The 140,981-nt window shown below is 47.5% G+C and overlaps 5 protein-coding genes across 10 annotated transcripts; 3 read left to right on the forward strand and 2 right to left on the reverse strand.

The window, feature by feature from the left end:
- Positions 1-24,801: 24,801 nt before the first annotated feature.
- LOC103816423 (G-protein coupled receptor 83) lies at positions 24,802-30,091 on the reverse strand. The gene is made up of 4 exons (XM_009090402.4): positions 29,679-30,091; positions 27,965-28,090; positions 26,234-26,367; positions 24,802-25,725 (listed from the first exon to the last, which is right to left on the reverse strand). The coding sequence occupies exons 1-4, from the start codon at positions 30,054-30,056 to the stop codon at positions 25,101-25,103; spliced, it is 1,263 nt and encodes a 420-aa protein (XP_009088650.1). The 5' UTR covers positions 30,057-30,091; the 3' UTR covers positions 24,802-25,100.
- A 16,341-nt stretch (positions 30,092-46,432) lies between these two features.
- Positions 46,433-68,125, reverse strand: HEPH (hephaestin). 5 transcript variants are annotated; one of them, XM_030228868.2, is made up of 21 exons: positions 68,008-68,125; positions 64,824-65,020; positions 62,484-62,728; positions 61,792-62,004; positions 61,033-61,212; positions 60,440-60,694; positions 59,687-59,855; positions 58,381-58,520; positions 57,441-57,572; positions 57,067-57,278; positions 55,273-55,423; positions 54,752-54,964; positions 54,221-54,425; positions 53,834-53,973; positions 53,326-53,457; positions 52,334-52,440; positions 51,354-51,579; positions 49,935-50,074; positions 49,421-49,583; positions 48,685-48,717; positions 46,433-47,151 (listed from the first exon to the last, which is right to left on the reverse strand). In XM_030228868.2, the coding sequence occupies exons 2-21, from the start codon at positions 64,982-64,984 to the stop codon at positions 46,907-46,909; spliced, it is 3,462 nt and encodes a 1,153-aa protein (XP_030084728.1). In that variant the 5' UTR covers positions 64,985-65,020; positions 68,008-68,125; the 3' UTR covers positions 46,433-46,906. The 5 variants fall into 5 exon arrangements, with proteins under 5 accessions (XP_030084728.1, XP_030084729.1, XP_018769946.2 ...); XM_030228869.2 differs by lacking the exon at positions 68,008-68,125 and adding an exon at positions 67,660-67,798; XM_018914401.3 differs by lacking the exons at positions 64,824-65,020; positions 68,008-68,125 and having other exon boundaries at positions 61,792-61,975; positions 62,484-62,657.
- LOC103816420 (heat shock factor protein 3-like) lies at positions 68,089-83,912 on the forward strand. 2 transcript variants are annotated; one of them, XM_030228908.2, is made up of 13 exons: positions 68,089-68,424; positions 69,525-69,633; positions 71,234-71,361; positions 74,247-74,371; positions 75,225-75,300; positions 75,964-76,025; positions 76,463-76,544; positions 76,811-76,944; positions 77,734-77,979; positions 79,189-79,294; positions 79,848-79,913; positions 80,750-80,816; positions 81,394-83,912. In XM_030228908.2, the coding sequence occupies exons 1-13, from the start codon at positions 68,089-68,091 to the stop codon at positions 81,723-81,725; spliced, it is 1,869 nt and encodes a 622-aa protein (XP_030084768.2). In that variant the 3' UTR covers positions 81,726-83,912. The 2 variants fall into 2 exon arrangements, with proteins under 2 accessions (XP_030084768.2, XP_050830249.1); XM_050974292.1 differs by having other exon boundaries at positions 80,728-80,816; positions 81,394-81,597.
- A 3,369-nt stretch (positions 83,913-87,281) lies between these two features.
- On the forward strand, positions 87,282-95,178 carry LOC103816419 (V-set and immunoglobulin domain-containing protein 4). The gene is made up of 8 exons (XM_009090399.4): positions 87,282-87,442; positions 88,108-88,464; positions 89,021-89,302; positions 90,891-90,968; positions 91,261-91,329; positions 92,014-92,127; positions 93,276-93,297; positions 94,365-95,178. The coding sequence occupies exons 1-8, from the start codon at positions 87,283-87,285 to the stop codon at positions 94,546-94,548; spliced, it is 1,266 nt and encodes a 421-aa protein (XP_009088647.3). The 5' UTR covers position 87,282; the 3' UTR covers positions 94,549-95,178.
- A 3,028-nt stretch (positions 95,179-98,206) lies between these two features.
- LOC108962064 (V-set and immunoglobulin domain-containing protein 4-like) lies at positions 98,207-104,981 on the forward strand. Its single transcript, XM_050974515.1, has 8 exons — positions 98,207-98,357; positions 99,683-100,039; positions 100,648-100,929; positions 101,836-101,943; positions 102,576-102,641; positions 103,146-103,268; positions 103,532-103,553; positions 104,341-104,981. The coding sequence occupies exons 1-8, from the start codon at positions 98,303-98,305 to the stop codon at positions 104,516-104,518; spliced, it is 1,191 nt and encodes a 396-aa protein (XP_050830472.1). The 5' UTR covers positions 98,207-98,302; the 3' UTR covers positions 104,519-104,981.
- Positions 104,982-140,981: the final 36,000 nt, after the last annotated feature.

The following is a 140,981-nucleotide window of genomic DNA, read 5'->3' on the forward strand; positions in this document are numbered from 1 at the left end:
ACTTATATTTTCCAAGTTATCTAATTGTTCCTAATTCCAATTAATAATGCATTTTAAAATGTTTTTCGCAAGCCTGATGTCTGTCCTGGTACCTGGCATTTGTAACTCTATCAGGGCATATAAACCATGATGGCAGGTATAATGTTAGATTTTTCCTAGTTTGGGGGCTATTTGCCATGGAGTAAACTGGGCATCCCAGCTTGCACTGTGTCAGCCATAGGCTCTTGGAAAGACTAGTGAAGATCTTCCTGGCAAATAGTAGAAAAAGAGTCCAGATGAAGAGAGGAGGAAAGATTTGTATGTTTGGTGTGTATTTCCAAGGAACTGGTTCTTTGCTCAGAATTTTGTATTTATGGATTCACAGGTGTAAGAGATGCACCAGTTCCTGGCTGTAGCAGAGCTCCAGCTGCTTTCAGCAGAAGCAGAATGAGCTTTGCAGTTGCTGTCTGGAGTTTCTTGCCTGAGGGCTACAGAAAAGACACACTGGATGTTTATTACCACTATAGCATGACGATCTGAGAGGTTTCTGCTATTTTTTAGTCCCCCTGAAGCCATTCTCACTGTGGCTGTGAGATTCTTGTGCATCCAAAGAGCTGTTTCATTATCCTCCCATGCTGTTCTTGCTGGCACACATTGTGACTGCATTTAGAGCTGCCAGCTCAGTAGAGGAGAGCTATGAGTTTAGTCTAATCCTATTTCCAGCAAAATCCCAGGCATGTTAGCTTTCTCCAGGTGCAAATTATCAAACTACAGTATGTGCTAGAACCTCCTGAAACACTCAGGCCCTCACTGGCTAAGGAGTTACGACTTGATCCCTTACAGAGCAATAATCCCAACCAACCTCTCCTGCCTTGGACCCCTGATGGAGCTGCCAGCCCCATGTGTTCCATGTCATTAGACAAGTCTCTGGTTGATGCTCCTCTGGTTCTTATCTGTCAGAAAACACTTCAGGAGCAGGAATGGTTGTGTTGTGGAATAAAATTGTTAGAGTTTTCTCCCTGTCCTTCTTGAGCAAAATTCCAGTTACCTGCCTGTCTCTGAGGAGACTGAATGCAGGAAGTATTAAAGGCATTCAGTGCCTTTTGTTCTTGTGTCTTACTCTTAAATGTCAGAAGGTTCTTTTGTTTTGTGGAGGGCTGGACAGGAGAATTAATAAAAGTGCAGATATACAGGCACCAGAGGCTTTGAAACTGAGGAGCTGCAGAACTCCTCTTTTTGCCCTCAGACGCTGATGTCTGTTAGATTTTAGGGCACAGAAAGTGTAGCTGAGCCCTGAAATATTAAATACCAAGCTTTACATTGCATGTGCTACTAATCTGCGCAGCCCAGACATGTGTTAGAACCCAGCTCGGGTTTGCCTGAAGTGGCAGCAGGGTGAGAGCTTTGGGACCAGGCACTTCCACCTGAGCCTGGCTCTCTGAGAGCTTCTGGAACCTTCCTCCTACCTGAGCTTTCAACTGCCCCACAGAGGCTTTCAGGCTTCTCTCACCTGGCATGAACACACCAGATTTCTAAACAATGGACATTGCACATCTAAAACAGAAACTGCAACCAAATTTTAAACTCATATTCCAACTTAAATCAAATTAAAATTCAGGAGGCTGGGAAGTGCAAATAGTCGTCCATGATAACCAAAGCTCAGTTTCCCCAGGGTCAGAGTATGATCTGGCATCAGTTGCCACTGACATGGGAACAGTGCTTCCATGAGCATTAGGTCAGGCCAGAGCCTGCCTTTATCATGTGCTCTGACTGGCTCTGAGATTCAGCACAGGCGAGTGGGTGGAGGGGCACCTTCTACAAAATGGGCTTCAAAAGGAGAAATAAGAAAAGAGCAACAATGCCATAGCAATGGAAATTGATGTCCTCTGAACAGTTACAATTTAGAATTCATTATTCAAAATACAAATGGCAATTACATAATAGCTACTAATAATGCAGCTTCAGGGTAGTTGGAAAAGAAAAGCTTTATAATGGATTTGATAGTCCTTGAGGTTCAGCTGTAAGGTTTGGGTGACAGAACAAAGAGAACTACCATTGTATCTATCTATTACAATCTATCATTGTAACTGTGCCCCCTTCCCACTCTGATGGCCTTTGTCTAGTGGCCCACTGGGGCTGGATCTTCAGACTTCTTTTTTTTTTTTTCTTCTCCTTGGAAAAAAGTCATACGGAATGACTGACAGCACACCCAATTCCTGTCTGATTGCTGGCCCCCTGATTTTCAATGGGATGGGAAACCCTATCAGGCAGCAGTAACAGCCAGCTCCTACCTGTGCTGTCCTACCAGTTCTGAGTGCTCCAGCCTGGCCATGGCTTGGGCCATCAAAGTCTGCCCTTTGGTTTGCTGCAGCCCATCTGTGTGGGAGTTCAACCCATCAATTTCATTGTCCTTTGCTGGGGTGAACTCTCAGCTTCAGAAGCCTCTGAGTCTTGAACACTCCTCATGGTGTTTTCTTTTTAGGAGATTCTTCTCTCCCCTCTGTGTGGTAGACAAGACAGAAAAACAAACAAACAAACCCCCAAAAAATCCTGTTTTCCTTAACAGAAAACTCTTTGCTAATGAAAGCAAGTTGGAAGGGCAAAGAGTGGAAGGGGTAAGTCAATTTCTGTGTGTGGTGTGCATGGGGGCGGTTATCAGGGATATTAATTCCCTCATCCCTGCCTGCAGTTCACTCTGCAGGGGCACCAGTCAGAGCTTCTTTGAGTCCTCCTGCACAGGCACAGGAACAGTGAGCAGAGACACCCCCACATCCAGGTAGAACCATGTGCCACCCACACTCATACCCCCACTGCACTGGTCTCACAAGGAGCCTTCTCACTTTGTTGAACAGTTCACAACTCACACACCTCTCCCAGGGTCCGAGCCCAGCCCCTGTGTGAGCACATCACTGGTTTGAGGCCAGAGAGCTGCAGCTCTGCAAGCAGGGCTTTGTCAGAGCAGCTTCCCTTCAGAGGTGTCTGGAGTGGAGGCCAGCAGCTGCCAGACACTGCACAGACCCTGTCACAAGCTCAGGAAAGAGGTGGATATGTTTGACAAGGTGAGGAAGACTCAGGCAGCACTCTCCCCTGTGCTGAACATTCCTTGGCTTTTAAGAAATGCCATCCTGGAATGGCTCATTATCTCTGTCCTCTTCCAAGACCCAGTTAATTTAAAGCATGATAGGTTTGCTGGGATGACTCACACACCAAAGGAAGGGAGGAATGAAGACAGGACTTTGAAAGTATTGGTACAATATACATTTACTTCAAAACTCTGTCCTTTGTACCGCTCTGACCAAAGGAAGAGATGTGACCAAGGCTGAAGTTGCCTGAGCCAGCAAGGGACAGTCGTGCAGAGGCTGATGGCAGCTGTACCATCCTGCTGAGCTCTGTCTGGGGACAAGTCACCCCCAGGGCCCTGATTCAGGGACCTCACTGTGTGGCAAATGTCTGTGTGTAGCTGTTGAGGGATGTGTCAGCTCAGAAAGCCCCTGAGCTGTGGAGCTCTGGTGAAAGCTCTCTCCCTCAGCTGGAAGGATCCCTCATGGATCCCAGGAAGGCTCCCCCAGGATCCATGTGTTTGCCCGCTTTCTGGATTTGGGAGGAATGGTTCAGCCACCAGCAGCATTGGTGACACTTCCTGTGTCACCCCTGGCACTGACCCCTGGGCCTGGGTGCCCCAGCCAGGGGTGCCACACAGCCCAGGGCAGCCAGGACTCGGGAGCAGCTCGGCCAGAGGATGGAGGGTGCTGAGGCTCTGCCAGATTCCTGAGCAGCAGAACAACCACAGGCACCAGCAGCTGAGGGTGAGGGGCACTGGGGGCAGGAGCCTCTGCAAAGCTGAGCTGCAGCAGGTGATGCAGGGTCCCAGCAGGCTGCCAAAGTCCATCACTCTGGGTTTGCAAATGCATGGAAGCAGGAGCACAAACAGCCAGGAAAGGAGGGGCAGTTCTGACAGACACTTGAGCTGAAGCATTTAAAGCTAAATTTTCAGCTCATTCAGTTAAAGGAGGTTGTGAAATTACAGCAATAAAATCTGAAGAGCATAATCCAATTTGCAATTTCCTGGGAGGTCTAAAGAGCTCAGACACAAAAGTAGTGATTATCTTGCTCTTAAATTATAACTTAAACTACTTTACCACCAAGGGAACAAAAGATGGCCAGTAGGGCATCCTTCTTGAAAGGGGCTCCAGGAGCAGTCCTGGTTATTTTACATCCAAATTCCCTTCCAAGCAGCCTGGAAAAAAAAAAAAAGGATGAATACATACTGGAGAAATCTGATTTATTGGAGCATGCAGACACATAAATGTCAGAGAAATGAACCCCTTGCTGGAAGGAGGCACCATGGATAAAGAGGACCTCTCCCTTTGGATCCCTAGGAGGATTTCCACTGGTTTCCCCTGCAAAAGCTCTTGAAGAGGCTGATGTGGGTGAGATGGTGGGCACAGGGCAGCCTTGAGGATGGACAGACCTGGCAGAAAGTGATTGGCTGCCTCTCTGCCTGTAGAGGACCCACGGATGGCCACGGGACAACTTCAGGGAAGTGGAACAAAGAGGAATGGCTGAACAGGTTTAGAATGAAAGGGGCATTTCTCACTGCTGTGCAAAACTGGAGAGTGCTGGGATTGCTCAGGCCGCTCCCTATGCAGCCCCAGGCTGCCCCTCTGCCCCTGGAGCAGCCAGACAGCACTGGGGTGACTCACCAAAGTGCAGTACTGGAGATAACTGGAGCCTCCAAAGCTCAGTGTCAGGTACTAAACAAGAGCACTGAGGAGTGAGCTCTGGCCCTAGGATCAAGCAGCACAAAGATTTCCAGGGCCACTTGGAGACTTAGATTTCTGTAACAACTGTAGACAAGGCAGTAATTTTCCATTTCTTTACTTACTGGTGCAGAATTCTAAACAACCCAGGCAAGAAATCAACACACAAACCACCCAGCCAGCATATGGCTGCAGAACACTGCCAGCCAGCATCTCTGCTCCCAGCTGCAATTATCCAGCAAAACACGTTACCTGTGCCAGCTCTGGCTGGTTTATCTGCAGAATTTTGATCAACTTAAATGGAAGCAGGCCCAGAGGGTGAAGTCAAGGCCCATCAATGTACATTTCACTGCTGGGTAAAGTCGAGGCAGGTTTTTTCCACTTCACAATAGTAATACACTATTTCTATCAAAAACTTTTGTATTAAATCCTCTGGAACTGTGACTGCAGAACAAGTTCAGGAATCAGCAGAACCAGAAAATACATACCTGAAGGTATGTGTCTTCTTCTTACCAGTTCCTTTGGTTTCCAGCCACCAGCATCACTGGTGGTTTCAGCCACTGAAACCTCTTCTGCAGCAAAGAGACCAGGCAAGCAGTGATGGGTGGGCATCTGCAGGGAGCCAGACCAGCTCAGGGGAAAAACATGTTAGTTATTAAACCAGAAGATTAGGTTTTCACAAAAACAAGCCACAAACAAACAAACAAACAAACAAACAAACAAACAAACAAACAAACAAAAAATAATTAACTTACTATCAGAAAACTCAGTTAATAAAGCCTCCCAGGCTGTGACACTGGCAGTGAGGTCACATCTTGGCCCCTCAGCTGGTGCTGGGCAGGAGCTGCTTGCTGCAGCCCAGTTACTGCCCCCTGGATTTGGGTTCTGCAGGGGCTGGCCCCCTCCCCAGCCATGGCAGGAAATATTTTCCTTGCCAAAACAAAGCTTAGAAATTCCTGTGCTTCTCTTGGATTCAGGGAGCTCTGCTCAGGGTTCAACACCTGTCAGAACAGAGGAGGGACTGTTCCTCTGCTCCAGAGCTAAGGTACCTCAGGTACCAGGAGAGGTTTCAGAAATGCTGATTTCTTGCTTCTGCTCAGCTTTCTTGCTCCAGGGACTGATCTAAATCACAGTCTTCTGGGGTTCCTCCCTTTCCAGGTGTAAGAGGAATAATTACGAAATCTCTTCTTGCTTTTGAGAAGTTCAGCAAGGATAGGAGGCCCAAACCCCTCTGGGCTGCTGCTGGGGCAGGGACCACTGGGCCAGGGCTGGAAGGAGCAGGGATGGGGAGAGAATGCTGTCAGGGGCTGCCCAACCTTCCTGCCTGCCCTCCCCAGCACCTGCACAGTGCCCAGCACATCTCCAAATCCCTGAAACCCTGAAACCCTGACCACGAGGCTGCAGAGCCTTTGGTGGCAAAATGAGACCCACACATGGCAGGGGGCTCCTGCTGGGCAAAAGTGGGGAGACCAAGGGAAATGTTGCTGCTGATGCTGCTGCTGCTGCTGCTGCTGAGGCTTTTCCCAGGAGGAAACACAGAGAAGGAGCTCAAAGCCTTTGCTTGGTTCAGTGCCATGCCCCTTGGTGCTGGGACCTCCAGCAAACCTGCCCGGATCCTCCCTGGATTTCTCCGGTTCACAATGCTTAATTACACTGGGTGATTGATTAATTTCTGTATTTGGGGCTTATCCAGTCTGGGATTCAGGTCCTCTCATTTTTTCTTCCAGTTTCTTCCTGCCCTAGATGATAACTCATTCAGGAAGCTTCACCTCAAAGAAGCCCCTTCTGTTAGATTTTCCCAGCCGAGGCCCTCGAGGCCGTGGGCATCAGGTGGATGTATCTGCCAAATATTTTTTTCTATTTTCTTAAGACTTTAGAGTGCCTGGGATTTAAATGCACTAATGTTCTGTGTTTTCTGTTTCCTTGACTAGTCTGGCAAGCACAGAAGCTAAACCTTTCCCAGAGGCACATGAATGGCTGCAAAGAAGGAGAACCAGGAGCCTGTCTTTGTTCGCTTAAGAATTTGTGAACAAAAAACTGAAAGGAAACTCAGGAGACAGGCATTTCCTTTTTGTATAGAGAATTCAATGCCAAGTGCTGGGCTCAAAGAGGCATTTTCCACTTTCTATTCAGCTCATTTGTGCTAATCAACAGGGGCATAATCTAAGTGAAATTAGTAAGTGTAGGTCAGAGGCCCTGATGTGGCTTGCTGGGATGGAAGGACAGCTGGCTTAGACCAGCCTAAACTGATTTGTGGGCTTGAACCCTGAAATATTCCTGTGAAGAAAACAACCTGTTGTCAGCACTGAAGACCTCATTTGAGAGCAGAGGTACCACATGTCTTGGGCTGGCTCCTTATTTTGGCAGTCTAAGTCCTCCCATTCTGATTCAGGAGAAAATCCTGAATTCCCTGGGAAGAGGGAAAGAACAGAACTCAGTGTTGCAGTTGTGTGAACAAAGATGAGCTGATGTGATTCTGCTTTGCTTGTAGCTCAGGTGACAATAAAATGACAGATTCCCCAGAAGCTCATTGATGTGGTAAAACTCAGTGTGGCTTTGGAGGCAGCTACAATGCCACATCCCTGACCACCAGCCTGTGTTTTGTACTCCAGTCAATCAGCACTGACACAGAGCACTGGAAGGCCCCAGTGCCTTTGTTGCTGTGACAAAGAGGGACCTCAGCAGTGAGGTTCTTTGCCAGGCTGCTCAGTGAGCAATCTTCTCTCTTCCTCCTTAGGATGTGATTGGGCTCAAACACCCCAACAACTTAAAGAAAGGCTTAAAACAGAAAACTCTGTTGTGTGTATGTGTGGGGAAATAGGAACAGCAAAATAATAGTACCCTGTAACATAAACCATGCCCTAGGTCCAGAGGGTTCCAGCTGTAGGTGTTGCAGGAGCAGGGGCAGCTCAGGCTCCTGCAGCACAGCAAACAGGTACCACAGGCTCAGAGCATCCTCTCCCAGCTCAGGATTGTTCCAAACTCACCTGCAATTGCAGCCATGGGCAGGTGCCTCAGCAGAGCCCTCACTAAGGCTCAGAGCCAGAGAAGCACTAATGGATACGACCAGAGTGAAGATCCCTTGAGCAACATGAACCCTCATTGAGCACATCTCTGTTTGATGAAAGTCTGCTTTTGCAGTTCTCCTTCAGGACTTCTGTTTCTTCTCCAGGACTGAATAATTCTTATTCAATGAGCACTTCATCAATATGCAGCTACATTCTGAAGATGAGCTGCCAGGACATGACAGACACTTTCTGCTGGATGATATTCAAATTTCTTATACAGGCATTTTGATTTAAATGAATCTAATTCTCTAATAAAAGCTTTGAATCAACCTGTAGCTCTCATACTGGAAACACTGGAGTGGTCTGGAGATGAACAATGAATATTCAGCACTCCAAATCTAGATACAACAATGGTTTTTTCTCCACATTCACTCCCACCTCTTTTCTAGGGGTCAGTGCATTAAAGGAAAAGGTGTGAAGTGTAATTGTCCTCCTAGTGCCTCTCTCTGTGCTGTCCATCACCTGCTGGGGCTGCTGGGGGTCACCAGTCAGGCAGGTTCACGTTCTCCAGTAACAGGATGGCCTTCAGCAGTCTGCTCCCTCTCTCAAAAGCTGCCTGCTACACCAGGAGAGCCCAACACGGGCTTTGATGCTGTTATCTGCCTTTGCTCCCCTGTTTATCAAACACTTTGAAATATGTGACACTCCTTCTGCAGGCACTCCAAACCATCCAAGCACTCCCTTTCCACAGGGCCCAGCAATTAACAATAATCTCTGGCAATAACACCATAAGAGGAACCAGAAGACAAGGGGCAGCTCTTCACAGGCTGGGAACGTGCCTTTAGAGTTTCCTCAAGAAAACTCTTCCTGGGTACTCAGGCAGCTTATCCCTGGGAAAGGACAGAAATTTCCTAGAACATCTTTAGATAGTTTGTAGGATTTGCTTCATTAAGATGCCAGGAAACAGCATCCCTACTCCTATGCCCTTTTGCACTGGGTTTCTTCCCCAACCAGGAAAGACAGAGAAAATTTTTCTTGATAAATTTATTAAGATACAAAAGTTTGCAAGGATGGTCGGGGGGACAGCTCCTGGTGCCGAGCTCCTGAGCAGAGTGACTTAGGGAGGGAGGAGGCAGCTCTCTAGGGATGGCTGTGCTGCTCCTTCCATCCCCTCTGCCCAGCACAGCCTCATTCTCTTTGTGATATTTAACACCCCCTGGCCTCCATGGGTTTGTTTTTTCATATCTGAGCACATGTTTGGCTTAATGCTCCCTTAGCATGAAAAACTGCACACAGACAGGGATGACCATGATCTCAGAAACAAAAAGTGAAGGTAACTGCAGCTGAGTTAATCCTTCATCAAGATGAGGTTCAAAGTGCAAAAGGACTGGGGGCAAACTCTCAGGAGTTCTGAATTTTCAGGAGTTCGGAACTGGCATTTCCAAGCATCACAAAATTGTGTTTTTCCTGCATCTTTCCTGCAGATCATTTGGACTATGAGAAGCAAAATGGGCAGAATAATCAGATGCCATTGAACCCTCACAGGAGTGCAGTGACACTCAGAGCAAGGAGAGCTGTGGAACAGCCTGACCAGCAGCACACAAGAGAGAGAGATATAGAAGGATTCCCTGGAGGGAAAAATCACTTCACAAGTCTGAAAAGCAGACAAGAATAGGCAATTATACTGCTATGGCAGCATATCAGGCTTTTAGGTGCAAAGTGAAGCCTAAACTTCTCCTGAAATCCCCAAGTACTTCAAGATCAGGGAACTGGAACTTCAACCACATCCCTGGGAGGAACAGAGCCCCTGCCCAGTGTGGGAACCAAGCTGGAGGAGGCCAGAAACACAGAGCTGATACAATCAGACCCTGATGGGCCCCCCAGCTCCCCACAGCCCAGAGAAATCAGCTCTGGACACAGACCCACCAGACCCTTGCACTCACAGAGCCAGGACCTTCACAAACCTCCTGGGCCTCAGCCCTTCACAAACCTGCTGGGCTTGGGTGCCAAACCCACCACTCCAAGGGCAGTTCTGCAGGTTTATTAAATACCCAACAGCTCATGCATAAACCCCAACACAGCCAGTGCAGCCAGGAGCACAAAAGGATTCGCTGCCCCTTAGACATTATTTTCCAGTGGTACAAATAAGATCCACTGAGCTCCAGGCTTCTTCATTTATGCTTCTCCTGAAGCTGGAGCTTACTGAAGATGTGGATGAATCCCTAGTCTACACCATATCATGCAGCACAAACCTGGTCACAGATTATAAGGCAGTGAAGAATTATCTGACCCTCAGAAAATGCTGTACAGTCTGTCCTATCCTGATTTTCTTGCTCCTCCAGCAAATCACTCTGCAATTTCCTGCTGTACAGTGCTAAAATAGAAGGGAAATTGTTTCCTTATGAATCAGCACAAACCAGCATTTTTTGCTTGTTTTATCTGGCTGAGCAATTTTGTCTTAGGAGAGAGAAAATAGTGCCCACCATCCTGTGAAACATCCATGGTCAAACACCTGTATATCCAAGGGAAAGCAAGTGACTCTGGACATGGGAGCCAAATATTGAGAGGCTATATTTATTTTTTCATCTGCCATTGAGGGGACCCTGTGGGCTCTGCTGGGGTGCACAGGCAGCATCTCCCTGGTCCCAAGGGAGTGAAGCAGAGAGCATCACTAAGGCTGCACCGTGCCAGATTGCCACCCAGGCTGTTCTGCGTGCTCCCACTCTGGGAAGGGGGGAAGTGGGTGACACAGCCAGGACAGCCCAAGAGTTCATGCATTGCAGACACACCACTGCTCTGCTCCGTGTTTGGGAAGTTTGGAGTTGCTGTGGAGACACAGAACAGGATGTGACATGACAACTCCTCTGCCTATGACCTTAAAAAAGACTTATTTTTATTAACAAGGAATGCACGCAGACAAATATTCCTCTGCTGCTGGCAGCCATCTGTGTGGCTTGGCAGGAGTCACATCCCAGGGAGTGGGAGGGCAGGGGGATGGGGGACAGAGCTCAGCTGGGTCACAGCTCCCCCCTGATACAGGGCACAGACACTCTTGCCCCCTGTGCCAGCTGGAGGTCGGTGGAGCTGCCTTGGGAGGGAGTCCCAAGGGGACACTCCTCTGTGGGGCTGGGTGCCCTCCTGGTGTCAGAATCAGGTTCTCCCCCTGCAGCAGCTTCCCCAAAAGAGTCCTCAGGGTGAGATGGAGGATCCCACAGATCCCTGCTCAGGACAAAGCTTTTCCTCTTGTTCTCTGCACAGCAGCTCAGTGTTATAAAGCTTGAGATGGAGCATCCTCAGCCCTGATGAGGACCCACCTGCACCTGTCCCTTCAGAGCCAGGTTTGGAGTTCTGTGCCAGTATCACACTGGGCACTTTGCCTCTGAAATTGAGTCTCTTGCAGTTGCAGCAATCCACAAGGAATTGTGAGTTCCACAGGAGGGATTGATAACTCCTCTTTCTGAGCAAACACGACTTGACACAAGCTTAAAGGGCTTTTAAAATGCTGATCAAGAAGAAGCTGTAATTCATTACTGGAAGCTGGAATTAATTACTGCTGATAATCACATTAACCAGAGAATGCACATTCTTTGCAGAGAGTGATGAGGAGTGCTGACAGGTAAAACAGTTAAGCTCAAGAGCGTGGAATTACCCTTTTCTTCAGGAAGGCCAGAGACAGAGAAGGAGAAACAGATTCATCTGAAGCTGCTCATGCCCTTTAGTTTTCTGTCCCCCCCACCCAGGACATCCCCAGTTTCTTTCCTCTCTCCAAAGCTGGCCATGCTGAACCATGCTGTCACTCTCACCTGGATCCCTGGGATCCCATCCAAATGAGCTCAGGCTCTCTGCAGTGCTATTTGAAAGGTCAGGATCTGAGTCATGACTCCAGTATGGTGATATTTTTGGCACTGCTTTAATCATTTTCTCCTGTATGTCTCATGCACCGCCTGCCAGAACCCCTTGTCCTCCCAATTATGGTGAAAATAGATAATTAGTACTAGCCTAATTCAGGAACTACTTGGAATTATTGACGAGCAGACTCTAGTCCAACAATATGAATTCTTCATTTATCTTTTCCACTTCAGTGCTGGCATAGGGATAAATGCTGGACCAGGCTTTCCAAGGGAGACACTTGTCAGCTGCTGGGAATGTTTATGTTAGAATCCTGACGTGTAATGCCAACATGCTGGTGCAAAAAGGGAGATGAAGCCCGTCACCAGGATCCCTGTTGTTCCCCTGGGGTCTCCTCTGAACTCCCAATGACACAACTCTTTTCTGTGCTCTGCAGAAAACCAGTACCCTGCTCCCCAAATCTTGTGCTCTGACCACACCAGCCACAGGCATTCCAGATCACGTGAACTCACAAATATTTCTGACATTAATTTGTGTTCCTCAGTCTAGACTCATCATGTCCAGCTATTTCATTCCTGAGATCCCAAAAATTTCAAAACTGCATTTCCTCTGCTGAACTTTCATTCCACATAAATATTGTTTTTAATGTCTCGTATTATTTGACAAATATGAATTCATACCAGCCCTCCTGTGAAGCAGAGAAATTGGTATCATTAACCCCACTTTATGGAAAGGAAAGGAAAGAAAAGAGAAATTATTTGCTGATGGCAAAGAGGGAAAAATGATATTAATGTGGGAGTGAGAGCTCAAAGGCTCCATCTCTGAGCCCCCCCCCTCCTCAGCAGAGCAGTGCCAGGCATCCTTTTTTGGGTGGCCATCAGAGATGTGCATGGCTTCTTCATTTATGCTTCATTCACATCTGCTCTTCTGTTTCATTCCACACAACCTGCTCAATAAACACCAGGGTTGCCCAGGCACTAGATCAACAAGGGAAGCCACCCTGCCTTCCCTCCCCTGCCTGCCCTGCAGCACCATCCCTTCAGAGTCCCTGCACTCAGTGTCCCTTTTCCTCAGCCTAAGGGTGACACCAAGGCCCTGCAGAGGGAGAAGACCCCTGGCCCTCACCTGGGGCTGGTCACTGGGCTTTGTCCTCACACTGGCTGCCACTGCAGGGGCAGCTGGGGCAGATTTGACAGCCTGGGCATCAACACATTTACCACAGGCACCATGAGCACTGGCACACACCGTGGACACACTGCTGTGTGCCATGGGCACTCCTGCACACCCCCGGGCATCACAGGGGCTCTGCCACATCTCTGGGAACACACAGGCACAAACCCTGCACATCTCACCGGGGTGAAACTCTAACAGTGCCCCTGACAGCATCCTGGCTGTGACAGGGGAGCAGACCTGGCTGAGCCCTGAAGGCAGGGATTTCTCTATTTTTACCAAGGGACACATCTGATCCACCGAGGGGTGACCTAGTCCCAGCTGTTGCATGGCTGAGCCACAGCAAACATGCCAACAGCACTTGACAGTGGCACAAAACAGCCTTCCCCCTTTTTAAGGGTACATGTACTGGAAACTCCTATCTCAGCTAGCAGAATCCCAGACTGCCCAACACTCTATCTCAGCATGGGGAGGTGTTAGGAAAGATATTTTTGAAGTTCTGGACAAGCTCAGTCAGTGAAGTACAATTACTATGAAAAGCTCTTTGTGTAGAAGATAAATTTTGCTGTGCACACAGGATCCTGCACTCCCCAGACAGAACCAAGAGATAAATCAGACCACACATTCAGGAGATACACTTTCCTGATACTAGTGCCTCAGATATTTACTGAGGCTGGGAGAAGGGACAGTTATCTGACTGAGACTGTATTTTCCTTTTCTCTTTCTCTTCCCTGCAAAATGCAGGGATTTTATGGAAGAACAGGAAACTGGCATTATTAGAAGTCACCACAGAGGCACCTTTGATGGTTGGAGATTTTTATTTTGGAGGAGATTATTTCTCTACTGCAGTTTTTCTGGTCTTCTGAATATGCATTGAATTTTCCAATAAATGTGTCCATTAAAATAATTATTTTGTCTGTAGCACAAAGTATGACTTTATCACCAAAAATTCCTCTGCCAAAAGCCCTTGTCAGCTGCCTGATTGCTGAAGGCTAAGCACAATTCATGAGACTGCCAATATTCAGGATTCCTGCATGACCAGGGCAAGAGGAAGTATTCAAGACATAAAATGCTTTTTCCACTCAAGAGGTGAAAGTCAAAATAGCATTAATAATAGCAGAATGGGGTTGCAGCAGTCTTCCATTCCTGGGCTACCAAGAAACCCAAACATATAATTCATAGTAGTTTTAGGATCATTTTAAAACACTTTAATTTGTGTCAAGCAATTTGCAGAAAATTGGGTAAGACTCCAAGAAAGACAGGCTTTCCTGACTGTTCTTGGATTGGTTTTTTTCCATGTTTGAACAGCAGCACACAGAAGCACTGAGGCTGTTGGTGGTCCTGGGGACACCTGGCTGGAGCACAGTGAGGGGACACAGGGCAGGGTGCCAGCACAGGCTGAAGAGCATTGCCCTGCATGGGAACTCTGCTCCTCCACCTGTTTTCCCTGCAGGTGGCTCTGCCTGGAGACAGCAAAGGCTGAACACTGGATGCAGGGCAGAGTCCAGGCTCCCATTTTACCAAACATAAACTGTGTCACTTCCAAACCTGCCACATGTCCCTCTCCCTGGATAAATAAGTGCCCGTGAAGCTGGGACAAGCAGGAGAGGAACTCTGGAGCTGGGCTTAGAAAAGCAAGTGTTGATCCTTGCCAAGGTCTCAGACATGTGGTACCATGTGAAAGACTGCATTTCTCAGTGGTTCCTGTGTCCCTCAGTGCCTCCTGTGGGGTTGTGACTGCCTGCTCAGCCCCACTTGCAGCTGATGCATCTCCCCCTACCTTGGTGATGGTGATGAAGAGAGCTGAGCAGTTCCCTACTGAACTGCAGAGGAACTAATTATTGTTTTAGATCATTTTTAACTTACACACACCATTGAAGTAGAACAGCTTCTGCAGGAAGGCCTGTGCTTCAAACAGTCTTTCCATGTGAGTGACTGCTGGAGGCAAGGGTGTTCTTGGAGGATGGAGGTACACTGGCCAAAGTCCCCAGCTCAGGAGGAGTCTTTCCCACCAAGGAGGAAGCCTTCCACTTGCTGGGCAAGGATTTAATTGCATGGTTTCAAGACATGCATAGCTGTGAGGATCATTCCAGTTCTGTGTCTGGCATTATCTCTGAGAGTCTGCCTGACCAAGTCCTTCAAACACACTGGTGGGAGAATCTGTTTTCTGTGTCCTATCCAGTTACTGGCTTCCCAAGCACACTGCCTCTTTCCAAAGCACATGGCTACTATGTGAAAACAGAGGGGCTTATTGGGAGCAATTGGAGAGGCAGCTTTTGGTGGCTGGAGCTTTTAGAGATTGCTCCTGTGGTTGTAATGTTCCCTCAAACTGGATGGTGACACATACCTAAGGGTATCAGCCAGCCCTGCTCCTGGCCCTTTAAGCCCTGGTCTGAAATGCAACACTTTAGAAATATGATGGTTTAGACAACTTTAGTCAGTGAGTCAGTTCTGGATTATCAGCCCACAGAGGGAGGATACTGACTATCCCTCAAAAATTAGCAACCAGCAGGCTCTTTCCTTTGATGAATGTTATTTTAAAGAGTCAGCTCACTTCTTTGCTCCAAGAACACTTCCCATTAATCACTGCACAGGAACATTGTGACCTCCTCTCCCAATGGCTTTATGCCCAGGATGACTAGTTCAGCATCATCAGAAAAGAAGAAAGGGCAGAGGAGCTGGAGAAGATTTGGTCCCACCAAAGATGTGGGGAAGTAGATGCCTCTATGGAAAGTCACTTCAAGGGATGGGATAGATGGGAAGCAAGTGCTCACAAGACTTCCAGATGTAAAAGTATTAGAAAACAACTAAACCTTTGCCTGCCTCAGGAAAAAAAACAAAAACAAAAAGAGAGTGGGAAAAGACGGCCAAGACATGAGCAGTTCAGAGCCTGGGCTGAGCAGGCTCCTGTTGCCTCATCTGACAGATCTCCCTGGCTGCCACACACCCTCCCAATTTCCAATGAGCTGTGCTTATTGCTATGACCACTGCTGTCTCACCAGTGCCCAACCCCTGCAGTGCTGCAGTGAGTGCCTCAGTTCAGTGCCTCTGCTGTTCTCTACCAGCTGGAATTTACCCAGGATGAGCATCAGTTAAACAGATCATGACAGCAGACAAAGCTGCTGAGGAACAAGTTCCTTCATATGGCTTGGACTTCACATCTTAGTTTCTAGAAACTGGGAGAATCTGTGATTACTCTTAACATAAAGCTCATGATACCAGAGAAGAGCCTCTGGGTATGACTGAGCAGGGAAAAATGCCCAGAAGCATCAATTCAGTGAATATTTACTCTAATTTGCAAGGCCCCATGAAAGGGTGGTACCTGCAAGCCCTGATCAGCCCAGAGCTGATTGCAATTTGCTTCAACAGTCTTTAAAACCACAGAACACAGAATCAAGTAGTAAAAGGCTGTGGGGACCCTCCCATTGAACTTCCAGGCCTAGCAAAACCCCACCACTAGTTTTAGAATTCTTTCTTCCCATTGTATATGTGGGAAGAAAGAATTGATGAAAGAAAGAAAATGTGAAAATATATTTCACATTACAGACTTTTCTGTGGCTTACACTGTATTACCAAGTGCTCCCTGAGCAATTAAGAGGAGACTCACTCAGGGAGCACTCTTACACATTGTCAGGATCATTAGTGAAGGCATTAAAACCAAGCTTGAATGTCTTAAAACTACCAAAGTTGTGATACATCCAACACCTTTAACTGTCCAGGCTATGGGGAGAGGATGGGGCAAGCTCCAGCCAGGTACTCAGGCAGTCCTGGGGAAGGAGCTTCCCAGAGGACAGCTCTGTGGAGCAGGAACACAGACTGGTCATTACCAGGCACAGGGAAGGGTCTTTCTCCAGGGACTCATCAACTCAATGAGGAAACCTTTGAACCAAAGTCAGTGGGGTTGGTGATGTGAGCCTGCAGGGGGGTCCAAACCACAGGGCCCTGGGCAGCAGCCTGAGCACACACAGTTGGAATGGAAACAAAGAAAATACTGGCTCATTTTTGTTCCCCTGCTTTGATGTCCATGTCCCAGTGACAGAAATGAACCAGCCAGCCCTGTGCCAGCAACAGGAGGAGATTTCCATACAAAAACATGCAAACACAAAATTGTCTGCAATAGGAAAACATTGCAAAAACTATACTTGTAATTTGCTACCGGAAATATATTTTTCACCCAAGATTTTTACAATTTCAGATTGATAGTGCTAGCTTGTATTTTAAGCTAAAACATTTTGATATTCCAATGGCAAATCCAATTGGCAAATCCTTTTGCTGGCTGGATCTCCTGTGAAATTGGCCTTTTCCATAAAAGACTTTGGAAGTCTTGTGTGACTGACAGCTGTCATACTGGCATCACAGACTCTCTTCTTTCATCCTTGTCATCTCCTTCCTTGTGTCTGAATTATCTCAGGGATTTTGGGAAACTGGTTAAAAGGCCCCAGCAGAGGAGCAGCAGAACCCCTGGGATCCCTTCCTTCATCCCTCAGAGTGGTTTCAGACCATGATCATCTCCAGCAGACAGTGCTGAAATAACAGCCTGCTGAAGGGAACAGGTTCTCCTTTTCAACCAGGGCCTCTGGGGGCTCTTCTCTGTGATGTGTTTGCTTGGGTTTCAGGAAGGTAAAGAATTCACGAAAAATTGACAGCTGGAATCTTTCTTTATCCAGAGGCAGAAGTTTATGTTTTCCACTTAATGTTTCTAGAAATACCAGGAACAGCTGCTAAAGAAAACTGTCTGTTTTCAGAAAATGAGAAGAACCCTTAATTTCAGATTTGAAGTGATTTTTGCTTTGTTTAAACACACCTGCCAAGTTCTAGCTTTTCTTTCTTTTCTACTTCATTTAAAAAATTGTCATACAGGGAACAAAAAACAGAGCTCTTTCCATTTTGAATGCCAGACTTTTGAAGTCTCCAGCAGTTCAGGGTGAAAATTGCCAAGGAAAAGAGGGCAAAAAATGTTTTGACAGGCAGATAGACATTTGCTATCACAGGAAAGAATGAGGTAATTTAGCTCATCTAAAACACCTAGATTGCCCAGAAAATTGAGTTGACATTTATTCACACACACTAATTACTGAGACATAGCACATCAGAGGAGTCCCCTTGGCTGAAGATGTCACAAACTGCCTGTCCTGGGTATCTGATTTTGGGCACTGCTGTCCAAGAGATCCATTAAAGAAAAGCTGTGTTTCAGCATAAGGGTGACTGAGGGCACAGCCAGGACTCCAACAGCAAAAGCTAAAACAGACTGAAAATAACTCCCAGGAAATAAATATTCTGGGGCAAGACTGAAGGGGGATTCTGCTCAAAAGAAGCATGACAATTTGACAATTGAAGCAAAATTATCAGGTTACCTTCCAGCCCCAGCAGCAGGCCCTGGGATGGCAGCCAGCTTTCCTCAGCTGGCAGCAAAACACCAAAGCACATCCCTAATCCCATGAAGAGGCTCCCAGAACATGGCCAAGTCCAGATCTTGAGGACATGGGGAAAGACAAATGGTCTTTGAACATCACTTAGCCAGTTGTACCTGGATTCACTCTTTGTAGTGTCTGGGTAACATACTGTAGGCAGTAACACAGCCAATAAATAACCTTTAGTTCACAGCCAGGGCTACTCAGTGCAGGGTGCTCTGCAGGATTAGGTTAAAACTGCCTCAGACTGAGTGAGACTTGCTGCTCTGTCTGGGTCCACAGGTGCCTGATCCCCGCAGGCTGACCTGCTGTGCAAGGCTCTGAGGCATCTCCAGAAAACATGTGCTTGGCTGCAGTACCACTGGCTCAATGAACTCAGTTACACAGCCAAGGAAATGGTTTTATTGCTTCCCTGAAAGCCATGGAAACAAGTAATGATTTATAGTGGTTCATTGATGGTCTGATTCTGCTATCTCAGGAGAAGAGTGAGCAAAAGACAGGATGCTGACTCATGAGCAGAAATGGAGAAAAAAAGATGACATGTTGTTCAAACCAGCCTTCAGAGCAATGATGATATTCTGGAAGATGTCAATGACTGGGACAAGTATCTATGGGACTCATCTGTTTGTTTTAACTTTCCCAGGGCAAGTGGTTTTTAGCTGTGGGCTTTCATGTATATTAGGTGCAATATTATTATTCACAAATCATCATCTGGAAAGGAGAGACATTATGTCAGAGGACAAAAACTGACACCCCCAACATTTGGTTCAGCTTCACCGTAAATCTGTCACCTCCCTGGTCTTGTTTGGAAGAGTCTGAAGATTTAAGTTCAATGTATCAGAGGCATTTGGCTACTCTGCTCTGGCTGACCACTGCAAGGCGTCAAGACCTATTTTTAGACACATGAATAAAGAAGGATTTTGGAGTGGATCCTGAAATGTCCTGAGCCTCAATAGGAATGTGGCAGTGGCACTCAAAGGGGCTTGTTTGCAAGTGTTTGATTCGTTCATTAGCTCTGAGCTCTCCATCCCAGTGTGTGCTGTGAGTCTCATCTCCTCTGCCCACAGCCTCCCCATGGAAGTGGTTCCAACTGGGGGGGGTCCGGGCAGTTCCACCTTCTACTGATGTGGCTGTGAGAGTCACAGCCTGGCACAGTCCCCCTGCATTCCCCCCAGTCCCCTGCCAGGCTGGCAGCTCAGGTCTGTCAGGGAGGTGTTGGGGACACAACTGCTGCCCTTCCTTGGCCGGTCTGTGCTGCCATTCTCGACAGCCCAGCCTCGGGGCAGAGACTGCAGCTTCAGCTCAGGCTGCCTTGTCTCGTTTGTTTGACTGTGTCCTGTCAGCTGAGACACCAAACTCCTCAGCCAGGAGGGGTCCCTGCCAAGGCAGCACTGCAGCTCCTGACCACCACGAGCAGTGTCCCTGTGCCACATCCCAAACGAGCAGGGTGCAGTGTCCCTGTGCCACATCCCAAACGAGCAGGGTGCCTCGTTTATGGCACCTGGGGCCTCTGGAATAGCAGGTGAACCCCCAGGGACAGGCGGGCACACACTTTTTATCACATATCACATTCTTCTCTCCTGCAGCAGATGACTGAGAAGCTCAGACGGGTGCCGAAATCTGTACGGTGTTTCTCAAACCCTGAATTACATCTTGATTTGATTTTTCAAATTCTCAGAGAAAACCCCCGTTCACTCGGAGCACGCCAGCACTGCCGAGCTCGGTAGTCAGTGAGGCCTGGGTGTTCACTGGGTGAGCGGCTGAGGACGAGCCTGGCGGCCCACCCTGGGTCACGAGCACCCCTTGCGGGCCCTCCCCGGGTCACGGGCACCCCCCGCGGGCCCTCCTGGCCCGGTCCCCACGGTCCCAGGGCCTTTCCCCCTCGCGGCACCGCGGCCGTTCAGGGCGGGAACCGCGGGCCGCCAGGGGGCGCTGCGGGACCGTGTGGCCGCCCTGACGGGGGGCGGTGACACAGCGGCCCCTGCTGGCTCCCGAGCTCCCGGTGCTCGCTCCCGGCTCCCGCCGCCGTTCCCGATCTCCCGGTGCCCTCTCCCGGCTCCCGCCGCCGTTCCCGAGCTCCCGGTGCTCTCTCCCGGCTCCCCCCGTGCCCTCTCCCGGGTCATTTTCCCCATTTAACGACGCTGCTGTGGGCCTTCCCGGCGGCTCTCGGCCGGCTCCGGTCATTAGATAGCGGCACCTCGGCCCTGGGCTGCCCGGACCCCTGTGGCCATGAGACCCGTGCGGATTTTCCTGCTCGTTGAACTCAAACCTCCCTTTGGCGCAGGAGCAGCCGAGAGAGCTGGGATCTGCAGAAGAAAACCCAGAGGATACGTCCCGGTTACGGTGTTTGAGTGGACAGAGGTGGGGGCACTTTCTCCTGGGAGAAGTCGGCTCCACACCTCACATCCTGGAACACAGCAAAGCAAACTTCCAGGAATAAAATAAAAATAAAAATTGTTGTCACTGGTGTCACTTCAGCAATGACAGGACATCAGTGTGACACATTCTAACAGAAATACTCTGCTCCTCCTGGCCTTTGGATTTACAGTGGGTGAGAGATGGGACGGGACACAGCCTGTGTCATGTGCCACCCCCAGGTCTTCAGCCTTCCCAAAAGCTGCCAGCAGCTCGGTCCCTCCAGGCTCCATCCTGCTCCTGCAGTGTCCCTGTGCTAGAATGTTCCCTCCCATCTTTGTGGCAGCCACCCATGCCCAGCCCCGTGCCCACACACATCCTGGGAGACACTTTACACCAGGTTTCTGTGAGGTGAATGTCGAGACAAACCCCACTTACTCTTATCTGCATAGTGACAGAGAAATATTAAAAATGAAAATTAATTCAGGATCATTTAAGGGTCAGTGCAGATGCCACAGAAGAGGATTTTACACTTGAGAAAGCTGAATTTTGTCCTCCTGTGAAAAAAAGGAGTGTCTTCTCATTTTGATGTGTATGAGACCAGGCCCGTTCTTCTTCACCTGAGGTACCAGTCTCTGTGCAAACAATTGCACTCTGTGAGTTAACACTTCTCTTGCATGGCAAAATCATCAAGAAGAAGCAATTCCTGTACCTGAGTCAGGCATAAAAATTTTTTTAAATGACCAAAGTCCACAGTAGCAGTAAAGTGTCAGACCAAGTAACTTGGTTTTACCAGCTTAATAGTTATTCAGTTAGCTAATAATTACTTCACTGGCAAGCTTAACTCCTGTGCAATGAGCACTGGGCTCTTTGACAATAGCAACAATCCCAAATTGAGTATCAGCTCAGCTGACCCCTCTGGTGTGTTCAGCACTGCGCTTTGGGGGGCAGAGCACCCTATGAGAAGACTCCCAGGTGCCTTCTTACCACAGTTAAAGCCAAAGAGAGAGGAACCCTCCATGGAGGGAGGTCTTCCACATTCCTCTGACTTACCCATTCCTATTCCTGCATCTCCCTGTTTTCCAAGCTAAAGCCATTTGGTCCGGATTTGGAGGGTGCCACAGTGCTTTGGGCAATGTTGAAGTGAGCTCAGTTAACAGCTTCCATTTTAATCACTCAGGAGTAACTTAAAAATCCTGCGAGCCCTCTGTGGAGCTGCACAAAGCTCATCAGGGCTGGTTAAATGATTCACAGGCTCATTATTCTGTTTGGAAAGTTTCTTCAAAAGGAGAGATAAGAAACAGCTCTTCAGAGAGGGCAATAAAATATTCTCTTTTGGTGAAGTCACCTGATTTTAACACTTTAAATGCCGAAGGGCTATTTTAATGTAGCTGCAGGGCTCTGTATTTGGCATATTGGTGGTTTTCAGTAGATGTGTAGCAGGAAATTGATGTATTGTCTTTGGTGACCTGCCTGAGCTCTTGATGCCCTACTTGCAGATTTCCCAGTGAGCCTGGCTCTGGCAGAATCATAGTCCACATGTTGTTACTGAGCAGACTTGCTGTGCAGGGTTCCTGCCCTGTTTGCTTGCAGTCATGTGAGGGGGGAGCATGAGCTCCTTAGCAAGGGGAGGGGAGCCAGGGGACAGCTGAGCATCCCAGCAGCAGCACTGGGGAGAAATGCACAAGGAATTGATCAGGCTGTGCTTCTCTTCATGAAGGTGTTTATTGGAGAATAACAATTAAATTCGAGGAGATCTCAAAGTATCCCATGCTCCTGCCTGGACCAACGTGCCCAGCAAAAAGTGCTGCTGGCATCAGCCACTGACTGTGTGAGCTACAGGGAAGCACATGGCAATGAAACAGCATTTGCAGTCAGGGCACATCTATGGCTGACTCCTCACCTGGGTAACCACAGCACTTCTTTGTGCAAAGGGCTTTTCATGCTGAAAGAAGTCAAGACACATGGAGACAAAAGTTTTGTTCATGGGTTTATGTCTGCCACGAGCAGCAGTCTGTGCTTTTTTGCTAATCCTCTTGTAAGGGGGAATATCATCTCCGTTTCATAATTCGAAAGTTGCACAAAACCCCGGGGAGAGAGAGGGTGCTGAACCAGTATTTTATTTAACTGTTAGCCCCCAAAGAACATTGGTGGATCAAATTTTATTGTATTACAACCACACAGATATTTTAACAGAGCGCGTATTAAAGCAAGAGCATCCAGTGGGAGGTTGTGTGTAATCAGAAGGAAGTTTGCCAGACTTTTACAGAAACAATCATCTCAAAGAAATGATGTTTTTTAGGGCAGCTCAACACTGCCAGACTGCACACTCCTTCTGAGGAAAGCACTGCTGTGCAAGGATCAGCATGGGATGTGCTCTGAGGAAACAATGTCAGTTTTTCATCTGGGAGCAAACCATCCCTTGGAGAGCTGTTGCCAGGTGAGGGATGATGTCTGCCTGCTGCCATGGTCAGATGGGCAGCCTGTGGCTTTGACCTTGGCCTGCACCATCCTTCCATTCACACAAGGCTGAGGGATGCTGAGCCAGCATGCTGTCCTGCCAATGGATGAGGGGCAAGAACAGACTGATTTATTTAGCCCAGAGTAAGGAGTTTGACAGTTCTCTGGGACTGGGTTGGGATATACATGCAAACTGCATTATTTATTCTCATTGTTTTTTCCTATGTAAAGAGAAGAGCATTTGAATAAGTTTTACTAAGTTACAGTAAGAATGTTTATTTGCATTTGAGATTGGTTTGTTTTTTTAAGAAGAGACATCTTGTTTATAGAAACCTCCAGATAGTAATAATAGGCAAATGCTATGTGCAGTGTCATGGATTCCCAGTTTTCCAGATAGTAAAACATCCAGTTAGGAGTGATGTCTGGTTAATGCTGTAATTTACTTGTAACACAGAATTAAAGGTTTTGGTACAGCCTCTGTGGTGCCAGCTCCAGGCAGGACTCCACTCCAGTGGAACCAAATCAAAGGTTCACCTGGTCAGGGCCAATACCTGAGCCCTGGGTATTTGCTCTCTGAGGAGACGTTTCTAATTCCATTTCCTCCCCATAGCATATCCTCTGCAAGGTAATTCCGGTAGATGTGAAGGAAAAAAGATCACTGTGCCTCAGATGGGAGCACAGACCTGAAGCTTTAGTACTGTCAATGCCACTGGGATTTCAGTGTCCCAAGCCATGCCAGGTCCCTGTCCCAGTCCTCCTCCTTCCCACAATAACTTAGGAAAAAGCAAGATTAGTGTTACTCTTACTCTTTCCTCCCCTTCACAGTTTCTTTTTGAAATACAAATACATTCTCAGGTCACGTATTTTTGTACCCATCAAAGCATCTTGATTTCCAAATTGAAGCAGCCTTTCACGCAGGCCTGCAGCTGTGACATGCTACCAGTCTGGGTGGAAATGCTCAGCTATAGAGGTGTAATTTAGAGTATTTTGCATGGGAAGACTGAAGCTCATTTCCTTTTCACTGTCTTTATAAGGTCGACCCTTTACCAGCACAAGGGCTGCGCCAGTGCAGAATGGACACCAAGAAACTGGTTATTCTTTCTGAGAAAGAGGAAAACACAACTTTGGTGCCACAGGCTGAAGTTGGCCATGTGCTCCCTTCTCTTTCTAGTGACCCAAACCCAGCAATGAAACATGGTGGCTGGCTCCACTGTGAGCCCCCAGAGCAGCAGCTGCTGGTGCCAGCTGTCAGGCACACACATCCCCAGGAATCTCAGCTATCTCTTGAATTTCAGAGGCACTGTTTGGACCAGGACCAGCACTGCTGGTGTGCCCTGCCACCAGCAATGTAGCTGGAACAGAAGGATCTGTGCTTGAGGTGAATGCTGTGGCACAGTCAGATGCTGTCAGAGTTTAACTGAGCAGGGAATACATGACTCTTTACATGTAACAGGTTAAACTTCTTTCATCTCTCTGCCTTTTGGGTTGAAAACATGCAGGTCTGGTTTGCTGGTTTTGTCTCAGACAAAGGCAGAACCCCCAATTCCACAGCTGCTTAAAGGTTGCTGCTGCTGCTGCCCACAGGATAACTATAGGACAGGGAGACAGGCTGACCCAGTGGGGAAGGGCTGCCAGGCTGGCAGGGAAGCTACAAAGAACACAGTTCTTGAGGACTGGTAAAAAAAAAAATTATTGAATGTGAAAATAATTTAGATTTTGTGCCAAAGAAATGTCAGTTCATGAAGTTAAAGCCCTGACAGCTTTACATCAAGCCACAGTGGGCAGCTGGTGTGTGTATAACCAGTGTAGCTTCCCCATGTTTGCTTAGACCATGAAAGGCTTTGTGTGCTGTTAAATAATTCTTTTCATTTTTGCTGACTGTTCCAATGAAAAATTCACTCAACACTCCTCATTCTGGAGCCCACAAGTGGGCAACTCATCCCTAGAGAATTTTGATTCCTGAGAGAACAAGGTCCTGAATGACCCAGTCAAAGGTTGAAGTTTGCATGCTGTTGGTTGTCTTGATGGTCTCCAGAGCCCTTTCCAAACCCATTTTCCCATGATTTTGCAATCCCTGTGTGATGCTGCCCAGCTGTCAGATGAAAGGTTCAGCTTTCTGCCACGATCGGCTGCACGCTGGATATGTCCGTCCTTGCAGAGTTCCTCTGGGAGGGTGTCTGTGCCTTCTGGCACGTGCTGCTTCTTTTGCAGGGGCAGTTCTCAGCCTTGGCCCTGTGGAACAGGGGGGAGATGGGCTGCAGAGCATGGCCCTGAGCCGTGCTCCTGCGGCGGCACACGCACAGCAGGCACCGCAGCTCCGCGCGGAAGCTCTCGTTCAGCCAGCAGTAGATGAAGGGGTTGTAGCAGGTGCTGCTCATGGCAAACCAGTGGAAAGCAAAGTACAGAGCATTGCTGCTGTGGATGGCCCTGCAGGAGATCAGCACCAGGTAGCAGTTCAGGGGGAACCAGCACACGGCAAACACAACCACCACCACCATCAGCATCTTTAGCGTCATCTTCTTCTTCCTCTGATGGGCGTAGTATTGCTCCATGGTGAGGTCCCCGATGGCGTTCCTCAGCCAGAGCTTTTTGGCCACTATGGTGTATGTGATGGAGATCACAAGCAAGGGCAGAACATACAAGAGAACAAACGTAGTCAGGTCCAAGTACTTCCAGAAAAGATCAGCAGGAGGAGGGAAGCTGGGGAGGCAGACCATTCGGATGGTTCTGTCTCTGAAGATCAAAGAGAAAGAGTTCTCGATTCCACTACCAGCTGCACACATCTGAGGACAAACAACTCAGACATTCAAACAAGTTTCAGTACAGGTACAGGTAGCAGAACTCATTTGGTGTCATAGGAAGGTGCCACTTTCAATGGAAAATTTTACTCTAGGTTTCACCTTTGGCTCCAATGATGGTTATCTTAAACAAATCCCCAGGAAAAGAAAAAAATCATCCATATTGGCATCTGTGTCCTGTGCTGAGGAGGAGGCCCTCTCCCTTGTGCCTGCCCCAAATTACATGAAACCTCTGAGCCCAAAACAGCTAATGAACCAGCCTGGAAGCAATTCCATCAATTGTCATTGTCCCTTTGTGACAGACACAGCACCCATGTGAGGGGAACGAAAACTTCTCTGTTTCACCACCCTTTCTGCTCTAATAACATGGATGGAGGTGTGTGGCCTTGGCTTCTCTGGGGCTTTGCAAATATCATGCAACAAAAAATATGTAAATGTCTTACCCAATATAAAACCTTGTCAGAGTCTGATAAATGGCATGGGGCAGTGAGAAGCAGCTGGCCATAACCCAGATGATGATGATGCAAATTCCTCCTTTCACCATGGACATGCGTGGCTTGAGAGGGTGCATGATCACCTGCAGAGAACAACAACTCCTGAGGATTTACAGCATCTTGGTCCCTCTTTAAGCCCCATGTTGCATGTGACATGCAGCAGCAGCTTCACATCTCTTCAATGTTAAAAGGCAGAGAGATTCACTTTACAGGACTTCAGGGGGCACAACGGCTGGGAAGTGCATGAAGTTGTGCATGTATTGGATGTTACTGCTAGTCCAGAGCCTGAGCAGAGAAACACATTCTGTGTGACCCATCAGCAGGACGCCTGAGACCATGGAAGTGAGATCTCTGTTGAGCTATATGCACTGTGGAGGATTACCTTAGGCAATGAAACAATAATTAAAAATAGACCTATCATGCCATCCAGATGATCTCTTGGCTGATGAGGTCTTCGGTATTTTATGCATGTCGTTTCTAGTCCCATTATAAATACCTACTTAATCAAGTTGTACAGCTCCCCCGGAGTATCTGTCTGCTGTGGTATTTCTCAGCATTAGCAATATTTATAGAAGCAAGTGTTGGTTTCTCTTTAGTCCAGGACATCTCCTCGGGCCATACTAGTTCATTCCAGCCCTGAGGAACCCTCTCCACTGAATTTAAGGGCATGTATTGTTTGCCCTTAATTAAACACTTCTTGATACCTAGCCATGCCTTGCAATCAACCCAGAATTTACTGATTAAAATGAATCACTGTCAAAGTGCTTTGATTTCAGGAGCTGTAATATTGCACATGAAATGGGCAGACTGTCAAACTCTTTGTGGTAAAAAGGACAGAAGTGGCTGATTTATGCTTCGGCAGTCCTCGTGATTCTCTGACACCAGGTGGAGCCAGTTCCTGGTTTGAAGTTCATCCAGCCACGGCATTTATCACCTGAAGTTGCTTTTCTGTAGCAACTGTTTCAGTCGCTCCAGCACGGCAAGAAATCCAGCCTGCCTGAGAGCTCACCTTGTTGGATCTGGCCTTCCAGCACTCAGCATTCATCAGCTAAAGAACAAATTGCAAACTCTGTATCACTTAAGGAAACCCTTCAGTCTGTACTGATTGCTTGACTTGAAAGGTTTTCCTGGCTGGTAAGTATCAGGGCTGGAGGAGGAGAGAATTTCTTAGCTTGAACTGGATGAGTTAACATAGTTCTTACTGTTTCCAGCCTAAGGCAAGGAATGGGGCAAGTGTCAGAACAGACAGACTCTCATAAATCTTTGTGGAGAGGTGGTGTGGGCTGGCTGACGTTTGAATTCAGCACTCATCCCCACCCTGCTGGTGGGGCTGTGCTCTGAGTCAGGGCTGAGGAGGGCAGGGAGCCCACGAGCCCAATGGCCCAGGCGGAGCAGGGCTGGACCAGGCTGTCTGGCACTGATCTCCTGAGGTTTTTAGTATCTCCAAGGACAGAGACTCCCACTAACCACAACTTCTCTGGACAGCTCATTGCAGTATTTCATCACCCTCACTTAAAAAACAGAGGTGTTTTGTCCACTGCCATGAAAGCTGGGGTTCTCCCCTCTGTTCCCTGAGTCTCAAAACAGTGCAGGTTTCAGGTACTGGGATTTGAGGAGGAAACAACTATGTATTTATCATATTATGTTCTAGCAAACACAAGAGTGGTGTCTTCAACATACCTGGTGCCGGTCCAGTGCAATGGCAGCGAGGGTGAGCACAGACACGTGGACAGAGCAGTACTGAACAAACCGGCTGATGTGACACATCAGCTCTCCAAAAACCCAGGTGCTGCTCACAAACCTCACCTGAAGAAGAGACAACGTCAGATTAAGAGGAGCAGTACCTGAAGAGAAGCAAATTGGCTTCCCAGGTACTTTATAACAGCTTCCTGAGGCTTTGGAGGTGCTTTATCCTCATTTTTTCCTAGAGAAACAGTGACTGTGCAAGAGGGTCTCAAAGTCAGGTGAGACTTACTGCACTGTGCAAGCCAACGGCTTGAGCAGTGCTCTGTGTATGTTGTGTACACTTGTAAATTTACCATGGCCCTTCCGGAGCACATAAAGAAATCTCAGCTCTGCTCCTCAACAAGGCTCTGCAGGGCACACTAGGTGCTTCCCAGAAAACATTATACCTTTGGACATGTGGATGCTGAAAGCTGTGTGGTCTCCAAACTTAGCGAGAGAAATCCATGGAATCCATCTCACCTGTTCCCAGAGAGGTCTTACTGATGATGGCTTTTCTGCAGAGGAGGATGTGCCAAATTGCCTCATTCCCTTGCTATTCCTGACTGTGTAATATTAATTACAAATTAATGTCACTCATTTTGCTGCAGATTAAGCTAATTTGAAGTAAAGTATATTTACTATAAAGCATCTGTCCACAGAAAATTAGACTAGCTAATCTGTTTTCAATTAGTCTAATTAATTTCCCTGTAGGGGTGACTCTTGCAGCACTGACTGTCACTGAACTAGAGCAGTGTGCTGGATCTCTGGAGCTGGTGTAAAGTTCATTCCTGAGAGAGCTGATAGAAATTTAATTACACGTGCCCAGTGTGTGGCTGTTTGTGTGCGAACACACAAGAGGGCACCAGGCTCTCCCTGAACAAATTACAGGATGCAAATCCCATCAGAGCAAGGCAGGGAAGTCCCACCAAATGAACAGCATCAGTTTAAGAAAGGGTGAATTCCAATAACTAATTCAAAACCTGCTTTTGGAAGGCTGAAGAGTGCTCTGGGGGGGGGATGAAGCAGGAGGATTTTGAACAGGACTGCTGGGTTAAATCCAGGAGCAGAGTCCTGTGTACAGGGCATGTATAGTCTGTGACAGCACGGCAAGAAATTAATCTTTAATTTCTCCCACCTAATTAATTTAATAGTCTTTTATATAATATGTATTTTTAGTCACTGAAAATTAAAAAAGGATTGTTAGCCCCAGGAAGCACTATCTGTAGTGGCTGAAGTAGAGACATGCCACCAACCCTGTTCAGTGCAGCCTGAGCACTTCCCTGAGATGTTGCACAGGGACTGACCTGGTTCATGTTGTTTCCATAGGAAACCAGCCATTAGTTGGATTTTCTTATGTCAAACTTGTCCCCACTTCCTTCCCCATCTACAGGCAAAAAGGGCTCCCAGATCTGTGCCTTGCCCAGACAGAGAGGGAAAGCTGCAGCAGAGTGACCCCTGCAATGGACTGTGAGGAGGGGGTGCAAACCCTCAGCTCCACTTGCTCAGAGGGTGTTTGGGATTTACATTTACTGCACCCTCTCCAGAAGGCAAAAGGGGAAGGGAGACAAAAGTAAGTCTGGATCCCAGCCTGATCCCAGCCCTTCAATCCCAGTGCACACAGCTGACAGGCACACACAGACACCGGCAGGCATGGCTGGACGGGGCTCACCAGTGTGAAGGGGGTGTTCAGGGTGGTGATCATCACATCAGCAACAGCCAGATTTACGATGAAGAGGTTGGTGGCAGAGTGCATCCTCTTGTTCTTGATGACCACGTGGCACACCAGGATGTTGCCAAAGAGAGAGATGCAGATGATCACAGAGTAGGCGACAATCAGCAGCGCCTTCACTGTCCGGCTCTGGGACTCGCCCTCATACTTGGCTCCGCTATCAAAGTCCCCCAGGTCCTCCAGGTTCAAGTCACTGTGGAAGAAGGACTGGTTAGGGAAGCCGTACAGTGCAGAGAAGAAGCTAGTCGTGTTGTGGTTCTCTGCTCTCCAGAAGGGCTTGGGCATGTACTGCAAGGGGAACCAGGTGTGCTGTCTCATGGCTGGGGCAGCAGAGCCCTGGTCCAGCCACACTCGTCAGCGCCTTCTGCCAGCTCAGCTGCTAAAGCCAGTGGTTGCAGGAGGGTACATACACACTTGCCTTTTAAAAATCTGCCCCATGGTTGTAAACTAGAGAAAAGGCTTGATAAATGGGTCCTTCTGCTTGTGCTGGGGACATATCAGCTTCACCTCAGAGGCCCCCTGTCAGCTGTCCTTAAGTCCCATATATCCCCCTCAGAGATGCTGGTTCAGAAGCTGAAATATCAGAGATCCCCAAACACTTTCTCTCTGCACCAAGGAAGAAATCTTAATGAATAATTCCTTTTGGGCACTGTTCTTCTTCAATCTGCAACTTATCCTTGGAAATCTGCTTTACTGGTTCTCCACACAGTCCTTAATCCATCACGTTTCTGTTTCCCAAGAGTTTTCAGAGCTTGGCAGAAACAAAAAATCAAGGGCTGTCTTTCGCTTTGCTTTTCCCTCTCCAAGTATCTCTGACTACTCAGTGAAGCAGCTTTGCTCAGCAGCAGAATGGTCCCTGTGTTCCCTGTGATATACACAGCTGCCAGATGACACACTGCACAGGAAGGAGCCAATGGCAGATCTCTTCCCAGTTTTTCCTGAGGTGTATCACAACCCACACGTGGGCAACAGCACAGCCTGACATGTGCAGATCCAGAGAGCAGCAAAACACAGATGGAGGGTGGATGTGCTATGATCTCCCCTGTCTGCTCTCTGCTCTTCTCTGGACACTCAGCACAACTGCTATGGGGATGAAGCATCTTCACTACTTTGTGGCACCTCTCTTTCTCTTCATCCCAGACTTTTAGCAGAGAACATTTGAGGGTCTTGTGCTTGGCCCCAGCCCCTTCCTACTCTCATGTGGTGCATGGGATAGAGTGAAAAGTGAAATGTAATGTGACAAGAGGATCATTAGCCCAGCATGCATGGGGGGCACCCAGGTTGGCCAGCTGCACTCTCTGCATCCCAGCTGGGCTGGGGTCTGTGCTGAACCCTGGGGCACTCAGGCACCTGCTGGAATTTCTGCAGCAGCCTGGCAGAGGCTGCAGGAACACACAGAGCTCCATCCCCTGGCTCCTTTGCTCTATATCCCCGAGAGACCTTTTTGCCTGTTCCCTGCCATTTCCCTGCTGTGCATCAGGAAGGTGAGGGGGGACAGCAGCACTTGTGTTTTGTCCACTGCCACAAAAGCTGGAGTTCTCCCCTCTGTTCCCTGAGACTCAAAACAGTGCAGGTTTCAGGTACTGGGATTTGAGGAGGAAACATGTACATGCATGAACCCAACAGCAGTGAGATGGCCCGGTGCCAGAGGGAGTGACTCTCATCCCATATTCCTGCAGAACAGATTTTTTCTCTTGCAGGTACAGACACTTCAGCAATCACATGCTGGTTTGCTGCAGTTATTATTCACTTGCAAACATTCTGAGCTGCTCAAAGCAGGATTTGGGGTTCATCATGCATTGGTGCTGGCTCCTCTCAGTCAGACAGACAAAGCAAGGAAGAAATGTACTTTTGCCAAGCCATCCAGGTGATTGTGCCACCCTTTGTTTCTGTAGATTTTTTTACTTTCACACGTTGACACTACTTGAGACACAAATATTGGAAATTTTCATTTTTGTGATATTATCTAGCATTCTCCTTGTTAGTGCTCTTTTGAAAAGAAATGTCAGATTGCTGAAATGTCAGTTGAGATGCATATCCACCTTCTGAACAGATCTAATGTGATCTAATGTAACCTCATCAGCAGATCAATGTTGATGGGGACCAGAGAAATCAGAGCTGCACTATAAAAATTCACGTCCTTGGGAACATCAAAACACCAGATTTCAAGCATTTTCACAGGACATTGCCATGGTTCATTGTCTTTGCTCATGGAGGCCAAGGGGCCTGTTGGGAACAAGTCCCTGAGCTCGGTGGGTTCATGGAATCTTTCCTGTACTTCTCTCCAGGGACTTTTTCCTGCCTGACAGAGAGTAGTGAGATAATTCAGCAGGCACACTCATTGTACAGCATGTAAAAGCATCCAGGGTCAAGGCTGCACGCACTTGCACCTGAATTTAAGCTAATTTTAAGAAAATGAATTCTAAAGACGTGATTCATCTCCACTACTGGACAAAATTTAATGATGAGGCAAATTGTAATAGCAATGGAGATTTTCTCTGCAGGCTGTTACTATAGGCTCAGTGGGTACACGCATTCAAATTCTTGTCCCTGTCTGCTCCCACGAAGATGTACAGAAAATGCTTTCATGACTGGAGTATTGAGCTCAAAAACCGAATAAAATTGTTCCCACGGGTCCCTGCAGATTGTTATGTTTCATATTTATGAGGTATGCAAAGACTTCACAAGAAGGCAGATGAGAAATCCTGTGAACCTGAGACCACTGTGTTAAAACTTTTCCTAATGCAGATATTCCCATCATGTTCCAGCTGTGGATTTTTTTGGTTTTTTTGCCTTGGTCTTCTCCATCCATCCTTCCCTGTGCTCCACTCTTGATGCTGAGTGTGGGCTTCCCATGTCATCAGGAAAGGAGGTGAGAGCTGCTGGAGATAAAGTGCTACTCTGCTTTGGGTCTGCACTCAGGACACCCAGAGCTGATGCCCAGAGCACCCACCAGGAGTGTCCAGCCTCCAAGAGAATCCCCTCTCCTGCCAGCTGGGAGCTGGGCTACAGGAGGCAGGGAGCAGGGATCCTGGCAAAGCCTAAACCAAGGTCTGCTGGTGCAATAATCAGATTTCTGGACTGAAAAAGAAAGTGTCTCTGCTCTGCCATTCCAAGCTGAAAGCAGCTGGAAGCAGACAGAAAGATTCAGTGCCTGAGCCTTGTTCAAAGGGAGAATATTCAACAGATTAAATTGTCAAGTCCGAATGAGGAAAGTTCAATTCAATGTGTTTGTTGCACCATGCAGCTTCTTGCAAGATTTCTCTGCCCTAGAGAGTTTCATAGTTTACTCTTTTCTACGTGAAATAAAAGTTTGATAAATAACAGAAACAACAAAAGCTATAGAACAACCCCTGAAGTTTTATTTCACTCAAAAGGTGTGTTAGAAATAAGGGTCTGGACATTCCTCATATGCCATGAATATGCAACCTTTTCTTTTTTCATATGTTCTTTACTGCACTTGGAACACTGTATTCCTCTTCATTTGCAATGATTAGTCCTGCTTTTGTGACTCAGAAAATGTGGGACGAGCAGGCACAGGAATTTTCCAGGACATTTCATGGACTTGATCCTAATAAATAACCCACATTTGGTGATGACAGAATGAATACTCCAGTAATACATTAAATAAAACAGCTCTGTGATTCAGACAGGTGCTAACCATTCAAAACCACACTACACACGATGCCTTTTTGTGCAGGTGAGCCAAGATTTGGCTCCTGGGGGGAAAGATCTGCTCAGCTCACAGCAACACAAGGATCACCTGTGTGTTCCTCCATCCCATTCACATCATTCACTGTGTGCTCCCTCTTGATGAAAGCCGTTGCAGCTATAATCCAGCTTTTACAAAACATTTTCACTTACTGAGGGCAGACTTTTGGGCAAAATCATAACTTTTACCACTCTTAATGAGGTAAATTTACAAGTCTCAATGGCTTTTGTTTTTTCCCTGAGAAAAATCCCTCTTTGTGGGAAAAATGTGGAAGGAAGGAACTGGGCACAAACTGTCTCTACCAGATACTGAATTACACCCCCTTGAAAGAGTATTTGAGCTTTTATTCTCAGAGCTTTCTTGGAGGCAATGTAATTGGATTCTCATGCTGCAAACAGACAAAGGGAACAAAAAATGGAGGACATGTGTGGGATACCAGGGTGCTGATGCTTGACTTTGGAGCTGGAAATGACTTCTTCAAATACTCTAGACCAGCATTTCTACAGTGAAGCCTGACATCTGAATTATTCACAGTGAACTGGAACGTTGGGGAGGAGCTGCATGGCCTTGGAGCCAACTGCTGCACTGTAAGGGACCACGTCCTTTCCTAGAGAGCAGCCTGGGTTAACTGAGTATCCCTCAGTTGGCAAGGAAGAACCACCCAGAGCCAGAGCCAGAGTCAGCTCTAGCTCCATACAATGTACCTGACAGGTTTATCATGACTTCTCTGCTGTAGCTGCAATTATTTCTAATTCCATGTGCCAGACACCCAGACAGGAGCAGCACACACAGCAAAGCACTTGAGGAGGGCAGAGGCACATTGTTCTCAGCTGAAAGGACAGAGTTCTATTCTAAAACTTCAAGTTATTCCCTCTGACTATCAAATGGCTGTGAAACAGAGCCAAGGGACCCTCTGTTGGCTCAGGACATGGAATTTGACATGCACTAATGCAGAAGATTGGCTCTTGGCAAAGAAGGCTCAGCAGATACAGAGGAGACAGGATGTACAGGGAAGTTGACATGGCAACTGTCATTCACGGTCCCTCAGGAGACAGAAGTAAGCACTGCCAGGTTCAGGCAATGTTGGGGGTTTTTCACTTTCTAGAGGCTTCAATACCAGGAGGAAAAGCCAGGTGGGTTGTTCCAGAGCCAGCTGACACTGGCAAAGGGTAGGGAGTTGCTCCTGAAGCCTCTGTCAAGCCTTTTTTCTTTAGTTTGAAGGGAACTCCACTGGAAGCAAAACTACTTTGAAATTTTTGAAAAATAACAACCCAAAAAAAAAAAAAACAGTCTGACTATACTAGGAGCTACAAATGTTCCGACAGAAATCAAGAGCCAGGGTCCTTGAATAAGTGATGCAGAAGATAAAGTATGATTTGAAAGGAAACATTTCTGAAGACAGGGATGCCATGAGCCCGGAACATACAGCTCCAAAACCCACCCATGAGCAGCAGCTTTCTTTTTCAGACAGTGACTGGAGAATAGGTGGTGTTCTGCAGGTTGTATTCTGAAAATGCTGGGTTTTTTCACTGAAAATCTGAATAAATGCCAGGACAAATACCACCACCAACAGTCTGAAGTTTAGCTATGAACAATACATCTTACCTCATTCAATTAAAAAAAAAAAAAAAACCTTGCTTTACTTCAGAAGCAAATACTTCTCTAAAATAATAAAATTTCCAACTTCAGTCTCTCAGCCCAGAGTTCAGTTGCTGAGTTTGGGGTCTTGGAACAGAGTTGGAGGAGGCAAATGCCTCCAGGGGACATGGCCCTTTGCAGGGGTTCCTCAGGGAAGGCAATGGTGGTTGATGACAGTGAGAAGCAGAAAATGGCCTTGTCTCAGGTTTGGGAGGGTTGGCTCTGGAAGCAGCTCAACCAAGAGATCCCCCCTCACTCCCACCTGCCAGCACTCATCTACCCCACAGTGCCCTTCACATCCTTGACAGTCTGGGCAACTCTCACTGGGATTCTTTTGCCCTTAAAGCATTCACAGCCTTTTTCAGTGTCTCTTATTCCTTCTTGGATTTTGTTTTTTCTTTTTTATTTCTTCAGATATTTCATGGGCTAAGTTTTGGAAACACTGATGATGATTCCAGCCTGGGTTAGTTTGCTTTCCTAGTATGAAAAACATTTCTTGCATTCATTCCCTTCTCTCTTTTCAACTGCCCTTTATCTGACTGCTCCGGGAAAAGCAGAATTATCCATTGCTCTGTTTTCCCTCCTTAAAGCCCCAGCTGCACTCAGTACAATTCCTGGCTTGCAGGGGGAAAAAAAATTAACACATACTTTTTCCTTTAGATGCCAGCTGCCACATTCCCAGATGATCAGTGAATGCCCAAATCTCTTTTCAACATGCAAAATTTCAGCGACAGAGGCACCACAGACCCCAAAGACAAACCTCTCTCTGGCACACCGACACATTGGTGCCCCTCCTGAGAGCCCTCCTGACTCCCTGGGCTCCCAAAGGCTCCTTGGCAAGCTGCAGGAGTGATGTCAGTGCTCACAAGTGAGCTCCAAACAAGGGCTGTAGCTGGAGGAAAGCTTGGCAGGATCCTGCTACGTGCTGCTTGTGATACAGAAGGGGCACAGCTGGTGTTGAAGGGGGTTTGACCATTTCCCAGCTAAACTGCCACCCTGTGCCTCAGCACCTCTTCACAGAGATGGAGACCAAGGGCAGGACTCAGAGTGAAATGCACAGCTCCACTGGTGCCCTGATGGAAAGGTGAGGGCCCTCACAGCTCGTTCCTCTCACTGACCCATTTCTGAGCACAGACCAACTGCAGCTCCATCAGGTGCACAAAACCAGCTGCTATTATGGTACAATCAGCTGAAACCTCCCAAAATTGTGCTGTTATGTAAAATTACACAGCTGCTACACTTTCTCCATAACATCCCAGCCTTTCTTCTCTCTGCCTGTTTCCTGGTGCTGAGGGAAGCCAGGTGGGTGGTATCAGCACTCAGCTCAGGGAAACAGAGAGCCTTGGGAGGAGCACAAATCAGAGCCCAAACTGCTGTGCCTTGGGTTTGGCTTTGGGTAATGTAGCAGGAGGTGGTCTCAGAGCAGTTCTTCCCAGCTGAGAGCAGAAGCTGAGGACAGGTGCCAGAAACCACCCACCATAGTCCTGCTGTGGCACCAGGTGGTTCTATAGCTCCCACCTGGCAGCTCCATCCTGAAGTGAGGGGGCTGCTCTGGAGCTGCTGCTCCAGCACAGTGCAGGTGGCAGCAGCTTGGTCTTGAGGGACTCCATGTACCACATGGATTTTAAGGAAAGCTGGAAAGAAAAGAAGCTGAATGTGTATCTAGGAAGAAATATTTGTTCGAGCTGGTCCTAAAGAGATATTAGAAAAGCCACAAAACCCTTTGGAAGTGTTCTTTTTCCTGTTCAGTCTCAGGCTTCTGGTCTCAGTGTGTCTCCTGCTGTAGAGGTCTGATGCTGGCACCAGGATACAGGGCTGGGGCACCATCCCCTGCCCAGGCACAGCCCCTTGTATGGGGGGACTGCACTTTTTTCAAAGCACCACCAGCAATTTCATGAGATGACTTGGCAAAGGTGTGGTGGATTACAGGGGGTGTTTATAAAAATTACTGTGTAGAAGGATTTTTAAGAAAGAAGAGTGAACATCCAGGTTGAACCCTGCTCTCTGCCCACCACCTGTCCAGGGCAGCCAGGGAAGCTTGGGGCACCACAGTCTGAACTGCCCACTCTCACCTGGGCATCTGGGAGCCGTGGGCACCATGATACTTCCAAGGAATGGGTGCACTGACCCCTCCTACAGCTCAGCCTGAGCACATGGCCAGCAGCTGTCCTTCCCGCTGCTGCCCCCAGCATGGACCCAGCACTGCTCTGCTGACCCTCGGGCCAGTGACAGCACCAGGCACCTCTGCAGTCCCAACACCATCACCCATCACTCTCAAACTCTTCTCCAGTAAATCACTTTTGCCTTTAAAATCTTTCCTGAAACTTTTTTAATTTCCAAGTTACTTTTTTAGTTTCCAGTTATTTTAGAGTTCTTGTCCGTACTGTAAATTGGCAGTGATCAGCAGAGTAGAAATTATTTGGTCCTGTTTTCTCCCCAGCACACAACATTCCATGTTACAGAAACATAAACACATTCCAGAATAATTACTTGGCAGTGAAAGTGTAATGAGACAGCCTTTGTTCTTCTTTATTTCTCTGCAACGTGAGTGACAGGAGTGGGAAAAAACAAAAAGAAAAAAAAAAGGAAAAAAATAAAAAGGAAAAAAGTCAACCTCAACCCAGTCAATCCAGCTAAAATAAGCAAGAGACAAGAACATCTTTGTGTGTTCCCTTTTAAGCAGAAGGAACACAGCTCAGCCAGACCCACTGGCAAGTGCTGAACCTTTCACTGTCCTGGAAGTAACAATAAAGGAAAAAAATGTTCTGAAGGACAGATAAAGCCATTCCAAAGGACTGAATCACTGAGAATGGGAGTTCCTTGGTGCAGGGAAGTATGTGCTAGGGAAAGAAAAAATTGTCTGAGTCAAAGTACCCTAAAGGCTTCGCTTGATGAATCAGCCTGATGAGACCTCACCTTCTTCCAAAACATATTTTTTAAGGTAATGTCATTCATTTCTTTCATACTGGCGAATGTCAAGGAGGAACAATGTCACCAGGGCTGCAGTCATCATCATAACTATTTTCCTTCAGAGACTACTGTTGTATCTGGGCTCTCAGCTTGGAAGAAATGCCTGAAAGGAGATAACTGAAAAAGAGAAAGAAATTAAGTTTGAGACTCTATTACCTCTTTTCTAACAGTCAGAATTTGAAAAGAAATACAGAAGTTGATGAGAGATTTCCTGTGTGAGAGGTTTTCAACACAGACTACAAATTCCTAGTATTTTTAAATTTTCTGCTGCTGTTTACTTAAGTTAAGGACCTTCTCCTTAGGCTGGACAGACTTGGGCATTAATCAAACACAGGCAGCTTCTCTGAGGACTTCCATCTCCTCTGGTCATCAATAGATCATGGCTGCAATTGCATCTGTCCTGAAAGCAGTTGTGGGGGAAGAGAGGGAAGATGCAATTTGGGAGCCAAATAGTCTAATTTAGAAATGTTTTTCTCCAATCACTTCTTAGTGATTTGGTTTGGGTGATTACACATCACTCTGGAATGGGTACACTGTGTAACAAGGGAGAAATACAGGAGGAAAAAAAAGAAACAAGGGAGAAAAAAAGCCCTGACATCCCAGCAGCTCCAAAGGTGCTGAGGACTGACCCAAAACACAAAGAAATGCACTTAATTTTATGAAAGTAGCTTAGAAGTGTACGCAGCTATTCCTGTCTTTAGCTCTAATCCTGATCCCTTTGAAATGAATGGTATTCTTATTGTTTGTGTTTTCCTAAAATTTCCCAGAACTTAGCCCCATGAATGTTCAAAAATAATAAGCTGTTTGGGAACAGGCTGTCTCCTTTCAGCACCTCTAACATTGGCCAAAAAGGTTTTATGAACCTGTGTACCTGATTTGCACATAAATCTGACCTCCAGAAGATATTATGAAATTTTAATTATAGTCCATCTGAAGCAAAGTGGCCCTGAATTACATCCAAACTTCTCCCATGCTGAGCAGAGGATTTTGTGCCTGGCAGTCTTACAAACCTCTTCTGCTGCCAACTTAACAGGATAACACTCAAAAACCTTGAGAGCCCTGAGTGGAAGTGGTTATTAATTATAAAGGTTCAATTATCAACAACAGCACCTGAATTGCTGAAACTCAGACCCAGCACAGCAGGTCTCCATAACCAAATATCGTCTCTTTCTGAATCACTGGAACATTTGCATGAGTCAACCTGAAGCAAAACAAGCAGCCCTGCACACAAAGGATGCTTTTCTGTCCTCTGATCCATAGTGATGCTTTGACCCATGCTGGGCAGGGACTTCTGGAGCCACGGCTGAGCAGCTGGAGCTGCTGGAGGGTGAAGCAGTTGTAAGCATAAGCAGCCAGCCAAATTTGCAAGAACACTGAAAACGTCCCCATGTGTGTGAAACAAAAATCATAGTAACTACTTCTGCACAAGCATTTGGTTTAGGATGTTTTGTTTGTTGTAGTGCCTTTTTGCCACAGAAAAGCAGGCAAAAGCAGCCCTGAACCTCTGGCCACCACCTTGCTCCATCTGTTACTAATCAGGATCTAGGACAATATGACTTTTTTCCTGTTTTCTGTGCAGCCAAATTCCCAGAGCTTACACGCAGGACATGGGAGGTGTGCTAATGTCTGTGATAAATGCTCTGACAGCAATGAAAACATCTCAGGCTTTTGTGAGGAGCATCAGCACAAACACAGATGTTTTGACAGTGCATTGGCAAGGGCTGGGGGTGGCAACCCAGGCCTGGAATCCACAGCCCTGGGCTGGGGCCACTGGCCACAAACCCCAGATGAACAGAGGAGGTTGATGCTGCCAGGGCAGCGGCCACGCACACAAACTGCAATTCACATTCTGACTGAGGCTCCTTTGGGACCCTCCTTCCTTGCAGAGCTCTGATTTCCCTCAATCAATTCTCACATTCCCTCTCTGTGCTGTGCTCCAAGTCTGGGCTGATCATATTTGCCAAGCCAATATCACTGTGACACACACCCAGGAGCCAGCAAGGGGCTCACTCAACAGGAACAGAACAAATTACTTCTGTCTTCACAGAGGTTTGGCATCAAAATGTCAAATGAAACAGGTAGACAACCTGCTGAAAAGATTCTTTCTTATCACACCAAACAAACCAGAATCTCAGAGAAGCCCAGCTGAGTTCTCTCGTGAGGTACTGTGCCCTGCAGTCAGGAATTTGTTGTGCTAGGTAGGAATCCAGTTAAGGTTTGTTGCCCTTCCAGTCTGCACTGTGACATTTATTTGCCATCACCTTAAGACAAGATATCCAGGGGTTCATTGAATCTCCTCCACTTGGTTTAGTAATTTATGTATCTTTAGCCTACAGAAAGCTGGGTTATGACTGTCAGCTGGCGGGACAAATAGAGACCCAGAAAGGTGCAGGACATGTTCAAAATCAGCTTTACAACTTACTGCCATTCCATCAAAATCCTCATCTGCTCCCTCATCCCAGACTCTCAGTTACAGGATGTACCTGTACAGTCCAGGTACAAACAGGAACAAGATCCAGATGTGGCATTGCCATGGCAACACACTTGTAAAATGAATTTGCTTTTCTTCTGAGACTCACCATCTAGGGAGAAGCAGCAGTAAAGCTGGATGCTGCAGGAGACTCAAAAACTGCTCAATGGAGTGTGCAGAGCAGCACCAGAAGACCCTGGGAGAGGTGGTCAGTGACACAAATCCTGGTGGGTAGGCAGGGATGGAACCCATAAAGCAGCTGCTCATGAAGCACTACTGAGGCAGTGAGGTTATGGAAGGACAGATAAATAAAGCAGCACAAAGCAGCCTAGGGAAAAGGATCCACAGGAAAAGCTCTAACAGGGCATGACTGGGTAGCTAAAGAGCTGTCAGAGGTCACAGATAAGTGCAGGAGCCACATGGCTCAGGACTCAAGAATTGGATGATATTGATTAAATATGGGCAAAGTCTGAGGAGGTGTTTGGTTTGATTGGGCAATATTTGGACAAACCGAAATGAGAAGAATTTTAAATCTTGGTTCCATTTTACTTCACTATTAAAATCCCACAAATTAGGATGCAGTTTTTGTTTCAGCAATACTGATATCCCCCTGGGTAAAGAATGAAATTGTTGTCTGAAACATGGGGTGAAATACCAACATCACCTACTGCTATTCAAATTCTTAGAAAATTAAGGAGCAGCAGCAATTTACTCCCGAAGCCTTTTGAGATGCCAGCTGCTTCCTAACAGACCCTGAAATCACAGCATGTAGGCATCAACCATTATGCTAAGTGATGCCCCTGGGCATTTCAAGCACTGTGTTAGTGTGGCTCAGCTTGATTCCAGATCCTTCCCCACAGCCTCTCCACTTGTAACCAGTCTTCAGGCTCCTAACTTGACTGAAGATGATAACTTACCCTGACAGTCATTTATCTGAGTTTCTCAAAGCATTAAAAGCTGTGGCCTAGTCTCCCATCCTCTAGCACTGCAGACTGTAATTTGGTGCTCTGCTGGATGATCAGCCTTTTGGGAATTTGCTGGCTAATGAAACACTGCTATCAGTTTTATCAAATCTTTGTAGAGCTTCACCCAAGAGAAATCACATAACTCACCCACAGCACCAGCAATCATTTTCCCAGGAGGGTCCTCATAAAGCAACTCTGAAACCTGGTATTTTTACACCTAAAATGTGCAGTTCTGCCTTAAGTCTACAGGTTTCACTCACTGAGGATCAGAACAGGACCCAAGAGGATCCATTTCTGAGCTGAGCATCTGGAATATGAACAAATGCATAAAAGCCATGGTTCCTCACCCACTGGGCTTCTCAGACTGGCAATTAGCAATGCCAAGGAATCCTGGTCTGTTCTTCCAGGCTAACCTGCAAAACACCCCCAAGCTAAAAATCTCTAAAGGCTGCAGAGAGAGAACCATGAGGCACAATCCATTCTGACACAAGACTTGCAGCCAGACCTTCAGAGGGAGCAAGGATGGGCAGGGAGGTGCAGGGAGGAGTTCACAAAGAAAGGGCACCTTGGACTTGGGTGGCAGCTTCACTTAAGGACCATCTTTGGCCCTTCCCAGGCAGCTGCCTTGTGTTTGTGCCAATGACTGGAGAAATGGAAGAACTCAAACTTCAGTTACTGTAGGCTCTAGTCCCAACCTAAAAGGCTGATTTCTTTTTTTTTTTTTAATACTTTCAGTCATACCTTGTGAAAATCAAATTAATCATTCTGGTCACATCAACACAGCTTTGTGAACTGAAAGGATAATTTCTATTTTCCATTGTGAAGACTTTTCAAAATAAAAGGGGTAGTTTTGACATAAATCTCCCTCAGATATTCAGAAAGCAGAGCTGGAATGCCTGTTCCAGCTTTATTGAAGCAAAATCTTTCAGTCAGGAAATGTGCATTAACTTTTTTGTGAAACAAGAGATTACAACTTAAAGGCAGGACATGCCTTCAGCAGTGGGAAATGGTTTTAAATGCTCAGCTTTGCAAAGAGCTACATGTTTAAGAGTGTGGCCAGGCCCTGGTACAGGAGGCAGCCACTGGCTCCAGGGCTGGCAGTGGGCAACAGGGCCCTCCTGTGCAGCTGTACAACCTATGAGGCACCTCACTTGTGGCTGTACAGCCCTTGGAATAAGGTATTGCACACTGGGCTGGTGCAAAAATCCAGGTGCATGTATCCAGGAACACCTGTAGGCAGGTTTATAGCAGCATGATTTCAAACATTTGGGCCATTGAGCAGATAAACAGCAGCTCTTCCCAAGAAAAATTATTTCTTTTGCATTGAGAAAATGAAGCAGAAGGGAAGTTTTCTGGGGTCACATGCCAGCTGTAACCTACTGAGTTGTATATTCACAGGGCATTGATGAAAGGAGGTTGAGGATTGTTTCAGCACTAACAAGCTCTTCTGGCCCTGCTGGAGCACTGCAGCACTCACCAGCTGAACAGCCACCTCCTCATAGCCATGCTGCTCTCACTCCTTGGGTTCTTTTGATGTTTAACAAACTGAGTCTGCAAATTGGACTAGTCACAATTCTCATGTTCAGCCTTGTACCAGAGGCTCAGTTTTGATAAGCCCATCCAAATCTGGCTGTACATCCCTTACCCCACTGGCTCCAAAGCACAACAACCTGGAAGTTTTCAAAAGGATGGGAGGAAACACCAAACCCGGAGGGACTGACATTACAAAAGCACCCACAGCAGTGGCCTCTCCCACATGTCATGTTTTGCTGAAGACATTCCTGCATTTGGCAGTGACATGGGGAATAGAACTGTCTCACTGCCAACCCCATTCCCTCACACAGCCACAGCTGTCCCAGCACAGCCTCCAGCAGCAGGAGCCCACAGGCGGGCAGGGACTCCCTGTGCTCACTACCATCCTCAGCTTTACTTTGGGCTTGTTTGCTTCTCACAAAGCAGGTCAGGCTGATGGCTGACCAAAGAAGATGGCTGCTCTTTACTTGCCTCTAAAAAGGAAACATTTCCTTGGAAGAAAAAAAACCCCTAAATATGAAAAATAAGGATCCAGTAAGAAGGTCCTACAGGCTGGATTTCTGTCAGCTCCTTCCAGTGACAGACTGCAAAGCTTCCCATATTGACATACACAAAGTAAGACAACTTCTTTGTTATACTTGATGACACTGAATAAGAGAGTATTTCTCTCTCCTCTGCCTACCAGACATGCAGAGCATGCATTGAACTGTCTCTTGCACAGCAAGTTCCCTGCCCACATCTTCTCCCAACAGCCAGAACTCCTCCTTTACTGTTTCCTTGTGTCTCCTCAGGGATAGGTGACTGTTTCATCTCGCCCATCCTTCCCACAGTTAAAGAATGCACAATGAAGCCTGTCTCCCAATAACACCAAAGGTTAGGTTTATAAAGTACCTGATGAGCAACATATTTACTTCCACAAAGTAAGAGCAAATTAACAAACAAATTGATTTCCAAGACAGGCTGTCTTTGATTTTTAACACCATAAATGCTAATTTCAGCAACAGCTGTTTGATCAATCACATGCCCAGTCCTGCTCTTCTCACATCCCAGAGCAGTCTGTGACTGAATTTATTGATTGTGTCCAAGACAAGTGCTGCAGCAGGTCTGGTACCTCGTGTGAGCTCATGGCCTTATTCCTACATCCCATATCCCAGACTCCACACATGAATACACCAGATGCAGCTTTCTCTTCTGCTCAGATCCACCCTCTGATTTTACCTTGCTGATCCTCTTGTTTTGGCAGCTGTTGTGCCAAAATTTCTCTCCCCATGCAGTCTGTGAGCACATCACTCCAGACTTGCCATCACTCCTATAATTTGCTATGCCAACAAAATTGCAAACAGGCTGCATGGCCAGTCTGGATCACCAAGCAATTTAGTTCAGAAATAGAAGCTGCACAACAGCTGAGAGCCCAGCAAATCCTTTTGCTGACAATTGCCAGTCTCAGTTGTTTCATGGAGCGACATGGGTTAATTCCACATTAACTTTTGTGTTTCAAGAAAAAAGTACAAAGACAGAACTTTATATTTCTATGTGCAGAACCAAAAGGTTTTTGACTCACACATCTCCCATGCACAGTCAGAGGGGGGGTCAGCAGGAGGATGAGCCACACTGAGGCCATGGCTGGGGGCATGGCTGCCTGCCCATCATTGAGCAGGGTGACAGCTCAGGGATCCCAGCCCAGCCCTGCTGCAAACAGCCAGCTGCTGCAGTGCAACAAGGAACTCTGCTTTGCACTTACCTGAGATAGCCTGGAAGGCTTCAAAGAGGTGGGGAAGCATCTGGGTCAACTTTGGAAAATATCATTGCAGCTAAGGGGGTCTAGGAAGGACAGGGTTAAAACTGCAGACAGAAAGCACTACTTAAAGCAACTACAACAGGCAGTAGGAACTGCTCCTTACTTTTATCCCATAGAAAAGCTGCAACACCCCATCTTCCAGGCAGTAACCTGCTCTGAACTCATCCTGGTAGTATGGCTTAAAGTGAAGTGGGTTTATGGTGGTTTATTGGACTAGCTCAGATGGTTAAAGCATGGTGCTAATAATGCCAGGGTTGAGGGTTCAGTCCCTGTATGGGCCATTCACCTAGGGACCAGACTCTATGATCCTTGTACTTGCTGATAAACTCTGCTTTGTCAGTTTGCTGCAACTGAAGATTCTAGAAAAATTATCTGTTTCTGTTTTGTCCAAAGCTTTCCCTTGAGTTCTCTCAGATTGAGGAGGAATTGGTGCTCACAGGACACAGCCCTCACATCACAGGCTTCTCCAGAGCCTGCCCCCAGTGTTCCTCACAACCCCTGCTGGAGAGGAGACCTCTGCCACTGATGCTCCACTTGGCCCAAAAAACATTACATTGGAAGAATTTTGGCAGCCTGCTGTTTATGGAATGTGCAAAATCCAGCTCCTAACCCTCTGCTGCCCAGTCTGAGACCAGGCTGCAGAGCTGCAGGAAGGGCATTTTCCCTGTTCTGCTGCCCTGAAGCAAAGGAATACATTTAAACTCACTCTTTTACCTCAGTGCAGGCCCACAACAGTTTTGATCTATTTTTTAACAAGTCAAGGGGAAAAAAAGAAAATAAAGACTTCTTTCTTCATTCTTATTTCTCATGTCATAGCTTCTAAAATTTCCTGCAACTGATGGGTTTGGAAATCTCTGGTTTGCAGTAGGAACTGAACCAGCCTTGAATCTGAGCAAAGTTCATCCATATTCAGAGTATTCAACAGCCCTCCAGCCCCTCACCAGACTTAATGAAGTGTAATGAAAGAAAAAGAATGAGCTTTGTCCTCACTGCCAAAGGAAAAGGCAGCTGGAAATATGCAGGGGATTGATATGAATTGAACATGATTATGTATGTGATAACCACTGTTCTGAAGAAAATGGTGCTGTTATACCTAAGGAGCCCACAGCAGGCCCTTGTAATTAGAGCCACTTAGCTGCTTTAATTGCCTCTGAAAACCACCCAGAACAGATTGCTTTTATGCTCTTTCCATTTTAAAACCAGGCACAGAAATATGGAGGTACTAACCTGCATCCATTTGGGTAATGGGGATTCAGGGGAGGGAGCTGGGTAATTCAGGGCATTTCAGGAAATTCAGGGTATTTCACAAAGGGCTCAGTACTGGACCCACAGGGAGATGGGACTGTGGATGTGTGGGCACACACAGGAGGATGTTATGGTGATGTGTGGGCACACTGATGCTGGAAGGTGGCTACCACAGCCCACAGGTGAGCTACAGAACTCTGGTCCCACCACCCACCCCCAGCAAAGAGCAAAAGGATGTGTCACAGCAAGGCTGACAGTGAGGCACAGCTCATCATGGTCCTTGTGGGGTTCTCACAGCGGTATACAGGGCCCTGAGTTTGTGTCTGCCCACTAACTCATCAAAAACAGCAATCCAACTCTAAATTAACAATCTTTTTTCTGTATTCTTCATTGATTCACAAAACTGAAAAGATTATCTTTCTCTCCTTCAAAATAATTACATTAATGGTTCACAGTTTCTTGAGAGACAATTCCCAGCTCGGTTCTGGCAATGGAGCAAGACTGGAATCTGGCCTAAGCTATTCTGCTAAGAAAGACCAATTGAAGCTGTTCTGGAGAGAAGAAAATGTCCCCCCTCTTCCTTGGGGAAGGAGAGTATTCCAGAAGGACCTTTTTTAAACATTATTTGTCTTCAGTCAGTTCAAAGAGTCCTTGGATCTCTCCTGGATTTTCCTTACAGAGAGCTGAGGAGAATATATGAAGAGGTCAGGGCTCCAGCTTTCCCTCCTCAGCTTCTAGAAGTACAGTGCACAATTGAAATGATGCCCCAAAATCTTTGCTGTGAACAAGGATCCAGCCCCTGCTCCAAGCACACAGCCCAGTGTTTGTACATGGCTTTCAGAGACCAGAGTTCTTTTGAGACATGAGTTTGAATCCATCATCCAGGATGGATCTCCGATTGCGCCGTAACCTCCTCTGCCTCTCGAGATGGATGACTGCTCCCAGGAGCACACCAGCAGCCAGGAGCAGCAGCACTCCTACAACAGCCAGAGAGATGACTGTGGCCTCTATCTGCTCTTGGGTCACCTTAGATCCAAACAGCATCACCTTCTGGTAATCGTCCTCATCCTCAAGCAGCAACCCTGAGAGACAGAAAGGTATTTTCAACAACAGCTAGCAATACCAGAACTGAAAGGTTGCAAGAAATGCAACAAATTAGGAAAAACATGATGCAAAGGAGTGGAATCACCAGCCCTGGAAATGTTCTAAAGATGTGAAGATATGGAGCTTAGAGTTGTTTCAGTGGTAGAGATGACAGTGCTGAATTCATGGCTGTACTCAATGATTTTGGAGGCCTTTTCCCATCTTAATGATTCAATGATTCAAAAGAGGCGCCAGTGCCATCCGTCACACCCTCATCCCTGAGCCCACACAGATTTGAGATGGATGGTTCCTTCCCTAACCTGCTCCACCCCAGAACCTGACAGGTGTCCAGGCCCAGTCAGCCACTGCTGTGCCCAGCCCAGAGATGAGAGCACGTGCCCAGGCTGGGGCTGCCGCAAGTTGCCCCAGTGCACACTCCCTGTGCCCACAGCTGCTGTCCTACACACCACTGAGGGCACTCACTCAGCCATGCCCATGGTGAGTCACCTGAGCTTACTTGTGCCTCCACACAGAGGCAGCAGCCACCTCCTGAGAAATGAGGCTGTCTGCTCAGGCAACAACTGTTTGCCATGGTTTCTGCCTGGTGAGCACACACAAGCTGGTATCTGCATATGGCATGAAACCAAATTATTTAATATTGACACTACTGCTCTCATATATTTCCTACTCCTCTTCTGGTTTGTCCATTTTGAGTAAGAAAAACATTGGGGACAAAATGACTGAAACAACAGTGGAGAAAGTCTGCTGAGTTGTAGGTAGGTGGCTGCATTTACAGCTGGTCTGAACTGGCTCTCAAATCAGCTCAGCTGAATTTCCTCACAGCAGCTAAAAAATGGAGTTGTGAAGAAAGATGAAAAATCAGGAAAATAAACTACCAGTGGAGATTACTCAGACTTTTACCAGAAAATTTCAAGGAGATCGTATCTACTACTCCCCTTCTCCCTGTGCTGCTCAACCAAATGCCTTTCACATCTGTTCTTTACAACACCCAGAAAACTCCAGGCACATGCCTGGGCTCTTTTCTCAGGGGAACATCAGAGCAGAAGGCAGATGTGCTTGTTTGCATGCTGACTCCATCCCTTCAGCTTGTAGAGACGATTGTGAAACTTCCCTAAACCACAGGGTTATTGAGAGTCCAAAGAGGGAGGACAACCCATCCCAGGCACTCTCCTCCAAATCTCTGCCAGTACCTAAGCTCAGACTCTGAATCTGAATCCATACATAGCAGGCACAACAGGGTGTAAGGTCACCAATCTTTTCCACCTAACAGACAAACAAACCTAACCAGCCCAACTTCCCTTATTTCTATCACCAGAGGACAGACTGGTGCCCTCCATGTTATCTACTGAAGCAAGACCTCACACCAAGGAACTGCCAGGCTGGCAGAGTAGAAGCTGTGGGTGGTGTGTGTTCCTCCCTCCCCTTACACAGATCCAAACCTCTGTGTTGCTCAGGGATCTGCCCTCTCGCCTTCCCACACACAGGGTTTGACAGTGCTGTACACACCATACCTGGGGTGGCAGTCAAGTCTTCCAGCTCTGACTCTGAAAGGAAACAAAAGGAGGATGAGAACGTGTTGGGCTGAGCAGGCAAAGCCCAGAACGAGGCACATCTGGCAAGGGTCAGATCCAGAGGCAGCATGGCTTTCCAGGACTAGCAGGCTGTCCTTTGTCCTGTCCATGTTTTCTCTCTCTACATGACATGAGAATTTTTGCATCACCTGCTTCAGAGGCAGCCCCAGTTTCAGTGCACAACCCTTTCCATCCTTCAGAAGGAAAAGTGCTAAGGGAGAAACAGATGGCCCTGACACTGGGCAGGCACTGGTCACCCACAGCTGAAACACTGGGGCATTCACTCTTTTGGTAATACATCTAAAACCACATCTCCACGTGGACTCCATTGCAGCCAAACCCAGTACTGAGAGTCACTCACCTCTGAGCACCTTCCAGTTCTCAGTAACAGCAGTTACTGGCTGAGAGCTGAACACAGCAATTCAGACACACGCTAAAAATCAAACTCACAATAACAACACAGGTAATGTAAACTCCAGAAAACAATTTGTTTTTAACTCCAGCTCCAGGGATTACCATATTTAAAGATAACATCATAATTTAATAACACTTAAGTAATTATCTGCTCCATTAACTGGCTTTTTATAGTATGTGAGAGAGCTGAGATACAAACACTCAGAATTTCACAGCAGTAGCAGGAAGTGCTGCTGGATGTTTTACAGTGACAGCTCCCTACCTCCTCTAGGCAGGACAGTGAAGAGGATCTCCATGCCAGCATGGATATGGTCAGACACATGACAGTGAAGCAGCCACGTCCCAGGGTTCCCAACCAGCATCTCCACCATTTCAAAGGTCCCAGGGAACAGATCCACAACATCTGCTCTGTAGCTTTTGCCATTCTGTCAGAAAAGGGAGGCCATTAGCTGCAGTGCTCAATGCATCTTCTCAGGAAGAAAATTCTGCCAGTGTTGCTGGGGACTTCAACTTTTTAATGCTCAAAAAAACCCAAAGCTTCCAAAAAGCAGCTCCAGGCCTGCAGCAAATAGTCTGGTAAGGCCTAACAAAGATTAAACTGGACATCTCAGCACAACACAGGCTCAAGGAGTCAGACTGGGATATGTAAAACCACATCCTTTTCCTAGCTGGGTAAAACTTCTGCAGAGTCATTTAAAACAGAGTCATTCAAACACAAAGTAGAAGTGTTGGTATCAGTGGTCAGTATCTGCATTAGCATCAGCAGACATTCTTACCTTGTATATGAAGGTCTCAGCATGAAAATGGACTGTGTGGACATCAACCTCGTGACCCATTCCCAGCAGGTACCAGTTCACCCTCTCTCCCTCATACATGGTCAGCCCAGGCAAGGTGGCATAGAGCCTGCCATTGATTGCTGTGAGGGAATGACACAGAGGGGAAAGACTGTCAGCTGTCAGTGAACTTGTATGGGTGCTGCACCTCCACAGAGGAAAGCAGAAAATTAGAGGCTACAAAGCTCACACAGCACCCAGTGTATCAGCAGTTAGTGTCCCCCAGCTCAGCTTCTTATTCTCTCTGCTCACAGACAAGTCACTTGCACTCAAGGCCATGCTGTAGTTCAAGACCTACCTTTGCTGAAAACCTGCAGTCAGCCAGCAGAAGTGGTTGCTTCTAGAAGTCAAAATGCATAAAAATGGCATTTCCAGCCCAATGATGGAGAAACATGTATATACCTACATGTACAATGTCTGAGCAATTTCCTTGATGAACATTGAAAGGGATAAATCCTGCCAGTGGGTAGGATTTACCTACTTTCTCAAGTAGCACAGCTGGAAGGAATCCTGCTGTGACTGTACACACAGGAAAGGGATCAAAACAGTGAGTGAGCTGACTGCTATGGCACACACATGGAGACTTTCGTGCTCAGATGACAACAGAGGGAATAAGATGGAAAGAGACAGGATCTGAGGGCAGACCACCAGGTTTTTACTCCCAGGTCTGCCCTGGGCAATTTGTGTAGCCTAAAACAAGTATCTAACTTCAGCGTGGTGGTTCTGCTAGCTGTAATACAGGGTTAACAATTACACCTTCATGGATGTGTATTTGGAGAGTCTTTATCTCCCATACAAAACCAGCAGTAATGACAGTACACAAAATGCAACTCCTCAGTACTCCTATCTCCACAACTGTCAAAGGATCTGTTTTGCTGAGGCCATCTTAGATATAATATGGAGAGAAACTAACATAAACAACATGCTAATTTAAACACAAATGTGTTCATCCTTCTATGGTAGAAATAACCTAAGACAGCTAAAACAACTGAGCTACATCTTGCAGCCACACAGCTCAGAAAATTAATTTGAAGCCTAACATACTCTGATGGTCCCTGAGACAAACAGAATTAAATTTGTCTGACAAGTTAATTTCATGTTTGATTTTATTTCCTATTCTGAGTCACTCAGACACATCAGAGATTAACCTCTCTGGCTTGGATGTCTCTATTCCTCCTTACAGGGACAACCACAATGCTCAGCCTTCACTGCAGATCAAAGATTAGGGCTGTAGGTGTGCTGCAATATTGAGAACAGACAGTTTAGTTCTGTCTGTGCCACTGATAATGGGAAAGGATGAGGACATACACCACAAGTCAGGCTCCCTACTTAGAGAGGTTGCAGAATCAACACCAACATTACCGTGCATTTTGTTGCTTTCCACAAATTTCTCATCCAGCAGGTTGATCTCCGTGGGATTTGCCTTACTGAAACGTTCCACATTCTCCTCCAAGTACCAGGACTGATTTTCATCAAAAACCAGGAAGAGCAGAGCAAACTCCCTCTTTACATCCTTCCTGCTCCCACTGGACCGCAGGGCCCCTCTCCGGCAGACCTTCAGGGGCCCGATCAGCCCACTGTACATATCCTGATCAGAAGGAAGGAGAGCTCTGAGGCAGGGACCTTCTCACCCTCTTTTATGCAGTTCTTTGCCTTTCAGCAATTGTTTTCTACTCCCCCATCACCCCACTTAAAAAAAACCAGTTCTGCTGTACAAGTATTCTTGTTAGAGAGCATCAGCACTGAAGCACAGGAACAGGAACTGTATGTGCTCTTATAAATGCAAATCCAAAAGTCATAAATATGGATGGTATCCAAGTATTTTCCACTTGGTGACTGCAAAAACATCTGCAACTTGAGATAAAAAGACCATTATTTCCAGGTTTAATGTGATAGCTTACTGCAGGATCCTCCAGTTGCCCTGTGAAATTAGTGCTATGACACTTCTAGCAATGGTCAAATCTGCCTGCTTTATTCATGAGGTTTATTTTGGACAATTTCTGCCTTTTGTAGATTAGCCCTATGGCTCTCACCAGTACAAACCATGATCAACTGGAAGATGTTCTAAAAGCCTACAAATAACTGCAGGAAGGTTAGTAGCAAGGGGAGATGGTAGAGATGGTAGAATTGTTTCATGAGGGCTTGTTAGGAAAAAATAAGGACAGACATCAGGACAAACTCATATGATTTCCTCTCCCTGGAGAAGGCTGGACATGTTACCAGGTGATTCTTCCATCTCTTAGCCGGGCCAATCTCTAAATTGTACCCAACTCACATTGTTTTCTGAACGGGGTAAAACATTAGGTCTAATTAGGCCTTTCTGATCATAACTTTTATTTTACCTTTACTGGGTCCACTGCAGAGTAGTAGATCCAAGGAACACAGGCTGAGTCATTTGGCCCTGGACCAGCTCTCTCAGGAACTTCCCAGCGGTATGTCACAATGTCACCTGAGGGACAGAGCAGCACCACACACCACGTGACACACTAAGCAGCAGCAAAACCAAACAGAAAAAGAAAATCCTGTCTCCAAAGCCCAAATTCAATTCTGTATTTGCCAGATATTGCATCTGCCTCACCCAAACACAAAGCAGGGTGGAAGCTCCCCTCTCAGAGCAAGACTGAGGGCTCACAGGATATAAACACTCTGGCACCAACACAGTGCAGGTTTATTTGCTGCTTTTGAGACTGGACCTGACTATGGAAATATCCATGGAAGTTCATTCAGATAGAGTTTAAGATAATCTTTCTTCTCTTTGATGATGCTGATTCAAATTGGGGTTTAAAATCACCCTTTTTTCATATTAGCAGCCCATTTCACAAAGACAGGATCCAGCTGACAGCCTAACTGTGGCTTGGACAGTCTGGGCAAGGTGGAGAACAAAAATTAAATACACTGGTATCTGGATCATGAGACAAAAGTGGCCATTTCAGTCAAATCCCAGCAAGCAATTGTGCATTTCTCCCATTTCATACTATTTTCATACTTTTGTGCTCATGCATTCCAAAGAAGAGACTCCCCCATCCCAGGACTGGCTGAGCTGTCACCTGCCATCACCCTCCCCTTCCCACAGACAGATCACACTGAGTGTGGGGGTGATAAGGCTGCACTCAGATGAATGTCCTACACATGTCCCAGAGGGTTGCCATCCCCACACAAATGGTACCACTGAAACTGTGCTGGACCTGAAAAACCAGTTACTGTCAAATCCCAGCACTCTACTGTAACAAAACCAGGACATCTGAGGCTGCTTAAGGAAACCAGTCTGGCTCTGGGATAAAATCAGCTGTGTGAGTGAATCAAGCCAGGAATGCAGCTAGAGACAGGGACCTACCAGGGTTTGCTACCTGGGGATGTCCAGCCTGCTGCTCCAGCACCCCATGTGCATGGATGGAGTAGGGTCGTGAGGCGTTGTTCTTGAACACGACGTTGAGAATATCACCCACCTCCGCCCACAGAAAAGGGCCTTGAGACAGGAAGAGTGAGCTCTGAGACCAGCAAAATCCATCAGCACATCTCTTGGGATATTCCCACCCCTCTCTCAACACCTTCTCCCCAGAAATATTAGCTTACAATATTTATGATGTTCCCCTTCCTCTTCACTACCTCCCACAAAGAGAACTGGATGTCAGTCCCAATCCAAGTCTTAGGAAACCAGAATGATTTTCACAATGAGGACAATGAAGGTGGTTAAACATCTTAGCTGGGCCCAGTACAGCTAAGGCTTGATTTCTGAATACTACTATGCTAAATGTCACATGTCAAATGTCACTCACCCTTGCTATCAGTTTCAAAAAATGTGGTAATATTTAACTGAGCCTGACAGATTCACAAATCCTTACCCAGTATCCCTAGGTGCTCGTCACCACTTATCCTGGCCTTGGGGGTTTGGAAAGTGCCATCCGTGTACTCCCTGTAAACTGCTTTCTTGTACCTGGAGCCGAGCAGTCCGTTCTCATTGCTCAGAAACACATCAGCATAGCTGGGAAATGCAGAATGAGTGCTGAGATAAACCAAAACCTCATGGGGAACAAACAACTAACTTGTGTCAGGGGGTTCACAAGCTGAAGGGGCTTCCCAGAGCCAGCCTGGGCTGCAAAGGAGAACATAACAAGGAGGGCTGCGCTCCCACCAGCAGCACCATGTCACAGGGTGGCCAAGACACCCAACAGGCTCCACCAGGGTCTGCTGGGCCACTGGCAGAGACTTCCCCAGAGGGTGGGCCCTACCTCTGTGCAGAGTGGTTGTGGCGCTCCCTCTCCCAGCTGCGGTCGGGCGCGTAGTCCCAGAGCAGCTCCTCCGCCGCGATGTAGAACGTCCGCACGCCCCTGTAGTGATGGGCAGAGCCCGTCCTGCCACACCTGGAAACGCTGTACTGCTGCCTCATCCCAGACTGGTAGTGATTGCTCGTCTGGCAGTAGATCTCAAAAGTCCCTGAGGGAGGCAGGATGAACAAGGAAATCAGTTGCTTTTGAAGATTCCAGGAGACCGGTGTCGGTATGTGCTTGGTGTATCTCTGTGCTGCTTAGAGAGCTTGGTTGCCACAGGCCAAGGTTAAAAGAAGTCATTGGAAAAATCAAGTAGGAATCGCACAACAAAATCCTACACATAAATAATCTCAGGAAGCTTTCTTACACAAGAAGCACCTGTAGCAGAGCTCACCCTGTAAGAGTTCATACCATGCTAGAGAATCTCCCACAGGAGCAAATACCACAATGGGAGACTCCTCCATCTGCCCAGTCAGCTGTGCAGGCACTCACCACTGTTATCAGGTTGCATGAAAGCAGTGGCAAACGTGTGGGGGAACAGATTGGCTGAATCTCTCCGCATGCCGTTGATCTGCATGGTGTTTCCCTGAAACACAGCTCCGTGGACATCTGCTTCACTGCCCAAGCCCAGGAGGTGCCAGGACACTCTGTCTCCTTCACACATGTCCAGCCCAGGCAAGTTACCAAACATAAGTCCATTGATGGCTGGAAAGGAGAAAGCAATTAACTCTCTGCAGGCAGGTGTCAGCCAGGAGATTTTGAGCATACCCCTTGTAGGACAGGCCTGCCAGTCAGAAGGGTAACTTGTTTGTAATTCACCCCTAGGTACACTGAGAGCACACTTCTCCAGACAGCTGTGCTGCTTGTCCAGGTCTCTCATGGTGCCTCCAGCCTGGCTTGATTCCAGGCCAACACCACACAGCCCTTTCAGCCCCCAGCTCAGCCTTTAGGTGAACATCAGCCCGTGCTTTGCAGGTTCATTCCTGCTGTCAGAGAGCGGCATCCAACCATACCATGCATCCTGTTGGATTCCTCAAAGTCATCATCCTTTTCCACAGATGTCTCTTCCATCCTCAAGTAGTACTTTATGTTGGCATTTAAATACCAGCTGAGGTTCTCGTCAAACACGTTGAAGAGAAGATAAAATTCTTTGTCGATCCCTTTCTATAATTACAATGATGGTTGTTAACTTTCAAAATGCAACAATTAAGTATCTTTAGAGTTCAATCTCTTTTACTTGGGTCTTGTATTCCCCTTTATTTTAAAAAATGGCTTATTGAGGGACAGGACTCTGTCCCTTTACTCATGTTGAACATTCCTCTTTTAATTCATAAAAGGCACCACTTGTGCATTTTCCATTACATTTCACATGAAAAAAGCAAACAAAAATCAGCCAAGGCCATGAAGTCAGTGCCCCCTTCCTCCCCTACACCTAAGTTGTCTGAACAAACCAGACCCAAGACCAGTGCCCCGACAATGCAGGGTGACCTGCACAACACCACACCCCTCCTGCCTCCTATCACAGGCCTGGATTGGGGATTTTTTAATTACCCTAAATCCTTCTAAGTGTTAATTTTCCTAAGAAATACACTACAAATTACAGTGTTTCCTCACTGAAAGAACCCTGTGATGGTGTTCAGACTCTCCTGCTGGTGTCATTGTCCTCAGCATCACACAGACAGACAGCCTGCTGAGAAGGTGAGCCATTCCCAGGCTGCAGCACATGGGTACAACAGAATGGCCATGCACCTTCCACAATTAAGCATTCATTAAAGGTTTGCCTGAGACTGTGGAGCCAGAATTGCCACTCCAGGTGATTTCTCCCTGCTTTACATTCACAAAGGTCTGTCTCTTCCACTTACATGCTTGCAATACCTGCCCATGTTTATCATTATCACAGCTCCTTCACCTCAAGGATTTATGTATTCCCAATCCTCTTTGCTCAGCAGATTCACATTTCCACCCTGGGTGGCACACTGATTTCTTCTGCACTCCTGATTTAGTCACATGATGCCCCCTCTGACTGTGAGCTCCCCCAGGAAGGCTCTGAGGACAGCAGTCCCCAGATCTGTCACCACTCCCTGAGCCACACTGCAGGACAGTAGTTGGGGTTTGATTTGCCATCTGCTGTCTTTTACAACAAGGCTCTACTCCCCTGTCTGGTACCTCCCCAGGGATATCAATTTACTATCTTCCCTAGATTTACTGCCAGGAATAAACTACTTCTGAGTGAAATTCCAAGAAGTTCTGGCTGTCCTACAAGATTTCACCTCTCCAACAAAAGTGTAAGACTGACATGGATTTTCACATGCTTTTTTGTAGCCAGCTCTGCTTGAAAATTAACTTCTCTGGCAGAATAAATGAGGCTCACCCAAACCTCAAAGCATTGTATCACCCAAGCAGAACAACTCTAAGCAAAAATGTCTTTTCAGTGTTTCTGGGACTAAAAGGACTATTCCACGTGTCTCTCTGAAAGCAGCCTGCTACACAAGCCTCAGGACAAGAGAAAAGGTTAACTGCTCCAAGACACAGTTGTTTAGCCAAGTTTATCTGTGAATTAAAAGCAGAGCTCAAGAACTGTTTTGAGGGCAGCTCTTGAGAGCCCAGAACACTACTGGCCTCTCCCAGGAGAGACCTGGGCACCAGCTGTACCAGCATTACCTTGGCCAACAACAAGGCTTTGATTTGACTCTCCTGGACTCACACTACTGCACATTTGTTTTTAATACGCTAATGTTTTCCTGATGCTTTTGTGTAGAGAAAGGAAGCAAAGACCTGATAGGAACAGGGCAGGAAAACCCCTTTACCTGCTTGTTGTTGTCATCCAGAGTGCCTGCCTTGCAGATGAGCAGAGGCCCCACTAAGCCTGAGCTGGAGTCTTTGACAGGATTTGCAGCTGAGCTGTACAGCCAGGTGAGGCAGGGAGGGTCACTGGACGTGGGCCCCACGTGCTTTGGCACGGTCCAGCGGTAGGTGAAGTTGTGCAAAGGTGCCACAGAAACCCCACTCTGGGACAGGCCTTTAAAACAGGGATTAGAGGATTATTCCCAAATCCCTGCACAAATTCAGTTACACCTTCTCACCAGCTACTTTCAGAGCAGGCTCTACTTTATTCCTGTCAACCAAACACCCAGCACTCTGAAGGGTGATGGGCGGTACTCGAGAAAAGGGATCCACCAACCATCATGGTACCACATCCCTTCTGATGCCTTCCCATAGGAAACTCCATGTGGCTGGATGCTGAAGGGCCACGAGGCTTTGTTAAAAAATGTCACCAGGATGGTGTCTCCAACTTCAGCTTTGATCACTGGACCTAGAATATAGCAGGGAGAGCACATCAGCAAGAGAGCACTTCCCTGGGCTGTCAGGTAAACCAAAGCAGACAGGGCACCTTCCTCCAAGCTGCAGGGCCAAAAATGAGAGGTAACAGATAATCTGGCCTTGTTGCTGCTGAAGGGAGCTTAGTGGGAGGAGGGGCTGGCAAGGATTGCCTGAAAGCAGTTTGGGTACACAGAAGAATTCAGAGAGGCACCACACCTGCATACAGGGAAGTAACAGAACAGGAAGAGGTGCTGGAATGCCCTCAGGACAGGCCCATCTCTCTCCCTCACCTACGTAAAGCACCCTAAGCCACCCAAAACATGTACGTCAGAGGTGTGAGATGCTCCAAGCCCACCAGAGTCTGTAAGCCCACAACCCAGCCAGCCAGAGAGGAGCTCATAGCTCCCATTTACCATATTTACTACATCTGTCCCCGAGCACCCATTCAGGAGAGAAAGCTCTCTGTGAGAACATGGGGTTTGCAGCATGCCTTGAAGGGGGCTCAGTCAAAAACACATAACCAGGAGCTATTGCTGTGACCTGTCTAGCTCTAGTCACACCTACTGTACTGTATCCCTCACTCTTACCTCTAGAACACCTTGAGAATGACCCCTGAAGTGATTCTGTCCATTCTACCACCCTGCACCTTGGCCTGTTCAGATGTGACTGCTGTGAAGCAGCTCTTGTGCCCCTCCCTGCCCCTCAAAATAAGCAGGCAGGTACAGGCACCTGGCACTCCCAGCATCAGCACCCTTCTCACAGACACTGACAGAAGATTTGTGTTCCTAGATGATCCTCACCAAGTATTCCAAGGTGTTTCTCTTCTTCTGTTTGCTGCTTTTCCTCACGAAAGCTCTCATCAGTGTATTCCACATACTTTGCCTTCCAATAGACACCCCCAATGCGGTAGAGGCTACGCTTGAAATACTGCTCAGCAGGACTAAATGCAAAAACAAATGTCAGGTCATATCACAGAAAAATGAGCCCTGTTCTCCTGCTCCCACAGGCAAGGCCATCAGCATCTCCAAATCAAACAGTATTTCAGACAAGGACAGCATCTCTAATTGGGAACAAGCATAGCTTTGACTCTGCAAAGCTTTTTTGCCCTTACAGACTCATCCACCTGTGTGTGTGCTCAGGGAGCACCTGTAGCACACAGCCCCCTCCCAGGTGTGCCTGCCAGGTGTGATCAGCATCCCTACACAAGATGTGTGAAGGAATGAACAAAACTGCGGTGCAATCAGTGGGAAGGTAGTGCTAGAACTCCAACCTCTTCAGAAGCTGAGGACAGCCCCATTCCCAACTAAAATAAACAGCTGTAAAGGTATTTATTTCCTCCACTACCACCCTCACCAAATATGAGTAACAAGCCTTGCAGGACAGGCAGTGCATTACAAGGCCAGCTCACAGGTCTAAGGTCTGCAAGGCTTGCTGCATGGCATTGGGTAAATAATTAACTACATTTCCTCTTCTCCAGCTGAATAAGGTACATCCTCTCCAACAGATTACTAGGGAAGGGATGTAATCTCTGTGGAAGGAGAAGAATCTTTTTCAGTTAGCCAAAGACTGAACAGGAAGTCTCTCAACTGTTATCCTTGACCATGGGATGGAGGGCTGCCACCCTCAGTGGCAGCCCTCCATCAGTGCTGGCATCTGATTTCCTAGAAATTGCATCCTGCAGCAACACCAGCCTGAGGCCCATCTGCAGGCCAGCAATGCCACCCTGTGTCTGCTGCACCAGGGGCTTTTTCAATTATTTCTCAAATAGATCAATCTGTTCCTAGGTTAGGCACAGCCAGCAGAAATTAAGCCCTGAGACAAATGTGGCAGTTGTACATCTGCTGGGACTTCTGCTGCTTGTGGGTACAGCTGTGTTCACAGCCCTCTCATGGGAAGGCCCCAAGGTACCTGCACTGCTCACAGTGCAGTCCAGCTACAGCAGCCTCCTTTTCTAAATGGACTGATTGGCCTTCCCAGGAAATGCACCCCATATGAGCAGCAGGTATGTATTTTAAAAAGACAGAAATTCCACTTTTTCCTGAGCAGCGCTCCTGATACAGGCCGAACTCCCCAAACCCTGCCCAAGCCCAGCAACCTCTCACTCACCTGTCAGGGTCAGTGAGCTGCTTCCCAGTGAGCTGGTCGAGGGCTGAGGGGCCATAGTCCCACTGCACCTCCTTGGCAGCTATGAAGTATCTCCGAACTCTCCCTCCCAGGCTGGGGGCTGCAGCTTGCCGAGAGCAGGGCCGGACCTCATAGAGTGCCCCCATCCCAGCTGCCCAAAACAAGAAGGTGGACATTCACTCAGCCCCTCCAGCCAGCCTGATGGGCAGTCCCACCTCCCCTTTGCTGTCCCAAAAGGCACATGTATGGGAGAAGGTGAGTAACTCCACAGCAAGGAGGGCTGTGAGCAGAACTTCCAACTTTAGATACTGGATGCTATGGAAGTATGGACCAAGAGTGATTGGAGTCTTCTGCTGTGCTCAGATCTCTCATGCAAGTTCCTCTTATAGGGACCAGAGCTTTTAAGGCACTGCCTCATCTCAGCTTTCAGCTGTAGCCAACATCAAACATCACACCATGATACAAGTCACCCTCACCAAAGCTGCCCTGCACATTAGTAACCAACCCACTCCAATTTTACAAGACAGAATCACAGAATCACACAGAATAATGAGGTTGGAAGAGACCTCTAAGATCATCAAGTCCAAGGCACCACTCACTCATTTGTGGGTGATAGGGAAAAATCTCATAGGGACATTTTTCCACGCCCAAGAACTGTTCCCTACCACACTGTACATCACGTACATCAAAACCAGAGGACACAGAGTCCACAACATATTCCACCCCCTGCCTTACCTTTTATGTGATCATTGACCTGGCAGCTCAGCAGCCATCTCCCAGGGTTCCTGGGGATCATATCTGCTGTAACAAAAGTGGCTGGGAAGAGGCTGGCCACGTCTGTCCTGTGGCCCCGGATTTTGAGTGTCTCTCCATGGAAGTAGGCTGTGTGTACATCAATTTCATTGCCCATCCCAAAGAGGTACCATGAAACAGAATCCCCAGCACACATCTTCAGCTCAGGGAGGTTGCCAAACACATAACCATTAATAGCTGCAAAAACAAGCAAGCCAAAAATTAGAGAGCAGAAAAGGGGCCTTCAGAGCTCCTGCCAGTGGGTGACAACACAGACACAGTAGGAAGATGGACCTAAGCAGAGCTCCTCCTCCTCCTCTGCTTTGGAGAGACCAGCTCCACAGTTCATTCCTAAAACAAAGGGTATAAAAGCTCACTCAAGCCAAAGATAAAACCAAAACAATACTTCCATCTTCTGGAGTCATTGCCCTGTCCCTGAGATACTTGCTAAGCACAGGGTCTCAGAGCAGATCCTGGAGCTCTGACACTCCTGAGTGTCTCGGCAGACACAGTGGCCTCACAGAGGTGACACTGACCGTGCATTTTGTTGCTCTCCTGAAATTCCTCATCTTCTTTGTCCACAGAGCCAGGATCTGTGCAGAATGATGCGATGTTCTCATCCAGGTACCAGCTTAGGTTCTCATCCACCACACTGAACATCAGAAAAAAATCAACATCCACATCCCAGCGTCTTTGAGAGCTGCCAGTCAACGTTCCTGAGGTGAGAGGAGAGAGGAATGAATGCAGAAAATCACTCATGCAGAAAATCACACATCAGGCAAGAGATGAGAACCACAGCAGCAGAGTAAGTCCTGTCACATGAGTAGGGGAGACAGATGCTTTCCCACCATCTTCACAGCTCACCACAGAGCAGCAAGCTCACCCTTTTCCAATATATCCCTGCCAATACAGCTCTGTCTCCCAAGCAGCTCTGCCACTGCACAATCAACTACAGCACCTTCAGTCTTCTCACTCCTGCTGGAACCAACCAGTCACCATGATTTTCATACACAAACTAGATCTTGGAAAAGAGCCTTGCTTTTAACGTGGATTCAAGCAGCTCTCTTGGATCAAGAGTCCTGCAAGCTCACCTGCCCAACCACTATGGGATAAGGAGAATGCAATGACCAGAATCCAGCTAGAGCCCAGGTACTGTCCTCTAACCAAGCTGCACTTCCCCCTGAAGCTGGGAGCTGCACACCAGAGTATCTTCACATCCCATCCTTATTCATGTCACCAAAGACCGTTACATTATGGAACTGCAGGCCTCAGCTGCTTTCTCTTGGTGCTTTTACCTGTTTTACATGTAAGTAAAGGCCCAATTAATCCAGATGCAATGTCCCTTGGTGCATCAATATGAGAGTGGTAGATCCAGGTCAAGCAGTTTGGGTCATCATCAGTTGGACTGTGATCTTCAGGGACAGTCCAAGTATAGGTGTAATTCCTTCCTGGGAAAACAGCATCATCCTTCTTCTGATCCTGGGGGGACATATCAGGATACAGGGATCCTAGAACAATTGAGCAATCACAACATCCATTCAAGAAGAGCCAAGATGCCCACACATGTAACCTTATACTGAGCTGAGACTCACCATCCCAAGGCTGAAATAGTGTTTAATCATCACTTCCTCAAAGAGGCACTGAGGCACAGAGCCACTGTAGGGCAACTTGCCCAGTAAACAGGTCAGTAGGATTATTTCCATTCTGCCTAGTGCTGCTTTGCCTTCAATTCTGCACTCTGCCCCCACAGTCGGTCTCTCTACAATCTCTAGAGCTGATCAATATTTTAGAAGTTCTAAAATTAGAAAACCTGGGCCGAGACCAAGACTCCACCCCATGACCCTGCTAACCCAACACCTGGTGTCTTCACCAAACACCCAAATGCAGTTGCCTTCCAGCTGGAGCTTTATGGACAGTTCTCCTCCATACATACTCCAAAATTCCCAGTGAGAAAAATCTGTCTACATTATGGCAGTAGCTCATTTACCTTCAGAGTCCTTTTTGTAGAAAACACCATGAGGATGGATTGTATATGGTCGAGTAGCAAAATTTTTTAGGTGTACTTGAATGGTATCCCCCACTTCTGCTCGGATGACAGGCCCAAGGAACCCCAGCCAGACAGGCTTGGGGACCTCAGTGGTGTACGTGGAGTCTGTGTACTGCTTATAGACAGCTTTCTTGTAGGTGCTCCCCACCCTGTCTTTCCCAGACTGCAGGAATGCTGAGGCCTGGCTGTTGAATTCAAAGGGAAAGGCACAATGAGTCATCATTATACACAATAGCTGGTCAATACTGCAGCAGAGTGATGGTGAAACTCCACTCTCTGGGGTACATCTGAAAGCTTTGGCATTAGAGGACCCTGGGACGCTCTAAGCCACCCATGCATGGCCACAACCTTAACCCCAGCTCTTCACCAACAGACACAAAGTGCTCCCTGAACTGTGCCCTGCAAACAAGACATGGGAAGGACAGAGCTTCCCAGACAATCCCATGTGGGTGTCACAAGGAGAACCCTTTTCATGCCTCCTTCAGCCTTCACTGGGCTCTCAAAACTCACTCGGATTCCTTTGTGGCATTTCCAGCTAAATCACAAGGCAGGTAGAGTCCAGAGCTCTCTGGCCAAAATTTGAATTCTAAAAGATGATTTTCTACTTAACAGTTTCCAAATTCCTTCCAGAGTAGCAGAAGAGTCAGGCATGTACATACCCAGCACGTAACCAGCTTCCAGAGTTAAAACCTCAAACAGGTACTAAAGTTTAACTCACAAGCATATTTGCTCATTATGGGTAATTCTTAATAGATAAGAGATGAATCACGCTCCAGGCATTACTGGAACCAGCCTAAATGACAGACAAGGTCACTCCCCTCACTTCCCCCTTTGGATTGATCACCCCCAGCACCAGAGCAGCCCTGGAAGGGAGGTAAACCCTAATGCACATCTCAGAGAAGGAACAGTGGGGACTCAAATACTAAACATTGGCCTCATCATTCAGAAACAGGCAGGGCTTTGCTCTGGCTATGCAATCCAGAGTTCAGCCCTTTCAACCCTTTGCCAAGTCATCCCTGCAGTCATTATCCACAAAGTTTAAGATGTTTTACAGATGTGCCTCTTTCTCCACAAAGTCCATTTCTTCTCAACATAAAAAACCTCCTTGAAATAATTTGCTATTTCTATCAATCATATCAACATCTCATCCCTTTCTAAATGCCAGTTTCATTTCTGCAATCACTGTAAAAATAGATCCCATTAACTAATTGTTTGCAGTGACAAGAGTTTTTAAATTGCTTTTAAGTTCAATGGCCCTGAAGTTAATTTCCTTTTCTTCATGTATTATGAAAGAAATCAAACAAAATCCATTGCATTCATTACCACTTTAGGAGTCAGGAGTAACATCTTTATTAACCCTGAATTTTGGGGTGTTTCCTGTGAACTTATTTACATCTACACAGCATCTCCATAGAACAGACTTTTCCATGCTAAACTGACAAACCTTGATGTTTCTGCTCACCCTTCCTGTTCCTACTGTGCTGTTTGTGAAGAAGCTGTCTGAACCTGAGCATTAGTTATTTTGGAGGGATAAAGGACTGAGAGTAGGTCAAAAAATACCAGCTATTTGCCATAGAAAATGAGAGCAAGGAAAAAAAGTACAAATGCCTTTAAAATACTATGGAAACCTTCAAAAAACAAAACAAACCATGCACACAAAAAAACACCAACCAAAGAAAAAGGCTTTATGTTTTGAAAGCTAAACCCAAAACACTGTTTGTGTAGTAACTGGAACCAATTATTGTAGTTTCCAGATTTACTCTTGCAAGAGAAACAAAAATGTTTTTCAAACAGCCTTTAAAATCCCATGCAGGAAGTCCCATTAAGTCTAAGGCTCAAAATTCCACTGAAACAAAACAAGCTGGCTCTGTGAAGTCATTTATATAAAGATGAATAGTCATCATGCTTCAGGATAAACAAGCTGACCACCAGCTGGAACTAAGCAAAATGAAACTTCAGGGTAGAGCATTGCAAAATCCAGATGATTTTAGAACAATCTGTTCTGCATCTGCTCCATTTTCTGTTCCGTGTTTGTTTTCCATACACTTCTCTCTAGTGTATGGGCTCTGGACTCTCCAGACTAACCATCCCTTTTTTCCCACTGCCACAGGTTTTACCACAGGAGCATAAAACAAGTTAAATATTAAGCTCATAAAGATCAGAATCTACGGGAGTGTGTCTCTTGCTTGCTCAGATGCCCCACAATACTTGCATTAAATTACACATCAAAAGACAGCTCAAAGCCAGCCCCAGACTAAATTCTGCTCGAAGGGAACGTACCTGTTATGTGCAATACTCTGGTTAGCAAGCACATTCCTCCCTGTTGGAGCATAGTTCCAGTCCACCTCGTGGATCCCCAGGTAATAAACTCGGATCACACCCCCAGCAGATGTGGGTGACAGCATGGGGATGCAGAACAGCAGCCACCAGACTGATCCCATCTCAGCCTGAAGGGAAGGTGGTTTTGGAAGCTACACCTGTTTGGGAAAGACAAAAAGAATGAAACAGGATATGACCATTTGGTTTGAAGGCACTGGACATTTTGAGAGGGCATGAAGGAATGAGGTGTAAGTATTATTGGGATCATTACTCAAATATTGAAGAAGGAAATCACTTAGTAACAAAATTGACACACAAGGTGGATGGAGATCATGCCTTTGTAATGAGTCCCCAATACCAAATGTGCTGCTCTCATAATAGTTTAATTAACCCTTTTTTCACTACTGCTCACATTCCAAATCATCTTACAGGTCCACATACAAAGCTCAACAAAATAGTCCTGATATATGTATATTTTAAACAGTCACCAAGATCTCTCTATTTTAAATCACCTGAGGAAGTATAGTTTAGTCACTATGAAGTAATTTTAAATTTTAACTTCTTTAAAGACGACTCTTAGGGAGCAACTATCTGTAATCCAGGAGTATATCTCAAACAGGCTGCACAAAGTTTCTGCTTTCTGTTCCATTCTTTTCCCCACGATTTTGACCGGCAAGTAGCTTACTCATAAAACTTCCAATTGCTTGTTGGCACTAAGCATCAGAAATACTCTAAACAGAGTTAGGAAAACTGTCTGAAATCATCAAAATACAGTTGAATAAAGGCTCAAAGAACCGCCTGTATGAAAGGAGAACCTGATGCAATATGGGCAGTAGAATTACACCAGAAGATAAGGAAGGATTAAACTGCATTTAAAAATCACATGAAAATGACTACAAAAATTCTCACACAATGATACCCTTAACAAAGCTGGATGTAGCCAGCAAACAAACCCCACCTAAATGAGCTGTTGAGACACAGCTCCCGAGACATGCAACAGCAACTCAGAATAGCAGAGAGAAACAGAAAGCAAAAGAATGAGAAACATGACCTAGCAAGAAAACTCAGAAGAATCAGGTTTTTTTTTCATACAGAAATGGACCATGACACAGCACCGTGGCAAAGGTTTTTCATAAAGAGACTGTCATTACTTATTCTTACTGTCTTTGTAACAGCAACATGAACATAAAAGATTTGTCTGCAGCAAAGCTGGATATTCTGTAAGGTGTCAATCAGCAAAGCATCACACAGAGCTGCTTTGAAACCTCTTCTAACATCTGATACCTAACAGACATGATTCAACCCCAGCACATGGCAATGGACTAAACACCTTCAAGGCTTCACTTCTTGATTTTCAGACATGCCGTGATATTCTCAGAAGCTAACGATAATCAAGTATTGCTGTTTCCAAGCAGTCAATAAATTGGACAAAGTTCAGAGACAACTTCTTTCCCTCCTTTCTCAGAAGGGAGCTTTAGGGATCTCTAAATCTGAGATGCTTTGGGTCCATCAACACAATATAGCTCTGCTCCAGTGGCTCCACCAGCCAGTGGCCTTCAGAAGCTCCTGGTCAGACACCTGATAAAACTCAGATACAGAACAGCCCCTTCAGAGCAGCTTCAGCGGTGTGGGAACAGCAGCAGCACAGTGGCTCATGCCCACCCTACACACCACTCAGCCAGATTTATTCCCTGCTGCTGTTCACAGGGAGGTAAAACACCTTTTTTTACTCACTCTGTGCCAACATGGACTCAAAGGAAGGAGTCTGGAAAACCATACCTGTGCTGTTTCACAGCGCAGACCACCAAAAGGCAATGGTGACAACAATATGGAAAGAAACAGCAGCAGCAGCCCTCAGCCCTCAGCCTGCCACCCTGCCAACACCCAGCCCGAGGGAAGGGCAGCGGGATGCTCCTGACTCAGCCCAAGCTGCGGCCTTCGTGTCAACTCAGGGCAAAGTTCGCGGGAGCTCCCGGCGCCCAGGGCGGCCTCCTCAAGGCCTGCCGAGCCCGGGCAGCCGGGGCAGGCTGGTGGCCCGGGCAGGCAGCACCACGGCACGGCAGAGCAGCGGCTCTCCAGGCTGGGTGGGAAAACTGCCCACGGAGACAAACCCGCCGTGCCAGACCCTGCTCACCGCCCCGAACCGGCGTCACACACAGCCACCAGTCTGTCCCGAGCGCTCCGTGCTGTGCCCTGCCATGGATGAGCCAAGGACGGGTCTTTGGCACAGCCTTCCCAAGGCTTTACTAGAGTCCCACCTGGGCTCTGCTTGGCGTTTGACCACAACATCGCACACACCTCTGGGGTAATTCTAGGGAACAGCAGAAAAAAATCCCTGAATGGAGATGCAGCAGATATCACAAAGTCGGTGCTCACATACCCTTCACAGTAACTAATCATCATTTATTTACTTGAGTAGTGCAATGTCAAAGTAACTAAATTAGTTTTAAACGTTTTTGTATTCAATTTTTCCTTGATATTAATCTTTGCCTTGATTAAGGAAAGAAAAAGAAAGAAAACCAAAACCAACTCAAGTTTTATATTCCATCCATCCCTGAATCTAATACTTTACAGCAGAATCCTCCCCCAGGACTGCCCTTTACCGGGGCCCCGACAGCAGAGGAATCGCGAATGAACGGAAATCAGATTTCAGACGGGTTGGTGGAATCCAACTCCTATCTGACCGAGGCGGACGATGCAGGGATATTCCCCGACATCTGGCTGCGGGGAAACCACAGCCCGAGAGAGAGGGGAAAGCACAGAAGGAAGGCAGGAGGACGGACGGCTCGTCCCTTACGTGCGGAGCAGAAGGCGGCGCGGCGGGGCTGCGGAGCGGGACGCGGGAGCGCCGGCGGGGACCAGCCCGGGAGGGACAAAGGGGTTCTGCCTCCACGGGCTGACCGAGCCCGGCAGCCCCGCAGCGCCGACCGCGCCCGCCCCCGCCCACAGGGCGGACCGGGCTGCTCCGCCCCGCACCTGCGGGAGCGCCTCCGCCCGGCTGCGCCTCGGTTGCGCCTCAGCCGCGCACGCGGAGCCCCGTCCGCGGTGTGCACCTGCCCGCCTCGCCCACGGCTCGGCCCCCGGTGCGGGGAGCCCCGGGAAGGCGGGCGGGGGCGCAGGCGGAGCTGAGGCCGGCAGCACCCACCTGCTAGGCAGGACCAGCGGCGGCACCGGGCGAGCGCTCCCCGCGGACCTCCCGGGGCGGCGGGGCCTGCGGCCCCTTTAAATGCCTGCGGTGACGTCACGCGGCCGCGCGCTCCCCCGGGAGCACAACAAGAGTCACGCTCGCGGCCGCCGGGGCGAGGGGCGGTGTCTGGCGGCTTCCACCAATCAGCGGCTGCTCCGCGCGCCGGCCCCGCCCCTCGCTGCGTCGCGCGGCGCCGCGCGGCCCGTCCCCGCTCGCGCGGCCCGTCGCGGTCCGAGGATGCGGGAGGCGCCCGCGCTGCCCCGCGGCCCCGCCGCCCCCGGCGCGCCCGGCCCCGGGGCCGTGCCCGGCTTCCTGGCCAAGCTCTGGGCCTTGCTGGAGGATCCGGACAGCGACGACGTCATCTGCTGGAGCAGGGTGAGGTGGCCGCTCAGGCCCGGCCCGGGGAGGCCCGCGCGAAGGACTCGAGGGTGGTGGGGGCGCCGGGCCGGGGTTGTGGAGCCCGGCGGACGGACGGCGGCGGAGCATCCCCGGCTGCCCGGAGCGTGCCCAGCCCGCTTCCCCGCCCCGCTTGCGGGGGTGCGGGCGGACCGGCTTGCCTGGGGCCGTGCCCGGGCCCTCCCCCGTTGCCCGGCCCCCCCCCGCGGGCGGCCCGCGGCGGGGCTGGCGCAGCGGGACATCCCCGGGGACAGTCCCAAATCCCCGCTCAGCGGCTCCGAGCGGTGCAAGGACGCTCTCAGGAGCCATTAACTGTCCGTTTTCCTTCCGGAGCGGGGACGGATGTGCCCCGCGGGCATCGGGCACGGACACACTGACCAGACACGCACTGTGTTTAGTTTTGTTCCCTGTCGTTTTTAAATCCGTGGGATCTTCTCTACTTTTTTCCCAGCCGCTTGCCCTTTACAAAAACAAAGATTAAAAGAAAGGCAGTATTTTTGTCCTCTTCATGAACAATATAAAAGTGATGCAAAAAGCTCTTCCTGTTTCCAGGAAGTTTGGTCTTGGGTGTCTGGTAAATCTGGCACTGCTGGTGTCACACTTACCCCTGGTCACCGCTGGGTTGTGTTGTCTGAACTTTCGGTAACTGAGCAACGTTACGTGGTTATTTTTAGTGATGACATAGCACGTACAATGGAAGAATCTTGTCAGGAGCTGGGCAGGCTGATGAAAGGAGATGCAATCTCTTTAGTGACACGAATTCCATTGGGTTTGTGCAATGCTTATGTTTACTGGGGACAAAGGGAGCAGGTTTTTAGAAAAATTTTGCTTTGGATTAAGATCAGTGTGTCAGGACGTTAAGAAAATTCCTAGTTCAGTAGAAGTGTTCTATGTAATTGTGTCTTTGAACTCACTTTTTAGTGCAGTCCCAAGTGTTCCCACAGACAGTTCACTTGGTGAAGTCTTTTGCCTTTCTCTGCTATCAAAACAGTCTTTGCTGATTTATGATCTTCACTTAAGAGCAACACCTTACAAAAGCTGTGCTTATTCACTGACTGTAACTTCTGCTTGTTTCCTAGAATGGCGAGAATTTCTGCATTCTGGATGAGCAGAGGTTTGCCAAGGAGCTGCTCCCCAAGTACTTCAAACACAACAATATCTCCAGCTTCATACGGCAGCTCAACATGTGTAAGCATCAGCGTTTCCTGTGCACTCTCTCTGCCAAGTTCATGGCTACTGGGCTTTGGTTTGCTTTTCTTTAAACAAGCAAACGGACTTGGCAAGTTTTTCGTCCCTAAAAACCCGAGCCCTGGCCTTAAGTTTGCTTTGAAAAAGAAAAGACTGATGGTAGAGCATGGTTTAGTGTGTGGTTTTTGTGTTTTAGCTCCAAGTGCTTTTGAGTAACAGCTGTAAGAATATGTGCTGGTGCCTAGAGGTAGCGTGAGGTTCCCTGAGCTCCAGCATTGCTCTTGCAGCAAACAGGTGTATACCCAGGGGAGAAGAAGCTGTGTGTGCACCCTTACACCTAGAATGTGAAAAGAAATTGCCTGGATTTTGGGGCTACTACTGCTCTTGCCTAATTTGCTGTGTTGGAACCAGATCAGTCCTGCTGATGGGCCAAGCTGCGCTACATTTCTCATGTTTTCTCTGCTCGTCTTGAGAGCATCGTGTGGCAGCATTGCATAGCACATGTGCAGTGTGGCCAGGCAGAGGGGTGCAGTGAAGGTGGCTTAAGGGCACAGTGCAGCATGCAGGGCTGCAGCAACCAACAGGAATAACTGCAGAAGCTTCTGGAACCAGTGGAGGGGCAAACAACATGAGAGGTGCTGCCTTAGTTAGAATTTCAGACTGAGAGGGAGGAGCTCTCTGTCCTTGCCCAGTAGGTTTTCCTGATCTCTTTTGCTGATGCCTGTGTAGGTTTTGTAACCAGTAGCCCATCTGTTTAGTCTCTGGGCAGAGGGTGGATACTTCTGTTGGTGTTGTTTGCTTGTGTTTGTGAGATCCATCACTTGAGTGACAGGATAATCCAAAGAAACAATCAACTCTTCCCTTGTAGCCAGGATAAATAAAAAAAAAAGCAAATATTCTTATGTAGCTATACAATGCAGTGGCAGCCTCCTTTTCGTGCTGGATCTATCCTGGCTTTCTAATAATAGTTGGAGTGCATTAATTGTGTTAAAACCTTGACTGAGGAGAGACGTGGATTGGCCTGTCAGCTGAATCATGCATCTGCCCTGTGGTGTTTGAGCAGTGATGGAAATAGAACTGGCAATATCTTAACTTTGTGCAGGCAGTCTAGTATGTAGAAGCTGCTCTGCTGCTGGTGTTTACATAGGCAGGCAAGGAATTAACTTCTCTGACTTGCTTTATTCACTAGACCATGGTGGTACGTATCAGCATTTGTTTTGATGTGTAGTTGTCAGGGATTAAAGGGAAAGTGTACCGTTCCTCTGCATTCACTGGGACATGATTCTATTCAAGATGTTGTAATAAATCTTATTTCTAACTTTTTTACGTGGCTGTGATGGCTTGGTCATGGCTGGCCTCTGCATGTGCAGCCTGCCAAGGGCAGGCAGTGGTACCATGGACATGTCCTCTAGCTGTGAAGATCAGAGCAATGAAATCACTGAGCACCAAGAAAGGCTACCTTGGCTATTTTTCATCGTTTCTGCTCCCGGTAACTGTAGTGCAGTGGGTGTTTTGGTAGCAGTGAACTTTTCTTAAGCTGTATGTACTCTGAGTCAGCTTTCAACTGGAAGAAATGGCTTTGTTGATTTCCTCTCCACAGATGGTTTCAGGAAGGTGATTGCTCTGGAGAATGGTATCATTACAGCAGAGAAAAGCTCAGTCATTGAGTTCCAGCACCCTTTCTTCAAGCAAGGGAAGGCACATTTACTGGAGAACATCAAGCGCAAGGTATAGCACATGTTTACTTCACTTAGTTACAAAACGTGGCTTATCAGGAGTTATTTGGGTGTTCCAAGCACAGCCAGCAAATACCATGGGAACCAAGGTATCTCTCTCACAATGCCAGGCCAGTGCTTGGCTGGGCCTTCTTGTGCCAGTGCTTAGACAAAACCTGCTCTGCTCTTGGTTGTGAACTGGGGTAGGACCATGTTCTATATCATCATCAAACTACAGCCCTTCTCCACAGAGTTCATATCCCTGATTGCAGCTTAGCATGGTCTGCAGTTCTGTCAATATCTACAACTCCGAGAAAGGCACAAAATAAAAGAAGCAAAAGAAAATACATTCCCATTTGGCACTCATTAAAAATTAGCAAAGACATCAGTAACCAGTTCATTTGGTTGAGTTTGCTTAAATTACATTGTTTCTCCAAAGCTGTGTTGCCACTAAGCATCATCCTTATGAGTGCTTTCTGCTTTTCTTTTGTACGTTCAGGCCTTGTCTGACCTGTTTCTGCACAGATATTTATCCTCTATTGGCACATTACAGCCTATAATATCCTGAGGAAGAGAGTATCATGATACATCACGTTGACATTTGAACAGCAGAATCTTTTCTTTAGGCTGTTGTCAGGTGTGGCTGCATTGCCCAGGGTAATAAAAGCCCAGTGTAGGCTGGAGAGCCGCAATGATGTTTGGATTGATTCCTTGCTGAGCTGCCCCTGCTGGGAGCCAGAATCGATGGAGTGGCACTGCCTGGGGCCTGTCCCCATCAGCTGCTGTGACCAGCGTGTCCCAGCCTGCACGCCTGGCAGAGCCAGGTGCACCCTGACGTCAGGTGTGGCACCATGTGTCCCAGGGGTGGTGCACTGGGTGGAGTGTTCTAGATGGAAAGACAAAAGCTCTGCTCTGTGCCAAGGATATTCGTGTGAAGTGTTGAATAGGTTGGTGAGAGATATTCTTTGTTGTGCAGGAAATGTTAGTGATTTTTTTGTCAAGCAGCCATTAATTTCCTTGCTCTTCTACTGCCTGGAATGGGGCCATATTCCAGTATTGGCTATAAACTCTATTTCAAGCCTCTGTCTGGAATTCAGGTTTAAATGCAGGACTTGCTTTACTTCCTCCCTTTCACTTTTAGCTCTGCTGGTGTGCAGATACCCTGTGTGTCTTCATAGAATACCAGAATGGTTTGAGTTGGCACCTCAGAACTCATCTCATTCCACCCAGTGCCATGGGCAGGGACACCTCTCACTAGACCAGGTTGCTCCAAACCCCTTCCAGCCAGGGATGGGAATGGGACAGCCAAGTTTCCCTGGGCAGCCTGTGCCAGTGCCTCAGCACCCAGGGACTAGACACCCTAATTAGCCAGTTGGGGACTCAGAAGAGCAATTTCTTGTGCTTGGGCAGAATTTATACTGACCCTTGTTTTTTTGGAGGCCATCTGGCTGCATTTGGAATTTCCACCCACTTCTACAAGTTTTGGTTGTCTTCCCACAGTGGGGTGATGTGCTGAAGAGAAATCAGACGGCGTTGAATTCCATTTGGGATGCACCCTGTGTACATTAGCATAATTTATTAACTGCAGCAAACAGCAGAGCATCTAGACTGTAGACAGGGAGGAGAACTGTCAGACCCTTCAGTCCATCCTTTGCACCATGGGATTGTGTCAAGAAAGTAATTAGTCATGTCTGAGAAGTGATTGCACAACAGCTGTGTTTGTTCCAGCACAAAGGGATGGGATGTTGGTTTATAACACCATCAGTTCATTTCTGACCATTCCACTCCCCTTTGGAAGACAAGATGTGTGAGCCAACCTGCACAGGAGTTACCTCACACCTCAGCAGGCCAATACCCCATTGGTGCTTTCATGTCCCCCATGGAATCCACATGAGATGCTTTCACATCCTCCTTGGAATTTAGCAGAGTAACAAGAAAACTCCCAGCAGGCTGTAGCTTGGGAGGGACAGCTGGTACGACTCCATGTGGCTCAGTTATAGTCAGTATTTGGCAAAATGATGTTCAAAATCATGTCCACAAAACCTGGATGTGTCATTCAGACATGTGCATGTGATGCATTATGGACCTGTCTTTTTCAAAGTCCTGAATTGTGTTGCAGCCAGCAATCCTTCTGCTGCAGAGAGAGTTGCGGAAGGAACTGGAAAATGTTTAACATAGAAGTGCAGGAGGGAGATGGTGAACTTTTTGCTCTCTGATGGCTTTTCCACCATTGTTTGAAGCAGCAGCATTCACAGATTGTGCTGTGAGCAGAAGAATGGTTTGGATTCTTCCTTCTGCAGACAAATCTCCATAACTTTAGAATGTCACTGAGCAGACAGGTAGCAGAGGAAACACCAATAGGGGACTCTGCAATTCAACTGGTGTGGGATAAATTTTCAGATTGAGTAGGATGCATCTAACTAGACACCTTTCATCTCCCAGTAACTTACTGGAAATTTGTTAAATTTGTAAATCTGCTGGCAGATTTACCCACACCTAGAAGGAATATGATCATGTTGTTCTTCCACTCTCAGCTGTGGGGTTTTTTGGCTGGTGCTCACTCTGTGACACTAGAGGGCAAACTGTCTCCAGGCCTGGCAGGGAACCCCCAGGGAGTGCCCTTTGCAGTGAGTGGTTTTATTGTGAATTACAGTCATGAATCTACTGTCCAGCTACAAAGTACTAATCTCATGTTTTCATTGGCATCTTGTTTTGTTCATACAGAGCAGCCTGTCCTAAGGATTGTCACCTGCAGCAGTTGTGGTGTTTTGTGCCATGTAAGAATTGCAGTATTACCTGGTCTTGTATGGGGCTTGGTCCTGCCCTGCAGATTGGCTGCACTCTCCCTGCACCAAGGAGCATGCACTGTTTGTAGTAAAGCATGTGTACCTATTCCAGGTGTCTGCAGTGAGAACTGAGGATCTCAAGGTCTGCACAGAGGATTTGCACAAAGTCCTGTCTGAGGTGCAGGAGATGAGAGAGCAGCAGAACAACATGGATGTCAGGCTGGCTAATATGAAGAGGTAGACTCGGCTGTTTCGGGGTGCTTATGCATTGAATGTTGCTTATATCTGATGGAGATTGGCTAAATATGGGTTTCATTTGAACTGGAAACAGGTGAAGCTATATTTTTTCCTAAGAATGCCCATTCTACCCCACACAACATTCTGAATCTTGTTCTGAATTCAGTTACAGACTGGAGATGTAGACTGGGTGTTTGTTGGCTGCCTTGAGATTTCACTCTGGTTGCCAGCACCTGTAGTGGTTTTTAGGTCAATGAAAGCATTTCATTTTTTGAATACAAACAGGGTTGGATGCAGTGAGGGACAATTGATGTTTTGTTTTCTTTCTAACTGAAAGTGGACTTTGCACATCCTCATCTCTGTTCTCTCAGATCCCCTTCATATAGGCACTGATAATTCATTCAGGTCATTGGTATGCCAGCAGATCTCAACCAGAGTCCAGGAGATACCTTTCTCTCTCTCTGTTCCTTAAAAAAAAAAAATAGCCAAGCCCCTTGAACACCACCTTTAGATCTGCCCCGAGGCTATCAGTGTTTGGAAACAGGCTGAGTGTAACACAAAGTCCTTATTCAACAGCTTTGAGGCTTTGAAGGAATACCTCAGATCAAGATTATTGGTGGAGCAGCAGAGGATGAGGGTGTCCTTTTTAAGTGAGTGTTTCATGCTGCTGATGGAAAATGGAGTTAACCCAGAGTTTATGTTAGTGGATCGAATTACCTGAGGGGTAGTTATCCACAGAGGGAATGTTGCCATTGGTTCTGCAAGGTACTCTAAAAGTTTGAAAGCTGTAAAACTAGAGCATATAAAGTAAACTCTGTTCATCCTCTGTCTTCTGATTTATTCTGCATTGCAGAGAAAATAAGGCCCTGTGGAAAGAAGTGGCAGTTCTAAGGCAGAAGCACAGTCAACAACAGAAGCTGCTGTCTAAGGTACCATTGCAGCATCTTCAGTGCTACCATCCTTATTCCTGCCTCTGTGATACTTCATGGCATTCTTTGCTTATGTAGAATGACAAATGACACAGAGCTGAACAGGCTGTATTAATACAGCGTAAAGAAAATGGTCACAGTTCCTGAGTGTCCCAGAAGTAGCACAGTAAAGAACCACGAGCAAAGCACTAAGGAAAAGTCATAGTAGGATGTCAGTGTGTGGAGACAGTGCATGGTAACAGGAGCCCAGAACTTGAGAGATTGCAGGCACATGGAATGGAGTCTGTGAAAGATCTTGGACCAGGATACACTTAGACCACTTGAGAAGTGAACTTGGAACGGAGAAACTATAGGAGTTTGCACGCTGGAAAAAATTTTCTCTGGTTTATTCCTCAGCTGTTTCTGGTCTGGAATCCTCTAGTGACTTGTGCTGCTATATTGCATTTCAAAAAAAAGCCAACTGTGCAAGTGGGCTAATTTTTCTATGCAGTTTGTAACTCTTGCTTTGTTCTTTAAAATACAATTGCAAATATTTTTTTTTAATACCTGTTAATTTATGTTATGTAACTATATCATTTTATAGTAAAATCTGAATTAAGAATTTAATATTAGGATTGCTATGCTGACCATTTGGTTTTGGTTTTCTTTTGTCTTTCTTTTTAGATTCTTCAATTTATACTAAGTTTGATGCGAGGAAATTATATTGTTGGGGTCAAAAGAAAAAGGTAATTACTTGACAGGTCCCAGATGTCAGATGTGAATTGCAGGGATAAATCAGTTTCTATTGTGTGACAGGTATTTTTATCACTTGTATATTCAAACTTGAGAAAGCTGATGGAAGTTCAGTCAAGCACAAAATAGGTATTCCCTCCTTATCACTAAAATGGGTGGGAAGGGAATAATCTATGCATTTTCAATTCCAAAGGGCACAGTTATCCGAAATGGTACATCTCAAAACGTGCATGTGTGACTGACTTCTTCCAAACCACAGTGTGTGTGTGTAGGACAGGCTGCCTGCAGTGCCCTTCCCAACACTGCCTCTTGCCCTTCCCAAAAGCCAGGCTTCTTGGGAGGGCAAGAGTGACAACCATTACTGTCTTTGGCAGTGCTGCAGCTCTTCCCCCTGGCAGGCAGGATGAACTAAAGCTGTGCTCTGTCCCAGGTCTCTCACGGATGCTGCAGGTGCTTCACCCTCCAAGTACAGTCGTCAGTATGTCCGCATCCCTGTGGAGAGTGGCCAAGCTGTAAGTCTCCCCAGGGACACAGGCAGTGGGTTGGACAGGATGACACACAGTGATACCAGTCTTGCTTATAGCTACAAATACCCTAACTTGGTAATCAAATGCTCTCCCTTTTGTAATGGGCAGCTTTAGAGCAACACACTGGCTGTAAAATCGTGCAAATCAGTGCAACTGGTCACAGATTAAATGTGAACAGGAAAGAGGGGCTTCAGTATAAGAAAAGGAAAGGTTAGAGCCTGTGGTTTACTCATTCTGTGCTGTATCTGCAGATGGCTTTTTCTGAACACAGTGCAGCTGAAGAGGATGGAAATGGTACAGGTCTGATAATCCGAGATATCACTGACAGCCTGGAAAATGCCACCAACGGCCTCCTTGCTGTGGCACACACAAGTGGCAGAGCCAGGTATGTCCAAAGTAAATGAAGTATTTATGCCTGGGTTGATAACTGGGTAGTTCTATTAATGTTGATGATCCATCTGGATTCTGGGGAACAGAATGTTTCTGAATGTCCATTTGTGCATGACAGGCCTGTTGTAGGCTTTCCTTCTGCAGCATGTAGCATTGGCCATTGTCAGAGCTCACATCTCTTCAGGAGTCCCTGGAGGCCTGTCAGGCTGATGGGCATTGCAAGTTTAATTTGCTGAGGCTTTTCTGTCTGTTCAACAAATGAACACATGACTTTTCAACTGAGCAGGGACCTGAATGCATATATAGGTTTCTAATAATCCAAAATGTATATAGATTGCCAACAAATCAAGATGTATAGTTTTAACTCCAGTTTCAATACTGCTCTCACTAAGCATAGCCTAGGGAAGACATTCTCTGCATGGCAAGAGATTTTACTGAAAACTATTTAGTTGTTAATGCCCAGAGTAAAATATGGACTGATTTGGAGTCTTTTTCTTTCCAGAGTCTGTCTGTTAAGAGATTCCTTCCTGACTAATTCCTGTATGCTATATTACTGCTTTTTGCCTGGGAAAAAGAGATGTTTTGCTCTGATACATGGTTTCTGTGTAAGCTGTAGTCAGAGATTCTTCATCTGCCACTTTGCTGCTTTTTTTAAAGACCAGTTTGTTACTTGAATCCTTGACTGGCCTAATCTTATTAAGATTTGAGATACTAAACCTGAAATGAATAGTAATGCAGTTGATAAATTCTCCTATGTGTTGTTTCTGTTTGGGTCACATTTTAGAGAGCCACAGGCAGCTCTAGATCCTGGCTTACCTCTTTGTCAAGTATCACAGCCAAGTGAGTTAAGTTGTGCAGAACCTGTCCCATCAGTTCCTGTAAACGATGTCAGCAAATCTGGCGAAATAGGCACGGCTGCTGTGGAGCTCCACACTGCACAGCCAAATACTCCAGAGGACCCTGTGTCAGTAATTGACTCCATCTTGAATGAGAGCAGCTCTGGAAACCAAAATGATCCTTTGCTGGACAGGTATGAACTTGTTTCTGAAAAGTGTTATTCTGTCGTCACCTCGTGGGAATGCTGTCAGAGTTCTGGAGGGTGTGTTGTTTGGCAGAACATAGGGAAATAGCTTTTGAATTGTCACTGACAAAGTGAATTCTCTACACCTTTGTTACCAGGGCTTGAAAAAGCCAAGTGTTGGCATCACACATTGAGAAAGTGCAAGTGTCCCTGTCACCTTTATGGTAACATGTATGCCTGACTGCTGGTGCATGAGTCAGTGTGTCCTGACAGCCCACTGCTGTCACTGCCAGGTGCTGCCAAGCAGCAGGTGCAGGGCACTGATCTTGGGCTGGCATTGTGGGCACTTTCTTCCTGGGGCCTGGATGTGGATTGTTCCGGTGGTCATCTCACTGTTCCTTTCCTCCTCTGCCCCTCATTTGTACAAAGCTGTTTCCCACGTGCCCTGTCAGATCACACAGCCCTGGATCAGGGGTGCAGGCTGTGGGCTCCTGCCCCACTGTGGCTGCAGGAGAGCTGTATCAAGGACAAAGCTTTAACCCTTTCTCTTACAGCTCTTCTGCTGTGCTCAGCAGCAGGTTGGAGGGTCTGGGGTGATGTGCCAGCACTCATGTCTGAAGGCCCTGCTATACCTTTCCTTCTGGGCACTGCATGGATGTGGGGCAGTGCCTTGGAACTGCCCGTTCCTCAGTGCAGGGAATTCAGTACAAGAGCACCTCATGGCATAGCAAGACATGCAGTATGGGCACTGTGCCTGCAGCTGCCTTCTCAGGTTCTTCACTGTCCCTCATGTCCTTCCCACTGTCCCTGGAAGCATGTCCAGTTTGGCAACAAGTAGGTGGAGTTCCTTCAGGCCCAGATTATTTCCAGCCCTTTGCTTATCATTTATTGTCCCAGGACAAAGCCATCAGACCTTTGTTTAAACAAAGATACTGGTGTACAGGCTGGGATCTGAGAACATTCACCAGACACTCAAATGAGGGAGGAAGTAGGTATGGAAGGAGGAACTGCTTTTTGATCTGGTAGCTGTAATTGTGCTTGCTGTTCAGGAAGTCTTCCCTTGTACCTGTACCTCAGAGAACTGGAGTGAAAGGTGGTGTGGGAATGTGATTTCATCCATTTGGCTGTTCTCCATTGTAGGCAGCCTATCCTGTGGGGCAAGAGAAGGCCCTGCCTGCCAGCTGTGCCTTACAGTACTATGTAATTCTGTCTTTCTAGAGAGGAGATTCAGGATTTTCTGAACTGCATCGATGCCAGCCTTGAAGAGCTCCAAGCAATGCTGTCAGGGAAGCAGTACAACTTCGGTGCCGAGGCGTTCAGCGACGTGAGTGTCTTCTCACTGTTCCTGAGAAATACTGCTCAGGCTGTGCCATGAAATGCTGCTAGTTTAGTTCATGTTGTAATGGGTAAGAGTTAGAAACATCTTGAAAAGCAAACAGTTACAAGTAGAATTATTAGTAGGTATTCACAGTGTACAAGGTAGTACTGGGAGTCTTTCCAGGTCATACAGGATTCCTGTTCTACAGACTGAAGGGGGTGGAAGGAAAAAAAATTGCCTCACTTCTCCTTCTCAAACCTAATCATATAGTGTGTCACATCCTGACATACATCCTTGTATTTGATCCATTTGGATGATATGGAGTGAAACTTAGCTGTATTCCTGGAATCACTGGGAAATAGGGTAACCTTTTCTCCTCCTGTGAGCTCAGTTTACTGCCACAGCTTGAAGTTCCCAGCTGAAGGCCCATGGAGGTGCCACTGTCCCTGTGCTTCAGTGGAAGGAGCAGCTCACTGGGTCCTGCAGTCCTTTTAGGAGCTGTCTGCAGTTTTATTTCAAGAACTTTATTGGTTGACATATGATCTGGTTTTATTTTCAGACATTTAATCCGGAGCTGCCAGCCCTGGATATGAACTTGATGGAAACTCCCCCTGGTATTGAAAATGTAAGAGTAAGATTGACTTCTGTGGTGGGGAGGACAAATGTGATACTGGGAGTTGAATCTTGCTTGATGCAGCTCAAGGGTGGGAACAGGGTTGTTGGCACAGGGTGACATTGCTGCTTCATCTCATCCAGCTGACTCCAGGGCATGTCAGAATTTAGGAGGGATCTCAAGATAATTTCCAGTCCTACATTCCTAGTGCAGTCACACACTTGGAATGCCTGTCTAAAGGAAGACTAAAGGAAAAGTACTAAATGAAAATTGTAATGCAATATACTGTAGTTGTTCTGAACATAGCTCTGTGGGGTTTCCTCAGAAGATACACAGAAGTTCAGCACAAACTTACTTCTCTTAGTCCAGTTCCTAAAATTGATTCATGCTATTAAAAAAAAATACCCTTGCAAGTGTTATTTTTGTTGTAGTCCTGAAATAATATTTAAACTAGGATTTCCCAGTGAGAAGAGCTTTGACTACAGCTGATGTAAAATGCAGTTGTGTTTAAGCAGTGCCTGCACAATTCAATTACATGATGAAATAATGTTTAACTGTTATCCCAACAAGACCCATTATAATAAAACTTCTGGTTTGGAAGGTAGAACAAATATTTGCTAGTCAGAAGCTTGTTTTGTTTAGTAAGTTAAGTTTGTCTGTATTTCACTGTGCCTCCATCTGAGAGCTGCTGTGTGCAGGCTTTTGTGTGCAATGACAGGATCACTGCTCAGTTGCTCCATCTCTCTTTCCTCCTCCTTTCACATCTAATTCTGTTAACCAGTCAGTAAAGATTTCCATTTTGTTGTTGTTAAACATTCTGTCTTAGCTCTCTGTCTGCTTTGTTTCAGATGGCAAACTTGGCAGAGAGCACTGAAGGTCTGGGAGCAAGTGAGAGGGAAACAGCAGGAAGCAAAGGTGGGCAGGATGGAACACTGAGCTCTGTGGCAGCTCCACCCTCTTTGGAAACTGTATATTGAAATGGAATTGGTGTAGCCTATAATATCTCCTTCTTTGGTCTGGGCTAAGCTGCTTGTGAAGACTGTGATGTTTCACTGGTCTTGAAGCTGTGCCTCAGTCTTCAAAGGCCTGTACTGTGCCCTGAGGTTTTTCACACAGAAAATATGGGTCCCATCCTGTGTCCCTTTTCACATGGAAACGTGACACGAGTGCCACAGTGGGGAGCAGATCTGGAAATGCCCTTTTGACTGTATCTCCTACACAGGCTGTGATCCCCCAGAGGCAGAGCTGCTCAGGTTTCCAGTACAGTGCTGCCATTGCATGCTGTGAGAGTCAGGGGCTTGGAGTGGGCTTCAGGCACTGATGTTTCCAGGCATTGCCTTGACTCTGATAGCCATGGGGTGTGGGGTTTGTCCCAGCCCAGCTTGGGCTTTCCTGTAGGGCACCAAGTTTGAAGCAACCTCTCTAGGTTTCCTTGCCTTGAATAAGAGCCTTCAGTTAGTGAAACACTTTGAACTGTTTGTTTTTCCCTCAGATATGCAGCTGATCCAGTACAGGGCCAACCCTCTGCTCTCCTTATTTGAAGAGCTGCCTTCAGGTGAAGCTGCAGGGAAGGCAGAGGATCCGAAAGACTTTCTGCTGCCTCCCCTGGAGGAGAAACCTGCTCTCCAGCCTCCATCAGCCAGTGGAACTGTGGTGCCACTTGCAGCTCCAGCAAGCCAGGCCGAGCCTCTGGACACTCTGGGAATGGGTGATCCACCTCTCCTCCCAGAAGATGGGAATGGAGAGTATAAACTATTTCCACTCCTGCTTCTCAGTCCTGTTGCTAACTTCATAGATGAGGCCTCTGAGATAGAAATTTCTTGAACTCATAGAACATCTGTAACCAGCTTAGTGCTATGGAATAACCACCAAAGGAGTGGAGCAGCAAAAAGTGTGAGCTGGGTCCTCACCTGCTTCCTGGGGACCCTGCTCTGCACAGACAAATGGAAGTTCTCTTGCTGCAAGCAGGGAGCACATCTGGGAGAACTGAACACGAGCTCAACAACAACAAGAGCTGGTGGAGTGAAGGCACCAGACAGAGGGGAAGAACAACAACCCTGTAAACATACCACAGTGTATTCCATAACTTTTTATCCAATATTCTTATTGCAAGAGGAAATATGTTTGTATCCTGTTTGTAAAGTTTGGCTGGGTTTTTTTGTTGGGGGGTGGTGTTTGTTTTTATTAGCTGGATAGTAATGTGGTGTGTAACATTTTAAACCTGGGTTTTACTCTTTGGAGAGCCTGCTTCAATAGGTGGCTTGCCTACTGTTTGAAATTAAGTTGTTTTTAAATTTTGTTTTTAAATTGAGATTTCTTTTTTTGATAGTTACTGGCTATGATTGTTTGCATCTGCTTAGATTACTTTCATACTCCTAGATTTGCTCCTAGGTTTAGGGAACATTTTTCCTATGGAAAATGACATTTAACTGTGGAGTATTATTTTTTAACATGCTAGCACACATCCATTGCCCCGGATTGTAGGAGTTGTGGTAGGAAGTGCTTGCCCTCCTGTGTAGTGCTGATTTCTCATGCACATTGCATGGCAGTTCCGGGGTAACCTGCCCCCAGTTCACGGGTTGTGTGTCCTTGGAGATAGTCAGTAGGACTGATTCATGTTTAGCAAAGGCCAGCAGCTGTCCCTGAAATGAGAAGGGGAGCCCTGGGGTGCCTTGCACTGACTCACATTAAGGTGTCTCTGGTAGCAGCTTTTGTTCCCTGCCCCTGTATGGACTCCAGGTTTCACACTGCAGTTTCTGCCCGTGGAATCTTAAAGCCAAATCAACCAGATGCATCTGAGTCTTTTGACAATGATTTACATAAACTAGTGTTCACCAGAAAGTCGTTCCCCAAAGTTTCTTTTGGCACTGTTTCCCAAGTTCTCTGAGCAGCTGCACTGTGGAGCCCAGCCCCAGTGTCAGTGGAGCAGCAAGCTGTGTGCTGGTACCAAGCATGTCACAGCTTCACCAGCCCACACAAACCTGCTTTGTGCTGAAGTGACAGCAAACTGCTGGGGCTGCAAGAGGCCTGGATGCAGGTAGAAACCCCCTTGGATAATACCACCTGATATTTCCTGCCAGCACAGTTACTTTAAATTTTTTCCAGTTTTAAGAATTCAGGCTACCTGCAGGCTTTGTTCTCTCTAATGTTCCTGATCTAATAAGTGCTGAGCTCTTTTATATTCAAGAATCCAAGGTAGATATTCTGAAGCCTGCTAGATAATGCATGTTACCTGTGCTGGCCCAACTTCATTGGATTTGTGCTTCACAGTCAAATCTGAGTTGCAGAGGAAGGTCATGCTTTTGAGTGTGTAACACCTTCAGTGTCATTTTATTTCTGTGCTTCTGTACCTGTTCTTACCTTGTGACCCTTCTCGTTTCCATCTTTTGAATTGCCTTTTGTCAAGTTTGTCTTATTCAAGCCTTCAGAGTCTTTCTTTCACTGGCTTGTTGAGGTCAAGGGCTGAGTAGTCTCAAGTTTTCATGAGCTGAAGGGAGAGGGGGAGGTGACCGTGTTCCATCTGTCCCAGGTCAGGTTTGGTTTGTTAATTCCTTCCCAAAGGCCACAGTTTTGCCAAGAGTGAATCAGTGAAAACCAGGCTTTTCTGGTGTGCTGTCTGACAGCACCATGGAGACAACAAAGTTCTTTGGGAGGTTGATCTGTGCCTCTGACTCCCTGCACTGGTTGCGCTGTAACTTCTGTGATGGATTAGTGTCGTGTTCCTCTGTCTCAGAGTCATCTCCCCTCAGCACAGCTCACTGTCAGGTATTGGGTCTGAGTGCATCATGGGTTTTTAATACACTTTCTCTCTTAAGAAGCTAAGAAACCAAGGCTTACAAAAATTGCAAAAAAAAAAAAAAAAGTTTGTAAATCTATGTGTCTGGTTTATGTACAGGTCCGGGAAAAGTATTTGTGCAACTTTCTTAAGAAAGATTGCAATGGAAAGGGGAAGACTGAATAACAAAAAAACCCCACATGCTGAAGTAATTAAACTCAAGAATTGCAAAAAAATTACTGTGTTTCTTGTACATTCTTTGTGTGTGTTCCTGTCTGTGCCAATGTTTCCTAAACCTGTTTACTGATTTCTCCAGAATTAAGACCTTTCATGCTCCTGGGGCGTGGTCTCATGATGCAGCTGCTGCTGGTTCAGGACTAGAGTGATGAGGAAGGCCTGGTGTCTGTTTCCAGAGCGTGGGAGAACAGTACCTGGGACTGGTTTTTCAAAAGGGTTGATGTGAAAGCTCAAAAGACCATGTGTGCTGAAAAAGACACCAGATGTAGGGCACACCTGCTCATACTCTCCACAGACCCAGTAGGAAATACTCTTACCCCATGAGGTATGGATTTAAATATTCACTGGAGATAATAGGAGGAAATGGAACAGCCCAGATCATCAGGCAGACCCCATATCTGGCACCCCTGTGCAGACTGCCCAGGGTAACTGCCACCACAGGCATTACAGTTTTTTTGGGATTTTCCTTGCAGTAAGGAACTGTTGATCATTTCCACTGTCAACAAAAAGGATCTTTATACAGAATGTGCTGCTCTTCAGGATAAGGACAAGGACATGGCAGTGGAGTTGGCATGTGGAGCTATGGACAGACCCCTCTGCTGTGACAAGCTGGATGAATCTGCAGCCCAGTGCAGCTGCTGCCTAGCCTGTGCCCGAGGGCCAGTGGCCAGGCACTGAGTCAGCAGCCCCCTGTGCCAGCCTGGGTGGGGGCACTGTCCCACTGCAGCGTGAGGTGTCACCAGTTTGTCACCCATGACCACAGGGGCCTCACTGTAGCGGCAGCTTCCTTCTGTCTCCAGCATCAGTGCACGTGGCTGCTGCCGGGCTCCTTGGCTTTATCTCTGTGTCTGGGGAGGAAAGATTGCTCTCCCTTATCATTCATGTGCTGGGAATGCACAGAACACTCCCAGGCGTGGCGGGTGCAGACTGAGAAAGTGCCAAGTTCCTCTCACATGCTCCTTTCAGATCTACTTTTGCACTGTTCTGACCCAGCCCTCCCCACCGTGGGAGCCTTGCCACCAGTTCATATCTCCTGTGTGCTTGCTAACAGCTTTCCAGAATACAAGAAAAACTGATTTTGCTCTGTCTCTTCTGGACCATGTGATGCTACCTCATCCATCCATGCTCAGAATGTTTTGCTGTTTCCTAAAACAAGATTCTTGTTTTGAAAAGCAGCATCATGGTATCGAAGATGCCCAAAGCAGAAGCCAGGGGTTGCTGCCACAGTCACCTTAGCTAGAGGAGCTTGGTGCTGCATTTTATAAAGGATAAAACTTTTCCTGCCACTGTTCCCCCCAACCAACAGGGTAAATGTAAATACATGAAAAAATACCTACACATCTTTTTTAGTCACCCAGTTTTGAGTTTCAGCTTCCTGGTTGGTCCAGATCCTGCTAGTGATACATTCCTATTGTGTTTTCACCCCAGCCAACAGTCAAGCCCCACACAGCCACTTGCTCACTCTCCCACCAGTGGGATTGTGGAGAGAACTGGAAAGGCAGAAGCTGGAAAACTCTTGGTTTGAGATACAGACAGATTAATAGTGAAATCAAAGTCTGGCACACAAGGAAGGAAAAACAAAGGATTTATTCATTGCTTCCCAGGGGCAAACAGGTGTTCAGACACCTCCAGGAGAGCAGAGCCCCATCACGTGTAAGGGTGACTTGGGAAGACAAACACCATCACTCCATGTGTCCCCCCTCCTTCTTCCCCCAGCTTTCTATAACTGAGTGTGATGTCATGTGGCAGTCGGGGTCACCTGTCCTGGCTGTGTCCCCTCCCCTTTCCCCTGTATACCCCCAGCCCCCTCACCAGCATGGCCATACAAAAAGCAGAAAAGACCTTGGCTCTATGTAAACACTGATCAGTGTTTACAAATGCAATAACAAAAACATCTCTACATTGTCAGCCTTGTGCTCAGCACAAATGCAAAACATAACCCCATATTAGACACTGTGAGACAATTAATTCTACCCCAGCCAAAGCACTGTCTTTGACTTAATTCAAGGCAATGTAGGCTTCTACCCTCCTCCAGCAAGCTCTGTTCCCTGCAAAGGAGCTGCAATGATTTGACCTTAATTTGGTCTTTTCCTTCCTTAAACCGAGAAGTGCATGAACACTGCAGCCCACGGCAGCTTTTGCTGCTTCTCCCTGTCCCAGTGGCTGCAGGCTGGAGTGGCATCTCATGGGAGATTTCTGATGGAGGGAGGATCCCACTGTGCCACTGCAGACCCAAACCATTTCTCACTAGCACCACAGGAGAGTTGTGTCCACTCCAGGAGCTGGGATTTGGTTGGCTGCATTGAATTAGTCTGATTACTTGTATGTGAGGACAGGATGTTGAATTTGGGTGTAACAACAGCAAAAGCTCATTTCAGTTCAGCTGAATGCAAGGAAGCAGAAGAGATTCTTTTACTGGAGCAGAAAAAAAATTGAGAGCTGTAGAAAACAGCAAAAGGCAGTGAAATTCCTTTGAAAGGGATATTTCAGTAGAAAATACTTCTAGAAACTTCTAGTAGAAACTTCTCTTAGGGCTAGTGCTCAATTACTGAATTATAGAGATTAACTATAACATTTGATGAATAGTAATATATCATTACAGTAAAGAAACCATGATTTCATTTCAAAGATTTTCTACCGTGACAAGTTCCTCTTTTTCTCTCTGGGCATCTCCATGTTCACCTGTTTCCCCAGTAGTCGGAAGGCACTGGAGGGATGTATGGCCCCAATCAGGGCTTGTAATTGAAAACAATTAACCAATTAAACCAAACAGCTAAATTGCTCTGTGAGGAGGGAGGGTCATCTGTGAGCTGCAGTGGGATTGGTGGCTCAGATGTTTGCAGCTCTTGAGAAATTTTTTGCTTTAGATTTGTATAGCTGAATTTGTCCTCTTAAATGTGGTAGAGTGATATAGAGTATTTCAGCTGGAAGAGGCCTACAACAATCATCTATCTTGCACTGGTAATGTAAAGATTTAAGGAGTTTCATGAACTTAAAGCATAGCGGTGGGTGTCACAGAAGCTGGTGAGAAAGTAAATTGTGAGGACCTAGAAGGTTCAGCTCCCTATGACTTCTTTCTCAGACCTGTGTGTGTGTAATTCTGTGTTAAAGCTTATTTGTTAGCAAGCAACACAAGGAGGAAAAGAGGAAGAAATGGTTGCCTAGGAATCCAAAGAAATAAAGGAAAAAACTTAAAAAACCAAAGAGGGAAAAACATACTAAGCAGAAAATACAAAATGGTGTAGAAATAATTCTTAAACTTTTTTCTTTGCACCCTTCCTCAGGGTTTCCGCTCTGCCCACTCCTCTGGTGGCCACTGAGACACTTTTCTGATAAAGAGGAAGGAAAAACCAGCAGCCGTTGTCCCGGATGCTCGGTGAGAGAGTGAGCCCAGGAAGGGAAGTGTTCTTGATTTACCCCAGCCTGGGGAAAGCAGATCAGCCTGGCTGGAGAGGGAGCAGCCCTGCAGGAAGGATGGGAATGGTGCTGCGAGCAGCCGTGCTCCTGAGCTCTCTTCTCCACTGCAGCGGTGAGTCTGGGCTGGGCACAGGGCCCTGCCCTGGGTGTGCTTGGCAGGGGCAGCTCTGTCTTGGGAAAAGCTTAGATTCAATCCTCAGAGTGAGAGAAATGTACTGGGACAAAGGCAATGGTCTGCTTTTTTACAAGAAAAAACATTTTAAACTTAAACGTGGTTTAAGTTTCTCATGTTTGGCCCAGGCTGAGAGAATGGTGTGTTTCAGAAATACAAATAGGCAGTGGAGGAGGGAAATCTTTGCTGTTCCTCAGAAGCCCCAAGGGTGATGTTGGGGGCAGACACTGGCTGGGACCAGGGTGCTGCAACTTGGACTTTAGACCAACTCCTTCCCTCAAGCCTGTTATCCAATAACTCTGAGCCTGTGCTCTACTCAGTGCTGGTTGTGGCAGGAAAGCACCAGGCAGAGCAGGAGAGCCAGGCTGCACCCATGGCAGGAGTCAGTGCCCTGGCCATCAGCCACCTCCCATCTGTCTCATGCCACACTGATTTTTGGTTAACCCACCACTGAGCAGCCCAACCCTCACACTCCCCACTGCCTGCTTGTGTTTCTCATCTGGTGGGTTCTCTTTGCCAATGGTCTTGCCATGGCTTCACCACCTGGGAGCTGCCTCCCCCTGGCTGCTCTGTGGCTTAATTTTTATCTTCCTTTCTTCCTGCAGCTTTTCTGGACCTGAGTGGTTCCAGTGAGATCAAAGGGGTCTGGAAGGACTCTGTCACTCTGCCTTGTGCCTATGTGCCTGTGGAGGACCTCGTGCAGCAAACCCTCACCTGGACTGTGGTGCATGACAAGGGTTCAGGTGCCATCATTCGGAGGGATGACTCTGGGGATCACATTCTCCTGTCTGAGTACAGGGACAGAGTCAGCATCACAAAGGATGCCCCAGGAAATGTGTCTCTTCTCATCCTGAGCCTGGAGATCTCTGACAGAGGAACCTACACTTGCCAGGTCACCTGGAGAGACAGCAACAACAGCCTGATAGCAAAGGAGATCGCCATCAGATTGGAGGTTGTTAAAGGTAACTCCAAGAAGGAGGCTGTTCAGGAGGGAAGGCTTGGCTCAGGAAAGTGTTTGGGAATTAGAGCAGGTGGGCAGTGACTGTATGTTTGCATGCAGAAGAATTTTGCTGATCAGTGTCAGCCTCAAGCAAGAAACGGCAAATAGGTCACAGAGAAATTCTGCCCAGGACACAGCACCCTGCAGCTAGGGAGAACCTGTGGCTCCTCAAGGACCAGTTCAGCCCTGGCTCTATCTGTAGCCCGTGGCTCAATGTTTCCCAGTGGCAGGCAGCAGTGGGGAAGTCACGGGGATGCTGTATTGCTGTTCTTTGACGAAATTTCACCAGCATGTGCTTGCCCTCCCTCTGCCCAGCGTGGGGGGGTTTAAGAGGCACAGAGACTGCAGACACCTGTGCGGAACAGCTGAGCTCATCCTGCGCAGGGAGGCGATGTGAGAGCCGAGCTGCTTCCTCCTGGGAAGGCACCGCCAGCAAGAGCGAGAGCTCCTGTGGCAGGGGGACCGTCCCCAGCACATCCAGGGCTCCGTGACCCGGGCCCCTCTGCTTTGTGTTGCAGTGGCAGCCACCAAGCCCATCATCAGAGCTGCGGAGCCGGGGCTGACGCTGCCCGCCGGAGCCAGCACCAGCCTGAGCTGCGAGGCCGGCGGCTCCCCTCCCATCAGCTACCGCTGGTTCCGGAGCGGCCCGGCGGGCACAGCCGAGCTCCTGAGCAGCGGGGCTGAGCTGGCCTGGCCCAGCCTGCGGCCCTCGGACAGCGGCACGTACTTCTGCGAGGCACACAACAGGGCTGGCGCCGGCGCCGTGCAGCGCAGCGATGCTGTGCACCTGACGGTCACAGGTGAGTGCCGCGGCACGGCCGGCAGCACGGATCCTCTGCAGGGCAAAGGAACCGCATCCTCCTGCCCTGCCCCGAGAGAAGGAAATGCCAAACGCCTTCAGCACTCTCACACAGCCCTGCCCGCTGGCTCCAGCCTCTGTCCTTCTGCATTTCCTCTATTCAGTTTCCTCCTCTTGGAGGAACTGCTCTTTTCTGATGCAAAAGAGGATTTCTACTTCAAACATTCAATTATTCATTCCTCTGTGGGTTTTTGAAGTTCTCCCTGGCTCGGTAATGTTACCCACTGCAGTTCAGCAAGTTTAGACATGAAGTTGGGGCTTTATTTTGAGAACCAGGAATGAGTGAGTGGTAATGCAGTGGCAGAACAAACCAAGCTGACCTTTGCTCCCCACCACCAGCTGCGTGTCTCAGGGAGACACACTGCACTTCATTCCAGGCTCTGACCCCTCCAGGCTCTGCAGGACAGTGTGGGACAGGTTGGACTCAATGGCCTCAGAGGAATTTTTCAATCTAAACGATTCCATGATGGGTGCCTGGTGGAAAACTTGCAGCTCTCCTTGGCTGGTCACTGGATCAGCACAGCTGTGAAACCCCTGATGGCAGAGGCAAGCACAGGCACCTCCCAGTGGCCTGGGAAAGAGGCAGAGCCTGCTGAGCTCCCAGGCATGGAGCTCTGGCTGTAGCCCTGTGGTGCTTTTCCCAGCAGTCCCACCCTGGAGGGAGCGGCACCGGACCAGGGCTCAGTGCTGCAGCTGCTGCCCAACGCTGCTGGCACAGCATCCCCCTCCTGTCAGCTGGGAGGGGGCTGCTTCCTCCTGCTCCCACCTGTGGGGAATTCTGTACCACAGCAGCATCACCCTGGTGGTCACACCCCTGTGTGAGCCTCTCCTCCCCTTCACCTTGCAGCTCTGCCCACAACAGCAGCCTTGCAGAGGAGTGTGGGAACCACGGGGGGACACCACTCAACCACTGGTCAGGATGAGAGCAGTGACAGCTGATGGCATGGATGGGATGTTGGGGCAGTGTGCCACCAGTGCTTGGAAGTGGTTTTATTGCTGGGGAACAGTCTTGGCATTACTGAACTTCAGTCCACATGCCTCAGTTTTGAACTCGGATGTTTCTGAAAGTAGATCTTCCTTCCCTCACTTTCCTATCTACGGAGGGCTAATATCTTTTCTTTGTAGGAGGGACTGCAGAGCATATGGGATGTGATGTTCTGGGTTTGGTTCTTTTCTACAGGGGTTTTTTGCTTGTTATCTGATCCTGAATGGAACTGCTGAGGGGAGGCAGATCTGGTGTCTCCCGTGGCAGACACAAAGGATGCAAAAGCTTCCTCAGACCCAACTGAAACCATGTGCTTGACCAGGGACAGCAGTTTGAGGGAGGGCTCCTGGTTTCCCATTTGTTTTTGTGGGATGTGGGAATTTTTGCCTGGAGTAGAGCAGATCTGCTTGTGGAAACTTTCAATGGCTGAATTATGTTTCATTTGGATTTATGGTGCCCCAGCAGCCACATGAGGATTGTGGAAGCTGGTGTTGGTCACCGGAAGCTGAGGGAAGATGTTGACAGGTGTTGATTGTTCTTGCAGAAATACCTCAAACAGAGCTGGTGTCTGGAGGTACCTCAGGAATCTCCTGGACTCCATGGGGCCCCACCACTACTGCAGGTGTGTGTGTACAGACATGCAAATGCACACAGGTACCTGGTGTGTGAATATGCAATTTGGTTATACATAAATATGTATATATACCACATGTAGTAGCCATCCAGTGACTGTGTGTTACTGGTGGTACTCTCTCTATATTATAGTGTATACATAGTGCTCATTGCTGCAGTTTGCCTTGTAAAGGGGCTGGAGGCATTCTCTTCTGATCCTACAGCTCAAATCCTAGATATCCTGGTGCTAAAATGAGGGCTGGAAATGCACTGTCAGACTTTAACTCATGTTTGTTTTCCAGATCTGCCCATAACAGCAACGACTTCTGAGAGTGGTGTGGGATATCCAGGGAAGAATGAAACAATTCATGGTAAGTAAGAGCAAAACCAAGCTGAGAAGAAGATTCAGGACCCAAACCAGATGCTCTGTAGTCAAAATTAGTATTCTGCCTTTTTAGCTGCAAATTGCATTAACTCAGCTGTTCTCAAAGGACCCAGATAATTCATGGTGACTCTTTAAAAGGCTCTGGATGTTTTTATGGAAGAACAAAAAAAAAAAAAAAGAGTTGACATATGGGGCACACAGAGTTTTTGCTGTGTTGCTGAGCAGTTGGTCCATTTTTTAGCTTGGACTGTCAAAACTGAAATGGCAAAAAAGCCTCAATGTGTGCCTCAAGCAGATCTACACATCCTCCAGCTTTGCAGCATTGTGACAGGTTTAGACACTTTCCAAACAGAACTGAGCAGCATCCTTGAATGCAAAGCTTAATTTCATGACATGCAGTGCAATTACCCTGCCCAGCTGACATCCCTAGTCACCTCAGCATGAGATGGACACTGTACAGCTGGGGTCCCTTGGTGAGGTGTACACAGTGCTGGCTCACACAACACCCAGTCAGAGCCACAGCACCAAGGCTCTGTGGGGACACAGCCCCATGTGCTCAGGCAGGGCTGGCTGTGGCTGTCCTTGGGGACATGGTAGATGTCATGCCCCTGCTGATGCTGTCACCCAGGAGGGCTCCCCTGTCTGAAATTCCTCTGTTGTATTGCTTTAGAATTCCAGAGGACTGGCTTGTCCCTGTACCTGGTCATCCTGATTGCTGTGGTGTGTGGTGCTGTGGTTTTCCTTATCATCTCTCTTATCACTTGCATTAGAAAGCCCAAAGATGGTGAGTAGAATGTTCTGGAAAACCTGAATGTTTAACTCATGCCCAGCATGGCTTTACCTTTTTTTGGGTTTTGGGGGCTGGAGCAGAGCTTGCAGCCACCAGCTGCAGCTCTCACAGGCAGTAGATGACAGAGATGGTGGGAGATCCAAAGAGGCAGAGAAGTCCTTGCAGCCAGGAGGGTTTTCCAAGCACCAGCTGTAGGGCTGGGGCAGCAGTGGCCCTGGTGCTCCTGAGCTGCACCCTCCATCCCTGCTCTGGCTCTGGGGCAGCTCAGTCCCTGCCCTGTATGTGGCTTGCTCTGCCACAGAGCCTTGGGATGGTTGTTTCCCACTGCTCCTCACAGACATCCCAAGGCTCAGACTCACCTGCTTGGCCAGGCTTATAGTTCCAAATCTTTAAAGTCTCTGGCAGAGGGTCCATCCTGTCCTGCTGCTGGGAAGTGCCTTTGGCAGCAGGTGCTGCTCAGTAGTTCCTGTAGCTGGCACCCAGAGGGAAGAGGTCACTGTCAATTCTCCCTGTTCCATATGAATTTGTTTCCTCTCTGGTCTTTGGTCACAGGATCCATTCACTGAATGCTCTGTTCCCCCTGCACTGCCACCAGAAATCCCCTTGATCAAATGTTCCTTGGAGCCCCCTCCTCACCTGATGTGCAGGCAGCACACAGATTTGCTTTGGGGTTTGAAATCCCACAGACTTCATTTTCTCCTCTGTTTCACTAATGACCTTCCTGTGACTCCATGCTACCAATTAATAATACAATTGTCAGATATTTCTTTTGCCATTTTTCTTATTTTTATATTTTCTTTTTTTTTTTAAAGAATCCAAATAGCCACTTTCAAAACTGTTCTTTATTGACTCCTAATGAATAGGGAAACTGGGGAAACTGTGGACTTCTAGTTTCTAACCTCAACTTTATCTTTGACATTGGATCAAAATAACCCAGTTGTGTGATAACTGGGTTGTTTTTGTTTTCTTGGACTGGATCCTGGGAAACTGAGTCATCACCCACCTGACATGATATCCAAGGCTGTTATTTTTGTTCTGTCTTGAGAGGTCATTTTCTTAAACCTAGAAGAAAAACAAAGCAATTCTTTTTTTAAGAATGTAAATGCAAATTATTGACAAAAATTCTGATTTTTCTTTTCCAGGTCAAGTCTATGATGTAAAATTGTGAGTATAACCCTTTATCTGGCACATTGATGAGTCCTGGGGGGATGTATCACAGCAGAAATAAAAAGCACTGCTCTTAGCTCATAATGAAAACCCCCTTAAGCAGTCTGGGTGAAGAGGTTCAAAGTTAGCTCAACAGCACATTGTAGGATGGCTTGTGGGCTTTCCACAGCAACACAGAATGTGGCAAGAAAGATCCTTTTCATGGCAATAACATTATTGTAGAAGTGAGGAAGAGCTGCTTATTGACTCCTAAGCCCAGGGGGGGCTGCTGAGGATGATTGCCAAGGCTAAATTCTCTGTGTTTTTCCAAATGCTAAGGAAAGGAACTCCTCTTCTATAGATCATTGGTTATACTCTGATTTATCCTCAAAACATCCCTGGCTGAATTTGCTTCTTCTAACCATAGCTAGGAAGGAAGTTATAGCTATTTCTAAACTCAGGTTTCACATCCTGATCTACTTGTAACCTGTGGAAGTTTTACTGAAAAGCCTGATAATACAAGGTGAACCACTTTTCTAGGTATGAAGTGCTGCTGACTTGAGTATTACAGCGGGATGTGCCAGCATCCCAGTGCTAGGCTTCCCCAGCAGCGTGTAAGGCAGCAGTTAAGTAACATTTGAACCCTGAGCAATGGAACAAATGCTGTGATTACATTTCTCCTCACAGGATCTATCTTCTTTTTAAAAATATTAGATACCATAAGCCAGACAGTGGATGTGGGCTGTTTTCAGTTCTCAATTTACACTTCCTCCAATATTTTTTATAAATATTTCTCTTCAGCAATTATCTGATTGTGCAAGAAATGGTGTTAATCCTTTCATTGCTTGCATGCCCTTTGCTGCCTCTCCCTGGAAACTTTCTCAGGGTTGGAAGTGATGCTGCTACAATGCCCAAGGTTTTTTCTGCCACCAGAAAGCAAAAGACAAAATTCTCTCCTTCAGAATATTGCCACAGTCCAGTGGCCCAAGTTTACACAGGTTTGGGTCAGACCATAATACTGCTGAAATCCTGATGGTTGGAGATGTTTGTTTACTCTAGTTGTTATTTTTGCTTTTTGATTTCAGCCACAACTCAAGAGCAGCAGCTTCTTCCAGCACAGGTCACTATGAGGAACCCATCTCTGCCTCTGAAAACCACTATGTGATGGAGGTCAGCAAAAACAAAGTCTCTGAAGAAGTAAATAAGAATGTGTCTGGCTCTGTTGCCAGCCCCCAGGAATCTGAGTATGAAGTAGGGGACGCTTCCTGAGAGCCAACAATGCTCTGCAGGTACCAGTCCTGAGGAGCACCTTCACCCAGACAAAATACATATTTATTTTCCTTTCTGCCCCTGACAAATAGGTTGAACAAGCAGTGGTTGCTCACCCTTCACAGTCCCTGCAGTGAAAATGCAGGAACTTCAGTTACAGACTGCTGCATAGAATTTCTGATTTTGTTTTCCTTGATTCCATTTCACCACCTCTATCCACTAAAGCCCTTTGAATGCTGCAGCAGGCAGGTCCCAGGCTAGGAGCACTATACTGAACTTACTGCTTTATCTGGCCAAAAGGACCAGTGTTTCCAGCCTTTGTGTGGTGGGAGGAGAGCCAGCACCAGGGGCTGCTCAGCATCCCCCTCCCTGGGGGTGAGCAGGGTGGTCAGTCACACTGGGGTCTGAGCTCTCACTGCTGAAACCCCATGGGGAAGGGCTGCAAGGAATCCCACAGCTTGCCCCAAAATCACTCAATTCCAGCTGCACTGCAAAGGCACAGGCAATGCAGCCCTCCCAAAGTGGTTAAACAGCAGTGTTATCCTGGCTGGACAGCCAGCACCAGGAGCTGATGATATTAAATACAGCTGTTGAAAGACAAGCTCATTAAACTGAAAATAATTCTGTGAATTAAGGTCTCCATGTGTTTTGTGTCTGCATGAACTGTGGGACAGCTGGACAAGGTCCAGGTCCTGACTTGGTCTGGAGTGTACCTGGGCAGAAGAGCAGCTGCTGTGCTCCCTGGGCAGTGGCAGAGGATGAGCTGAAGTCCCAGCAGCTCATCCCAGACCAGCAGATTTGTTACCAATCCCAGAGCACAGCCAGACTCTGCAGAGCACTGGGAGGAGGAGCTGGGCAGCCTGAAAAAGGCCAGCATCAGATGGTGCTGAGTGAGACTGCAGAGAGCACCAGCGGTGGGGTGTGGTGACTGCAGGTAAGGGACATCTGTGATGGCTGGGGGGGTGCAGCCCACCTGCAGCACCAGGAAAGAAACGAGAACTCAAAAGACACTGAACACATGGGGCACTTCTTGGAATCAGGAGCTGTTTACAAGGATTTGGGCAAGCTAACAGCAACCCAGAACTAATGTCATTGGCCTGGGAATTCCTGGGAAGGGAAGTGAATTTTTCAGAGAGAGCATTTGTACATCATGTTTCCTCTGTCACACAAGCTTTAAGGGGAAATGCTAGTTTACACTAATTTCTGTTTCTTGAAGGGAACAAGGTTATGTTTTGACGAATGTATGATTATCTGATGTGACAGAACTGTGGTGTGAATGGCTGGAGGAAATCACACAATCAGCTTCTGAGGCACATCCCGAAAGTACTTAGTAAAATACACTCTGTTGAGTCAGATCTGTCAGTTATCTATGGCTGGACCAAACAAGAAAGTCTCAAGTAAAAATTGCTTCCTTTTTGAGTGCATATGGTTGAAAAAGAGTACTTCAGGACCTTTCTTCTTAGATTATCTACTTTTTGGTCAATTTCTCATAGTTGGGCCCTGAATTTCATCTCCTTGAATGCTAAGGATCTTATTGATCACCAGAAAAAATGGTAACAAACTTCTCTGGCCACTGGCAAACTTTGTCAGAAGATGAATGTAAGATGTAGGCTCAGCAGAGCTGGTCCCTATGAGCAGGGTCTGAGTGACCATGGGGGAACACGGGGACTTTACTGTGTCACCTGTAGATAGCTCAAGATGAGTAGCAGAAATGGCAGAACAAAGAGTGCCTGAGCTGTGGTACTTGAAGAAATGACACTTGAGAGAGTGTCCTGTCCTGTGTGTGGGAGGAAGGTGGGCACCTGGGGGGACAGGCTCCAGTGCCTCACCTGCAGCACTGCATGAGAGAGAGCAGCAAGTTCAACCCAGAGCAGAGACACTGGAATAAAATACTGCATTTTAATAAACCAGGCAGCTAGCCAACTTGTCTGAGACTTTGAAGGCTTTTTCTTTTTGTGCTCAAATACAAAACTATAAGGAGTCCTTTCAGTAAGGAAGAAATGGGCTGACTGTGTGACTCAGGGAGCTGTGTCTGTGTCCAGGGAGAGAAAGATGTCATGTACATCACATTTGGGGAACTACAGTTATTCATGTCTGCTTTAGTTAAATAGTCCTTTTTTTTTGATCATGCATCATTAGAGCCTCAGGAAGTCTTGCATGTCCGGTTCAAAAAATAATGCTATCAGCAGTTTTAGCTTAGGTTTTCAACTTCTTTCAGGGTGTGTTCCCCAAAAACCAGCTTCTCTTAAACTGTTTTGTGTAGGAGACTGTTTGTCTGGGACAAGGCTCTACTGCCAGCCATGGATCAGGGTGTGGAAAGGGTTGGGTTTTAATCATCTCTGTGAAAGTTGACACATTTCCCTCTTTGAGTGACACAGCTAGCAACTTTAACAAGTGTTTTTTTGCTTGTTTGCTTCATTTTAGGCAGGACACAAAGACTGCTAAAATCTTCCCTGGGGCAGCATGGGCAGATGGACCCAGGCCATGTGCAATGGTACCCCACTGGCAGCTGCAGCAAAGATGTAAAGAAGAAAAATCAGCAAAAATGGAGTTTCAATGTCTTACATAGACATTCTTTGCAAGAACAAGCAAAGAATGGATGTCGCTGCCCCCATCCTCTTCCTCAGCAGGATGGCAGCTGGTGGTGGCTCTCAGAGCCCTAGATGAATTTGTTACACCAGGTCTTGCAGCACAACATTTAGCTCTTTGCTCCAGACAAGTTCCACCACAGCAATCAGCAGGCTGGAACTCAGAATCACAGTCAGCAAGGGCCCCACGGGTGGGCATGCCTCTGCCTGGGACTGAAATGAGATCCACCCAGCTCTCATTACCCTACTGACTCTGGGAAAATGAAGATAATCTCCAGCTCTCACTACCCTAGCAGAGAGGGAATAAGCTGTCACTGACATGGAGCAGCACTTCCAGAGATGGGTTCAGCTGCAAGGTGAATGTTTCAGCCCCAGCAGACAGGTCTTTGTTGTGATGGGATGAGGCTGTGGCAAAACCATCCCATTTACCTTTCTCTCCCAGCTCCAGTAAAAAACAGCTCCCTGTCCCTCAGACACATCTGCCTCCTGCTCAAAGATACTGTTTTCCTGCTGCAGCTGTTAGAACCATCTGCTAAGGCATGGCTATTGAATAAATCCCAAAAAGCTGCTCTTCTGACTATAAACACCTATAACAGAATTCACTAGGTCAGTAGATTGGCCTCTATATGTGTTTCTTATCTTTCTATAAGTCCTTCTCCTGGTAACAATTAGTAAGCACAGATCAATCTCGTGTATCACACCTAGATAATTCCTGAAAGTACTTTTAAAGATACCCTACAGAGCACACTCAGAACGTCCCTTGGCTGCCAGACAGAAGTCACCTCCTTGGCAAACACAGTGTGTGCTTTCAGAACATGACTTTTGCCCCTGAACTGGACTATTGCAGCAGAAATGTGAGCTAAGAGAGTCTGTGATGCTCAACATGACCTGGCAATGGGCACTTGCAGCTCAGAAAGGCAGCTGGGTCCTGGGTGCATCAAGAGAAGTGGATGGGGACAGGGAATGGGACTGGAAAGATCCATAGAGCCTTTCTCCTTCCTTCACCCTTCACCTAACTCAGCAGTGAAATGGACTCGTGATGTTTCAGAAAGAGGATCCTAGATGACAAAGAACAGAATAAAAGGAAGTGTTCTTCACTCGCAGTCTGGTCCCAGGAGGGTGGGAGTCTCTTGGGGAAAGGAGGACAGACCTGCACTTCTGGGAGAATGGGAGAAGTTGGGCGGATAGTGGTGTTTGTGATGACTTTCATCAGCTGCAACGGTGAGTAAATGCTTCCATGTATAAGAAAAAAAATCAGAGAACTAAGAGAATAGCAAAAATCTTTTGAGTTATAGCATTTTTTTAATTGACAAGTCAATTAGGAAGTCTTTAGCCTATTGTATTAATCACAGAGGCTGAGAATTCATGAGAGTCTCCTTTGGCATCAGATATAATGAGGAGCTTTCAAGAGTGCAGCAAATGGGGCAGTATTGGGAAAGACAGCTTCCCTGCCCCAAGGCAAGAGAAGAATACAGCTTTTTGGGACCTTTGGCAGGGACCCAGTGTGGTGTCCAGCTCTCAAAACAGTCTTGGTGAAGCTGGAATATGCATTCTAAATTTAATAACTCATCCTCATTGTTCTGTTAGCATGGCCCTGGGAAGAAGAAGAGCTGTGAGACCAGGTGCTGGCACATTTGATTCCCCTTTGTCTCTCCTGCCTAGTGGCTCTCTGGTTGCATCAAGAAAGCTGGGACTGGGACCTTGGCTTCAGTTCCTATTCCCCTGACTGAATATACCCTTTCTCAGGGCATGTATGACACTGGCAGCAGCAGAGGATAGTTTTGGGAAATAGGAGAAAAGTGCTCTTACACGTTGTATACAAAAGCACAGGATTGCTCCTGACATTTAGAAAATTGGGTTGAAATATATTCCCCATTTTTTCATTAAAAACCCAGCTTTGCAGATTACTGGGATCTGCCTCTCAACCAACTTCTTGTGAGCTAAAGCTGCTGAATATAACCAATGTCTTTCCAGGGAGGGGAAAGGGGAGAAGAATAAGGGGTATTGGGAGAGATGAGCCAAGTCAAATGAAATTTACAGGTGATTTTCTACTTACAAGAGGCACGTTCCAGAGGAGATGTGGGATCCATGGGCAGGCAGCTGGAGAAATTGGGAGAAAGTGTGGAGAAAATCTGCCCACTTTTCTCCTGTGCCTACCTGAACGCTTGGCAGGGTGCTGATCTGGTCTGAAGTTTTCCAAGGCTAAAGCAAAAGGATAGGTTTTGGTCCACCATTCCTATTCCAGGTTCAGTACTGAAGGGAATACCCCTAAATGTCCCTGCCCATAAGGAGACTGTCTGTACCGAGAAAGAATTAAGAATTGGCAAGTGCCCAGAGAGAAACACAATAAAAATAGCCATGAGGTCAAGGCAGATGTTCACTTCCCCATGTCTGATGACGTGGGCTGGCTTGGTGTTGTGTTGTGCAGCACATCTGGGACCTGGCCACATGCTGGCACCTACTGCCCGGTGAGTCCCGTCTATCTGGAGGACATTTCCCTCCCCTGCTGCATTCTCATTTCTTCCCTTCCACTGCTGTGTCTGCAGCCCTCCTGGATCTGTCCAGTGTCCACCAGGTCACAGGCACATGGATGGGAGCCACCACTGTACCGTGTACTTATGTGCCTTCAGAAGATTTCACACAGCAAACACTCACCTGGAGCGTGGAGGGGGACTCCAGCACTTCCACCATCTTCCAGAGGGACGACTCTGGTGACCACATCCTGCTCTCTAAATTCCGAGGCCGAGTCAGCGTCCCAAAGCACAACCCAGGGGATGCCTCACTCCTCATTCAGAGCCTTGAAATGCCTGACAGTGGACACTACACTTGTAAAATCATCTGGAGGTCTAGAGATAACAGCTTGATAACAAGAGAGGTGACCACTACAGTTAAAGTTGTCAAAGGTAAATCCAGCGATAAAGTTCAGCTCAAAAGAAGGGAGGGGGGACCAGGGTTGGTGTGAATAGTCTTTCACAGCACTCTAGGTTGGGGGTTGAAGCATCTGCCTCCCTTGCTGTGATGGTTAACCTTCAACACATGGAGCTGTAGGAATGAACTGGGGAAGGGAGCCAGTTAGTGTACAGCCCGAGATGAATCTGTTGACGGGCCAGTTGAACCCATGATGTTTAAGACAATATCCAGGTCTGGTTCTGTGCAGGCAGCCAATATCTCTGTCGTTCTTGTAGCAGATGGATGTTGTGTGAGCCAAGTCTGCCTTTTCCCCTTCCCGAGCATCCTCAATGAGTGCTAGAAAAACCTCCTTCTGCAAGGCGGCCACCCACCCCAGAGAGCAGGACTTTGTGAAAGGGCGGCAGCAATGGTGGCACAGCTAGTGTAACCTGGATTAACACATAGCTACCTGAGCTCATCCTGCGCAGGGAGGCGATGTGAGAGCCGAGCTGCTTCCTCCTGGGAAGGCACCGCCAGCAAGAGCGAGAGCTCCTGTGGCAGGGGGACCGTCCCCAGCACATCCAGGGCTCCGTGACCCGGGCCCCTCTGCTTTGTGTTGCAGTGGCAGCCACCAAGCCCATCATCAGAGCTGCGGAGCCAGGGCTGACGCTGCCCGCCGGAGCCAGCACCAGCCTGAGCTGCGAGGCCGGCGGCTCCCCTCCCATCAGCTACCGCTGGTTCCGGAGCGGCCCGGCGGGCACAGCCGAGCTCCTGAGCAGCGGGGCTGAGCTGGCCTGGCCCAGCCTGCGGCCCTCGGACAGCGGCACGTACTTCTGCGAGGCACACAACAGGGCTGGCGCCGGCGCCGTGCAGCGCAGCGATGCTGTGCACCTGACGGTCACAGGTGAGTGCCGCGGCACGGCCGGCAGCACGGATCCTCTGCAGGGCAAAGGAACCGCATCCTCCTGCCCTGCCCCGAGAGAAGGAAATGCCAAACGCCTTCAGCACTCTCACACAGCCCTGCCCGCTGGCTCCAGCCTCTGTCCTTCTGCATTTCCTCTATTCAGTTTCCTCCTCTTGGAGGAACTGCTCTTTTCTGATGCAAAAGAGGATTTCTACTTCAAACATTCAATTATTCATTCCTCTGTGGGTTTTTGAAGTTCTCCCTGGCTCGGTAATGTTACCCACTGCAGTTCAGCAAGTTTAGACAAGGAGTTGGGGCTTTATTTTGAGAACCAGGAATGAGTGAGTGGTAATGCAGTGGCAGAACAAACCAAGCTGACCTTTGCTCCCCACCACCAGCTGCGTGTCTCAGGGAGACACACTGCACTTCATTCCAGGCTCTGACCCCTCCAGGCTCTGCAGGACAGTGTGGGACAGGTTGGACTCAATGGCCTCAGAGGAATTTTTCAATCTAAACGATTCCATGATGGGTGCCTGGTGGAAAACTTGCAGCTGTCCTTGGCTGGTCACTGGATCAGCACAACTGTGAAACCCCTGATGGCAGAGGCAAGCACAGGCACCTTCCAGTGGCCTGGGAAAGAGGCCCAGCCTGCTGAGCTCCCAGGCATGGAGCTCTGGCTGAAGCCCTGTGGTGCTTTTCCCAGCAGTCCCACCCTGGAGGGAGCGGCACCGGACCAGGGCTCAGTGCTGCAGCTGCTGCCCAACGCTGCTGGCACAGCATCCCCCTCCTGTCAGCTGGGAGGGGGCTGCTTCCTCCTGCTCCCACCTGTGGGGAATTCTGTACCACAGCAGCATCACCCTGGTGGTCACACCCCTGTGTGAGCCTCTCCTCCCCTTCACCTTGCAGCTCTGCCCACAACAACAGCAGCCGTGCAGAGGAGCGTGAGAACCACGGGGGGACACCACTCAACCACCGGTCTGGCAGGCAGTAGTGACATGCAGCACAGAGTGACAGGTGAGTGCCCAGGCCAGGGTTATTCCTCTCTAGGGCACGAGAAGACTGAGGCAGGGAGTTTGTTCTTCTACAGCCAGGCCAGACACCTATACTGAGTATGAATTTTGTCTTGATCATTACCCAGAGAGGCAACACCAGAGGCTGGCACCCCTACTTGAGAATGTGCCCGATGATGGGAGGGTACAAGAAAATGTTTTCTGTGTCCCACTTGGACCTGTTGAGGCTGCAGAGCTTCAGAAGGAGGTTGCCTGGGGCAAGAGACCTGGGACAGGCCTCCCACCTCAGGAAGTTTATGGTGCAGCTGATGCCAAAGCCCCCCAGGCCAGCCAAGGAGTCACCATAGGAGAGAGAGAATGAAGGTGGTGTCCTCTGGAAATCTAGGCAAGTGCCAGCAGGGCAAAGCCAAGGCATTCCCAGGCCATGCTGTAGCCAGGCATGATGCATCATTTCAGCCAGGGCTGCCAGGAACCTGTGGGGCAAAGGTTGGGGAGGGGGACATGAGTGCCAAATGCTGCTCCAGGCCTGATGGCAAGACACACACAGGATAACAGGTGAGTCTAGGCTGGCAGCACAGACCCCATTTTCCTGATGCCCAGTGGGGCTGCAATGTATCCACCATTCTCCTCTGACAGATCCAGTACCAACAGCACAGATCTTCAGGATGGATACTGCTCCAGTGGGGCCTTTCACAGGCACAGGTGAGTGGAGTCTCATGCTGGAAAACACCAGATTTGCACTGGCAAGGGCAGGGTGGCAAACATCATCCCAGACCAGCTCCACATCAGGCTGCTGTGCTTGTGTCAGATACGGCTGCAGTGCTAAATACCAGGCATTTTCCAGCCAGGAGCTGCGCTCCTGACTCCCGCCCACACGCCTGTTGGTGCGGGTGTTTGCAGCCTGAAGTTTGCTGTTTGTTTTCACTCAGGGATGCCCCATCCCTGGAAGTGTCCAAGGCCGGGTTAGACGGCGCTTGGAGCAACCTGGTTGGTGGAAGGTGTCCCTGCCCACGGCAGGGCGTGGAACGAGATGATCCCTTTAAGATCCCTTCCAAACTGAACGATCCCGGCATTCTGTGATTGCCACCCCCAAGTGGCCTCGGCCCCTTCTCGGTTAGGATTTAAAGGCCGTCCAAAGCAGCGGGGGACTGGCGGCTCCCGGCCCCCGTGTCCCCCGGCCGCGGTGACAGCGCTGTCCCCCCGCAGGTTCCCCGCGGCTCGCCCCGTCCCCGCTGCTGTACGGGCTGCCGGCCGCGCTGGGCGGCGCCGCGCTGGGCGCGCTGTTGGCGGCGGCGCTGGGCTGCTGGCGGCGGCGGCGGAGGAAGGACGGTGAGCAGCGACAAACCCAGCCGGGGCGGGCGGTGGGGGCAGCCCCGGGAGGATGGACGGGCGGGAGGTGGACGGCCATATCCAAGGTGACAGGCTGGTGGGACAGTCCCATCCCCATCACTCCCATCCCCGGTTGATCCCTTCCAGAGGAAAGCCTGTGGGAGGGTTATTCCCTAAATGTGGGAACACCTGGAAGTTGGGTTTTGTTCTGTGACGCATAAAACAAGTCGATGCATATCTTAATTTTTTTTTTTTTTTTTCAGGACCTCTCTATGAAGTTGCTTTGTGAGTGCAATTTTCTACTTGGGATATTAAGACTGAGGGCACTGTACTGGTATCTGCTCCTAAAAAGCCTCTTTGCTCAGTGAAAAGCAAAGATTTGTTTGCCTTACAGGGAGAGGATCTGAACACTTTGGCAGTTTAGTTAGCAACATGAGGACTTAACACATGGCCAGACTGTTCTTTAATATGGTAGAAAAACTGACGGATACTCTGCGTGCTTTGCTGTGCCTGTCACATGCCATGGGAAGCCTGTTCTCAGTGGGAAGTTCTTGCCATTATTTAGCAATGCAAAAGACAGAATTTTTCAGCTCTTCCCTTAAGTTCCCTCTACACTTGCCTTTCTCTATAAGAAACATGTCTTAGTGCTTGGCCAAGCATTACTTTGCAGAGTTCCTATTAGCATATGGTTATACAAACACATCTTCTGCCCTATCCTCATCTCAGTCTTCAACACCTTCATACTGCTTTCCTACTCAGAGACCACAGCCATCTGTAGAAATTTTTCTCAGTTATTCCTGGTATTTACTTTCCAAAGGCTGCACTGTCTGCTGGTAACTTTAGAGTATAACATGATAATGCCATGAAAGTTTATAGTACCAGTATTAACCAGTGCTGCTTTTTGTGTAATTCTTTTAACATCACTTTCTAGTGTCTTTCAGAGACCCCCAGCCCTCACTAGAATAGTATGAATTTGACTGTTCCACAGATTATGTGGTAGATCTTGTCTCTAAGATGTAAATGAAGTGCCATCTGCTTTAGTCATCCCTCTCACTGTGTCTCTCTGTCCCAGCCGCAGAACTGCAGATGTCGCCCTGCTGCACCCTGAGGTGGAAGTCCCTGTTAAGTGCCTACAGGAGGAAACATGCTCTGGCACTGAAAAGACCACCATGAAAGACAGGAAAAGCCCTGAGTATGAGAACCTTGTGACTGCAATGGAATCTCAATATGAAACAGGAGGAATTTTGTAAAGTACCAGCTTATCCATATGATTCAGCCATTCAGGGCTGCAGGTACTGAATAGTGAGCTCAGCAGAAGGAAATTCTTCCTCCTGTTGTCCCTCTGTTCTGCTCTCACTGCTTGCTTTAACCCAGAGGAGCTGCATAGCCTTTTGGTCTTTGGTACACCAGGTCCTGCCTGCAGGAGCAGAAACCCTCAGCCAACTCTACCCACTTCTATAGAACAAATTGTTTCTGAGCAACCTGAAGGACCCAGGGCAGGAAGAAAGGATCTGAAGGAGCGAGAACATGAAATTCTTTAGCCTGTAAATCCAGGAGTAGTTGATGCCATGCTGCCAGTCAGTAACACTAGCAAGGGATACTCTCCAATGTGTGTTCCTGTTAAGACATCCCAGGCTGCAAGGAGCCAGGATTGTGGTGGAAATGGATGTCCTCTGGATTTTGCAGCTCAGCAAATACTGGTTGTACATCCTGCCTGTGCCTGAGTTTTTTTTTTTTTTTTTTCTGTTGTTGTTGTTGCAGCATGTTAAAGGGACCACAGAGGGGAGGTTGATGTCCCAGGAATGCCATTTTTGCTATCAGACTGGAGCTCAATGCTCAGAGAGAGAGGGAATGAGTCCCTGAACTATCACCCACTAGTTTTCTCGTGAAAAACAAGAACAGATGTTGAAGGAAATGCTGGCATATAATTTTTACAATGTGGGGGTCAGAGGCATGATAAAATAGAGAGTAATTTTAGGCATTTGGACAGTGATTAAGGGACCTCTCTGAATACAACAGGCTGACACCAATTTACTCTGGGGGATGCAAGTCAATCTGTGTGATTACTAATGCTGACCTGTTGTGCAACATGGACGCAATTCCTGCCTTCAGCTGCAGTGCATTCCCTACAGTACACTGTCACTCAGCAGCCTGATTTGCCTTGTCACTGTTAATTATTTGCATCTTGCCTGGACTGCAGTGCTGCTGTCAGTTCTGTCCTCTCTGTCTGTGCCTCCAGTCAGCATCCCTTTGTCCTCCAGGGACTTGGCAGGGAGGAGGAATGCCTCGTGGCTTTAGCAAATCAAATTTGTAAGAATTGCTGGCTTTTTTTTTATCAGTGGGTGCAGCAAGGAAGGCATGGGGAAGCAGCTGAGCTTAAGTCACACACACCTTCCTGCTTGGCCCTGACTTCAACCACAAGGCTCATCTCTGCTGCCATGCATCATCTCTGTTCGGGTCAGCAGTCCAACAGCAGGGTCACTTTGCTGTTTGTGGCTTGAGTGCTGTGTAGAGCCACAATTTTACCTTTACAGCTCTGAACTGCAGGATGTGAGCTGGGAAATATCAGAGAAAAAAAAATCTCCTGCCTATATTGTGAGGGCTTCACAAGCACAGTGACAGCCATGCAGGGAGGGCTGTGCTGGCTGCCAGGCTGCACTCCAGGGAGGCAGACAGGATCCAGTCTGTCCCTGTGGGACTCATGGCAGCCAGCCCTGAAGATCCCATGCTGCAGAAGCTGCTGGCATCAGCAGTTCCAGGGGTGGTGCAGAACAAAGGAGTTCAGGGGAATTGAGAGCTGCAGCCATGCTCATGCAGGGCAGTACCATATGGTGCATGGTCAATACTGGGTGAGAAGGGAACTGAAAATTTCTCAGCTTCCCCATCCTAACCTCAGCAAATCTAGGTCCAAAACACATGACATGGCACTCTCCTTTACCCCCAAATATCATCCTCATTCATTTTCAATTAGCTTGGTATTTTGTGCAAGTTTTCCTGCTGTTAAAAGCTCTGAGGTCCAAGTTCACTCATTGACTATGTAACACCATGGTTTTTCCATCTTGTGATTCCTCCCAGCACTCATCTGCTCTGACAAGGTTTGGACACCTTCCTCAGAAGACACGAAGCCTGGGAGAAGCTACAGAGGAAGAAGGCAACAGGAGTTAAGAAAGGGGGAGCAGATGGACCAGCCCCCATGTGCTCCATGTTGTCACTCCTCTAGTTAGGGCAGCAACAGGACTTTGGTCACAAGTAGCAGAAGAGTGGGAACATTAGAAGCCTGTCTCCAGTGCTGAGGTGTTTCTCCCTGGGTAACAAGTGTGTGATTATTTCTTTATTTTACTTTAGCATGTTTTCCATGTTTCTAGTAAAACCTGTCGGCAACAGAACATTTTTCTTCTGAAGGCCACAGAGGGTTCTGCTGTGTTGCATCACTACCAAACCAGAAAACTTCTCCTTTCCTTGCACTGTGCTCATCTCCTGAGCTCTGCTGCAGAAGGGAAGGAAAAGCTTAGCTTCTGCCCTGAAAGGACACTGCCTCCCAAAAACACACTGTCTCAAGTGGCCAGCACAGTGTCATGAGACTCGCAGTTCCCCTTGCAGTGCCTGTCCCATGGAGGGGACCTTCTGGCTTTTACAACTGCTGGGTTTGTACCATACTTCAGAGCAGGGAGGTGGGAGATGAAGTCCCAGAGAAATTTGTACCACTGTAATTTGATGCTTGTTCTTGTAAGAGAGGAAGGGATTTACTTTCTTCCCCTTCACCCCAGTCATCTGGAAGGATCCGGAAGCTGAAGGGAAGAGTTATCTAAAAAGCAGAGGGCAAACTACTGGAAGTAAATATTGAAAATGCATGAGAAAACAAGAATGAAGGGCATAAACAAACCCTTGGCCAGGCTGGGTCTGTTGAAACCTCGAGGTTTGAGTGACAGCAGGGCTTGGGGTGACATGGCTGTGTGCTTCATGGAGGATCCACTGGGGATAAAGCAAAGCCTGAAATCATAGACCTTGCTCTCTTTTGAAGCTAACCTGAGTGATAAAGATCCGAGTGATGTGTGTGAGTCATGAGGAGGTGCTTGAGAGACACCATGGGAGTGTGAGTCACAAGGAGTAGGACCATTTCTGACCACTTGTGGACCATGTTTGTCCAGAAGTGCACAAGCTATTCAAAAAGCAGAACAAAATTTGCCTAGGCAATGATATACATTCATGAGTTCCAGCTTAGTACAAACTCCAGCTTCTTCAAAATATTTACTAAGAAACAGTTGCAATAAAAAGCCCAAAAGCTTAGTATTCAAGTTTATTAATACTCTCAAATATTGCAAAATTTTCTGGTGGTACTGTCCTAAAACAAGTCAGTAGAGTCTGGAGATTTTTTTTTTATTCTTGAGTTTTCCATGTCAAGTGCTTTGTAAAACTGGGCTGGATGCTGCCCCTGTCATTCCCTTATGCTGACATATCTGAAATGCTACAAGTCAGTTACTGAAAACACTTAGCAATCATTACATCTTCAAGTGGGATGATTTAGAGGGAATTACTTTAATTAAATAGCAGAATAGGCAACCTTGCTGCAAGTGCTGACTGCCCTAACCATGCAAAAACAAGAAGTCTTCTCCAAATAGCAAGGCTCCCAGGAGGGGCAGTGGACTCCATGGCCTAATTTAAAACAGCTTGAACCAACATGCATTTTTCACAGGCTAATGGGCCAGAGGGAAGTGAATGAGCAGCCTCATTAGCTTGTACTCCATATAAAATGATTATTACATGTGCAAAGGCAAGTGTCTTTATTATGGATAATGCTGCCTTTAGCCATGATGTTGTGATTATAGTTGCCAGGATCCTTGTTAGTTGAGCTTAATTTACAGCTGGCTACTTAATGCTGTGCAAGAGAACAGCATGGTCTTTGGATGCAAATAACAAGGACCTAGGGCACAATTCCCTGTCTTCACAGTGCAGAGAAGTTGCAGCAGCACCACTTCTGCTCTCATTTACTGTTGGGAGGGATACCCCAACAGATACTTCCAAAATCGGGGTGGAAGGGAAACCTGGCAGCACAGGATCCTTCAGGTGTTCTGGAACAATGGGATGGGCTGCTCAGTACCTCGGTGGGTTTCTGGAGAAATGCCGAGCCTGGAGAGGAAGGCTCCTGCCAGAGCAGGAGGAAGGGGCTGCACCCTCGGCGTCGCGTTGCTCAGCAGTGCCTCACTTGGGGTATTTGACAAACTGACACTCTGCACACTGAGTGTCGGACTCAGCTTGTCAAATACACGCAGTGCCACACTGCAGCTCCCGCGGTCACAGTGGCCTCGCCGGATGCCAGCCTGGGCACACAGAGGGAAAAGAAGCACAGCAGCTGTTGTTAACTTCACAGGCTTTTTCCAGTTAGCAAAAAGCATCATTTATCCTCCCATATTTCCCCCTCCTGCATTCTTTTTTGGGTGAGAGAGAACCACACCAACAGACACTGCCTTCTGCTGAGGAAAATATCCAATCTATTAATTCAAAAGTCAGAAAAAGAAGTACAACTTTGCCCCTGGGCATACATACAGGGGTTCATCACTGATTCTGTTGGAGGCTCCTCCATTTGGCAGAATACTGTAAATATTATGATGCTGAAAGAAAACCAAGTTCCACAAAGGGAAACAATGAACTTCTTCAGAAGTGAAGTGAAACTTTCTCTTCCGTTGACAAACGAACCCCCTTCTGCTTCATTTCTAGAGAACACAGAAAGCCTTAACTGCAGAAGTGGAGCTTTCCACCTCCAAACACTGGCATAACCCAGCCTTTAAGGGTGAATATCATATTTACACATACATACACATACACTTCTTGCACAAATATACTGTTATTCCCTTGTTCTTTTAACAGGAGTGTGCAGGAAATGCAGAAATGCACCTAAAGAAAACTAAATTACAAAACATACACAAGAGAATATGTTGCACAGTATTACTCTGTTCTGTGTCCTTCTTGGATGTTGACTGTTTAGAAAATCAGTCTAGAAACAGATTTGAAATTCTGATACTGTACAACTCTCCCAGAAAAATCCATACTGGCTCCTAAGTCACACACCCGTGTGGAGTCAGACTTAAGAGCAAGAAAACAGCAACAGCTTTAAAGGTAAAATCTGTTTCTAGACTGAGTCACTACCCAGGCTTTGCAATTCTGGCATTCCCCTGTCTCCACCTTTGCCTTGGGTGCTATGTAGATAGTGACCAGTTCTGTGCTCTGCCTCCTCATTCCAAATGCAGTTCAGCCATGGCAGATAAAACTATCTGGCAATAGATAAAATCAGCATGTGCACTTCATGAAGATAAGAAAACTATGTTAATGAGCTGATTTAAGATCAGCCTACTGGAGTACATGTGAACCTGTGATCACCCAAAAGACTCTAAGCCATACCAAAACGTGGGGATGCCAATAGAGAAAGACTAAGCAGGCTCTTCCACGGGTGTCAGTGACCAGATTGCCTTCAGCTTCAGTGCTGATGTCTAACAGGGGCAGATCTGGCCTTGGAGGGGGAAGAAGAAAACAAGGCAGCACTGCTTCTGCAATTGAAGCTTAAAATAATCCCCCATTGTGGCTTTCTGAGGGGAAAAACAGCCACTTAAAATGTTGCTGTGAGGGACAGATAAGGGGTGGGGACACAATGGAGATAATTCTATCAGCAGATGGGAATGGAACTTGCAGCTCTACTCATAGAGATCATATCTGATGTGAATGGATTTGTCATTGTCAGAGCTTCTGGTTTCAAGCTAAAATGGGTATTACCAAGTAAAAGCTTAGTGTTATAAAACTGGGCAGTCTACTGAATACTCTGAAGACCAAACAGAAAGAAGTTTTCTTCCTGCATTCTTAAGTCAGTCCCTTACCAAATTCACAAAAAGTCCCCTCCAGGCTGCATATCATCACTCAGGTATTTTTACAGAGCTGTCAGACTGTTCTGCAATTTGTAATGAAAATAAATGAAAAGTAAGATTATGGGATTGATTCAACTCTAAACCTAATAACAGCAGGCATGGAAGTGTGGCTGTGTGGTTTTCACATGCTGAGTAGCAGAGTCCTAGGATGCAGGCTGCAGCCATTTCAAGGCATGCATTTATTTTGCAGGATTTGAACTGGAATCAAGGTCATCTCTGTTCTCCCCTTGGTGAAACACAAATCACAGCCTGAATTGAAAGCAAAAGCCCCCACAGATCTGTGGCAACAGGTTCTGCTGAACCTCTGGCCAGATGAAACCTTGGCTTATGCTTCTCCTAGGAGCTGGAGACCTTTGTTATAACAGAGACAAATAAGGTTTTTGTCATGGCAGGCTTCCCCTGGATGCTGTCCTCCTCCATATATGACCTTCCTATGCCCCCAGCCCTGCAGTGGACACTGCAAGGAGCTTTGTCACACAAATGCTGGTTCACTTCAATGCACTCAGGAAGGGCCTGATAATCCCCCATTACCTTTAGGTCACCCTCACATACTCCCACAGCCCCTGCACTCCCCGCAGCCCCCATCCCTGCACACTGGACTCTGTCCCCATCCCCAGACACCCAAAGAGGGGAAGAGGGTAAGTGCAGTAAACTTTCATCCGCTCTACTGAAACCATGGGGACAGTGAGAAATGGAGCTGAAGATAACGCTTGCACATGGCTGGGACAGGGTCTCTCCCTGGTTACACCGTCCTCCATCCCACACCCTCCCCTGCTCATTGTGAGCTGCCTCATCTATGATCAACATCTCCCACTGCCAGCAGCTCACAGGCAGTATGTGTGTGTCTGTGAGCAAAGGGAGCACACACACATGTACCCTGCTGCTGAGTAGGGCTACATATCATTGCTAATCATAATTCATCTTCATCAAGGAGCCAGGGCACAGTGCTCTCTGGCTGGGACCAGCGGCATTCCATCCCTGAGCCTGCCCTCCCCAAGCACAACCAGCCAAATGCTACCTCATCCCTGAAAGGAGCCACCAAGAAGCCCCTCTGGCTTAGGCAGACACAGCCCCAGAACCCAAGGGCAGCACCCAAACCCAAGCAGGATTAAGACCCCTCGAAGTTCGAGGCATAATACAGGGTGGGAGGACAGCTTTCTTCACTGCCAGGAACCTGGACACCCCACACCTTTTGGTGTCCCAAGACCCACAGGCCTTTGGGATGAAGCCCAAAGGACACATCCTCCCCTGTCCCCAGCCCCCCTTCATGGGCAGGACGGGGACCTGGCACCTACCATGGCAGGGCCGAGCCACGGCAGGTCGGGCTGGCAGCGCGGGGCTCAGCAGGGTCGTGCAGGAGCGCGGTGGGGGCTCAGCCCGGGCACACAGCTCGGTTTTGAAGGGGCTGCTCCTCCTTCAAGAGGAAGCTGCGAATGGGGAAGATAAGGCTGAGGTTAGATAACAGGAAATGTCTGGATGTGAGTGACAACACATCCAGGTTGTGAAAGCAGCTCTCCCATCCTGCACGAGGCTCACGAGCGGGGTGAGGGTGAGTGCCGCGGCCTTTGCCCAGTGCAGCCACGACGCCTCAGGGGCCGGGCACGCGGGGCCTACAGCACACACAGCCACCGGCAGCGCAGGGAGCGGCACCGGGGAAGCTGTGAGCAGCCACAGCGACTGTCCCCAGTCCGGCCACCTCCATCTCACAGTGGGCAGGCTCCGCTGCCCTGGCTGCTGAGGAGCCATGCAGGGGGCTGTGAAGGCACAAACAGCCTGAAGTGCTCTGTTTCAGGACACAGGCTCATGCCCAAGCGTGGATCTCTTATCCTGACAGGAGTCTGAGGTGCAGGGAAGCAGAGTTCTGTCCACAGGGCTTCAGCCATTTCAGAAGGTTTTGTTCCAAAAGCTGCCCCACAAGGCTCACCTCGCTTTTGAACTCATGGCCATGCCTCAGCTCTTCTGTTCCCTCGCACTCACATGAGCAGACAGGATTTGCTCTCCCAACTCCAGCACCCGACCAAGGAGCTGGCCTTGCCTCTGTGCCCCTGCTGATCTCTCCACACACCCTCTGGTGTCCACTGAGGTCCCTGTCCTGGAGCATCCACAATGCCTGCACAGAAAAGTAAACACCAGTGGATAGTTCAGAGCTGTAACCAAAGCAAGTCCCAGAGTTTCTCCTCTCCTGCCCCCTCCCTGTACCACCCTCAGTATGAGGCAGTCTCAGGTGGCACCTAGAATCAGTGCTGTTTTCATCCAGCCTGGCCAGAACCTCAGCTGGCCAGCACAGCTGTGGGGACAGAGACCAGCAAGCTGCATTTGCCCAAGCCAGCAGCACAGGCTGGCCACGCAAGCAAATTCAGCAATTTTAGAGGCATTCCTCATCTTTCTAGGCCAGCATGATACACAGTATGTTTTGTAAGGCCAGGATTCATTAAAAATATATTGCTGTGTCTGTACCATCCCAAGCATGTTTGCCATCAGCTAGCCCTGATGGTGTGATGGACACTTGAAGGACACCCCTCTTGTAGGATTGGTTTTCCACTCCCAGCATTCAGCTGCTTCCTTTCCAGTTTTGCCTTCCCACTGCTGTCAGGCTCTTCAACCAAACCCCACAGACACCCTTCAGTGCTGGTGGCTGGGGCCTGCCCTAGTCCAGCAGCTTTCAGTTACATTATCAGTGTGCCAGGACTGCAACCACAGACTTTATGTTTCTGCAGCTCTGACCAAACCCCTAATCTGGAAAGCACTTATTTATGCCTCCAAGTAACTGAGCTCCCTGGGAGCAGCCACGAGGTACTCCTGAGACTCTGTGCAGACACAGTAAGACCAGCCAGCCTGCCAACAGTCAAACCCATTCCTTGTGCCTGAGGAAAAGTCAGATAATGAGGAATACAGTTACTGTCCAGTTCCTCTTTCATTTGCCTGTGTTTTAAAATATACAGTAAAAGAGGAATGGACAGGTCTGGGTGGTTTTGTTCTGTTTTTACTTTGGTTTTAACTGGCTGCAAGGTGTAGGGCTGTTCATGTAGTCTCTGTAGTTTTTTATGCAACCCAGCATGAGCTTGAGTCCATGAAGGCTTTCTAGCCAACATGCCACCAGAAACCTGAGACGCATCAGCTGGGGCAGTGGGAGATCAAGCATCCTTCCACAGCCAGGACATTCTGCTTTGCCTGCACCTGACCCCAGCCCAGTCCTGTGGGCCCACAGTAACATCCAAGGTGGAAGGCTCTAAGGGAAGCTGATTTCCTCTATACTTTGGAGATGTCACCACACTGCCCTACTCTGTGCAACAGCCTTGAAATCACACTCAGCACTTCCCAATGAAGGGACTGTTTTCAGTGTACTTGCAGCGCACACAGCTCTGTAGCTTGCTCTGGGAAGAGGAAGAAAGGAGGTAGAGAAGCTGTGGGCATCACAGACTGCCATCAAATAATGTTTCAGAGACTTTAGCACACTGCTCCCCAAATTTTCTTGGAAAATCACTTGAAAAAAGTGCATCCATTTGATTAGCATGCAGCAAATTCTCTCACACTGCAGTCTCAAATTCTTATACTTTTTACCTGCCATAAAGCAGGACATGAAGGATTAGCAGGTTTGTACTGGCCATGGAAAAACTGGGACTCATTTAATATGTATGTTGCTCTGTGCAGATCAATCCACGCAGACATGAAACAAAAAAGGACATGGAATTCTTGGAGCAAGCGCAGAGCAGATCCACAAAGTTGATAAGAGGACTGGAGCACCCCCCTGACAAAGACAGGGAAAAGAGTTGAGGCTGTTCAGCCTGAAGAAGAAAAGTGTGTGGAGACCCTACAGCAACTTCAGTATTTGAAGGACCTACAGATACTGGAAGCTGGAGAGGGACTCTTCATCAGAAACTGTAGTGACAGGACAAGGCGTAATAGGTGCAAATTGAAAGAGAAAAAATTTAGGCTGGATATAAGGAAGAAATTATTTACTGTAAAGGTGGGGAGATACTGGAACAAATTCCCTGGGGAAGTTGTGAAAGGCCCAACCCTGTCACAGTTCAAGGCCAGGTTGGATAAGGCCTAGAGCAAGGTGGTCTAGTGCTCATGGCAGGGGGAGTTGGGACTAGATGATGTTTAAGGTTCCTTTCAACCCTTAACTTTCTATGTTTCTGTGATCCAAACTGACTTAGCCAAGGCCAGGTGATTGCAGAATCTTGGTCAGCAAGCCTTCACAGCACACAGAAATAAGTCCATCAGTTTTGAAGCCACAATATGAAGGGATGGGAAAGACAAATTATTCATACATCAAATTCAAAAATACCAAACGACTCTTCTGAAGTTTCTCTGCCCAGGTGAAGAATTGACTATTATTTACTCATGCATTGGCTAACAGTTCAAATTGTTTTCTTTCATCCTTAGTTCTTGGAGAGCTTTCAGATGAAATCTCAGAGAGCCAGTTGCTAGCAGACTTTCTCCTGAGCTATCCATGAGAACAGCAGGCACTGCCTTGTGCTGCAGTGAGGTGTTAATGACCTAGGGTCTAACACCTGACCCCTCCAGCAGTCAGCTCCACCAAAGCCAGCAGTGACCCTTCCACCAGTCAGCTGTAACACCACCCTTTTCAGTTTGTCCAGACATGGGTGAGCTTTGACACTTGTCAGCATTATAGGTGCTGCTTGGGAGAAGCTGTGAGGCCCAGTAACAGCCCAGCATGGATGCACATGGGGGAAAAGGTGAAAAGAAGGTGTTTATGTGAGCAACCATGGTGACCACGTGAGTGAGGAGGAAAGGGGAGACCAGGAGCAGCCCTGACCTGCCACTGCAGCACTTCCCTATGCCTCTGGAAGCACTCATGGTGCTGAATTCTCCAGAGAGCAAGATGGGGTGACTGTTTCCACAGTTCCTTCCCTCCAGAAGATGGCTAAATATGACAGCTTGGTTCCAGGCACTAAACCCTTTTGCAATGGTGCAGGAAAATATCACAACTATTCCTTGAAGGCCAAGCTGTGCATGATGAAGGAACTCCTTGGGAGGTCTTTCATCCCTACATCTTGGCAGGGATCTCTTCAGCCAGCAAGGTTAGAGACATTTCATCCTCACCACCAGCCTGCCTCTAGAACATGACTTCTCAACTGCCATGTCTTGTCAGCAAAACTCACTTAGCTGAACCCCGCCTCACTGGCCAGCCTGAGCTTTGAGTTGTGTGAACATCTTGTTCCCATTTCCATTCTTCACCTCATTCAGAAAGAAAAACAAATCAACACACCACATGGACCTCCAAGTTTTGCTGTCAGTGCCATCCTCCCTTCCTGCCCTCTTTTCTGGCAGGTGCACAGCAACAAGAGTCAGACAGCGGATATTTCTGTTCATGGCTGATTATGTGCTTGGTACACTTGTTTTAGACCTCTGGTTAAGGGGGGGGAAATGAGAAAGAGAGACAGAGGGAGAGGAAAAAAAAAAAAGGCAGACACCAACCAAGAGGTTCAAAGCTGGTTTTCAGATGGACAGTGAGAGATAAGAAAACCCTACTAACTGTCACAGCTACTGAATGACCCAGAAGACATCCTGTACCTCATATACTGTTAAGAATAGCACTCAGGGAACAGTAGTAGTGTTGATATTTAATCCTAAAGAAGTAGCAAAATAGCACCAGAGGTCAAGTAAGTTCACGTAGCTTTGACTTACTCTTATTTAATTTTAATGAGTACACTTGGATTTTTATATGAGTGGAGGAAAATCAGACTTCCTTTTTTTCCCCAAGTCTGGCATACCTGTTCAGTTGAGACCAGTTCTCTGTTCATAGGTGCTAAGTAACCCTGTCTAGAGATTTTGCTTCAAAATAAAGTTGTATTGCAGCCACCTTAATTCCTTAATATCCTTAATACTAATGCATCATTGAAAAATAAAGCCACATTTTCCATATTTGCTCTATCAAAGGGCAAACTTTTTTCTTGCAGTTATCTTATTACATGGCTAGACAAAGAGTAAAGTCTTACTCTAGGTCTTGATAGACATTATCTCTTAAAGAAATCATGAGCCATGGAGCTGCTTTATTCATTGCTGGTATCAATACAGTTACTTTTGAGAACAGAATCCAACCCTAGAATTCTAAAAAGACAATTGTGGATTCATATATCTATTGGGTTTTTTCATTAAAAAAATTTAACAAGCATTTAAGTTGTCAAAGACAGGATTGTGCCAATTCTTTTTCACAGACAATGAAGGCAGAGAGCAACTTTGCTTCTGACAATCATCACTGAACATGCAGTAACTAGATTTTTTTTTCTCCACATATTACTTTCAGAAACCACACATCAGCCAAATTTCTCTGCTGCCGCTTTCTGGAGATCCTACCAAATGAATATCCTGGGTACAGAGCACTGGTGATGGCTACAAGGCATGGCAGGCAAAGGCCTGTGGTGAACCTGCACACTCCTGCTCTGCAGCAACAGTCTCTGTGCCATGCCAGGCTCTCTCCCACATGGGAATACAACAGGAAAAGCAGCTCCACAGTGATGCTCTCAGAGTGCCCACCCATTGCTCAAGGGGCCAGTGCTGGTAAAAGCAATTGGCAATCAGGAAAGAAAACCACATCAGGCCTTTCATGTTTGGAGATACCACTTCTAAAGGCTCCTAAGTCACAGATAACTGGAAACCAGGACTGCAGCTAGAGAGATACCAGTTGCCCAGTCTTTCCATTCTTCATTTAGCATCTGCTGCTTGTGAGCCCCAAGTGATAGAGTGCTGGGTCAGCCAGCCCCGAGTCTGACCCCAGGCAGATGTTCTGCTCTTCGGTTAAGCCTCAGAACTGACTGCAGGAACAGCATGGGACAAACACACCAGGAACACCTAAACGCCAAGTTGATGTGTTTATCAGTCCTGCACTCCACAGGCAACTGCTGCAGTGTCACAGAGATGTCCCTCAGCACTGACCACTGTCAGACCCTTCACTCTGGGCTTCTGGGAGAAGGCAGATGTGCAGTTATCTCTCACCCCCCTTTTAGAACACAGAGGGCATTTCAACACTGCTGCCTCTGCTTGCAGAGTCACTGTCAAAGGGAAGTACAGGACCACGGGGCTCTGGCTCACAGCTCTCCTGCTGTGTTGCTCAACAGTGACAGTTGGGTTTACATCAGCCACCTTTCTCTGTGGCAATGAAGTGCTTCCCAAAGACCATCATAACAGAATAGAAGGGGGTTTCTGTACAACACACCTCTGTCTCTCAGTACATGAAGTATCATGCTGCTAGGCCACCTCGTAATCATTACATCAAACCTCCCCATTTGGGACACAGAAGATGTTCACAGACATTGTGAAAAAACATCTGTCACAGCAGGATGACCTGCAATATCAGATCTCTTCAGAGTGGCACAAGAAAAGCCAAAACAGAATTGTATGCCTTGCTACAACTGCCAACGAGTTTGCAAAAGTGGGAACCCTGATTTTCATAAGCATTGCCTTGGCTGCTGCAAGCTTCTCAGCCTTCCCAAGAGGAAAACTGTACTTTGAGAGAAGGCCACAGCCCTCATAACTTGGGCGGCCTTTTATTTTCTTTTGGGCTCTTAAGAGATTATTCTTTAAGTCATATGCCTTCACACTATAGCTGAACTGGGATAGACACACCAAACAGACCAGAATCTCTCCAACACCCATTATCTACTTCCATCACATCATCTCTCTTGTGCTGGAGCTTTTGAGACATTCCAGGGTGTTTTCCAGTCCAGTGAAATTCTATCAGCACATCTCCTCCCTCTACAGTGCCTCATGTGACAGCCTAGAGCAGCAATGAAGGCTGAAAGTCCAGCCTGTAGCATTGGGGATTACTCCCCCTTCCCAAAGCAGCTGAGTTGCTTCACATCCTTTACTCAGTCAGGTATGAATCAGAGATCCCTTCAGGCTCGAGCATGGAAATACATGGAAGGAAAGAGGTTTTATTGACCCTGATGGCTTAATCTTATCCAAGGATGTGAATGAGCTTTAACAACGCTCAGACTGAAAAGTTCAAACGTAGACACAAATGTCTCTTTCCAAAGCAGCTTATGGAACATTGCACAAATCCAACAAGGCACATAAGGTCTATTTTAAGCAGCACCCCAGCCTTATCCAGACAGTGAACTTACACTTGGCACCAAGAAAGACAAGAAATTGCCCGTCAGAGCATATGGCATAAGTGAGGTGCTAGAGTTAGAGCACTGATTATCCACTGAAATGCCCACAGGCAAGGAGTCAGGCCATCCATCTGCCTGCAGGGCTGGTCAGAAGGGCTGGCAGGGACACAGCCCTTCTCGTGGCTTTCTGTCAAATGTGAATGTTGAATCTTAAACCTGGAGCAGAGAGGGTAACTCGAGACAGGGCCACTTCTCTGTGCAGGTAAACACCCAGCCCGGTGGGAAGGCTGGGCAGGGACACGGCTGTTCCAGCAGTGTCCCATCAGGAGAGCCTCAGCCACGATTTGGGCAGGCCACAAAGACAAGTGTCATTTAAAAACTGTTTTGCTTTGTATCAGAGGTATGTGTTATATTAAGGATTTAAAACTTTTTAGTAGATACAAAGTCAAATTTAGCGTGACTGGTGCAAGGAAGGCGGGAGAGACAGAGGGAGAGACGCTGTGCTCCCAAAGTCACCGGCACATTGGGGAGAGCGGCGCAGTCTCCGGAGCTTACAGGGGAGACTGAGCTGTCCCGGCCTCGCAGAGCCGCCTCTCGGGACCAGACCGGGCCGGGCTCTCCCCAGCACAGATCGGCTCTTGCTCGTGACAGGGCCCGGAGCTGCGGAGGGGCCCTACCGGGCCGGCGCTGGGGCAGAGCGGCCCCCGCCGCCCGCGGCCGTCAGGTGTCGCTGCCGCGCCGCTCCCGGGCCGGGCCGGGCCCTGCACCAGCTCCGGGCCCTCCTCGACTCCAGCCCCAGGCCCGGCCCCGGTCCGGCCCCTCGCTGCAGCCGCCGGGACCGCCCCGAGGAACCCGCGCCCCGGCGGGGCCGGCGGCCGGCTGAGCCCCGCGTTCCGCGGTGGGTGGTACCGTGGAAACTGCGTGGGAACATTCTTGGCGGTCCTGGGCTCGCGGCCTCTCCAGGGAGAGGACTGCTGGTCAGAAAGGGACAAGGACGACTTTCAGGCGGGGCGGGGGGGGGGCGGTTTTATTTTTAAAATCCGTGTAAAAGCACTGCAAATAAAGCCGGAGCCGGCTGACGGGCCCGGAGGCTCATTCGCAGTCAGCGCCGGGCAGTGCCGCTCAGTTACTGCGGAAAGCCTCCGCACCGAAGAATTTCTTGTGCTGGGAATTTCCTTCCTGACAGCCCTGCTGTGGCCCTCAATATCCCTGTGTCAGCCACAGCTTTCTGCTTGGACTCGGTTGGAAAAAAATCCTGCAGGGCGTGCCATTGTCAGTAATGGCAAGAACCTGGTTCTTGTCAGCCCCAAACCAAACTCCCGCTGCTCTGCCGGCCATCTCCATCCCTATCCCAGCACTGCTGCCAAGCACAGTGTGTGCTCAGGGACTGTCTTTTAGTGTTTCTGGGTACTGTGTGCACACAGCTGATGGCAAACACCTGCCATGGACCTGATTGCTGGGCACAGGGCACCACATGCATCTGCACAGGATCACAATGACCATCTTTCCCCCACTGGTCTAACTTTGCATCCTTCAGCCTGACCCAGCGAAGTTCTTCCTTGCTATCCAGCAGTTACAGTCCCTCAGGTTTTGCAGGTGTTTCCAGTTGGGATGAGCACTGTAATGAGTTTCATGCTACTAATGCCTTGAGACAGGAAACTTGAGGAACAAAAAGGATGGGTGAGTGACAGACTGCATCACACAGCCGGCACTGGGTGTGTGGATGTGGCATTGGTCAGGCTGCAAGTGAGTACTCACCACTGGAATGTCCTACAGGAAAGGGGCCTGTGCCAGGCCTGAGAGGATGCGAAATGAGGTGAAGAACTGAGCTGACCCACAGGCAGGTCACATCCTGAGGAAGGGGAGCTAGCCTCAGAGAGAGCAGGGACAGCGGGTTTGCCTGGGCTGGGAAGAGTGATTGCATTTGCAAAGCATAGTGGAGCAGGGGCAAAAAGGGAGACATTTATTGCTCTTCAAGAACACCTGAGTTGAGTCATCAGGCATACCTGCATTTTGCAGTGGGAGTTGGAGTTCCTGTGACCATGTGATGGGGAGAGCCAAGGCTGGTGCAGACAAAATATCAGTGCCTGCTCTCTAGCAGTGTGCCCCACTCCTGCAGCAGAGCCAGAGCTCTCTGTGCATCTCTGCAGGGCTCTGGCTCCCACCCCGGGGGTCCCACATGTGTTCCTGCAAACAGCTACACAGAGGTCATTCATCCCCTTTGAGCAGCTCCCAAGTCACACTGTTGCTGCTGCAATTAGTTGATGAAGATGTTGTTTGCAATGTCATTTTCTTAGGGAATTAAACATTTTGTTTCTTTACTCAGGGACACTTTTTTTTTGCTTTTATCAATCTTTGGGAGATAAATAAAAGTATATATGCATACTGAGTGTGGCATGTTCCTTCTCACATTTCCTTTCATATATTTGATGAAGTGAGAGGGCTCTCCAGTTTCTTTACATATGTAACATTTTTCACTTGCAAAAACATGGGAAGAATAAAGTAAATGCATATTTCAGATACTTTTTCCTTTCAGCCCTTGGTTCTTAACCTTTTGCATCATGTGCCCATGGGAAAGATAAAAAAAAGTATTTCTTACTTCATGTGACCTGAGAACTTGGGGTTTTCTGTCTCTTAAACCTTTTCTCAGTTTACAGAGACACACACACATACTTCCCTGCATGTACAGTGTGACAATAGCTTGAAAGCAAGTTTGTCTTCCTCAATTTTTTTTTAGCTCACGTAGAAAAGATTGGGAGCATTTCATTTCTCACAAAGTCCTAGCCTTAAGTCTCTCTTGAGCTTGCCCCATGCATTTGGCCAGTTAGACCATGCCTGCCCCAGACCTTGCCAGCAGTGGCACCAGGCAAGCTGCCTGTCCGGTGAGAAGAGAGGTCCTGGTGGGTCCACTGCAGTGAAAACTCTTTCTTTCAGGAAGAACTTGAAAGACACAAACCCCTAAAACCTTCTGCATTTCAGCTCTATGCCCAATTTAAATGCATTTGAAAAAAAGTTCGACAGGGTCCAGTAAAGGCTAAACTGGCACAGTGGGACTACTTCCCATTTTCTTTCATTCCTGTCTTTGAAAGAGAGTTTTTCTTCCAAATGAAAAGCTTCTTCTCTCCTAACCTGCAACCCACAACATGGCACAGCTGTGCCCTCAGGAGCCAGGATCACAGAGTCAGCCAGCCAGCATGGTGCCCTCCCTTGGCCATGGTCCAGCCAGTGCTACCTGGCACAAACAGGGGGCAGGTGATGTGGGGATGTGCCCTTATCCTGCCCAGCAGCTGGAGAAGAGGGGAGGGCAGTGGGATGAAACCCAGGTCTTGTGGGGATCAGCCATCTCTGCCCAAACCTCTGAACAGAACAGGTCATTCCTGAACCCCAGGATCAAACAACATGAGTTTGGTTGTGCCCACATTACAAAGCCCTTGAATCCACGTGTGGAGCCTTTGTGTTCATAAAGCATAAGCCTCAATTTTTCATGTAGTTTTTTTTCAGTTGAAAGCACATGAAAGAAAACACATCCTGTGCTGCAGTTCATCTGAGCAGTGTTTGCATAGCATGGAACTGTACACTTGCCCATGCTGCCTATTGGCAATTGCTCCTGATTTATGATATTGTCCAAACAGTGTTAGGCCTCATTTAGGAAAGTATTATTAGCAAAGGCTAAAATAGTGCCAGGGTGTGAGCTAGTAATTCAGTAGGACAGACAATCACTGGTCCAGTGCTGAAGCTTTTAAGCTGAGAATGTTTTGTTCACAGCCTAGCCACAGCCTGGGAAACAGTGGAAGCTGGAGGGATGTGATTTGGGACATACGCAGTTTATACACTGTTCTGCCAACTGGGATATCCCATAGCATCAGAAAACCTTGGTCCTTCCAACACTGCCCTGTTTCTTCTTTTTCAGTGACCATCAGCTGCTATACCATAATTCAAGCACTGTAATTTTTATATTCTTATATAAAATCACAAAATCAGTTCTACTACGAAGGTTGTTTTGGTCCAAAAGAGGAACATGAATGAAGTTTTGCACACGGTGTAGAGGTTCAGGCAGGAATGGGATGCAGTGGATGTGCTGGGTCTGTAGCAAGCAGAGGATTGGCACCTGGAGAGCAGGAGGAGGCTTTTCTCCAAGGAGAGTGACAGCATCACAGGTGGCATTGTGGTGCCATTCTTAGAGATTGTGGATACTAAAGCAACTGGGATTGGGGCTGCATGCACAGATAATATGGTTTTGAAGGGCTGCCTTGGTTGTTCTTCAAATGCCCAGGAGGCTTCTTTGCTCCTGCTATTTGTACAGAATACAAATACTATGGGAGCAGTATTGGGATCAGGAAGGAATCAGTGTGGATTATTCCTAAAATGAGGGTGGTCCACATTTCCATAGAAAAGTAGTCAAAAACATCTCAAGGTCATTAAGTTAAAATAAAAGCATTTAAGAATAAATATTTTAATGTGTTTTGAAGGACATTAGAATCTCTTAAACAGCTCATTTTCTTCTCTTGAGCACAGCAGAAATTGCTCATAGTCAGTAATTGATCCAATACACTTCACCCTCTGCAAGTTTTCTGTTCTGACACTCCTCCCCACCATTTTCTTTATTTACTCACTGTTTAAAACTATTTGTGTTTCCAGTCTGAGATCACATCCTCAACTGCCACAGGCAGCTCCCAGTTCAGGTGCACTAATCAGCACCTGACCTTCCTAGTGAATACACCTGGCTCAGCTAGGGTGAGACTGCCAAGGGTCTGCTTTTTCTGCTGTCCTTCCCTAAATTGTTATTTGTTCTCAGCAAGCTTTACATTATTTCATGATTTCTTAGATGTTTCTACCTGTCAGTTATTCCAGGGACTTTTCATGAAAAGCAAGGGTAGAAGAAAATCAAACTGGAAGACTCCATGGCACCTCTTCCAAGCCTCACATCTGAAGTGGGAATATTCATATGCATGGAAAGGTACTTTGGCCTAGCAGAAGTTGGTTCCCTGCAGCACATTCCTGAGCTGCAGACTGAGCCCAGACTAACATGATTTAAGTGGCAGGGCTTCCATCCCCTCACACTGGGAAATGCTGCCAAGGTTTTAAAAATCTTGCTGTTAGGGCATTTTTCCTACTAGGTTTCAATCTTAAGTATCCTTTTGCACAGTTGCATCCCACTAGTTTCAGATACAAGCTAAAATGTACAAGAAAGACATGAAATGAAGCCAAGGAAAATGCATGAAGTGATGTTTGCAGAGTACATTGATAGCAGGGGACAAAATATCCTTGGGAGAACAAAGAAATTGATTGTTAACAACACATTTCATGATGCAGACACCAAAGAAGTTTTATAACTGCTGTGAAGTCCCCATGTGTTAGCCTCATAGTGCAGACCTGCAAAGTGCTCAGGGTAGTTCAGGGTAGGGGATTGCAGGGTGGGCATTTGGATCTCGTGGGTTATCAAGCAGCCTTGTGCCTGCCCCCACCCAACTGCGTCATCAACAGTGCTGGGCATCCATCCCCACAGGGATCTTCTAGACCTGCTGGCTTGAGAAGTACACAGACAAGTGGGGAGCTTCTAGGAGCAAGGCTCAAACTCAAGAAAAGTGCATTAATCTGACTCTAAGTGTCTGACTTTATTCGATTGTCTGAGAGTGGAACAGCACAGAGGGAATTTTACTGATGCCTGCACTGAAAATAGATTGCTAGCCTAAACCCTGAGCAGAAGATCCAAGCCCAGCAACATCTGACAGCAGCTGTGATTGGTCCCCAATCATTTGGCAAACAAAAAGAGTTTTAAACTGATTTAATCCTTCTGGCTTTTTCTAATAATCAGGTTAAGATGAGAGCTATGCTGTGGACAGAAGGAAGGTCAGCAGACCCCCATTATGTGTCAGGTGAGAGAGTTAAGTGAAGAAGATGGATAAAGAGGAGAGATTTGATGAGGGCAATGGGAAAGAGGACAAAAAAAAAGTTAATACCAAAACTCAATAATGACAAATTGAATGAAGTGAGGATTTCTCAGTGAGTGGAGCAGCACCAAAACAAAGTCTGAGCATGCTGGGGCATTGGACTGGTCCTGAAACCTAAACCATCCAAATCACTGCCAGCAATTTTCTTTTGAAATCTTTAGCTACCAGGGGTAAAGAACTGGGCAGCAATTGCAGAGAAGGAGATCCAGAGAACCTCACAAGCAGGTACAGCACAGTTGGCTGTGAGCTCTGTATCTGTTAGGTGATGCATTGGAGTTCTGATGGCAGCAACATGTATAACAAATGAGGTCACCAGACTAATATTATTACAAGAAGTTCCACATGAAATAATCATGTTTGAGCCATGATAACAGAGGGTTGCTTAGTGTATTATCTCTGAGGCTCCCATCTCTCTGGCACTTGCTCTTAAGCCAGATGCCTTGGGATGGGGCATGGACTGTTTTTTTCAAAAGAAAGCAAGCATTTCTTTCAAAAGCAGACTCATTTATTCTGTTTTATTCTTGGGTAGGTCAGGCTTTGGTAGCAGAAGCAATTCCAAAACTGCAGTATGATATTTTTTGTAAGGTTTTATGTTGTTTTTTTCCCTCCTTTCTGTGCAAGATACTGTAAGGACCCTGGGAAAGTTTCCCCCACCAGCCTTCTGGTTTTGAGATAAATATAATCTCTTTATAAAAACACACACTCACATAGCTTACAGCAGCCTTGTGCTAGATGTGGTGTTCACCATAAATCACCACCTCACCACCAAACCAAATCTAAAACAAAATGAAAGAAACTTTTTAGTGAATGTCCAGCTTTATTTCTGTCCTCAATAGCAGGAAACTCCTGTGAAGGGTTTTTACTAGTCCTTGCACCAAAATAAAAAGTTTGAGACATCTCCAGATAAAGGTTTTCCTGAATTAATACACACATAGGTTAGCATACATCAATAAATAGAAACTCTTATGACCATGAGAGGGAAAATTCATGCAGGTGTGGAGCTGCTTGGGTGCCTGTGTGTGACATCAATAGGTCTGGTCACAGCACTGGCTTCCAGTGTGACCATCCTCCCTGATGCTGGGGGGCTGCCAGGCTGCTACCAAAGGAATGAGAAAATAAAGAGAATGAGACCTTTGACCAAACCCCTGGTAATCAGAGCCGTTGTTAGTTGACTTGCACATTACAACAAAAGTTGAAGTCAGGTTAATGGCAGTGGGTTGTCCATGGGCTGTTTTCCTCAGTCTGGTCATCCCAGAATCACTGCTGTGCTTTACTTTGCAGTACAAAAGATGTCTCTGTGGCTCACATGGAGCAAGCAGGAAACCAGCAGGAAAGAGTGAAGATTCCACAAAAATTCCGCCTTTTCCTGTATTACTGACTGTGCTGATGCTTTCTCTGTTCAGTTCTTGTTTGGCTCCTGGGCACTCACCCAGACTCACCCTCTGGCAGAGACAAAAAGTGCCATTCATGGACTGAAAATTGGAGCTTTGGTTCTGGGTAACCATTTGGCTGACAGATGTTTCTGCTTGCCTGTCTCCGTCATTGCTTTTTCTCCAATTCCTGTCCTAGGAAGTGTGTGGCACTAGTGCAGAGAAGGAATGGGGGAAACCCATAAAAAATTAAAAACATTTTCAAAGCCTGGGGGTGTGAATTTCTGACCTGTTGGCTAATGAAGTTGGGAGGGTGTGCCTGCACCTCCAGGTATGGGTGGGAGCCTGACTGCAGGGGATCTTTCATGTAAGTCAAAGGCACAAGTTACACTACATCTCCCAACTCTTGTTTCACAGGTCAGGAAGTGCCAGCAGTCCAACAGTTCAGGGAAATGCTGTCTGAAAAAATGTGCAGAGATGAGCCCTGGTCCTACAAGGTTGAGGGACAAGCTACCCAAGGTTAATTTGAAAAAAAAAATAGAAAAAGAAACATGCAATAGGTTTCATTTGTTTGTTTTTAACTGTTTGGTTTGTTTTAATTTTGTTTAATTTCTGAAATGTTTTGACCTTTGTGCAGAAAAGTAAGAAAACAGAAAGAATTATGTTATTTTCTTTGTTCATTTGTCATGAGAGTCACAAAAATCCATTTCTGAGATTGTTTTATTCCTAACTATGTCTATTAACTATAGTGTCTCACAATGATCCCATAAAATCCTTGGGAACATGCACAGCAGAAGTGCTGCTCATTCTGTCCAAATGCCAGTGTGACAAGGGAGGGTGTCACACGACTGTCACATCACCAGCTCTGGGACTGGCTCACGAGCCTCTGACCCATCTCCTGCACACAACTTGTGCCTCACTCTGTCCCAGGGCTCACACAACGATGGGTTTTTATTTCCCATCAGTGGGGCTGGTGGGCCTCACTGTGATGGCAAAGTTTTGTATATGGGCATTGCTACATCTTAGGAGAAATATTTTGAGGATTTCTAACTTCCTGGAGAGCTCTCTAAGCTGCTCCACCTTTGGAAGCACAAGACAATGGTGTTAGAGAGTAAGATTAAAATCTTGGAACTTTTACATGCATTTTTTCAGAAGCAGTGAGGTCACAGGAAAATTACTAAGTTGTTGGAAGGAGACTGGGACTGTTTCTAAACACTTGTCATTTTCCTACTAGGGATTTTTGCCGCCTCAATAAGCAGCTGTCCGAGGCAGGAGGCACTGGAGAGAAACACTTTGATGACACTTTGGCTGATCTGGTCCTGCTGATGCTTCTAAGGGCGAGACAGTTTTGCAAAGCTCCTCCACCCAATTCAGAGCACTGTGACTAACTCCCCTGCATACAGCCCATTTCCTCAGAACAGCAATCACAGGCTGCAGACAGCAGCCTGGTCCTGCCCCAGTACAGCCAGCACAGTCCAGCATGTCTGAGGGAGCCTTAACATGGGTGTGATACCCAGCCCAGGAATTCCAGTGTCACGAAGTAATTATTTGTAATAACTCAGAGTAACAATTTCCATATGTAGGACTCAAAAACAAGAACTACAGGTTAGGAGATAGATACAGCTTGTTAGATGAGAGCAGGATTTCCATGTCCTTTAAAATAATATCTCTCCTGTTTTCTGTTTTGGTCTCCATCACCCCACCAAAATAAAATCAGCTGCAGACAGATGTGTCAGTGAGAAGAGGCGGAATTATTGCTGGAGGTGTGAGGTGGGGAGGGTTTGACATGGACTGAACTCTCAACACCATGATCATACTTTACTGATTAAAGAGCCTGAACAGATGCACCTTTCACTTCCAGTTTAGATTAAAACCTTGACTATCTCCTCCAGGTCAGCAAGTTTGGTGTTCAGGCTCTTTCAGGACTGTCCAGAATGTGGAAATTAATAGAGTAAGACAGACACAAATTGAGGTGTCCCTAAAAACTTCCATGCAAAGAAGCCTGTGTGCTTCCCTTCATGGAGGAATGGGATCTTCTTTTGCTCATCCCTAAGAGTGTTCCTTTGTCCAGCTGGCAGAAAATGCCAGGAAGGTGAAGGTTAATGCCAAGGAGGTTTTTTGGATTGAATGGTGGCTTTTTTTTCCTCCTCCACCGCCCATTCCAATACACACACACACAAACACACACACAGAGTCTGGCACCCACACATCCTGGAGCAAGGAAAGGCATTCCCTGCAGGACAGCAGGACGCAGGCCAGGACCTCAGATGATACCTGCAGCTGGTGAGTCCTTGCCCTCACCCCGCAGAACCTCCATCCCTCCCCAGTGCTCAGAGCAGCCCCACACACAGAGCTTGCTCTGTTCCTGGGCACAGCATCACCCTGGCTATGGCCAGCACAAATCCTCTGGCCCCCAGCCAGCCCACAGGGTTTCTTTCCCCCTTTCTCTGCCAAAGCAAATTGACTTGTGACACCTTCCCTGATGTTTTCATCCTTTAAAGGGTAGAAAGCTGAAAGCCTGGCTTCACTGCCTTCACTTCCATGCCTCCTTTGTGCTCTCCCACCTAGATGTTAAATGAACTCTTTCAGGGAGCAATGGCCATTGGAGTCACTGTGGGCAGGCAGGGGCACACGTGTGCTGCACCCACTGCCAAGCACAGCCCAGGGGGAACAGTGCTACCCCAGCAGTGCATCCTGGCTCCTTCTGCTCCCACTCTCCAGCATTTCAGCTCCCTGGGCCATCCTGCTGTTTTCGTTTCAGAAAAGCATATATCCTAGTTCATGCCTTCTCTGATATAAAACATGCTGCAAGTTTTGACTAAAAGATAAATAAGAATTTTTGCGCCCTGTAGATCATGGATCTTATGGTCATCTAAAAAAAAAATAATTTATAACTTCACAATCTCAGACAAGACCTTGTCCTGACAAGTGGATACCTTCTACTTCCTGCACTTTAGCAGAAACCTAGTCCACATATACACTGCAAGTTCACCTTCTCAATCATACATGATTTGCAGCATTTTCCCCAAACAGAATGAGAAAAGGCATGTCCCCGAGTGAACTCTGACTCTTCTACTCTTGACTCTTCTACTCCTCTCCTTGCATGAGATTATGGGGACCACCTTGTGACTTCTGCTTAAGTAAAATATAACACTGAAGTATTATAACAATCCTGTCAATAATAAACTGTTTAATAATAAAGGTGATGCCAAAACCAGGTGGGATCACCTGACCATTTGTTTTGCTAACAGAGGCACAAAGGACCAAGTCAAAAGCCCAGTGGAAGGCACCACTGGGTGCAATGCACTTAGGTGTGGCCAACAAATCCATCACCTGTGCTGTGACAGTGGCCAAGGTGTCAGATCTCTGCACAGGTGATGAGAACAGCGCCCTCTGCCAAGATCAGTGCCAGAAAAGTGCCTTGCCAGGGTCTCTCTGCCTTTTTTTTTCAGAGCAATTTGCTCTGTTTCCACAGTGGTTACCATTAGGAAGTTCTTTAGCTGCACAGTGCCTTGGTGAGGGCATCTCAGCTCTGTTCATAACAAATTCAGAGCCTAGAGGTAAAAGAGCCACAAGACACCAGAATGTGTCATCTGGCCTTGGAAACTGGGAAACAAAGAGCTTCTAAATATGCAGGGACCTCCCTGTGTTCCTGGGACCACATAGCAAGAAGACAGAAAAGCTCAAACATATACAGAGAGGAATGTCTGCCCTCCTCCCTTTCCATGTGCTTCAGCCAGGATGTTTGTGCAAGAAGAAAGCCAGTTGAACAATAAAACCCACATGTCAGATGTGGAAGGGAAGCCTGGAATCCAGCACACCAAAAGAAACGATTGACATGAGTTCATCCTCATGATAAGGTTCCCCTCTCTAATAAGGATGCACATCACAGCATCTTTTATAGGGGGCCAAACTGATAATTGCAGCAGTGTGGTACTTGGCACTTTGAAATTTTCACCCAAGAATTGTGAAGCATTTCACAATTAAACTTAAATATATCTTTATATGAGATTGGAGGAACTGTAAAGAGAAAGCTTTGCTTATTTTGAGTATGAAAAACACATAATGCATCACAACACAAACCAGAAGGCTCTAATTCACCTGGACATGGTGTTTTTAATGAATTTTAATGGAATTATGCCCAGTCAGACTACAAAGCCAGAGGACTTGCATGTCTTCATGCTTAGAAAGTGTTCTTATGACCCTTTGTCATAAGAACATACATTTTTAGTAGTAGAAATTATATAAAACAATGGAACACAAGAGTCCTCACTTTAATAAGCATTATTAACCCCTCAAAACATGGAGTAAGAAGTATTGTGAACCAAGTCTGGCAAGCTAAAGATGAATGGAGGTCTAGGCACTGGGAGGTTTTACATCTGAGCACTTGCAAATTTTCACCACATTTTCATCAGATTCATTCGTTTTGGTTGGAAAAATGTTGGCCTCTCATCTGTCTGTGTGGCAAAAGTCCTTGCTAGGGTTTTCTTTTACATATAACAAAAAAGCAATTAAGCTTCTAATTAGTTAAACTTTGAACAAAGTTCTGGCAAGGCCTTCCCTGGCAAGGAGAGTCAGTAGTTCTTACTAGGCTGGGGCTGTCAGACATTTCCAGAACACAGCACTGAGCACCTCTCAAAGCCCATGACTACTTCTCCTGCTCTAGACAGCTGACAGAGATGTCAGTGTCCCAGAAGTGATCCCAATGCAAGGTTTCTCTATTAAAACCATCTCCAGAGCAATCAGCTTTGCCACATGCCCATGGTCCTCACCAGTCTCAGACAGCCGTGGTGTATCAAGGGTTAAGGCTGGTGGATTCAGTGCCCTTCACTCCCGCCACTGTCCCCAGTTCAGGAAGGGCTGTAACAATGTCTCTTGCCAAATGTCTCCATCCAAATGAAGAGAGGAAAAGCTTAGAGATACAGATGTTGAGTCTTCAGGTTCTGTGCCTTCCCTGCTGTGGTTATTTGCTTCTGCAGGTCTATAGCAAGCTTGAGTGAGGGACTGCTGCCCTGGCTGAGTCAGCAGCTGGGGATGTTACATTGCCAGCCCTGGCACTGACCACCACAGGGGTTTGGCTTCTGTCTGTCCCTTTGCCTTTGTCCCTTGTCTGTCCCTGTCTGAAAGTATTTTACTTTCAGATTCTCTTTAAACTGGCATAAGCTGGTTTCTGCAGCAGCAGCAGCAGCAGTGCTGACAGGGTTTTCATGATGCTTGAAGATCTATCCCAGCTTCATCCCAGAAAAAGTGGCACATATGTTTCACCCAGCCAGCTCCCAGGGCACCATTTGTCCTTTCCATGCCAGAGTCTGATGACTCTGGGATCAGGCTGTGCCTCACTAACAGCTCCTGGCAGCACTGATTTCACTGGGTCCTTGGCCCTGTGCAGCATCACTGATCCTTTACCAGCAAGGTGCACCCTGCTAGCAAAATACACCAACACTAAAGATGAAGCAAGGAGCAGGTGTCTTGTAACACATTCCTCTGGGCTCTGTATGGAGCTGGCAGTGCAGTGGCAGGGGCTGGGAATTCTGGAAATGAGGAGGAGTAAGGGAAAACTTAGATTTGCTGTGAAAGGGCTGACAAGCTCTGTATTAAACAGTGGACTCCAATCTGTGTTTGGCCTCTCATGAGCGGACAGTGGTAGAGAGCCAAAAGTGTTCCCAGCTTATCACTGGCACAGGAGCTCCTTATGGGGAAGTCCTGAGGAAAGAGCTCAGAGACACTGCTGGAAATCTCTCCTAGTCCAGTGTGGTCCTGTAGGCTGCAGCTTATCACAATACAGAAATGCTCTGTGCCTCCAAATTTGCTTTTCTAAGAGAGAAATGGATTATATGGGCAGAGTCCTGCTTATGCTCTTTTTTTTTTTTTTTTTTTTCACCTACTACTAAGATTTACCTTTTGGGGTCAGTTCCTTGGCATGCACAAGCTGGTGTTGTTTCTCTGACTGCACTGAAGCTGTTCTGCCTGTGACTTGTGTAATACAGACTGCTGGTCTCAGATGGTCATCACTGGTCCTCTCCAGCCCTTTTGCCATCACCCTCAACAAGGAGATCAAGTGCTTTACCACCCATAAAGACCTTGCCACGTCATTCTGATCCTTGTCATGCTCACACATTTTTGCAGACCAGGTGGATGTCCCAGGATCTGCTGGAGAACTCCTTGCTGAAGCTGCCTGTGCCAGGTTTGTTCTTACAGAACAGAGCACAGAGGTGCTTTGCAAACATTCTCACAGCCTTTGAGCAGCACAGGGCATCTTGCCACCACCTATTCCAAGCCTGAGTTAGCCTTTTCCTCTGGGACCACAGGCAGGAAGTAGTAGTCTACAAGTAGAAGCAATCTGGGGTGAAGACAGCTCTCCTGCGTTGTCTGTGTGGCTGCTCTGAGCAGGATTACTTCCACTCCAAATGTGTTATTGCAGGGAATAGACGGGAGCTGGGTGGGGCTGCAGGGGCTGCAGGGACAATAAAAGGAAATGCCTCTGCTCTGCATATGGTCTGGAGAGGGAGGATGCTAGTGCCAGGCAGGAGGGGATGTTGTGCAAGACAGGGTCCAGAGGGGAGGCATCTGCATGAAAACCAGAGCAGAAGAAAGTATTTGAGAGAGAGTGGATGTGTGGGGGTGTGGGTGGTGTCAAGGGAGTGGGAAGGAGACAAAAGAGGCTGTGTATGGCTGTGTGTGAGAGGATTGCAAAGATGAGATGAGAGGCAGAATGTCTGTGGGTGGCATGGAGAAGGATGCAGTGCCTGCTCTGTGCTGCCAGACAGAACACTCCATCCCAGATGCTCTGACCACCTTTCAATCCCATCAGCCACACTCTTATTGTACCCTGTTAACCCTTTATATCCAGTGTCCTTGTCTGAGGAAGAAGAACTGTGGTATAAGGGTCTGGGTAGGGTGCCAAGGTTCAGCAAGAGCTGTCCATCCCTTCAAGCAAACCATCAGCATCTTTTCAAAGCTCCCTTGAGCACACAAAGAGGCTTCAGAGTTGCTGTAGTGCTGGGTCTGGGGGTCATTAAAGAGCAACCTCTCCAGAAATGTTTCTCCTGATTTTTAGTCACTGAGCCATTGCCTTCTTACAAAAAGTATTCACACATATCAGTGTTACCAGAGGGAAAACAAAAGCTTCATCCTTCATTGCAGTAGCCTCCCAACTATACTCTTCCCTACAATTTCAACACTTTGCAGTTCAAGTTTTTCCTTCTTCTGCTTAGAAAAATTACATTTTTTTTGATTGGCTTGGTTTGGAGACTGCCTGACCCACATGGCTTAGACCAAGATGCAGCTGACCCCCAACACCCTGAGGAGCTAGCAAGTGACATTTGAAATCAGACTCCTCTCTAAGCCAGGTTCCTGAAAAGCATGGGCCAAAGAGGTTGATAAATAAAATTAACAGGTTGGAAGACAAAGTAGAGGGAAAAAAAAAATCGAGCTTGTTCATAAATATCCTTCAGAAAGTAAAAACATAGAAATAGTGACCTAATGGGAGGTTCTGCTCAAAATTCCAGAGGATCATGGTAATCTGATATGTACACTGACTTCATGAGTCTGGAGTCCTTCTGAAGAATCAGACCACAGCCACACACACTTTGTCTTAGCCCCTGCATGCCATCTCCATGCCCTGCTGTTACAGCTCTGGTTTGTAAAGGGTTTCAGTTTGTTCCTTTGGTGGATAGTAATTGCTCTGGATCAGCTTCAAATAGGAGAAAAAAATGTTTAAAAAAAAGACAAAAGGAGCCTTCAGAGGTCCTGAGCACTGTGCCTAGGTGGTGATCTCATGGCAGTAATGACCTCAGAGGTGTGTTTGGTTTGGTTCAGATTCACAGAAATGCCTCTTGCCAAGGATATTTTAAGTGGGCCAAAACCATCTGTAAACACACCCATCCAAAAACACATGCTGCAGCCATGCAGTTACAAACACACATGATGTGATCCATGTCAACTCACACGTGCTCCTCTTGGGAGATGCAGGGTCTGCAGCCATGGTCAGCCTGCTGGTGCTGTTTATCTCCCAGCTCAGTTTACCCCAGTTTATCTCACACCTCAGTTTATCTCCCACCTCAGTTTATCTCACACTTCAGATGCCCCAGCCCACAGCTCACAGACAGTGAACTCAGCCCATCAGTTGTAACCTGTGCCATGCAATACACATCCCCTGTGGAGTTCCTGATCCTGGATCCCAGACTGGGGAACTGTTCCCATGTCTTATTTCTCTTATTTCAGGTTAAAATCATTTTTAGGTAACCCATGTGAACTTTGCTGTGCTCCTCTTAACTAATCTGTTTGAAACAGGAAGGAAGGTGCTCCTGGGGGTCCAGTTTTCCAGGATGAGCACTGTGCTCCTCACAGCCATGGCTGTTTGATGGTTGCTGCTCAGAACTGCTCTCAGCAGTGACTGCAAAGAGCAGTAAGTTGCCCCTGCAGAGCCCTCAGAGTTCTGCCTGCTGACATTCTTGGTGCTCAACACATGCACTAGATCATTTTCACAAGCTGCTGTGCATTCCTGTCCAAACACACGTGGGATGCACTGATTACCTCCTTCTCCAAAGGCTAAATCATGTACACAGGACTAAGGCTGAAAGCTGGCAAGAAGAACAACCCTGTCTGCATAGGCAGAGTGCTTCCATGGCAAAAACCCATACTCTCAAAAGCACATATTTTCCCATAAATGGCCAGTCACAAAGAACCAGCAACCAAGGGCTGATGTGGGCATAGGGAGGAGCTCTGATGTTCATTACGGATGAGAAGCAGCTCTGTGACATGACGAACTGCAGGATAAAATTGTGGGTGACTTCACAGCCAGTGCAATGTGCACTGATGGCACTTGGGGCCCTCAGGTAGCACACAGGGCTTGGGACTTTCACCTGCCCCCCAGCCCCTGGAGGACACAGAGCAACAAAAGCCCCTCTTTAGAACAGTCAGGTTTTCAGCAGCTGCGGAACATCCAGACCAAGCAGCACCCAGCTCTGACTCCAGCCTCTCTTGGGCACTGACAGCATCTGATGGGATCTCCTGATGGGAGCTGCCTTTTGAGGAGATAGAGTGCACTCTAACAACCACAGCAACTCCTTTTAAACTATTTCAGAAAATACACAGCTTTAATCACCTGTTTAATCTTTATTTCAAAAACTTTTAAATCTTTTCACAGAGGGCCATAGAAAAGGCTCCCTGAGCTTGCCAAAATTTGGAATATTTTCTGTTGAAGTGACCCTGTTTCAGTGTACTGTTACAGCAGATGCCAGACACCACCAAGGCCAGGTCACACTGTAATATTTGCCGTCATCCTGAGTTTGCTTCCACTGAGTATTTGACCTCATATTTCCCATGCTTGGTCCCTCTTAAGAAAGGTTGTTTTGTTGGTATGGAATCCCAATAGGTATTTTCAAGTTCAAGGAAAGTAAAAAGAAACAAACCCAAGCCCCCACTGTGCAATCCTCCCCTCTGCACCAATACTGGCTGTGCTTTTTTCAACAGGCCTCTGTCGAGGAGAGATGAAAGGCAGAGTTCAGGACCAGGTCTGAAACCTGGACTTAATCCAACAGCACTAAATCTCCAGCTGCAATGATGTTACATTGCAGGAGACAGGAGGGTGGAACCCAGAGGGAAATTATTACCAGGGCTTGAAAGTTTCCCCTGAGTGTGCTTTGGGGCCTCTCTTAGAGTTTTGTAGTGGATCTTAGCAAGGCTTTTTCTCCATCACTGTATGGGACAAGTTACTGCTGCTTCAGTGTTTCTGCTGGGGTAAGTTGCATGAAGAAGACTTCAACATCAGCTTCACAAAGCAGAATTCTCAGGTGACCTGGCCTTTGTTCAGGAAAAAAGGATGTCACAGGTCTCTCAGCATCCAGGGAGCTCCTGCCTTTCAGCTGCCCCAACAAGACCCAGTGAATAAGAGCAGGGAGCTGGGAAGGTGCTCTTTTCAGCTGGAATTTTCTGATCTTCTATTCAACCTACGATTAAGCAGTCCCAATGCAAATAGACATTCCTGCCCTTTCAAACCAGCTTTGTGTCAAGATATTTCCAGGCAGGCAATGACAAGAACAGGCACGGGAAGAGAGCCTTCCTCATGCCATTGCTATTAAAGATCTAAAGACCTGTTCTCCAGCTCTTTCCCTTTCCGGTGCCTCCCACATCTCTGCAAAACTGTTTGGAAAATACAGCTTTGCTAATCCAGAGGCTTTCTCCTCTGAGTCTGCAGGACTCTGAAACAGAAGCAAGACAAGACCTAATTATCTCATTGATTAAATCATGGCCTGGTCTCACTGGGTTTACTTATGTGATTGAAGTTCCATTGAAATAGGAGAACAGGGGGCAACCAAGGAATTGTCCCACCAATTTCAGTGGACTGTGGATTTTTACATGGGTATTTACAACTAAATGATGGTTTAACCCCGATGGAACTGGCTGGTCTTGTGTGCAAGGAAATGCAAAAGATGAGATCACAAAAGCAGCAACACCTTGGCCAAATAACCTTGGCCAAAACAAGAGTGAGGTGTTTTCTAATCCTGCAGCAAGACACGCTGTGTGTTTGTATTGCAAACAGGAGCACAGCCCTGAGCTGGGGGGGAGAGGAAGGCTGTACCTCTGGGACAACCTGAGTCTGTTGTAAATACATTTTTTTGCCTGACCTAGCAGCAAAACTATGTGTCACTCCACTCTAACCAATAGTAGGCAGGCAGTGAGGGAACATATTACTAAGTGAGAAAAAAATCCTTCACAAAGCAACAAGTCAGTCATGAGAGGTGAGGGTCCTAAGGCTGAGGAAGGGCAATGTCTGGCAACAGTGGCATGGGAAATGCATATCCTGATGTGGGAGTTCAGAGGACTATGGCAAGAAATCCTGTTGTAAAACTGACTTTTTGTCCTGAAGGAGGAAAGAAAAATGAGTATCTGCCTTTTAGAAGCATATTTCTTTCAGTAGCCTTCATGCTCTTCAGTCATGCCCAATCATTGTGTAGAAACCCTGACAGTATTTTCAGCCCAGAATGAAGCTACAACACACAAAGGAACCAGGCAAACAGGACGCCAGCAAGCCCTGCTAAAGGAAACACCATGTAAATCAGGGAGAGGAGGTCACAATGACTACAGAATGTATTACTTCTATAGAAGGGGCCAGCTCAACCCTTGGCTTGAGTAAGATTAAGCCTGGGCAACTCTATTAAATGACATTGTGTGGGGAGGATGTCATGGGCTGGCCTTCACACATCAAAGGGTACCATCCAAGTCATGGCAGAGGAACATAGATTTTTTTTTACAGATCTGACCCATGCCCCAGCTAACCCTGTCTCTTTGTGTCAGATGCAGCCATTAACTTAGTGCTTGAAGTGTTAGGGTTATGGTGTCAGGGTTAGGGTTAGAAAAGGAGGGTCCTCCCTGGTTTCAGCTCACTGACAGTGCAAGGCCAGACTTGATGAAGTGTCTCAGTCAGTTCCCACATTTGTTCATCTAATTAGGGCCACTGGACATCAGAGCATTACATGCACAGGTAGCAGTGTCAGCAGCATGGCAAACCCTGAGTCACGCTATGTGTTTGCAGCACTGTAGTATGGAAAACAGACCCAGAAGCATAGTGGAATTATTTGTTGACCCTGTGTGTAGGTAGAGTCTTTCAAATAGTTTCTCTTCACTATCAAGTAATAAGTCCAAAACATAAAAGAAGATATTCCTGTTGGTGGATAAATGTTCTCGTTCTGTTCAGCCCTGGTCTGTCTGAGCGGCTCTGTCAGACAGAGACCTCAGCACTGCTGCTCCCACAGCCGCGTCACAGAGATCTGACAGCAGCAAAGTTTCCAGCCCTGTCCCATAAACAAGCAGAGTTTTCCAAGCCCTTCCCAGCTTGCACTATGATCTGAAACAAATCCATGGCCAGCAAAGGAAACAATTGCATTGGAACGGAATCCCTTGGCTTATTCTTCATTTTCTAATGTGGATGGAGCCAAAGATGTGGAATTGGGTCCCTCTATGATGATTCCCATGGGATAATGCACAGTTTGCCTTTCTCCAAAGCCAGTGATTTGGAATAACAGTTGTCAAGGAATTTATTTTTAATGCCCTTTTGAAAACAAATTCCAAACTGTTGGGTTTTTTGGTTGTTTGTTTTTTTTGTTTTTTTTTTTTTTTGGAGGGTGCTGAGTTCTTTTTTTAATAAAACTTTTTAACCCTATGAGCTACAGTTGTAACAAATTGGTTTTGATCTGTTTACTAATGGGCTTACCTGCTAAAAAAGGCTGTTTCAGTGAAGCAGTGACATTCTGGGCCCCTTTGAAAGACACCAGGGACCTAAAGACCATTGATGCTGTCAGATTTCCAAGACTAAATTCCTCCCCATAATATCCAGGCTTGCAGCCAATTTAGCTGGCTTGGAGCAGTTGTAGCTTTAAAACATGCTTGATGTGTATTCAGATTTCAAAAAGGAAAAAAAAAACAAACAAACCCAGCATTGCAGTGATTCAGAAAGATACACAGATGATAGAGTGGAGCAACAAAGTCAAGCACAAGCAGGCAAAGCCAACACAAGCAGAGATGACCTTTCTAAATTCCACAGCACTAATTCTGCTCCTTGGATAGAGTGCCTGAGCATTTGTACCCCAGCCCGATACAACTATTTCCTCTCTCCATATCTGATTCCCTACATGGCTGCTGTGATACCATAAAAAATAACTTGAAAACACAGTGGGCTATTTATGATTCTTTTCTTATGAAGACTCACTGTTCTTCAGAAACTGGTCATTCATGGATGTTTCTTGGGCAGCAGGCAAAGAGGAGGGAAGATGATTCTCTGTTTAAGTTAGCTAAAAAAATCAGGAGAAATGTTCCCATTCTTTCTGACACATTTTTCTGACCTATGGCACACAGATATCCTGAATCCCCTTTCCCATGCAGTGGAGATAAAGGAACACAGCTGAATTCCACCCAGCTACCAGTGGGCATGTAATAAGGTTAGAGGCTCTAAAGCATTTTTATCGAGTATAATGAGTGTGTTAACCTCCTAATTCAGATGAACTTACAACTGCAGAGGAAACATTTTCGGCTCATAGATCAGGAAAGAGGTACTTTGGAAAGAAAAGATCAAGAAATTTTATCCATGGGAATCCTTTGGAAAAGGCTGTGCCATTTTAATTATTTTATTGTTGCTACAACAGTAAGCAGAACCATATTGAGCCTGTGGACACTAGACATGGAAAAATATGGATGAAAAGCACTAACAAGCACTAGTCTTGACTGCAGCCTTAAATTAGTCTGTCCCAGTGGTACCTTTTTGCTTACAGGAAATGCCTCCTGAGGTATCTCCCAGGAGAATGAGAGCTGCTGGGGAGGGACTGCATAGCTTGGAATACTCCATGAATGTGTGTGAGGAGGCAAGGGGGGGCAGGGGGCAGGAGGGAAGGAGGAAGGGAAGGAGGGGACTGGCTGCTCTATTTTGTCTTTTTAAAGGCAAATCAGATTTATGGGGGGGAGGGGGCTACTCTTTCATTTTCCGAAAATGTCTTTATATATCTTACATTCAAAAGTACTTGTAAGGGTTGTTTAGAGACAGAGGAGATGTCATTCCCAAAATTTCACTACTTGTCAAATCTTGTATGCAGAGAGAAAACAAAGATCAGACCACAGAGTACCAGATGGCAAATACAGTATCCTTCATAATTCTTTATAGTTTTTAAAAATCTTTTGACCTTCCAAGACAGTCTGTGTGACTGAGATGTGCTGCACTCTCGTTTTCTAAAGGTTTCCATTTATTTAACACTTTAAGTAGTTGTTTGCAGAACTGAACCTGTGACGTGAAAGAGATCAAAGTAGTTTAACATGGATTAGAGTTCATTTTTCTCATGTAATATATCCCTTTCAGCACATCTCCAGAGAGGGTTTTATAGCACAGATATTTCTCGAAGTGACAGAACTGTGAAAGTGTGTGCTCTTGGTATGTGTTTACCTTGGAATACCCTCTCAAGAGGCTTCTTTCTCAACACAGACTTCTTCATAGACACAAAATTTCCCTGCAGTGCAGATAAAAAACTTTCTAAAGGAAATTTCCTACACAACAACAACTAAAACCCACAAATGGGTTTGGGGGTGGAACTAGGGGGAAGAAAGGGAATGCACTCGGGTCCCTATTGCTTTTCCTGCCTTCTCTGTGATAACTGGTACTAGAAGCCGACATCGCAGACAGTCCCCACTCTCTGCAGCACCAGAAAAGGAGCGCAGCAGGAGCTCGGGCCATTCTCTGAGGGCTGTTACACCCCATTCTGCTCTCTCTGGTATGGCAAAAATCCCCATGAGAGGAGCCTTGAGAGTCCTAGAGTGGGAAACAGAGTGCTCAGGTGCGCCGGCGTGCAGGAAGAGCGGCCCTCCTGAACACACGTGCCCGGCTGTCCCGGCTCCCGTCACTTCTTGGCTCTCCCACTGCGTTTGCCCAGAAAATCGATCCCTCAGCGTCACTTTCTGGGTCGCTCTTTCTCCGTCCCAGCTCCGCGCTCCTGGGCAAAGCCCACCGTGCTCATCGCGGCCACCGCGAGCTGGGCAGAGGCAGCTCCGGGGCGGTCTCAGAACCCCTCCCGTGCCCGGAGAGCCTCCCGCGGGCCCCCGGGGCTCGGCAGTCCGGGCGTCGGGGCAGCGCTCGGGGCGGGGGCGCCGCGGCCCCGCCCGGCTCGGCCCCTCCCGGCCCCGCTCCGCCCCTCCCGCGCCCACTCGCAGCCGCCGCTCCGGGACCGAGCGCTGGGGCCGCCGCCGCCGGCAGCCACCGGCCAGCAGCCCCCAGCCACCGGCCATGGGCCGCGCCGTGCCCCGGCCGCGGGCATGACAGCGCGGCCGCGCCCCGAGCTGCGCCGCGGGCTCCGCGCGGAGCCAGGCGAGTACCGGGCGGGAGCGGGACCGGGAGCGGGACCGGGCGGGAACGGGGCGGGTCGGCACCGCCGCGGGGGCTGCGCTTGTTGCGGGTCCCGGCAGGACTCGTTCAGCTCTTGGTGCGGGAGACTCATCGGGAGGCTCTGGACGGGCGGGTGCGGTGCGGGTGCGGGCCGGGGTCGCGCCTGCGGTCGGGACGGGAACCGCGCGCGGCTCGGGAAGCGCCGGTGCGGGAAGCGCATTCGCGGGGTCGCTGCTGCGTCCCGCCGCTGATCCGGGGAGCTGTCGGGGCTGCGAGCCGTGAGCTCCTGTCGGGACAGAGGGACAGGCACGGGACGCTGCCAGCGCTGCCCCGTCCCCTCGCCTCCCCGGCAGCAGCTGCTGAGCGTAGTTGGCGGCACCGTCTGCGGCCGGACAGGGGTGCCCGGGCTTCACGGAACCGCAGCTGCCCTTGGTGATTTTTCAACTCAACAGAACAAGTAACAAAATATTGTATTAGCATAAGGTTAGCTTGAAATAATGGAAAATAAGAGGAAAAACTGTAAGCATTTTCCCAAAA

This window comes from Serinus canaria, chromosome 4A, assembly GCF_022539315.1.
Source record: "Serinus canaria isolate serCan28SL12 chromosome 4A, serCan2020, whole genome shotgun sequence".
Classification (NCBI taxonomy): Eukaryota; Metazoa; Chordata; class Aves; order Passeriformes; family Fringillidae; genus Serinus; species Serinus canaria.

Bases quoted from the DNA above. Each gene is read 5' to 3' on its own strand.
- HEPH (XM_030228868.2), bottom strand. From the start codon at position 64,984: ATGGGATCAGTCTGGTGGCTGCTGTTCTGCATCCCCATGCTGTCACCC. The intron at 62,005-62,483 runs GTAAATGAGCTA...CAATTGTTCTAG, and splicing joins CTACAAAAAGGACTCTGAAG to GATCCCTGTATCCTGATATG. The intron at 50,075-51,353 runs GTAATGTTGGTG...ATTCCCTCACAG, and splicing joins GGAAAGCAACAAAATGCACG to CAATCAATGGCAGGCTCTAT.
- LOC103816420 (XM_030228908.2), top strand. From the start codon at position 68,089: ATGCCTGCGGTGACGTCACGCGGCCGCGCGCTCCCCCGGGAGCACAAC. The intron at 68,425-69,524 runs GTGAGGTGGCCG...CTTGTTTCCTAG, and splicing joins ACGTCATCTGCTGGAGCAGG to AATGGCGAGAATTTCTGCAT. The intron at 79,295-79,847 runs GTGAGTGTCTTC...TTTTATTTTCAG, and splicing joins GTGCCGAGGCGTTCAGCGAC to ACATTTAATCCGGAGCTGCC.
- LOC103816419 (XM_009090399.4), top strand. From the start codon at position 87,283: ATGCTCGGTGAGAGAGTGAGCCCAGGAAGGGAAGTGTTCTTGATTTAC. The intron at 89,303-90,890 runs GTGAGTGCCGCG...TTGTTCTTGCAG, and splicing joins TGTGCACCTGACGGTCACAG to AAATACCTCAAACAGAGCTG. The intron at 93,298-94,364 runs GTGAGTATAACC...TTTTGATTTCAG, and splicing joins CAAGTCTATGATGTAAAATT to CCACAACTCAAGAGCAGCAG.
- LOC103816423 (XM_009090402.4), bottom strand. From the start codon at position 30,056: ATGAGACAGCACACCTGGTTCCCCTTGCAGTACATGCCCAAGCCCTTC. The intron at 26,368-27,964 runs GTATGTTGAAGA...TGTTCTCTGCAG, and splicing joins TTGCACTGGACCGGCACCAG to GTGATCATGCACCCTCTCAA. The intron at 25,726-26,233 runs GTAAGACATTTA...TTTGATCTTCAG, and splicing joins CTGACAAGGTTTTATATTGG to AGACAGAACCATCCGAATGG.
- LOC108962064 (XM_050974515.1), top strand. From the start codon at position 98,303: ATGGGAGAAGTTGGGCGGATAGTGGTGTTTGTGATGACTTTCATCAGC. The intron at 100,930-101,835 runs GTGAGTGCCGCG...TTCACCTTGCAG, and splicing joins TGTGCACCTGACGGTCACAG to CTCTGCCCACAACAACAGCA. The intron at 101,944-102,575 runs GTGAGTGCCCAG...CTCCTCTGACAG, and splicing joins CATGCAGCACAGAGTGACAG to ATCCAGTACCAACAGCACAG.